This window comes from Vipera ursinii (genome assembly GCF_947247035.1).
Source record: "Vipera ursinii genome assembly, chromosome: 6".
In the NCBI taxonomy this organism is placed as follows: Eukaryota; Metazoa; Chordata; class Lepidosauria; order Squamata; family Viperidae; genus Vipera; species Vipera ursinii.
The window spans coordinates 56,383,262-56,495,029 of record NC_139515.1 but is presented as its reverse complement, the minus strand read 5'-3'; the positions used below and the strand labels follow the sequence as shown (position 1 = coordinate 56,495,029).

At 36.6% G+C, this 111,768-nt stretch overlaps 3 protein-coding genes across 8 annotated transcripts; all 3 read right to left on the bottom strand.

Moving 5' to 3' along the window:
- Positions 1 to 18,912: 18,912 nt before the first annotated feature.
- On the bottom strand, positions 18,913 to 48,774 carry SLC17A8 (solute carrier family 17 member 8). The gene is made up of 12 exons (XM_083366527.1): positions 48,161 to 48,774; positions 39,016 to 39,265; positions 33,550 to 33,668; positions 31,912 to 32,026; positions 30,471 to 30,558; positions 26,371 to 26,457; positions 26,113 to 26,249; positions 24,786 to 24,935; positions 23,815 to 23,947; positions 22,579 to 22,689; positions 20,441 to 20,568; positions 18,913 to 19,378 (listed from the first exon to the last, which is right to left on the bottom strand). The coding sequence occupies exons 1-12, from the start codon at positions 48,259 to 48,261 to the stop codon at positions 19,040 to 19,042; spliced, it is 1,758 nt and encodes a 585-aa protein (XP_083222653.1). The 5' UTR covers positions 48,262 to 48,774; the 3' UTR covers positions 18,913 to 19,039.
- A 4,971-nt stretch (positions 48,775 to 53,745) lies between these two features.
- SCYL2 (SCY1 like pseudokinase 2) lies at positions 53,746 to 97,815 on the bottom strand. Of its 4 annotated transcripts, XM_083366743.1 has the most exons (19): positions 97,675 to 97,713; positions 94,969 to 95,035; positions 92,218 to 92,422; positions 87,845 to 88,002; positions 87,087 to 87,231; positions 86,304 to 86,453; positions 85,311 to 85,532; positions 84,335 to 84,451; positions 83,300 to 83,425; positions 82,875 to 83,051; positions 82,250 to 82,372; positions 81,392 to 81,505; positions 78,684 to 78,816; positions 76,596 to 76,714; positions 70,794 to 70,894; positions 65,988 to 66,054; positions 65,683 to 65,766; positions 63,148 to 63,267; positions 53,746 to 60,766 (listed from the first exon to the last, which is right to left on the bottom strand). In XM_083366743.1, the coding sequence occupies exons 3-19, from the start codon at positions 92,392 to 92,394 to the stop codon at positions 60,152 to 60,154; spliced, it is 2,748 nt and encodes a 915-aa protein (XP_083222869.1). In that variant the 5' UTR covers positions 92,395 to 92,422; positions 94,969 to 95,035; positions 97,675 to 97,713; the 3' UTR covers positions 53,746 to 60,151. The 4 variants fall into 4 exon arrangements, with proteins under 4 accessions (XP_083222869.1, XP_083222868.1, XP_083222870.1 ...); XM_083366742.1 differs by lacking the exon at positions 94,969 to 95,035 and having other exon boundaries at positions 97,675 to 97,815; XM_083366744.1 differs by lacking the exons at positions 85,311 to 85,532; positions 94,969 to 95,035 and having other exon boundaries at positions 97,675 to 97,815.
- Positions 97,816 to 100,044: 2,229 nt separating this feature from the next.
- Positions 100,045 to 109,447, bottom strand: ACTR6 (actin related protein 6). Of its 3 annotated transcripts, none has more exons than XM_083365519.1 (11): positions 109,276 to 109,447; positions 108,424 to 108,541; positions 108,034 to 108,102; positions 107,447 to 107,570; positions 107,183 to 107,318; positions 107,041 to 107,097; positions 105,581 to 105,679; positions 104,979 to 105,054; positions 104,635 to 104,806; positions 102,826 to 102,964; positions 100,045 to 100,658 (listed from the first exon to the last, which is right to left on the bottom strand). In XM_083365519.1, the coding sequence occupies exons 1-11, from the start codon at positions 109,341 to 109,343 to the stop codon at positions 100,529 to 100,531; spliced, it is 1,188 nt and encodes a 395-aa protein (XP_083221645.1). In that variant the 5' UTR covers positions 109,344 to 109,447; the 3' UTR covers positions 100,045 to 100,528. The 3 variants fall into 3 exon arrangements, with proteins under 3 accessions (XP_083221645.1, XP_083221647.1, XP_083221646.1); XM_083365521.1 differs by having other exon boundaries at positions 102,826 to 102,897; XM_083365520.1 differs by lacking the exon at positions 107,041 to 107,097.
- Between the last annotated feature and the right edge of the window lie 2,321 nt (positions 109,448 to 111,768).

Sequence of the window (111,768 nt, the reverse complement as noted above, 5' to 3'; positions counted from 1 at the left end):
CACCTCCACCCACACATACACACCTGTAAGCATATGGGGAGACAAGGGGGAAATTTAGCTTGATAACATTAAAGCCTGTTTCTTTCTGATATGTAAACTGATAAAATGGAATACATTGGAATAGAACTCAAATCAAAATTATATATCAAAATAACATTTTAAAAAATATTTTGGCATCTATCATTCCTATCATTTTGAAACATCCCTCTATTATTTTACCTTCTGGAAATGTTGTCTGCTTTTACACTCTAATTGCATTCATATGGAAAAAGAATAGAGTAGTTTGTTAAGTATCAGGTGAATTCCAAATCCTATCATAGTATTATCTTTTAAAATAAATGGCTGTTTTGTTTCAGATGGCGCTTTCTATAAATTACTGGTCTCATTATGTTCTTTCATTCCTTGTTCATTACATCTGGTATCAGCTGTTTCTCAGGGTTTTTATGAGTTTCTCATCTCAGTGCTGTACACATGGTCACAATGTATATTTGCAAGACATTTTGTTTGCAATCTAATTTATAATTTATGAATTATTAGGAATTAAATATGATAGTGGTAGTATGTCATATGTGTTAAAAAGTAAAAGGAATATTGTACAGAATGTTAGCTTTGCCTTCAAGGATAAAAATGTTTATGGCTTTTAAAAATAAATGTAACATAAAATCTCTTTTAAACATTTACCGTATATGCTTATTTTATCCATTTAATCATTGACTTAACTATTGCTCCATCTCTTCAGTACTTAGGCCTTCAAAGTCAACAGATAATAATGTGAAATAAATAAAACCTTTGTCACCCACTGCTGCATAAGATTTTACGTAACTCTCCTAAAAATAAGAAACCTTTGTACAGCTGGCCATAATATACATTGTATCACAAAAGAAGTAATCAAGTCTGATTTGGAAAAAAAAATGCTGTTTACTGAAGTTAGCTAGATATTCAAACTTCTTATGAAGGGAGTTGTCATTGTTATGAAATATTTTGTCATTGTTATTGTCTATCACACATCCTTCTACTGTTAATTTCTAGTTTTAATAGTAGTGTGATTTTATCTTTGTTTTTGTGCTGTTTAATTAATTTCAATGCTACTCAAATTGTCTATTGATGTGGTGTATTCTAATATTTTCTCTGGAGTATTTATTTATTTTATTTTATTTTATTTTATTTTATTTTATTTTATTTTATTTTATTTTATTTTATTTTATTTTATTTTATTTTATTTTATTTTATTTTATTAAACATATACCGCCCTTTCTCAAAGAATTCAGGGCGGTTTACAGGGCATTTAAAACAACCAATAGAAAAGTTAAAAACAAATTTAAAAAGATTAAATCATCCCTAGAATTAAAACCCCAGTTAAAAAATTCTCAGCCTGAGAATTTGAGAGCTCAAAGCGCCAGGTTTTCAGGTCCCAGCGAAATGTGCGGAGGTCGGGGGCAGTCCTAAGCTCCACGGGCAGCTGGTTCCAGAGGGCAGGCGCACCCACAGAGAAGGCCCTTCCCCTGGGTGTTATCCGCCGACAATCTTTTTTTGGCGGCACCCTGAGAAGACCCTCCCTGTGGGAGCACACTGGATGAAGGGAGCTTGATGCCGGCAGCAGGTGTTCCCTCAGATATCCCGAACCCAAGCCATTCAGGGCTTTATAGGTCATCACCAGCACCTTGAATCTCACCCGGAGGGCAACCGGAAGCCAATGCAGCTCACGGAGTAGAGGTGTTACATGGGAGTATCAGGAAACCCCCATCACAACTCACGCGGCCGCATTCTGCACCAGCTGAAGCCTCCGAGTGGTCCTCAAGGGCAGCCCCATGTAGAGAGCGTTACAGTAGTCTAGACAGGAGGTCACGAGCACATGAGTGACTGTGCGTAGGGCATCCCGGTCCAGATAGGGTCGCAACTGGCGCACCAGGCAAACCTGGGCAAAAGCCCCCCTGGTCACGGCTCCTATATGATCTTCAAAATTGAGCCGTGAATCCAGTATTCTAGTCCAATGACTTTATTTTATTATTTATTCATTTTCTGTACCTGTTTCTTCAAAGTAATTTCTTCAGGTAATTTCACCAGGCAAATTCACCCTAAGATGCAGTGGTGTTTGCTAGTTTCATGGCTTGATGTTGTTACATTAACAATTACTCTTTTAAAACTTTTTTACATCAGTCTATAAGGAGTCTCAAGGCATGTCATGAAAGTGACCTAGAAACTAGGAACTTCAAACATTTGGTTCTATTATGTGGGCAGAATGCTCCTACCATCAATGCATTCAATTTATACTGAAACAAAACTGAACAGCAGTTTTAGTGATTGGGATTACAGTGGGATTTCCAGTGCTGCATATTTATTTATTTAAAAGCATTTATCTAGCTGTTCATTTTGAAACCAAGTCTTGGTGGCTTACAACTAATAAAACAATATAGGCAATCATAAATTCCTGCCCTCTGGAATGATTTACCCGTGGAACTTAGGACCGCCCCCGATCTGCGTTCGTTTCGCCGGGACCTGAAAACCTGGTTTTTCAATCTATCAGGCCTGGACTGAAGGGGTTTTAGCTTTCTAAACGTTGTTTTAATTGGGCTTAATTAATTTAATGTATTTTAATTCTATATTATTTTTATATTGTATTTTATGCTGCCCTGTAAACCGCCCTGAGTCCTTCGGGAATAGGGCGGTATAGAAATTTAAATAAATAAATAAAACCAACCATATGACAAAACAGAAAAACCATATGGCATATAGTTCCCAGCATTCCTTCAGCTTCTAGGGGCATACCTCCCTGGAACACTGGATTATGGATGACAGGACACAAAGCCCTTTAGTCAACGTTTATCTTGAAGGCCCTTATGAAGAAAAGAACACTCTGGTGCACAGAGACAATCAATGATGGAACAGGAAGTACATAAATCTTTGCTTCCGAGGGAATTATTTTAGATACACAGAACAATATTTGGTCTCATTTGGAAATATTTGATTGGAGAAATATTTGACTGGAGAAATATTTGACTAGAGAAATAAGGAGAAATTTTCTGACAGTGAGAACAATCAACCAATGGAACAGACTGACTTCAGATGTTGTTGGTGCTTCATCACTGGAGGCTTTCAAGAAGAGACTGGACTGCCAACTATCGGAAATGATGTAGGGGCTCCTGCTTGAACAGGGGTTTGGACAAAATGGCCTACAAAGTCCCTTCCAATTATTCTATTCTATTCTATTCTATTCTGTTCTGTTCTGTTCTGTTCCATTATCATGTGATCACTTATTAACATAGTCATCACTTTCACTTCATTTTTCATAGGGCTGCTTTTAGTCCCCTGATCATTTTCATTGCCCTGAATTTCTCTGAACCCTTGGGGATCTGATCAGTGTAGAATATTTGCAGCAGAACTCTTAAAGTGGAATTATTATTTCTTACAATTTGGAAATTATGTTCATGCAGTCTAAAACTCGACTTGTTTGTTTTTTTTGCAATTACACCATAGTGCTGGCTCATATCAGAATGTAAAAACTGGTTATTTTAACACATTTCTGTTGTTTTGAAATTTCAACTTTATTATTTGTTGGGCTGTCTTCTGGTTTACAAAATTGTAGTTGATTTTAGAAGGCTACTATTTCAGATTAATTTGGAAAGAAACAAGAAACAAGAGGCTTAACTTTCTAAGGGTAACCCAGAAAACATGAGGAAAATGAAGAACTAAAGAACTTCCAATTGACTCAGATGACTATACCCACAAAGTTTTCTTGGCAGAGTTGTGGCAGTAATTCTGGAATGTTTTTGGCTTCCTAATTTAATCTATAGCACTGGGCTTTCCTGATAATTTCCCATCCAAGTCTAACGCTGCTTAGCCTTTTGGAGCCTAATCAAGATCACCTGGGTTCTGCCAAATGCTGTAAATCTATTATACTTAGGACTTAGCATATTTTCATTGTGCATGGTTTGCTTCAATTTATTTTTAAAAAACAATAGGGCATAAAGAAGTACCTTCTGATTTTTACATTGTAGAGAATGTTGATTGACAGTACTTTTCTCTATTTCATCATAGCAAGGTAGAAGAGAGAGCCCCTTCACCAGTCAATCCTAAAAAATAGATATACCCAACTGATGAAAAATTGCTTCATAATGTAAACATGTGCATTTGTATCAAGAAATTATTGCCATTACATTCAATAGCATTTCTATAGGAGGGAATATAGGATGGCAGCTTTATTGTATGATCAGTGTATGAGTAATTCAAAAAATGAGCAAGCTATATCACTCACAATGAAACTTTATTAAAGGCTATATAACAATAAAACTAAGATTGCCATCATTTATTGTGCAGTGATAAGAAGTGTGGGTATTTTAAAATATTTGGCTAAACAATGCATCCATTCTGGCATTTATTAAGAGACCTGTCATAAAGTAATTGACAGTCCAAGAGATTACTGAAGAACTCCCTGGGGCACTACATTAACACAGTTGTGGGTTTGCATCCTCTGAGAAAGATGAGAGCTAGACAATTTCAAACTCGAAAATAAGATCAGCAAGCTAAAATCAAACACCAGGAAGTTAGAGCAGATTAAAGAAAAGAAACTGAAGAATAAGAAAACCAAAGAATACCTTGAGAAAAAATATTACCTGGAAACAAGATTAAAGAAGCACTGGAAATAATAAAAGAGCAAATAACAGCTATATCGAAGATTACCAACTTTGATTGCATACTATATACCGCAGTTTCCGGCGTATAAGACTACTTTTTAACCCATGAAAATCTTCTCAAAAGTCAGGGGTCGTCTTATACGCAGGGTGCTGAAAATTTAGGGACAGGGCTGGCTGGAAAACCTGGAGCGGATCTCCCATTTAGTCTGCGCAGGGAAAGCGGGACCAATTGGAGAAGAAGCTGCAGTCTGTGATTTTTTTACAGGCTGGGGTCTGGGCGTCTTTTCTTCTAAAGTTGAAGGCCAGCTGTAGTATATCCCAACTTGAAAGGCAGGTGGGGAAGCCAGCAGCCAGAGCAGCGGCTTAGCTCTAAGGACACATTTGACTCAGGAACTGGGCAGGCTGGCTGGAAAACCTGGAGCGGATCTCCCATTTGGTCTTTTTTTAAAAAAATCCCATTTATATCCTGCCCTTCTCCGAAGACTCAGGGCGGCTTACAATTTAAAGCACAAATCAATGTGCTTAGCAATAGCCTTCATTCTGTGTATATGCCTGCTTATTAGGGCTTTCACCCCCCCCCCCACAAGCAGCATTATTACAAAGTCAGCTTATTGCTCCCAACAATCTGAGTCCTCATTTTACCTACCTTGGAAGGATGGAAGGCTGAGTCAACCTTGAGCCTGGTGGGATGCGAACCTGCACTAATTGCAGGCAGCTTGTGTTACTTAAGGCTCTGCACAGGGAAAGCTTTAGAGTGAATTAGGAAAAGTGAAAAAGTGAATTAGGAAAATAGGGAATGGTTGCTGGAATCAGGGGCTGCCACAAAGAAGAGGGAGTCAAGCTATTCTCCAAAGCACCTGAAAGCAGGACAAGAAGTAATGGATGGAAACTAATCAAGGAGAGAAGCAACCTAGAACTAAGGAGAAACTTCCTGACAGTTAGAACAATTAACCAGTGAAACAACCTGCCTCCAGAAGTGGTGAATGCTCCAACACTGGAAGTTTTTAAGAAGAGACTGGACAACCATTTGTCTGAAATGGTATAGGGTTTCCTGCCTTAGTAGGGGGTTGGACTAGATGACCTCCAAGGTCCCCTCCAACAACAACATCTTCTTCTTCTTCTTCTTCTTCTTCTTCTTCTTCTTCTTCTTCTTCTTCTTCTTCTTCTTCTTCTTCTTCTTCTTCTTCTTCTTCTTCTTCTTTTTCTTTTTCTTTTTCTTTTTCTTTTTCTTTTTCTTTTTCTTTTTCTTCTTCTTCTTCTTCTTCTTCTTCTTCTTCTTCTTCTTCTTATTATTATTATTATTATTATTATAGTTTAATCCACTTGCACTGTTTTATGTTTACATGTTTGATGACAAACAGCCTTATGTTTATAAGTGACAGTTTTCCTACTAAGCACCTGCATGTCATAAGCATTTGAATTAAAATTACCATATTAAAATCAAATCTGATGTTTTTAAATTTTTATTTGGTGTGCGTTGGAAGAGGGGTAGTCTTATACGGCGAGTATAGCCCAAACCCTATAATTTAACAGGAAATGTAGGGGGTCGTCTTATACACCCAGTCGTCTTATACACCGGAAAATACGGTAGGTAGAATCTTTAATTTCAATCAAATCAGAAACATTTCTACCAATCCATCAGTGGAGAGATTGCAATGAACCAGTTGATACCTGACAAAGAATAAACAATGCAGTTCTGGATGCAGCTATGGGACAGCCTAAGGAATTATAATAAGAATGCAGCTTGGATAGAAGAGATAGATAAGAATTTTAAAAAGCTGAAATGAAAGAACTTATAGCAGAAAGGGAGGAATAAGAGGCAAGGATGATCCAGAATTAATCAGCACCAGGTGAAGATAAACTGTATGTCTTTTGGTTGAAACATCTTACTGGTCTACACCAAATCACTGCCAAGCAGAAAAGAGACGTAAAAATAAAATACCAGGCAGAGTAGATTACAACAACACCTGGCAATGGTTAAAAGCAGGAAAAATAAAGAAAGACATGGAGGAGTTAATTCTTTCTGCACAAGACCAAGCCTTAAGCAGAAATGCATACAGAGCCAGAATTGAGAAGATAGATAGACAGGTAGTATTTCTTGCAGATTTTTTTTAATCCACCATTGTTGTTATTTTGTCCTGCTATTCCTTGTAGTCATTCTGTGCAATCTTCTTACAGCAGCTAACTAGGTGATCCACTCTCCCTGCAAAGAAGCTGAAGAAACAGTGGATTACCTAGTTAACTGCTGTAAGAAAATCGCGCAGACTGACTAGAAGCAATAGTATGACAAAAATGCATCAATGGTGCATTGGAAGATCTGCAAAAAATATCACTTGCCTGCAAGCAAGAACTGGTGGGATCATAAAATAGAGAAAGTAATAGAAAATGGAAAAGCTAAAGTGCTCTGGGACTTTAGAATTCAAACATACAAGCACTTGGCAAATAACACCAGAGACTTAACAATTGTCAATAAAAAAGACAAAAAAGTCTGGACAGGGGACATGGCAGTACTTGGAGACAGCAGAAGAGAAAGAACTAGAGAAGATAACAAAATACAAAGACCTTCAAATATAAATAGAACAACTCTGGCAAAAGAAAGCAAATGTAGTACTGATAATATTAAGTGCCTTGGTTGTAATCCCAAAATAACTTAAGCACCACTTGAACACCGTTGATATTGACAAACTCACCCTCAGTCAACTGCAAAAGGCAGTTTACATCCTAGGATGATACCTTCTGACTTACACATCTCCCTATCCAAGTCTTTGGGAAGGACTCAATAGATGAATAAATAGATGATTAACCATAATATTCATATCCAAGCTTTGACTATCACTTTTATTTCATAAGGATGATTATGAGATTTACGTAGAATTCAGCTTTTCTTGGAAGTAAAAGCAATCTTGATGCTAGCACTTTGTAGTACATTAACTTCCTGTTTATTTTATTTTTTAAAAAAATACAATAATCATTCCTTTTTTAAAAAAAATACAATAATCATTTGGATCCTTGCAGGTACCTAGCCAAAATGACCAATACATTTTCTAGCACCAGATAGGAGATACAGGACTTAGAATGATATGTGACTGAGTGTCCCTACTGGATTTTATTTCTATTTCTCATTCAATTCTATGGACAATTGTAATTATTCCTATTATCAATTACCATATATACTTTTCCAGGCCTCTGCCGCCCGTTTCTGTCTGACACACACACACACGCACGCACGAGGGGGAGAAACATCGCTCTGGGCGGCAGAGGCCTGGAAAAGGAAAAATTGGCCGCAACCTCGGGGTAGGCTTCTCCGGGGGCGCCGCCGCGATTCTGCAGGGGCCAGGTAGTGAAAACTCGCCAGGGAAAACGGGTGCCGTTGCAGCGCCCGGGGAAGCGTAGCCTGCTTGACCCACAGCCTCCCGCTGCATCAGCCGAGAAGTGGAGTTGCCGGTCCTCGTACTTTCTAAAAGCAGCGGGTGCAGATGCGCTGCTAAAATGTTCAAAATCCAACTTTTCTGCTTTTTGAAACGCACCACCGGCTACTCCGTCCAGAAGCCCAGATTCGGGAGGGCTGCTTGGCTTCCACTTGAGCCCATCTATGTCCGCGAGCCCCCCCCCACTACCCCTAGACCTCAGCCTGGGTCCCCTGTCCGACCCGGAGGAGTATTTTTTTAAAAAAAACTTCCATCGGGATTTGTTCCTGGAGTTTAAATCCTTGCAGTCTGAAGCAAGAGAGAAAGCCGCGACCTCCTCCTGCGGGAGATTCTCTGCCGGCTCCGAAGAGCTCGACCACCAACGCCGGGGCGGCAGAGGCTTGCAGGGCTGGCAGAGGTGGCGGCAGTCCAGCGTTGTTTCTCCCCCTCGTTCGTGTGTGTGTGTGTGTGTGTGTGTGTGTGTCAGACCCGCAGGAATGGCTAGTAAAGGTGGCGGCAGTCCGGCATTTGCGTTTCTCTGTGTGTCAAGCCCCGTGGGCTCGACACACAGGAAGGGGGGGGAATGCCGGAATGCTGCTTCCCTACCAGCCATTCCCGTGGGTCTGACACACACACGCATGCACGAGGGGGAGCAACAACGCTGGACTGCCGCCACCTCTGCCAGCCCTGCAAGCCTCTGCGGCAGAGGCTTGCAGGGCTGGCAGAGGTGGCGGCAGTCCAGCGTTGTTTCTCCCCCTCGTGCGTGCGTGTGTTTGTGTGTGTGTGTGTGTGTGTCAGACCCGCAGGAATGGCTAGTAAAGGTGGCGGCAGTCCGGCATTTGTGTTTCTCTGTGTGTCAAGCCCTGTGGGCCCGACACACAGGAGGGGGGGGGAACGCCGCTTCCTTACCAGCCATTCCCGCGGGTCTGACACACGCACGCATGCATGAGGGGGGGGAAACACCGGACTGCCGCCACCTCTACCAGCCGTTCCCGCAGGTCTCTCTCTCTCTCTCTCTCTCTCACACACACACACACACACGCATGAGGAGGGAAACAACGCTTGACTGCCGCCTCCCTAGCAGACCTTCCCTGCGGGGATGTGCTGCCAGGAAGCCTGGCAGCCTGATGAGCGGACCCTGCGAACCGCGGCCGAGCCAGCTCCGGGATGCTGCCAGAGTCAACGAGCGGCTCGTCGTGGCACAGAATATAGATATGTTGCTAAGAAGGGGCCAAGCTTATACTTATACTCGGCTTATACTCGAGTCAATAACTTTTTTCAGGTTTTGGGGTGAAATTAGGGGTCTCGGCTTATACTCGAGTCGGCTTATACTCAAGTATATACGGGTACTTCTCAACTTTATAAAGATATTTGTAGTCAAAGTGAGCCTAGGTTATTTTGAAGAGCAGATTGAAAAAAATATAAACTTGCATTATATTTGAAAAAGTAGAGTTCAAACACAACATGCTCTTTAATGGGACATAAAGTAGAGAGGAAATGTATTGTGGTTGGGCTATAGTATGGGAGTATTTTAAGCTTTCATTCACTCAGGAGCAACATTTGATCAGAGGGATTTGTTGTTATTTTGTGTTTATTCAAAACAATTGTGTCAGTTTTGCTCTATTCCATGTTCAAAACCAGTTTAATCTGAACAGTAGGGAAGGGATAGTACTTTCCACTGCAGCTGAGGGCAGCAAGCTATTTTGGAGATGCAGTGTTCAGCTATATAGCATAGAATTCTCTAGATGTTACCTAGCCCAATAACAAAATGTTTGGAAACCAACCCCCAAGCTTGGAGAACAAACCTTCATCCCAGTGGTGAGATTCAGCCAGTTCACACCACTTTGGCAGAACTGGTAGCTAATTTTTTGTTGCTCATGCCCAGAATGGACTTCCCGAAGCAGCATCCACACAGAGAACTGGTTGTTCACATATTTGAATCCCACCACTGACTAGGGTATCTTGTGCCTCAGTGTATTCTTTTTCAGCCCGTTATTAGGATTGCTACCTCAGTTATCTATTGGTGGTACAACCCATGCAGGGTCTTTTGTTACCATGGCATTTCATTTGCTTGATCTTTTTTCCAGGTCTGCTGCTGCCTTAGGAATTTTCCCAGCAGCTCAACTTTGGGTGCCATTTTACCAGTGGTGGGATTCAACCAGTTTGTACCACTTCGACAGAACCGGTAGCTAATTTTTTGTTGCCCAGGCCCAGAACGGACTTCCAGAAGCGGCATCCACACAGAGAACTGGTTGTTCACATATTTGACTCCCATCACTGCTTCACCCTCATAGAGTTCTCTGCTACAGATGTCAGTCCTTCACATTTGCCAAGATAGATTACTGCTTTGTATATTTTAACAGTAGGGCTGGTCATCAAAAGCAGGACATTGCAATGAATTTCCTATTATTCATATCATTAACTTTCTGATCCTTTTCAAGCTTAGTTCTTATATACTGTCTCTGCTGTCAGAGATATTCCAGTTCCAGTTTGAGAAGTCAATTGTTCATAGATAGAAGAAAGTAGGTATCTCAGTTTACCTCAGTCTTTTTCTTTGTTAGACTCTTAGCAATTTGCAGACAGCAGGAAGGGAGGGAGGGTGCACAAAATCAGCATATTTCTGAAGAATATGCACGATTGGTGTCATTAGTCTAGGATTCTACCATGGGGAATGGACTATAAGTCTGAAATTTATAACAGTATCTGAAATTAACAAATAAACTAATCTTCACATTTCTCAAAAAACAAACCTTGATATGTTCCAGAAATAATACAGAACGTGTTTCAAAGTTTGCTTTGTATTTAGACACCTGCTATCTCTGTTTCAGGGACGCGGTGGCTCAGTGGGTTAGGACGCTGAGCTTGTCGATCAGAAGGTCGGCAGTTTGGCGGGTCGAATCCTGAGTACCGTGTAACAGAGTGAGCGCCTGTTACTGGTCCCAGCTTCTGCCAACCTAGCAGTTCAAAAGCACATAAAAATGCAAGTAGAAAAATAGGGACCACTACGGTGGGAAGGTAACAGTGTTCCATGCGCCTTTGGTGTCTAGTCATGCCGGCCACATGACCACAGAGACGTCCTTGGACAAGCGCTGGCTCTTAGGCTTTGAAACAGAGATGAGCACCGGCCCCTAGAGTTGGAAATGACTAGCACGCATGTGCGGGGGAACCTTTACCTTTATCTCTGTTTCAGTTTTATATCCAGTTGTGAATTCTGTGTTTCCATTGTTGTTTTTCTTTTTCTTCATTAGAGACAAGAATCATTCTTCACTTGAGACAATAATCATACATACATTCATATTTTTCTTCTTTTAATCCATTCAACTATCAACTATAACTGAATCTTGAATTGTACAATTATGACCTATTCATTTTCAAATTAATGCTTTAGCCCCTATCCCCATCCTATTACTTTTAAGTATTTCAAATTAATTTAATTGAACTCACAACCTTACAATCTTGAAACATTCCTTCTCCTTCAAATACACACTTCATTTTAATCTTGGAAGATAGCTCTTTATTGTTTCTTATTGATTGTTGTTTTATGTTGGCATAAACCACTTATCTCTTCTAGGGGAAAGTTTTCTCTCTCACTTAAAATACTAGAACCTCAATTTTTTTTTATGAAACCAAAAAATGGAACATTTCAGATAAATAAAATGAAGAGTTTTTCACATGCTGGTATTCACTATTATACAATATAATGATGCAATGCTACTTTATAAGGTCTCCACTTTCTCAAAAAGTTTAAAATAAAATCATGAAGCTAATTTTTTTTCCTGCTGCGCCTGATAATAAGGCTTACTTCTTGCAAGAAAATCTGCTCTAGTTTTTATTAACCAGAACATTTTTGAGGGTTTAAATGACTCAATACATTTTTATTTTCTAATCATAATTGAAAACATATAACTCTACTTTTTCAATACCTATCCAGATTTTTCTTGGAGTGAATGCACTTAATACCACTTATTTTCAAACATTAACCTTAGAATCCACTAGAAATTACATAACTTTTGATATATGATATCTTTAATTTAAGAGTTGAAAGAAAAGTCTTCATCAGGGTCCAGTCCAAGCCTGATCCTCGCGCTAAGGCTCCCATGTTCCCCTTCAGATGCTAGGTTCAATTGATTTAGTCAGGACTTCCCTTGCGGCCAAAACTTGTTTTGTCAGTTTGCAGATAAAAAGAAGTCTGGGAGGACTCTGGTTTCCTCACAGAACATGGGCATCTCCTTTCAAGGGAACACCATCAATGGTTTTCGGACCAAAAAGGGGTCCGGGAGGACCTGCTGCTCCCCTATGCAGTGCGTACGGGCATCTCCTTCCAACAACCTTTTCCTGCTCAGACTTTTCCTGCCCACAGTTTTCAGACTCAGGAGACTCTGGGGGGACCTGCTGCACTTTTAAGCAGTGAGTACGGGACCCTTCTAATCCAGGTTTTGCTCACTGACTTCACAGCTGGTTGCCCAAATCCGACTCTCTCATTTTTCCTACCATTCCATTTTCACACAGCCTTTCCCTTTTCCCTAACAAAAGGTCCTGTGCTCTGGCCAAACCCCCTTGCTTTTCAGGGTCTGTCACTTGAACAGATCCTTTTTGCAATTAGGAAAGACAAGAGGGAGCAGCTTTGATTGGGAGAAAGGTCTTCTCATTCACATACATAGACATACCCACATTTCCCTCATTCCCTTGGGCTTTAAAAGTTAAAATTTAGAGGTACTAACTTTCTTTCCAAAGCAGCCCTTGTGCTCAAACTCAAAACTCCCTTACTATCCTTGCTTCAGATGGGCAGGGTCTGGGAAACCCACCCACAGACACAGGGGGTATGCTGCTGGCAAGATGGAGGCTTAACCAAGCCCAGTACATTGTTAGTTTAGAGTCCCATTCTGGGTGCCAAATTGTTGAAAGAAAAAATCATCAGGGTCCAGTCCAATCTGGGAATAAATAAAATGGAGGCTGTTTGAAAGAAGGTTCTTGTTTATTTAGTTGCTGGAAACTTCAGTGACACAGCATGTTTCTGGGGTAGCTGACAAAATGGAGCTGGGAGTGGGTGGGTTTTTATACCTTTTGGAGGTTTTATGTTTGGAGTTATTCCTGTTTGAGGTTGTTCCTATTCCTGTGTCATGTACTTTGACCTGAGCTTTTGCTATTCTAATGGTGGTGGGTTAATCCTATTATGTCCTAAAGGCCATGTTCTGTTCTTGGGAGTCTTTGTTTTTCTAATCCCATTAGCTCAAACCTTCTCTGGGGCTGTGGCTGAAGGAATTTTGCTTATGATTAGGTGGCCCAGTCTTTCTGAACAGGATTATCAAATCTGCATTTCTACAGAGCTGGCCTGCTCAGTTTCTGCTTAGAGAAAAGGGAAACGTTTCTGCCTTTTAAGATTTTCTTCATTATTGTTCTGTTTCAAGCAATGGGCTGCTGATTCAGACAGATAAACTCCACAGAAAGGATTTCATGCAGTTTATTTTAATTCATCAGGCATTCTCTAAACATTAACTCACAGTTACTGGAGAGATTCTTCTGAAGTACATTTCAAAGTACATTTCATAATCTTATCCCATCACACAGGTAAAAAGAGGTAATATTTCCCATGTTGAACGGAGCAAAAAGCCCCGCCGTGGCTCTCATGGCTGGAATTCATTACAAGACATGCAGCTCTGCATGTATGCAGGAAACCCAGGTATCCCAAACAGAAGTCCCTCCCAGTTGCCAATCCGAAACACAGATGTGACCAAGTAAGTTAAAACTACATTACCCAGAAGGCTATCCCTTAAGGGGACAGTTCTTAATTCCTAAAATAACTGTCTACTCTGACCAGCACAATTATTCTTTTGGGGAAATATAATATTCTGCCCTTTTAAATATCCCCCCAAATATTTCCTTCTCTAGGGGGGTGGGTGGGTATTGACTTCCAACATAAGTAAATGGGTGGAAAACATATCTCAGTAAAAACACTTTTAATATAACAAAAGTAGTTTCAGACATGTTTCGTTATCATCAGTATGGCATTTCACTCCTTTCTGAGGAAAGTGAACTCTAATGCCATCAGTATCAAAGACACCCCCTCCCAAATTAGTGGTATCCCCAAAGTATGGAAGAATATATCATTAGGATGTTATGTCTCTGTTGTCATGTTTTCCTATACCTTAAATATTATTAAAATAGAACAGTTGACCAACAGGCATCTCAATAAAATACACAATGTAGGAATTTCCGGTTTTGCGTGGTAGCAACCGGATGCAGGCTTGCAGATTCTCCGCACCCCTGTGGCTAATTTCATCTTGCCGGGGTGAAGTTGCCCCAGAGAGGTGGTGAAGAAAGAAGGGTGCTCCAGCAATTCTGGAACAATGGCGGTCGTTCCGTTCAACTTGGGGAAAGCTTTCTAACCCAACAGGAGAAAGGCTGGCCATACTTCATTGACAAGCCTAAGTTATTTGCAACCAAAATACTAACCAGCACAACTGTAAACAGTGTGTTTGAAACTGGGTGAGGAATTTGATCTTCTCTTTTCTATTCTATATTTAATTTCCTGGAAAAGATCCCCAAGAAGCAAAATACCTCCAAAAGGGAAGGAGAGGGATTTCCGCCCCATCCTTATACTAACAGAAGGGGCAAATTGATCTTTTTATGGAGGATCAAAATATATGGAAGTGAAATAATCATAAAACCTGGACTTTAAAACTTAAATCTGGGTAACTCTAATATTGTTGAGTGGTTAAGTCTCATTCTAAAGACAATTGTTCATTTTGGAAATTGAAAAACAAATAGATGCTGACACCTAGTGGTGGATGAAGACTATGACAGTTATGACTTTCATATAAGACTTGGCAAAAGCTGGGAAAAGCTAATCTGTGTTTGTGACTTTCAAACCTTTAACCACAAAGAACAGCTGTGACAAAAAAAGACAATAATCTGGGCTGTAGACAAAGAGAGAATTATAAATTTCAGAAAAAACATCTTTTTTGAACTATTTGGATTACAAATATCTATTTAACTGGGACTCTGAAGCTATTTGCAGAGAAAAGAAAAGAATAGAAAAACTCAAATTCTTGGCCATTACGGATCAGAGACACATAGAAAGAACATATCGAGAAAACATAAATACTCCACAGGAGGAGATATATAATATACTGCAACTATTTCAAACAACAATGATTTTAAACCACAAAGAAATTCAAAATAACTTTGAAAATATAAATCAATCTATTTCCAAGTTAACTTTACAACAAAAAAATTCCCACAAAACAGCATCAGAGAAGGAACAGATAAAACAGATAAGTGGATACAAAATTGAGAATAGAGATTTAAAGATGGAACTTAACAAAACAAGGAAATATGATTTAATCCTAGTGGAAAAAAATTCACAGGAATTGGAAAAAACAACTGATCCCCGAAGACTCCAAAATAAATCTGAGGACAAGAAAACAGATTGGGTAAAATGGACTGTAGAGATGTCCGGAACATCAGAGAGAGAGGAAATGATAAGAGAAGCAGAGAGAAAGAAAAAGAAAAACATTTTCAACAAACATGGAAAGGCAGAAGCCCTGTACAAAGACACTTCATCTGATTTACTTTTTAAATCTACAGTAACATTTCTGAACATATGGAAAGGCCTTTTGACTCAGCAAAACACATTGATCAAGAAAGATATGGAACAAAGAAAAAAGACTAAAGTGGAAATCAAGAAAATAGATGATGGGACTTACCAGAGAGAATACTTTAAAAAGTAACATTTATTTGAATATGGTTAAAGAAATAGAAAAAATTTAGAATATATATGTCATTCTAAGAGGGATGAATCCCTCAAATAATATAGTATGCTTCCCCCCCTTTTTATTCTATTTCTTGATATGTGTAATATAAAAATTTGAAATGGCTTAAATAAAGGAAATGTTTTAGATATTTAAATGTAATTGAATTCAAGAAAATTATAATGGATAAAAAATGTTTTGAATAAGAGTTAAAGGACCAGAGGACTAGATGTATTAAATGGAATATTTAAAGATTAAACATATTTTTAATTATGGTTAAAAAGAACAAGAAATCTTGGCAATCAATATATTTTAGCTTAGGAGGGATATATATTTTAAGTAGTATGTTATTTTTATATTTCTTTACTTTTGCTCTCCTTTCTTTTTTTTAACTGTTTTATCTATTTCTTAAGAAATGTAAAAATACTGAGATGGTTCATATGGCAAAAAAATAGACTTAAATTTTTAAATGTAATTAATTTTTGAAAAAATCTTAACCAGTAAGAATACTTTGAATTTTGTGGGAGAAACAAATTTAAATAAGGACTGTAATAAGATCTATGATAAGGCAACCAGAATGATTGGATAGAAAAGAAATATTATATTGATGTGATTACTATTTTTAGGAATATTGGGGGAAAAATTATATATTTAATTGATACCTATCAAAACAATAACAATTGTATTAACTCAATATTTGCAAAAGAGGACATTTTGGGGAAAAGAGGAAATCAACTAAAACCATTATGTAGATTATGGATTATAGAAATCAGTTGTTAGTGATTGTTTAACAAATGTAAACCCAGACAACACACTGTTCACCAATTTTTAAGTGATTTATGTTTTTTAAAAAATACACAATGTAGCAGAATATCTTCACTTGCAATTTTACTGGTAGTGATAGCAGGAAAACAAAATAATCAGGTTAGAAGTCAAGCAACATGCTTCCTGGATATTTCTCACAGGTTATGAGGAAAATTCTAGAATGCCAAGTATATCAGGTGCATTGCATATAAATCTGTTATAAGTGCTATAACAATCAGCACGTTATTTTTTAAACAATAAACTCCTGCAAATACATTGACTGCTTACATAATGTCAAATGAATGGGAGTATAATATTTATAAATCCTCTGAGAGAAAAGCAAAGGGCACAAGAACACATTTGCTTTTGAAGGGATAATTTAAAGCAACTGTTTCTTGGGCTCCCTGCTATACAGGTCTTTATTTTGCAAGAAAATATTTCAGAAATTTATAAATATGTAATTCAGAAACAAAGAACACATTCTCAAACTGCTTGTTCCTCTCCCATGACTGAATTGCCAGTTATTACAGGGAGGTCTTGATTAGTGCTGTGAAATGTTTGCATTATTTGAATTCAAATAATGTTGTATTATTTGATAATATAATAATAATAAATTAAAAATGTTATGGAAAATATGATAACTGGTTTCAGCTCAATGAAAACAGGCAATGAAAAATGTTTAACAATGTTTCATATGTACCATATGTTGCTAAAATATTATAGTAATGGATAAAAAGAATATACTTATAATTTGAATTTAAAGTTAACAAAAGTCATAAGGTGGTTATCGAAAGCAAAATAAAAACAAATTCTACTGTAGATTCAGGTATTCCAATATCTTTTCCTATTTTAGTATTGCTATGACCACTTTCATATCATTTAAGCTGGGAAGCCAACATGAGCAGAATGCTCCAATGCCAGTCTCTTCTTTTAAAATTTTTGCTGTTTTCCTGTGATGGCATCTTCCTTATCTCCATTTTCCACTCACAAAGATTAGCAACATCTAAAATTCTAACCACAACTCTGCATGCACTAGATTCAATTGCAAATCCACTAGACTCACCTTAATTGAATTTTGGATCGCATTAAATACAGCCTGGTATCAATTTACTGTCTATGCTAAATTGAATATTGCATTATTTAAACTTGCACAAATTGCAGCCTATCATTATCTATCCTGATTTGGCAGCTACTTAAATATCATTTATCTAAGGGGTTATTTCTGCTCATGTATGAAGTACGGCAAAAAATGACATGCTCTAAACCTCATTTGACAAAAGTCTTTCCAATCATAGCATGTAAGGACTATTGTTGGAAGAATGGCCTGAGCTGCTTCTATTTTAAATAGCTGGCAAATAACTGATTTATTTCAGGTGGATTTGGGATGGAAAATATATGGAATAGTGTAGGAACACAATTTTATTTGGGAGGGGAAGTGTGAAACTTTGGCCCATTTGACCTTTGAGAGGAGATCTGAGGGATGCATGCAGACCATGGATGTGACCAGGACAAAAAAATAAATGATTTAATTTACATTAAATTAATATTAATATGTTTTTAATCAGGATCACCTTCAATTACACTAAAAATTATAATTTAGTGACAACTTTTGTGTGGCTCAAAGAGTTGCATTCAGGACTTGAAGAAGCCCAGGGTTTTAGGTTTGCCTCAACGATTTCAACACAATTGGATGATTAATTATGCTAACAAGTTGGTCTTCATTTATATTTGTTCCTCATTTATTTTTGTATATTATTTTAGTTTGAAGTTGTAATGAGATAGTCAGATGGGATCATGGATGAATATTTTGACAATAACCTTGTAGATCTATGATTGTGAACCAATGGCATAAATATTTTTATAAAAGACATATATTTTTGGAGATTTTGGGAAGCTGGCAGGAACTTGGAAGCTGTAGTCATGTGATGCCCTCACTTAATGACCTTCAGGTCTTCATTTAACAACAGCAACTGGGAGTGCTGGAAATGCAGCAGCAGTGTGGTCACATGATTTTTCAACTTATATGTCACATAACAACAGTTTCCAGTCCCATTAACAATTAGCATTGTTAAATGAGCACCACTACCACTATACAGTATAATTTCAGGTTAAATACAGTGCATCCTCCATTGTACTGTACATGACTATGGAAATGAACTAATCAGAAAATTTTGCTTATAGGATATTTACATGGTCATAATGTTTGAGTCACGACGATGATGCATTGCTGAAGAGTGGTGTATTAAAAATGTCATTAGTAACAAAGCTCCTGGTGTTAAAGGACATGGCTTTGCAAACCCAAGGGCTGATCATAGACACTGCACACAACCGATGTATATGTCTTATAGGCAATCATTTGGCAGGATTAGCCACAATAATATAATAAATACAGAGAGAGCTTGCTTTTATACACCGATGGTAATGGTCACACAAACCACAAACACATTTACAATGAATCTTGAAAGTTTCCATTTTCATATTGGTAAACAGTCTGTTCTTCGACATTGTGCCTCACTCCCTTTTCCTTCGGCAGCTCTTTCCTTTGGGCTTTGTCATGCTGAATGGTAGCGCCGTATGTTTTCTTTGTGTTAACAAAAGTATCACTGTACAGTTCAGTCTCTTCAGCCAGTTCATCTTGTTCAAGTATTCCACATTTCTCTTCATTCAGACTTTCTGGGTCAGCCCATTCCTGCTTCTCGCCAGAAGCAAAGATAGCATAAAATACCACTCCACTATAATGGACTAAAGCAGCTATCAGAAAGACGTTTTGCCATTCTTCACGAGTCTAAAGAAATGACATGGGACATATTTTATGTAGATTAAATTTGTATTCCATTTTTCCACCAGAAATAACATTAAAAAAGATATATTAAGAAAACAACAAAGCTGTAGTTAAAATATTAAAACTCAGGAACTAAAAACTTATAAAATAATATAATAAATAATATCACTTTAAAGTAAATTGATTTTATCAGCATGACCTCCTTGGAGCCAAATAAACTCTTTTTATGCCAAAAGGCAGTCTCTGGGCTACTTTAGCAGACATAATCTAGGAGCATCTGTATAAAAAGCCCCTTTCTTTTGTTACTATCAACTATGGCTGCGATAGTGGAGGAACCAACAGTCCTGATGGCAGGAAAATGTTATATTTCAAACCACAGAAATCTTGCAGCTAATAACCAGCACTCTGAATTGATCCTGGAGACAAACAAGTAACCAGTGACGCTATTGTAAAATGAGAGTCACTTTCTGGGGCTAGTTAATAATGTATCCACATTTAGAATCAGCTGAAATTCTGAAAACATTTCAAAGAGAGCCCAGTGTAAAAATGTACTGTAGCTTGAAAAGTAGGAGCATTATAGTGTCCACTGATATCTGCAGGAAGAACTATATTACCATATTAGTTTTGTGCAAACACACACACACACTCCTGACCAGCACTGAAATCTACCCTTCAGGTTCACTACTAAATCCAGGAGTATACCCACATTGCAGACTTGAATTTTCATCCAGTTTATAATCTCATCCAAATGTGGTTTTATTTCCTATTCCTAATCTGACTAGATAATCTTCAAATGTATCTTCAGAGGTATGGGAGAAAAAAATGAAGATCTTATAGCCCAAGTTTCCCAGTATCTTTTCTGACATTGCTAGTATCTTAACTCTCTTGCAAGAGTAATGTTCATGAAATAAGGTCTTGCTGAAATAAAATCTCATATCCCCGTCATGTTTTTCAAAATGACCAGGAATGATTTGAAATTAGCGAAACTAATGATGCTTTAAAAACAATAGCTAACTGCCATGCATTTGAAAGTCATTTAGGAAAAAATACATTGAACATAATTACCTTATGTTTTGTCATTGCACCAACAATAAGAGGGCAGACCATTCCTGATAATGTCCCCACTCCATTAGAGATGCCCATGAGAATGCTGGCATACCGAGGTGCAATATCCAAATGGTTGACATTAAATCCTGTAACACAACATATAACATCAACCAGGTGTATTCTGTCAGCATGAGAATGATTCAAGCAGCTTTAAATACAACTGCTTCTTTTAGGCTGATCCTTCTTAATCAGGAATGTACAAAGCCTCCAAGACCTCACTGTCATCTGGAATTTGACTTGGTCCCTGAAAATTTCAAATATGGTTACCAAATAAGACATAAGAAAAAAGAGATTAAATACATTAGGGCTAATTGTGTTAATTAGATTTAATTTAATGTCAATGTAAAATTAATTAAATATATTTTAGTTTGGACCCAACCCTCAGCTTATTTTTTGAAGTGGGGACTCTGCACAGCTCTAGTTTCTCAAAGAAGGAAAATAATAAGTAAAGCGTAGAAAAAACAATTATTCTGAAAATAAGGCACTGAAAAGATCATAACCTCTCATATTTCATAGATAATTCAAAGGTTTTAACTGTTAAGATGAAATTATATTACTGGTTTTGAATATTTTAAATACATAAATGATATAACAAACATACTTAAATAGCCAGTCACTTACTATTAGCATAATGGTGCTACTTTTTAATTTTTATGAAGTAAAATTTTGATTAGAAATTAATCAGTTTACAAAGCTATTTAAGAATGTCAGAAGAGCCTTTGGTGAGATGGGTAGTAAACAAGTTTGATACAAGATAGATAGATAGATAGATAGATAGATAGATAGATAGATAGATAGATAATAGATAGATAGATAGATAGATAGATAGATAGATAGATAGATAGATGATAGCACAGGTGAAAACTGGTAATTTTGAAGATAAGGGAGACGAGATAGATAAAGAGTTTTGCAGAGAAAGAAAATGTTCTTCAAATGTTAGTTCTCCAAATACCAGTTGTAAAAGAAGCTCAATAGACTGAATAATTTGTGTTAATAAGAGAACAAAAAAGGCCACGCCACATTCGTGCAAGTCATGTAAAGTTCAAGGCCAAGATTAGGCACAAATATTCAGGGTGCAAAGGGGCAGAAACTGAAGTTTCTAGCTGACAGTTGGTATAATAGCAGTACCCAGATTTCCAATCCAATTAATATTCACATCTCCTGATCCTATTACAAATTTAAGTGAGACAATAACTTGGCTTAGTGGTCTTTTTGTTATAATCTCTACAAGGGCTTTTTTTTCCTCATAGAACGCTTAGAACGGAGTTCCAGCACCTTTTTTGGATAGAACCTTGTAGGGTAGGCAAGGCAAGTTGTATGACGTGTGTGAGTTCCGTCACCTTTTTCTTTTACAAAAAAAGCACTGATCTCTACTAATTATAAGTTTTACTTGATAGTTTTTTTTCCTGTGGAATTCCCTCTCCCCTCTTTTGTCTCTTTCCTAATTTCACTTTTGTGTTAGAAATTATACAAGCAACTGCCGTCAAAATGGTCAGTGAATTGGTAGGAACAGGCAGGATTACATTTGCAAATAACTTTAGCCTACTTTTCAGTTTTTACCATTATTAGTTCTCTAACACGGAACCCATGAATACAGATCTTCAATTCATTATTTATAGCATATTAAAAGGTGGTATCAAAATTGGTTAGTTTGCCAAACAGAAAATGTTCTTTAATGACAAATTTTTAAAGCTATAAATTTGCAATCAGTTTTGCACCATACACTATGCATTTTCTCTTTTGAGTGAAAGTTAAGGATCCAGACCAATAGGATATCCCATATTACTACTTTTAAAAATATGCCTTTTTATTTTGTACCACCAGTGTTTTTACAATGTTGTCTGAAATAATTAATTAATTAAATTTATATGCTGCTTATCTCATTAATACAGCAACTCTGGGCAGCTTACAATATAATAAAAGTTTAAAAAGTACTAAAAACAATTAAATTAACATAACATTAAAAATTGAAATTAAAATTTAAGAACCAAGATGATAAGCAGCCTAGGGATGAGAATATAGAAACAGGAAATAGCAATAATAACCCTGCTGATACTAAAAGACTTCTACAATGTGTTTAACAGTTTATGTTTTACCTGAAATAGCAAATCCACTAAAGCCTACTGCTAAAACCAAGAATGAAATAGCCACACCTCTAGTGTGAGAATATCCAACCACCAAAAGTAAAGTAGCTTCCATCCCAAAACCTGCAAAGAAAATGTATGGAGAAGATTAATAATTCTTCAAAATACACTGCTTGAAGAAGTATAAAACATTTATTTATTTTAGATGTTGTTTTTATTTTTTCTTTAAAATTAGTTCCAGACCCTAACAACATACCGATTGGTTTCTAGTTTCCTCTGCTTTTTATAAAAACACCATGCCACACACACACACCCCTCTGTGCACATGTAGGTGTTCATGGGCATGATGCATGAATGTCAGGTCTGGTTTTTTTTTTTTTAAATTCCATTTATATCCCGCCCTTCTCCGCAGACTCAGGGCGGCTTACAAGCTTAGCAGTAGCCTTCATTCTATGTATATGCCTGCTTATTAGGGCTTTCACACACACACCCCAAGCGGCATTATAACAAAGTCAGCTTAATTGCCCCCAACAATCTGGGTCCTCATTTTACCTACCTCGGAAGGATGGAAGGCTGAGTCAACCTTGAGCCTGGTGGGATGCACTGTTATTGCACTGTGTTTTATTATTATCATTCTTACATTCATTGTTTGATATTTATAAACTGCTTAGAATTTGTAAGACTAAACCAACATAAAAGTCAATATTTCCTTCCTTCCCTCCTTTCCTTCCATCTGCAGCCCCAACAGATTATCTCAGAAGGAATGAAACTTTTAGCAAAAAAAAAGCTGTCCCTCTGTCTTCATATATTTTGAAAATTCAACCCCCTCTTTCAATGTACAATATACAAAATGCTTGAGATTTTGCACTGATTATACTTTTTAAAAATCAGCAAATCAGTCTGATAGGTAGGTAAAGGTAAAGGTGCCCCCACACATGCGTGCTAATCGTTTCTAGGGGCTGGTGCTCATCTCCATTTCAAAGCCGAAGAGCCAGCGCTTGTCCGAGGACGTCTCCGTGGTCATGTGGCCAGCATGACTAGACACCGAAGGCGCACAGAACGCTATTACCTTCCCACCGTAGTGGTCCCTATTTTTCTACTTGCATTTTTACGTGCTTTCGAACTGCTAGGTTGGCAGAAGCTGGGACAAGTAACAGGCGCTCACTCTGTTACGCGGCACTCGGGATTCGACCCGCCAAACTGCCAATAGGTAGTAACATACAAATCCAATATAAGATCTACGCATACCTCCACAATTCATGATTTTTCTGACAGCAGTAGTTGTTAAAATTCTCCTGCTGCGCAAAAAGTCAGCCAGTTGGCCTCCAATGGGTACAATAACAGTCATTACCATGTGTGGAACTGCAGATAAAAGACCAACCTGGAAATAAATACATACAGTGGAAGTCACGTGACCAAAAGAAATACATTTTTCTCTCAATGTCTGAAATTAATTAAATGAATATTTGAGGAGCACATGATTCCGTAACATAGGTGATTTTAGTATATTTTGCACCAGAGAATTGAGTTGAGAAATTTCCATTGGTCATTGGTTACTACAAATTATGGCGACATTTACCATAAAAGGAATTGTAAAAGTGATTGTTAAAAAAATAGTAAAGGCTGCCCAATAGAAACAGCAGGCAAAGGGATATAGCTCAGAAATCCTAACTAGTTGCCATGCCCTCCTATGTCTTGGATGTGGTTTTTCATCAACAAAGTAAATCTTAATTTTCCAACAGAATTAACAGGTTTATTTGAACATTTGCTATAGATAAAATTATTGTCAAATATTATACAGGCCTCCAGTTTGAGGTTCAGTACTAAAACACCAACAGTTCAATTAAAAATATACAATGTTTGTATACATATACAATATGCAATATGTTGGTAACAAACATCCAAAGAATTTAAGGGCTGCCTCCAAAGACAGCTTATAAAATGCTGTTATAGAATGTACAAGCCATTGGATAACAAAACATCATTTGTATCATAGGACTATTGATATACAGATTAGCTTTTTTCACTCTTGTCAAACAGTCCTTGGTTTTTATTATGCTATCTGTATGTCAAGCAGCTGGCACTGACTAACAGTGAGCTACATTAAGAGAAGATTTAAACATGCCAAATTATTTGGTATAAGCAAACAAAAATAATTGAGCACAACCAGCAAGTTACCTTCAGACCTTTAGAAAAATTCCTTGGCTTTGTATTTTTACCTTACTTATTGCAAATCCAAAGACTTCTTCAAAATAAGCAGGCTGACTTATGAGCAGCAAGTAGAAAGTCCAACTTCTGCAAAAATTTGCCACAACAATTGCATAAACTGGCATCGAAGTGAAAAATTGCTTCCAAGGAGTGCTAAATCTCTAGAAGAGAGAATGCCAAAGCTTTTTAGAATGATGGAAAGTCGTGGTTCAGCTGGATAATGTTAGGCATCAATGTAATGTTCAATTTGTCATTCATGTGTATTATTTTGGGAAAAGCTTTTTCACCGTAGAAAACAATATTTGAAAAACAAACATGAATAAGTAACCTCTCTTTTTGTTATTTACATAATGAAAAGGAAAAGATTCTGCAGCAAGCAGCATCAACCCACTGTGTTCAGCATGTCTTAACCAGCCAGGAATCCATGCTCCATCCCTTTGTTGCTGTCCTCAAGCAGACATTTGAGACTGGCAGTCTGGGTGGTCTTGCACTTTGGCTCAGAGATGCAACTCTAATTCCACTACTAGCTGAAAGGCACCTGAAACTTCAGTAGGCCCTGAAATCACAACTCGAGAGGAAGGAAATGCATTCTGATAGAAATAGCTCATCTGTTTTATAGTATAGCCCTATGCATATTTATGGAATTCAGATTTAATCTTTCTTTAAAAAAATCATTGGAATTTAATGCTAAAATGCAAAGTTGTTCCAAACTTTCTTTTTATATAAAGAGCCAGAGAAAAATTTTAGAAGTCTTTTTGCTACAAGCTTAGAAACAAGAAAAAAAAACCTGTTTGATTTACACCATCTTATGATTTCAAAAACATGGGATGAGAGATGGGAGACTGAAAACTGTGTCCACAACTCTTTCTCTCTTCCTTTGCATTTATGTATTAAGAATATTTCTGTTGCTGAATCTAAAAATCACATCAGGCAAAATCTGGAATGTCTAACAAAAGGCTTCAGGGTCAAAGTACTATCGCCTAAGCATAAATTAGGATATTAAATCAACAAGCACAGAAGTTTAGGAGTAAGATTATCGGGGTTAGAATCTTCACAAACATTAGTTACAGTCAGTGGTGGGATTCAGCCAGTTTGCACCAGTTCGGCACAATCAGTAGCTAATTTTTTGTTGACCAGGCCCAGAACGGACTTCCAGAAGCGGCATCCACACACAGAACCGGTTGTTCACATATTTGAATCCCACCACTGGTTACAATAGTGATCTGACCAAATGCAACAACAAATTTGTTGTTAATTGATGTTTTCTGCAGTAGTTTTGGACAATAAAACATTTCCAAGAGAGGGAAAAACTATGAAATGAGGCTACATATAACTTACATTGGTATTGATTAAGTTGGCTCCGCCTATGCTAGTTTCTATGTAAATTCTTTCCTCAGTACTTATTGTTGGATGAACAGCTGGGCTCTCATAAGCTTGCAGCAGCCAGAACATATACCAGATTATCCCAAATATTCCTTTAAATGTAGAATGAAACAGGATTTTGTCAATCAGTCAAAATATTAACAAAATATTTGTCAGCATTATTTCGACACATATTACTTCATCTACGATATTCTTCTTCACTTGGCAACTTACCATATATATAGAAGACAGATGACCATCCTATATATTGTACCAATACACCTGCAAGTGGCATAGCAACTACTGCCCCAGCATAAGAACCTGCAACAAAAGCCGCATATATATGGATCAACAGCTGTGTTCCAACATACCTAACCCATTATTTTTTGTTTGGAAGAGCACTACTTTGTTAACTAAAGTTTTATAAGCTCAGAGTTGCTTCAATAGTGAGATGAGTTGCTTATAAATGTAGTAAATAAATAAATAAATAAATACACCCCATTTTGCAGTAAGAGAGATGAAAACATTGTAGGAAAGTGTTGGATTCATGGATTCTTTATTATGGAACACACTTGTTTGTGTTAGACAACATTGCAGCTGTTAGTGTTGCTGAAATACAGATAACTGAGAATGCACTTTGAAATACTACAACTCACGTTTCCCAATAATAATCTAACATGACCTCAGATAAAAGACCTATCCCCTTTGTTTGTTTCTTGACTTCATTCAATTTAGGTACCAAACCAGCCCTGGGCAACTCAACCAGTCCTGGGAAACTCATACTATAGCAAAACAAGATGAAAACACACCATACAAAATACATAGACAAATGGATCTGTGCAAATTACAAAAAACACATACAAGTTGCATTGAATAGCCCTAAAACTTTCAGGGTTGTTGTTAGTCTGGCTAATAATAATAATAATAATAATAATAATAATAATAATAATAATAATAATAATAATAAGTAGTAGTAGTAGTAGTAGTAGTAAAAAGCCTGAGAAGAAAGCCCTAGTAACCTTATTCCATATTGTTGTGAACATATAGGACCAGGAAATCTTAGATAACACTTCCTTGAACTAAATACTGACTGCTCAGCCTGGGTAAATAGGGAGGACTATTCCCTATTATGTGGGAGATTCCATCCTAGTATGAGGTGCAACAGGAAAAAAATGAGGAAGACATTCTTGGGGCTTCTTCCCTTCTTTTTGATTATCTGTTCCCTGATGCAAGGATCTCTCTCTCTCTCTCTCTCTCTCTCTCTCTCTCTCTCTCTCTCTCTCCTCTCTCTCTCTCTCTCTCTCTCTCTCTCTCTCTCTCTCTCTCTCTCTCTCTCTCTCTCTCTCTCTCTCTCTCTCTCTCCCTGCTAGACAATAATTAAAATTTGGCTTTTCAAAGAGCTGTTAGGTAATTAAGCAGTCAGAGGAAGGTTTGTGCCAATATTATTTCTCATTATATCTGGTTTTATTGTTTTCTGTTCTACTATCCTTGTACTGTATTTTGATGTTGTAAATGCCTACAGCCTCAGGAGCGAGATCATTTATAAATCTTATAAATACAACAAAACTTCACAGTCATATTCCTGGAATCATCATTGCTAAAAGGAGACTTTACATTTGCTCCCCTAAAAGAAAAACGGGTGTGGATGTGGTAAAACTCATCCTGAAATGCTAAGAGGGATTCAGAGGAGGAATCTCAACAGTTTATTTTCTGGTAAATATGTTTTTGTATGTGGACACATATGTACACATGTGTGCACACAGACTCACAGAGACACACATACATACCAAAAAACAAAACAAAACAAAACAAAAACCTGGCTATGCCCACTGTCTTTCATTATGAGAGGTGTTTATATATTACTCCCAAAACTTTAAGTGTGCCTTTTGGCCCTAAAAACTGAGGATTGCCTTTTCTACAATATTATAACATGAAATAATTCAGGACATTACTGCTGTAAGTAGTATTATGTGATGATTTATAGGAAAAACATGTTGCTAGTAAATGGTTAAAAAAATGGCATTTGGATCCTATTGAGAGCTCATAAAGACAAGCCATGAAATTCTAGTTTGGCATTTCCCAGTGTTGCTAATTAATTATTCTGGAAGATGCATAGACTCAGGTGTTCTTCTTTTCCTCATTTAAAATTAGTTTATATTATTTAATAGACAGTTAACTTATGTATGAACTATTGGGCATCTTGAGAACATTGGAACTGTTCTTGGAAATAATTATAAATAAACTAGTTCAAAACATTTATCCAAGCTGTACCTTAAAAGAGATGTTCCAACAATTCTTTTTAAACAATATTTGAATCAAGTATAATAAATTGCTTAAGAATTTTTAGGTAATTGCGCTTACATTGATCAACATTCAACTTGTCTGGAAATAAATAAAAACTTTAAAAGAATAATAAATAAAAGGTAAGGCAGTCAAACTCAGAAGAGGAATGAATTAATGCACAAAGACAATAATATCAATAAGTTAAAGGATGGCTACTGAAGCTGGAATTGAGTTTGATTATTGATTAGTATATTTCTCACAACACATGGAATCATGAACTAGCCATATATGTTAGCTTAGCATTTGGTTGTATGAATTGAATCTTGTGGTTACAACTGGCGTTGTGATGCAGCTGGAATAACCTAGAGCTAAACATGCTTAAAACTGTAGAGATGAGAGTGGATTTTAGGAGGAGCCTTTCTGTTCTACACCTCTTACTATATCAGACAGCACAATATCAGCAATAAAGTCCTTCAGGTTTCTGGGTTCTATCATCTCCCAGGATTTGAAATGGATACCCAACATTAGAACCATCATTAAAAAGGCATAACAAAAAATGTTCTTCCTGTGTCAACTCAGAAAGTTCAGACTGTAATGTATTGGGGTTATTGCTTGTACTGATTCACGTGTCTGTTTAAATGCTGCATTAACGGTTGCTCAATGGTATGTATGTGTAACGGTTACTGACTAAGCCAGACTTGTTGTCTCCAGGGCTATCATTGGTAGATTTGGGGCAGGAATGGCTTCCTTCAAACCTATTGGTCGCCGCCTAGTGGCCAACCGTATAAATAGCTGCACAGCAGCCACTGTTTCAGTTCTGTTCTGCTTGACTTCAATAAAACATGTTACTGTTTGGAACTTTCCGTCTCGCTCATTGCCTGAAAAGAACCGGCTACACAACACAGACTGCCCCAGCAGCTGTTGACCCAGTTTTACTGAGGAATTATTGAGTCTGTCATTTGTACTTCTATAACTGTCTGGTTTGGTACAGCAACCAAACAGGATAGGTATAGACTCCAACTGATACTTAGGACTGCAGAAATAACAATTGCAACCAGCCAGCCTTCCATAGAAAATCTGTATATTGTGCGAGTCAGAAGGGCTGAGAAAATATCTAGACCCCTCACATCCTGGACATAATCTGTTTCAACTCATTTTCTTAGGATGCCACTATAGGGCATTGCATGCTAAAACAACTAGACAACAGGCAGTTGTTTCCCTTATGCCATCACTCTGCTGAACACCTCTCACAGTATTGTCTACTCTCTATATATACTGTATTTACCCATGTTGTACGGCTGTATTACTGTTACCCTTCTAATCTTCTTTACTACCCCCCCTTATTTATTGTTATTGTTATTATTATTATTATTGTTGTTGTTGTTGTTGTTATGTTGCTTTGCATATACACTGAGAGTTTCTGCACTGGAGACAAATTCTTTGTATGTTTAATCATACAGCCAAATAAAATATTCTCTTCTCTTCTCTTCTCTTCTCTTCTCTTCTCTTCTCTTCTCTTCTCTTCTCTTCTCTTCTCTTCTCTTCTCTTCTCTTCTCTTCTCTTCTCTTCTCTTCTCTTCCCTCCCCTCCCCTCCCCTCCCCTTCCCTTCCCTTCCAATTCTTATTCTTATTGTATGTTATCTGAATTGCAAAAATTGAATTGAATATACAATATAAGAAGTAAATGAAGTGTATAAATAAAAGTCAATATCTGATACGTGAGTATGTTAAAGCAAGTGATATGAGTGAGTATATGTTAAAGCAACAAAAATCTAAGCATTAAAAGAAAAAACATTTTTCCTAATTTTTTCCTATTTGAAATGATCATAGAGAAAGTAGAAAACATATGTGCTGAAACGTATAAGATAAACAACAATTTTACACCAGTCACATAAGGCAAAATAAATGTCCTTCAAGTATTAAGAAAGTTTCTTTGGCAATTAAATCCTCAAATGAAAAATATGTGAATACCTTTTATAATCAGCATATTATTTTTCATTAACCCATTGTGAAGGTATTTTCTCAAAACAAAAGAAGAAAAATCAACATACCACAAAATGAAATAGTTGCCAGCCTGCTTCTTTCCAGTGGAGGAGCCCATTTACTCCACATCCCATGGCATGCTGGATAAGTCACCCCCTAGCAAATTTTGCACAGTGTTAAATTTTTGCATTTAAAATTTTCCTTTATGCTCTCATTTTTATTACCTGCAAGTAACTGTTTTACTGTTTTACTGTTTTAGACAGGAATCATCTGCAAAAGGAAGACATCTCACACAACACAAAGGAATTAACTTGAAATGTGTATGTGCGCACATGTATGTATACGTACACACATTATAATATGTATATAATACAGTACAGAAAGGAAATAATGATTCACTGGTTAGAATTCTGTTAGAATTTTGGTTCCTTTATTTACACTAGTTTTTTTACTCTACCTATATTTCCTCAAATGTAAATATCACAGACCAATATCTGTGAAGATATTTTATTAAAATCCTGCCCCAGACACAAAGCTTTGTTTTAATAGTTTTAAGAATGGAAAGGATTTGAAGGATCCACTTACTTCAAATACTGATTTTCTTCAATAGGAACCTGCTTGTTATTTGTTGAAGCTGAAATTATTAGTTGAAATTCCACGTCATATTTTCTCATCTTTCAGAATTTACATGGCTGCAAATTAAACTTCAATTCATTTTGTTTTTTGGAATTTTACTATAATAGCATATTTCCAGAGGCCTCTGCCAGCTCAGATGCTTTAGTCAAAATGATGAAACCACCATTGTGCTGTTGTGACATCACTATGTGTTTACAAAGGAGATGGCACTTGCTCTCATTTGCTCTCCCTCTTGATACCCAGCATAATGGATCTGCAAGTTCCCCTCCTGTTCTTTATGTCACCAAGCTTTCAAACATCAAGCATTTTTATAGCTTTTATTTTTATAGTGGTCCTTTTAATACTTATTTGTTGGGTATACATCTTACTTTTGTTGCAAGAAGTCATGTGGACTCATAGCTCTTTTTCTTCCACCCCTTTCCCCAAATTAATTAGTCCAAAGTCATCCAAGAAGTTTCCATAACTGACGATAAGCTTGAATTTCATTTTTCCCAGTCTTAGTCTAATACTTTAATCATTGGAACAGATTGCCTTTTGGTGGAAGGAATACAGAATCCAACCCTAAATACACTTAAGGAGCTAGGTATACACTTACTAAGATCAGTGGTATTTACTTTAAAAGTTAACAATATGGGAATAATTCTACTTCAAGTATTATCAGGTTCACCAATGTAAATTAACTAATATCCCCCCTCTTAATTAACAGTAGACAGTTGGAAGTTCGGAGTAACCAAGAAATTCAATTTTAACATAGTTGCAAAAAAATTACTTGCCCTGGAATGATGCAAACATTATTTTAATTTTTGTATTGCTTACATGCAATTAATGAAAACTTAATAACTGTTGCAAATAAACGTCTACATTGGTACTTACCTCCACAAGGCCTTGTAAAATTCTTACAAACATAACACACCCATAATGTACTCTGGCAGCTGCAGGAATGAACATGTTTAAAGTTGAAGTTAGGAAAATTGCTGCTCCAAATACCCTAAAAAAGAGAAATATAATTTTCCACTATAATTTCATATCAATCAATCAATCATCAATCAATCAATCAGAATAGAGCTGGAAGGGACCTTGGATGTCTTCTAGTCCAGCCCCCTGCTGTCCAGTCTCTTCTTAAAAATCTCGCGTGATGCCCTGATACTATATACTAAACTGAGGAAATCAAAATTATCCAGAGATCATTTTTTTAAAAGGACAAACTAATCTTTCATTGAAGATTTTATATTCTAGAATTGCACATAACCAGCTAATACAACTGAGCAATTTAGCTGAGCACAAACGAAAATATATGATATTTATAGTTCTTTGTACTGTGAACTTTTTTTTATAAATGTTACTCTCAAAATGTTCAATATTAAAAATCTTTTTAGTCCACAGCTTTCTTTACTAAGTTCTTCTGAAATTAACATCATTATTTTTATTTCAGAACACAAATATATAATCTGACAAACTTTAATTATTTATTTATTTATTGATTGATGGGATTTATATCCCGCCCTATCTCCCGAAGGACTCAGGGCGGCTAACAACAAAACATATAATAAGTACAGAAATCAAAATAAAAATAAAATTGAAATCATCTGTGCAATAAATTAAAATTAAAGAATTAAAAAATAAATTAAAAATTCTAAATATAAATTAATTAAAATGCCTGTCAGTCCAGGTCAGCCTGGTGGGAGTGTTTTGAGGCCGCGGCAAAAGGATTGGAGGTTTTGGGCCATCCGAAGCTCAGGGGGGAGCTGATTCCATAGGGCTGGCGCTCCCACAGAGAAGGCCCTCACCCTGGGGGTCGCCAGCCGACATTGCCAAGCTGACGGTACCCTGAGGAGGCCTTCTCTGTGTGAGCGTACTGGACGATGGGAATTTGTTCCCGGCAGCAGATGATCCTGCAAGTATCCCGGACCTAAGCCATGTAGGGCTTTAAAGGTAAGTACCAGCACCTTAAATTAATAGCAATAACTATCAGAGAAACTACTAGTAGTTGTAGTTTTACAGTAATAAACTATTTTTGTGCTTCATTATGGTAAATAAAGATTAATATTAACTATTGATCCTTAAGCTGCCATACTATGTCCATTTCCTCACAATGTCCATAAAAAGGATGGAAATAATATTTTTAAAAATTGTTGTTACTGTTTTAAATTATATCAATACATTTTTAGAATAGAATAAAACAGAACAGAATAGAATATTCTTTATTGACCAAGTGTGATTGGATACACAAAAAATTTGTCTCCAGTGCATAAGCTCTCGATGTGCACACAAACAACAAAATAATAAAATCATAAGGTACCAATAGGATAAGATGGTAGAAAAGATGAGAAGGATAATAGTAATACAGCCATATTGCATGGGTAATACTACATGTCATTTAAATCCACAAATGATTATATATTGTTAAAAATGTTGAGTTCTAGAATAGTAACACTATTTTTGTACATATTTTTGTACATATCATCTGTTTTTCTTAATTCTGTATTGCATTATATTATATTAAGATATTACCTGTTTGCTGCTAGTTTATTTGCAATGAAGCCTCCTGGAATTTGTGTAACAATATAGCCCCAAAAAAATGATCCATGAATGAGTCCTACTATTTCTGGATTCCAGCTGAATTGTGCTTTCTACAAATAAAACAATATTAAATAGTAACTCAGCCAGCATCTTGATGTTTGTAAAAAAAATTTACTGCAAACTCCAGATATTTCAGTAATCATTAACCAATATTTGTGGATTTTTAATCCTCCAAGAGCTGTAAAAGCAAACGTATTTGATGGCAGGGGAAAATTTTGTGAGTTCTTTTTTATTAATTAAACTATACTTAAATTATATATAATATGTTTAGAGTATTAAATAAATGTGTTTAATTAATTAATCAGCTGGTATGCTCTCAAATTGATGGACTACACAAATTTCATTTTACATCTGAATGTTTGAAAGTCCTTGCTGATATACTTACTGTTCACAATCATATTTCTAACACAAGAAAGAAAAATATCTGGGGCATTTTTATTGCAGCTATTCACCTATCTGATTAGCCAAATTAAAGAACTCCTTTGTTCTAAATACAGGTATCTTCCCCAGTTGTGCTACGGTTGTCCTTGATTTAGTGCATTTCTTGTTAATATATCTTCACTCAGACTGTAATTTGTAGAATATTTTAAGGGCACCTTTCATCTGAGATCAGGACACATTACAATAAAGCACATATTGGGTTATTGACCAAACTTGCTTAGGCAAAACACGTCTAAAAAGGGGATGGGGATACAGTCCCTCTTTATAGATTTATGTACATTGGAATATATCCAGGTATTTCACTGGATATAACACATCATGCACTTAGTGAAGACAGTGGGACCTGTAAAATGATATGGCACTACAATGGGGTTTTGAAAGAACAAGAAGGCAGTTATTACATGACCACAATTTCTTTACAGGGTGTTACTTTCTTTCGTTTTCCAGAGTTCTCCTTGTCTCCCAGGATTTTTTCCCAGAGTGTCAGGACCTCTTGGCTTTCTAAATGTTTTGTGGCTGAGCTAATAGTTTTAGTTTTTCAGAGAAGACATAATATGTTTAGTAAAAGGTAAAGGTTCGCCCGCACATGCGTGCTAGTCGTTTCCAACTCTAGGGGCCGGTGCTCATCTCCGTTTCAAAGCCGAAGAGCCAGCGCTTGTCCGAGGACTTCTCCGTGGTCATGTGGCCGGCATGACTAGATGCCAAAGGCACATGGAACGCTGTTACCTTCCCACCGTAGTGGTCCCTATTTTTCTACTTGCATTTTTACGTGCTTTCAAACTGCTAGGTTGGCAGAAGCTGGGACGAGTAACAGGCGCTCACTCTGTTATGCAGCACTCGGGATTCGACCCGCCAAACTGCTGACCTTCTGATCGAGAAGCTCAGCATCCTAACCCACTGAGCCACTGCATCATATATTTAGAGGCTTTTAATTTGGCCCCAAGTATTCTCCCTCCATTCCATGATATTGCTTTTTGTTTAAATCTCCATTTTTACTGTGCAGTAAGTGTTTTATCCCCTTCATGGATTACTGCCTTGTCGTGGCGAAGGGGCTTGCGTAATTCAATGAAGCTATGAGCTATGCCGTGCAGGGCCACCCAAGACGGACAGGTCATAGCAGAGAGTTCTGACAAAACGTGATCCACTGGAGAAGGAAATGGCAACCCACTCCAGTATCTTTGCCATGAAAACCCTATGGACAGTACCAAAAGGCAAAACGATATGACGCTGGAAGATGAGCCCCTCAGGTCGGAAGGCGTCCAATATGCTACTGGGGAAGAGCAGAGGGCTAGTACTAGTAGCGCCAGAAAGAATGAAGCGACTGGGCCAAAGCCGAAAGGACGCTCAGCTGTGGATGTGTCTGGTGGTGAAAGGAAAGTCCGATGCTGTAAAGATTTTTTCTCCATAGGAACCTGGAATGTAAGATCCATGAATCAAGGAAAACTGGACGTGGTCAAACAAGAGATGACAAGACTGAACATTGACATCTTAGGTATCAGCGAACTAAAATGGACAGGAATGGGTGAATTTAATTCAGATGACCATCAGGTATACTACTGTGGGCAAGAATCCTTCAGAAGAAATGGAGTAGCCTTCATAGTCAATAAAAGAGTAGGAAAAGCAATACTGGGATACAATCCTCAAAATGACAGAATGATCTCAGTTCGAATCCAAGGCAAACCATTCAATATCACAGTAGTCCAAGTCTATGCCCCAACCACCAGTGCTGAAGAGGATGAAATTGACCAGTTCTATGAAGCACTACAGCACCTTATAGAACTAACACCAAAAAATGATGTTCTTATCATCATGGGGGATTGGAATGCTAAAGTAGGAAGCCAAAAGATAACTGGAATAACAGGCAAGTTTGGCCTTGGAGTGCAAAATGAAGCAGGGCACAGGCTGATAGAATTCTGTCAAGAGAATACGATGGTCATAGCAAACACTCTTTTCCAACAACCCAAGAGACGGCTCTACACATGGACATCACCAGATGGTCAACACAGAAATCAGATTGACTATATGCTCTGCAGCCAAAGATGGAGAAGCTCTATACAGTCAGTAAAAACAAGACCAGGAGCTGACTGTGGCTCAGACCATGAGCTTCTCCTTGCAAAGTTTAGGCTTAAACTGAAGAAAGTAGGGAAAAGCACTAGGCCAGTCAGGTATGAATTAAATCATATCCCTGTTGAATATACAGTAGAGGTGACAAATAGATTTAAGGAATTAGATCTGATAGACAGAGTGCCTGAAGAACTATGGACAGAGGTTCGTGACATTGTACAACAGGTAGCAACCAAAACCATCCCAAAGAAAAAGAAATGCAAGAAAGCAAAATGGCTGTCTGAGGAAGCTTTGCAAATAGCTGAGGAAAGGAGGGAAGCGAAAGGCAAGGGAGAAAAAGAAAGATACACCCAATTGAATGCAGAATTCCAGAGAATAGCTAGAAGAGATAAGAATGCCTTCTTAAATGAACAGTGCAAAGAAATAGAAGAAAACAATAGAATAGGGAGGACCAGAGATCTTTTCAAGAAAATTGGAGAAATGAAGGGAACGTTTAATGCAAAAATGGGCATGATAAAGGACCAAAATGGCAGGGACCTAACAGAGGCAGAAGAGATTAAGAAGAGGTGGCAAAATTACACAGAAGAACTATACAAGAATGAGCTTAACGTCCCTGATAATCACAATGAGGTGGTCACTGACCTCGAGCCAGACATCCTAGAATGTGAAGTGAAGTGGGCCTTAGAAAAGCTGAGCAACAACAAAGCTAGTGGAGGTGACAGTATTCCAGCTGAGCTATTCAAAATCTTAAAAGACAATGCAGTAAAAGTGCTACACTCAATTTGCCAGCAAATTTGGAAAACTCAACAGTGGCCACAGGATTGGAAAAGATCAGTTTACATTCCAATTCCTAAGAAAGGCAGTGCCAAAGAATGTTCAAACTATCGCACCATTGCACTCATTTCTCATGCTAGTAAAGTCATGCTTAAAATCCTACAAGCTAGACTTCAGCAGTATGTGGATCGAGAACTACCAGAAGTGCAGGCAGGATTTCGAAGAGGCAGAGGAACTAGAGATCAAATTGCCAACATACGCTGGATCATGGAGAAAGCTAGGGAGTTCCAGAAAAACATCTACCTCTGCTTCATTGACTATGCTAAAGCCTTTGATTGTGTGGATCATAACAAACTGTGGCAAGTTCTTAAAGAGATGGGAGTACCAGACCATCTTATTTGTCTCTTGAGAAACCTATATGCGGGTCAAGAAGCAACAGTGAGAACTGGACACGGAACCACTGATTGGTTCAAAATTGGGAAAGGAGTCCGGCAAGGCTGTATACTGTCGCCCTGCCTATTTAACTTATATGCAGAGCACATCATGAGAAAGGCAGGGCTAGATGAATCAAAAGTTGGAATTAAGATTGCCGGAAGAAATATCAACAACCTAAGATACGCAGATGATACCACTCTAATGGCAGAAAGTGAAGAAGAACTAAAGAGCCTCTTGTTGCAGGTGAAGAAGGAGAGTGCAAAACTTGGGTTGAAACTTAACATTAAGAAAACCAAGATCATGGCATCTGGCCCTCTCAATTCCTGGCAAATAGATGGGGAAGAAATGGAGGTAGTGACAGATTTTATTTTCCTGGGCTCCAAGATCACTGCAGATGGGGACTGTAGCCAAGAAATTAAAAGACGCTTGCTCCTGGGGAGGAAAGCCATGGCAAATCTAGACAGCACACTAAAAAGCAGAGACATCACCCTGTCAACAAAAGTGCGTATAGTCAAGGCTATGGTCTTTCCAGTTGCAATGTATGGTAGTGAAAGTTGGACCATAAGAAAGGCTGAGCGCCAAAGAATTGAGGCCTTTGAACTGTGGTGCTGGAGAAGACTCCTGCGAGTCCCTTGGACTGCAAGGCGATCAAACCGGTCAGTCCTAGAGGAGATCAATCCTGGCTGCTCTTTAGAAGGCCAGATCCTGAAGCTAAAACTCAAGTACTTTGGCCACCTAATGAGAAGGAAGGACTCCCTGGAGAAGAGCCTAATGCTGGGGAAGATCGAGGGCAATAGAAGAAGGGGACGACAGAGAATGAGGTGGCTGGATGGAGTCACTGAAGCAGTAGGCGTGAGCTTAAATGGACTCCAGAAGATGGTAGAGGACAGGAAGGCCTGGAGGAATGTTGTCCATAGGGTCGCGATGGGTCGGACACGACTTCGCAGCTAACAATAAAAAGTGTTTTATGAAGCTCTTTGTTCCATCTAGGCCTATTTGCATCTGTAAGCCTGATCTACTTCACAGGGTTATTATAAAACCTGTGAGTATTGGCATATGAGGAGAAATATATACTCTACCTTGAGTTCCTTGGAGGAAAAACAAGTTGTACATCTAATGAAGAATCACTATTGGAGTTAAAACATAATATTTCATAAATGCCACTGAACGCTTAATGGAAAGCCCATTTGGATAGTAGTGAAGGAATTAGGCTAGAAACTAGGAGACCATGAGTTCTAGTTCCATCTTAGGCACAGCCACTCTCTCTCAGCCTTAGGAAGGAGGCAACAGCAAGCCACTTCTGAAAAGCTTTGCCAAGAAAACTACAGGGATTGTCCAGGCAATTGTCAGGAGTCAATACTGACTGGGAGGCACACAGGCTCACAGACATGCACACAGACAAACTTTAATATCACTGTGTCTCTCAATAGCACAAGTAGAAATCAGTTTCTAGTAAGAGGAAAAAACCTAGTACATGAGCCAAAGTTTCTGAGACTTTGGAAAACTGATCTATCTGAGTAGAACAGTCTGTTCTGTATCAATCACAAAGACCCTAATTAGCTTATACTATCTGAATATCTGCTAATTCCAGTGAAAAAAAGATAATACTTTTTAATCTGATCTCTTCTAGAGTATTATAAGATATTATTTTTCTGTGTTAAAATAATATATCCTTCTATTTACCTCAGTCTCTGGTTTTCCATTGATGTAGACTGTGTTGTTATTGACCATTTCCACAATAGCAACACCAAGATTGCATCGAATTCCAAAAGAAATGCAAAATCCCAGACCACTCATCATAGCAATAATATAACGCTTAGGTAATCCACAGCAATAGCAATCAAATAAAGGTGACTTAGTTGTTGCTTGCACGGGTCTTCCTTCTTCATTCAGCTCTATGGCATCTCTTTCAAAGTTGGTTCCATCAATTTTTCTAAAGTCATGCAAAACAGAGACAAGGTGTGTTTAGAGAAAAATATACTCTCAGAAGTTACTGTTACACACTTAAAATAACTAAATAATGAAATGCTTTTGTTACATTCCCACTTCTTAATAAATTATGCTTAAATAGCATGGAAAGAAGGAGCCAGTCTTTACAGAGTACCCATTTTCAATCTGATGTCCTATGTTGTAGCCATAGTTTCCAAAAGTACTGAAACTGTAACTCATCATCTCTGTATGACTCATAGAATATTCTGGAAAGTTAATATAGTGACAGTAGCACTTCTGATGAGGCAGCTGCAAATCTAGTTCATCAACCACCAGGGAGACAGTCACAGAATAAAACCTGCAGTGTTAGAGAGTGAGTCCTAAGTGTACCATTTACAGTATTTTGTTTAAAAATGTATTTTAATGTGATATTACTAAAAACATAGATTGGGAATCTGTTGTGTTGTTCCCCCCCCCCCAATTTGTTGCTGAACTACAGAAATTATAGACTTCTCAGGTTTGCTGTTCAGCAATAGCTTGACGTTTTCCACCTCCATTTTAAATCGAAGGCTTGTATGATACAGCATGGAAAATAAGATTCCAGAACAGAACCCATTGCTTGCCTTTGCTTTGCAGAACTTTATTTAGAGATCTCATTAGCAAATCTATTATTTGAAAGTATGTTTGATCCTCAGCTGTCTTGGGAACTTGCATGTAACTTTGATGAGAGTTGTATTCTCTGTAACTCTCATTAAGCTAGTCAGATTTGGCTATTTTTTAAAATAGAAAATATGCTGTATTTTCAAAAAACCTGACAGTTCTTAAACTATTTAAAATTCTAGAAACAACTGTATTTCTTACACACCATTAAGAATTACATTAGTAACAATAGTTTAAATTAGAGGATATGCTTGAGTTAAATAATACAATAAATGTGTATTTGTATTCTGAACATCTTAAGTGGTACCTTGGTTTTTATATTGGATTACCGTATATTTTCTGGTTTGTTTATAAAAGTTTTCATACTGTTTTTCTTCTAAACTGGTTTCTTAGCTGCCTAGAGATATGTATTTAATATGGCTAGCTAGCCAATTAAATTTTCTAAATAAATAAATAAGGAATGCAAAGCCATAAGAGGGTTCAGAGCCACACCCAGGGGAGAGCAAGAAGGGCAAATGATAAAATATGAGTTGTGTTATCACTATGAAAAACCCATGACAAATGACACAAGTAAGGACACAAGTACAACTTGTGATATTGCAGTACATGTTTGTTAGTTTTTTGTCAGTTTGTACCAGACACTTGTGTAGGTTTTCAAGAACAGAGTGTGGTGGATGTTTCATACAGAGATTTTCTTTTTTTTTTTTATTGAAAAGTTTTAAAAAATACAATTTTCCTTTAAGAAACCCCCCTTCCCCCTCCCTCCTCCCCTCCCTACCTCCCCCCTATCTCCCCCCCTCCCCCTCTCCCTCCTCCCTCCCCTGCCTCCCCCCCTCTACTTCCCCTCCTCCCCCCCCCCGACTTCCCAGAGCAAAATACAAGGTATATATCTAAAAAGCAATCATAAACAATCATATACTAACAATTATAAACTCTAAAATCCATCACTCTCTAGCTTATATAAAGTAAACCAATCCTTAACAATACTAAATATATATAAAAAACTAAAATAAAAGAAAACTAGCATCATTCCCATCTATGTTCTTCCACATTTCCCTATTACCTAAACATATTCTCATTTACACATCACAAACACCTATCCCTATTAACCTCTCTAGCCAAAATAGACTATAATAGATAGTTCTTACACAAATTAACCCGCATTAACCCACAAAACTTTCTTCCTCTTCCTCTGTAATAAATTGTCCATTAATTCCAAATTAAAGATTCTGTTACCATACATATCATCCCAAAACTTTTAAAAACACAACTACCACTTGTCTATAAGTATATTGTGGAAGTTCCATAGATTTCTGCTGGTCTTATTTTTTTGTCTTTTTTGAGCGTTTTAAGGCAGCACGCGTCACCCTCTGTTCTCTAATATCATCCAAAAGAGTTGCAGCTTGAACTCCTCCTGTACCCTTCTCGTCTATCAGTCCATCTTCATCCTCTTGATGTTCTCCTTCTCCAGATCCCTCTGCAGCTTCCAGAAGTGTTGATGGGGTTACATTTAAAACATTGTTGTAAAAGTCATGCGCTTGCTTCACATTACCCAAACAGTACCTTTTGCCATCATACATGAAGCTCAGCCCAGCTGGGATCTCCCATCTGAACCTTATATCCCTTTGCTTGAGCTCTTGCACAAGAAAAATAAAATCCTTCCTTCTCTTTAAAATCTTTGGAGGAATTTCTTTTAGAACCAAAACTTCTTGACCAGCAATCACAACTTTGGTATCATAGGCAGCTTGTATAACTTCATCTCTAACTTCCCTTTTTACAAAATAAACCACCACATCTCTAGGCAACTTTCTCTGTTTAGCAATCCACGAATTCACACGAAACACTTTGTCCATACCTTGTTTTATTTCAGATGCTGGATGATTCAATACCCCCTCAAAAGCCTCAGAAACCAGCTGCTTTAAATCTTCCTTAATATTCTCTTTTAGGCCTCTAATTCTCACAGCAAACTGCATCTGGTAAAATTGGGCCAGACTCTGTTCACTATCCATTTTGTCTTTTAAATCTTCAATTTCCAAAACTTTTGCTTCTAATATAGCATTCTTTTGAGTCAAGTCTTGCACTTGGTCATCCAGCACCTCCACACATTTAGCAACTTTATGCACTGAGGACAAAATGTCTGCCTTCATCTCTCTAAGTTTCTGTTCCATCCTTTCTTCCATTCTCTGCTCCAATTTCTCCAATTTCTCCTCCATCTGTGCAAATTTAGCACCCATTGACTCCAGAATTAACTGGGTATGTCTTTCAAGATCCTTCGAAGTCAATACATCAGGAGAATGCAACGCCTGCAGTAATGATTGTTGTTGCACCGGAGAATTTCCAGCACTCCGAAAAGTTCTAGGGGGAGGTTTAGCCGCCATCTTTTACTTACAATTGTGACGCACTTTCACTTTAAGTTTTAAGCAAAGTCCATCAAGCTTGAGAGTAAAATAAAATAATCTTCTTCATCTCTTCATCTTTCCCTCTTGTACTGCTCTGCCTGCTCTTTTCCTTTCATAGTCTCTCCTTCAAGCAGGGATGGTCGCAGACGCCTGGCTCTGCTCCATAAAGTCCGGAGCAGAGACGCTAGCCAGCTGGGAGCAGCCCAGGCTACGGGGGAGTTCAATCCTTCAGCCGCCCAAGCTCCAAGCTCAGGCGGCCCCGGAGAACTCAACCCCCACCTGGGGGCTCACCCCCTCCTCTTCTCCCGAGGAGGGGGCTTCAAATTCGCCCGAACAGCTGATCGGCGCTGTTTCGGGCGAAAAATCACACAGCTGAGCTGCGGGCAGCCCGGGAAGGCTGTCTCCGGCGCCACGGAGCCACCGGAAGCCCCATACAGAGATTTTCCATTTTAGGAAAGGAAAAGTGTATTCGATTAAAGTGAGTATATTACTAATGGACAAAAACCTCCCACAGTGTGTGTATTTGCATGCTGTTTTCTATTTATTCCAGGAGAGTAAAAATATATTAACTATTACTTATATTTAAAATAAAATAATAAAATATCATATCATCCCCAGCACTTATTCCTAAAATAATAAATATCATTTGAAACAATTACAAGCTTTTTATTTGCTTTACATCCAAAGGAATTGCTATGGATATACTTCCAAGGACAGTGTTACGTGCATGGACATTTAATGTAAATTCACACAGCATCGTAAATAAAATAACAGAATAACAAAGTTGGAAAGGATCTTGGAGGTCTTTTCTCACCATTGAATTTCATTTTGTTAGATAGGGCCCAGTGTTCAAGTCTCTTGAGATCCTTCTGGATCTTGAGCTTATCTTGAGTTTTAGCTATTCCTGCCAGCTTGGTGTCATCTGCAGAGTTGATTAGTTCCTCTTCTACCTCTCATCTAAATCATTTATCAATATGTTGAAGAGTACTGAGCCCACAGCATACTTCCCTCTAATAAGCAGGCATATACATAGAATGAAGGCTATTGGTAAGCACATTGATTTGTGCTTCTTAGATTGTAAGCCGCCCTGACTCTTCGGAGAAGGGCGGGATATAAATGGGATTAAAATAAAAATAAATAATAAATACTTTGTTTCACACAATAATTCCTAAATATCTGCTCTTTGCCATACATATTTTAAACAGTTTTTCTGTTCAGACAAATTCTTATTGTCTCAAGTGGTAAATCTGTGGTATTTCCCATGCTGTCCTGTTTAAGCAGTAATCAGGTCTAATCCTTTGTAGTTATTCCTGCTAAGTTAATGTCATCTGGTTGCTGCCCCATAACAGGGTCTTCAATAATCTTAATGAAATCTGGGTCCAACAGAAAAAAGGCCATGGGAAAAAAAAAAGACTGAGAAGGCAAGAACTGACAGAATATTTATATTACTAGCTAGTTAAGCTGAAGCCTTCTCGAACCTAAGTTTAATATTAGCCATCTGGTACCTAATATTCTCATCAAAAAAGCTTTTGCATGTACTTCATTCCTGGATTTCAGCTAAAAACAACCTTGTTGAGGTATCACATAACTGCAGTTGTAAGGCTTGTATCATGCAGGACAATCATGGAAGATCTACTGGCTTGGATGCTTTGCAGATTCATCATTCCTTTTTTCAAATCATGATTCCATAGACAACTTCCTGATTTTTTAAAAAAAAATTATATTCTAGTTTAGGAGGGTAATATAACTGGTTATATTACACTCATTTTTAATTTGCTATACTATGTGAATGTAATATGTATAGCATAGTATAGTATGTATAGTGGTACAGTAGAAAATTTTACATTCTGAGTAGATGGTCATATATTGTTATTATATATACTATTTACATATTAGCCAAAGTGGCACAGTGGTTAGAATGCAGTACTGCAGGCTAACTCATTGCTCACTCCAGGAGTTTGATCCTGAATGGCTCAAGGTTGACTCAGTCTTTTATCCTTCTGAAGTAAGCAAAATGAGGGTCCAGATTGTTGGGAGCAATATGCTGAGTCTGTAAACTGCTTAGAGAGGGCTCTAATGCACTATGAAGTAGTATATAAATCTAAGTGCTATTACTATTGCTATTAGTACTTATTCAGTATTACTATATTACTATGAAAGTATAGAAACACATACCCACACCATTTGATTTATGGGGAAAAATAAAAAGTTAAAAATAATAAAATGAGCATAAATGTGTACATGGAAATGTGTACATTTCCAAGATTTATCTCTGATTATTGTGATAGGACTGTTTCATCCTGCCACCATCAGTAGCCATTTTTGCTTCATCACACAAAGAACTTCTCAGCCAGAATTTACAGTCCTAATTGCCCTACTGGATATCTTTTCTACTGTTGTCTGCCAGTCAAGTTCAATGCATCCCTTATGATAGGTTCAGTAAAAGGCAGGAAGGGACAGAAAGGAAGGGACAGAATAAAATAAGCAAATCCTAGTGTTCATTTATATATATATTTATATATATTGTTAACAAAGAGAGAGAGAGAGCCTGTGGCCTAGGGGTTAAAACAACTGCTTAAGACGCAGTCGGCCCAGGTTCGAATCTCAGAAGGGTATGGCTGACTGATGAGAACAAATAAGTTTGAAATGATCATATCGGTCTCAACAATACAAGAGAATGTTGAAAAACTCCAACTATAGTATATACTTCAGACAAACAGAATAATTCTTTAAAAAAAGAGAGAAAGGACATTGCTACTGTTTCCTAATTTAGATAGCATCATGTAAAACATAGAGAAATAGTACAAAATGGGAAGCTGCAGAAAGGCTGCAAAACTGAATTTTGCTTAATTTAAAACTCTACTTGTCTCATTAAGTTTGAAATGTGAAAGTAGTCTCCTTTTATCCCAAAGGTGCTTTTTCACAAGGCAACTGGAAGACGTTTTGCTTCTCATCCAAGAAGCTTCTTCAGCTCTGAGCTGAAACAAGGGCTGAAGAAGCTTCTTGGATGAGAAATGAAACATCAAAGAAAAGCAAGAAAGTCCAGTTGCCTTGTGAAAAAGTACCTTTGGGATAACTATGACCTGGATGACTGAGAATCTCCATAGACGAGTCGTTTAGAAATTCTTGCTGTCAAATGATTCACTACAAAATTTTACCTGCTAGTGAATACTTGTTTTCAATTGTTGAATACTTGAAATCAATTCTTTTCCTTTTTTAAATAATTGCCTTTCTTCTTTTTTAAAAAAATCAGATTTATGAGATAAAATTAAGTTTCCAGGGATTGAGAAGGACTCTCAGTACCTGGTTGGGGTGAGTTATAGTATTATTACTCTGACAGTTTCTGTTGGCTGTTTCCTACTATGATATAGAGAGTTCTTCTCAACGTACCTGTCACATTATTTAACAGAAGCATAGAAGTCAGATCTCTAACTCAAGCAGCTTGCAATCTAATCCATGTTCAAAAAAAGAGATGTTCCATATGTCTAAACCAACTTACAATAACTTCAGAGCCTTTCTTGTGGGAATGGCAGTTGTTCTATGCCACATTCATGGAACAATCTCAGTTCAAGATATTGTTTACTATTTGAAATTATCAGAGGGATCAACAGATTTAATTCTAACAGTAAAACTAATCTGTTTAAATATAATCCCAAAGGTAATTTTAGTAGTTTAGGTTTTCATACACAGACTTGAAGTCAAGTTATTAGATGGAGACTCAAAAGGACATTTTAATTTATAAAACTCCCACAGTTCTAAAAATTTTGAGTATTTTTAATTTAAAAAGACAGCTGCAGCTTGATTAATTTCTCATCAATACTGGGCAGTATCATTTATTTCATTTAATTATAATTATAATCCACTCCTGAAATATAGTACACCAACAAATAATACTGATATTTTGTAGATAATATTAAATAAATATTAGGTGCATGGTTTTAAAATATTGCATGTCTGATGGTTCCTCACTCATTACAGAATTTACTAAATATTTTATGCAAAGGTAGTCTTAGTGTTAAATTATTGTGGGTGGTCACATAGACCGATGCTTCATGTGTGGGGTTTTTTTGGGGGGAGGACAGCAAGATGGAGAATCTTATTTATCTTATATTTGTATTTTTACGTCCATGAGCAAAAGAGTTAAAAGAAAAAGAAGCAGGATGAAGATACATTATCAGCAATGTAACAACCCACCAGGATTCAATATAAATTGCAAAATGAATATGGAAAATAAATAAATAAGTTTCCTATCTGAATGGAATTGAAATAGAATTTAGAAAATAACTCAGTGATTAAAAGATATATATTTTTGCAAGAATTCCAAAAGGCTTGGGTCTAATCTATGCACAACTAAAATTATTTGTTGATATTTGTAGATATATCTTCATTTAAATGAGACAAATATCACACTCAGAGACGGTTAATATTAACAATAGCAGCAACCTAAAACTTTGGAAAAATATGGAGAAATATCAGCTTTGGGCTAATATGAAGGTAGCTTTTAAATTTTTATAAATTAAAAATAATTTGCCCAGGAAAGCTAGGAAAACACTTATGCTTAGTGCTCAAATTTAAAATTTAAAATGTCTCCCTCATTAAGTCTGGCTTGCCTCTTTGTGACTGCACAATACATCTATGTAGTTTTCTTGACCACATTACAGAAATGGTTTGCCATTGCTTTCCTCTGGGAGAAGAAGTTATTGCTTTTGTTATGACTTCACAATATAAACTCTCATTCTGCTTTTTTTTGGTGATGTTTCACATAAACTTTTTAGCTTTTTGAAAATAACCAAGTCAAATGAATGCATTAATGTCTAGATATTATAGATAAAATAAGGAGATGAGCTAGTCGGTCCTGATAAATAAAGAAAGCATGGATCGAAACAGTTATTCAGGACAATACAAAAAACATAAACATGTTGTTTTTCTGCAGTTAGTATAAGCAATTAATACTGTAACATAATTCTATGTATATTTATATAGAGAAATGCCCACTTGAGAGATATTTAATTGTGTTTAAGCACATATGATGGCAGTTTAGATTGTAAGGAAATTATATATAATATTATTTTACATTGTAACAATAATACATTATACTCCTGTTCACGCTTTTATAAAATTTTGAAAAATGACCAGAAAACGTCTTGTTATAGGACAGCACATCAATAACACAACTGTGCTGTTTTCAGAAAATAAATAACATAAAAACATACCAATTAGACATTGTAGGCATTATTTTTTTCCTTGTAAAAAGTTTACTGTTTGCATAAAAAACTAGTTTCCATAGGAACTTAATAAAAGCTTCTTTTTTAACATACAAGACTTCTAATTTTTGCTATGACAAGTTGACACAGTTTTTTTTCTAAAATATATTATGAACTTCATGGTATATAAAATTCATTCACAGATAACTCTCATGAATATGAAATATACTTTCAAATATATTAGAATGATTAAGTAAAAAAGCACATATTAAATTCAGGTAAAGAGTACAAAGACAAGGACATATTTGTGGATTTAACAGTATTTAAACAGACTGAAGATGAAACACAATTGCTGTTCACACTCACAGCAGTGTAGCTAAAATACTTCCATGATTTTTAGCTGTACTAATTTAAAACTACAAAAAAAATTGATTTAGCAATAACATTAAGCTTGCCTAAAATGATGACCATCTAAATTTTGGGGGAGGGTTGCCTGATTTTGTAGGACACACCTAGCTAATGTATATCCTTGTATATCCTCTTTTATTAATTTGTTCCTACATATTTCACATACGTATTTCACTTTCTAATTTTACTATAATCTTTGTAGACGTTAACAGTACATGAAACTGTTACCTTTGCAAGTGTCCAAGAGAGTCACTTACAGTATTCTTCACCTCTTCCTTCCCAGGCTTTAAAAGTCTCTCTTTTAATGAATTTAACACTTCAAAAGGCATCTTCTGTTCTTTCTTAGATAAATCCTTTTATGTCAATTGATGACTGATCATCATCAATTTTTTTTCAGTTCTAATAGTCTTTTTTTCCTGTTCTGTTCTTTTTTTCTCTTTTCTTCCTTGGGAGAGTGAACTGGCAGATACGTTAATCTTCCAAACAAAATAACCACACCAAAATTATCAGTAGATCCTCCCAAAGATTGTCAATAATTCAGTGCAAATTGCAGGAGGTCTGTTTTGCATTTCTTGTTATTCTGCAGTCTTCAAAGGAATAGACCTGAAAGTGAGTAATCCTGGACCTGATGTTAAGCTTATGCATCTGACTAAAGCACATTATAACATGCTGCTCATCCTCTTTCTAGGCTTTCTTCACACATGTGCTCAGTGATGCTATAGTAACGAACACAATACTGTCTCTCTCTGGCCATTTGAGCTTCTCCCTAGCAAACTTTATTAAACATTTATGCATTCTCCCTCCCAATTTCAAACCATGGCTCCTATTTTGCTCTCTTGTTTTCCTGCTGAACCCCAAATAACGATATTGCTTGACATAAAGAGAGACAAAACAGACGGATGGACACACACACACAAACACACACACACACCTAATATTCCACTTGTGACTGATCTCATTAATGTCTCCCTAATACAGAATCACTATATACTGTACAAATGGTATTGGATACAAACTAGGTCACACTGAAAGTTAGTGGGGGGGGAAGGAAGAAATTGATATTGAATTACATTGAGATGTAAATGCTTCCAACTGAGTTAGCATAAACAAACTGCTCAATTCCCTCTTCTTTCTAAAACAATACACACACAAACATACACATACTGGTGCCAGACCTTCTCATTTTGTTTAAATAAGGATGTAATTATACCAGTTATCCTTAATCTTAATGAAATGTAATGGTATGTAGAAAATACAATTCAGATATTACACTAATATTGTATTAGAGGCCAGGTGTCTTCTCTGTAGAAGTAATTATAGCCAATAGTTATAATTTGTATTTATTATTGTTGTGAATATGGCAATTTGAAATATATTGTACTCGGAGAAATGAAAGAAGAAAATGAAGATGTCAGGATAAGCACTGACATGGTTAATAAACTAAAACCATTTAATAGATAATTAGAAACTTTAAAGGAAGAGTATGATCCAGTAATACCATTGCAATCTCTTGTTTTCTTCTCCCAAACTATATTAGAATCTTCTCAACAGTTTAGGTAATGCCTATAATGGACCTGGTTAATATTTGGATGGGAGATCACCATAGAAGCCCAGGCTGCAAGTCTAAGCAAAGAAGAAGCCCTCACATAAATCCATCCATACATGTCAAGATAATATTGCATCAAAACAACACAAATGCAGTAAACAATGATTTTATCCACCATTATGTAGTATCCTGATATCTGATGCAATTAATAAGCAGTTTTTATATTGTGACATCATGGCACATGGTTTGTTATTCCATACTGAAAGATTTAACGTGTTCCTTATAAAAACTTATAAGTGCCAATTATTAACACTATTGCTAGAATATACTAAATTAGATACTCAAGAGTACAAGAAGTATGGAATAAGGCATTGAAATGTCCAATATCTAAAAATCAAGGGCAAACTATTTGGTGAATTACTTAAATATTTGGATAGTATAGATCAGGGGTGTCAAACTGCCGGCCCGCAGGCCGGACACATCATGATGAAACTGCGCCCACCCCATTGCCAGCAATGGGGAAAAAGTTCTGATACGTTGTGAGTTTGACATGTCTGGTATAGTTGGTAGTAATTTATATAATTAGTTGTCTTTTTTCCTATTGTTCTGCAGTTATATAAATGTTATATCTATATCTATCTATCTATATCTATATATATAGATATCTATATCTATACACACACACACACACACACATATAGATAGATAGATAGATAGATAGATAGATAGATAGATAGATATAGATATAGATATATATAGATATATATAGATATATATATAGATCTAGAGTCTCGGGTTTCTTCCCGCGTTCCTTTCATCTTCAGAAAGTTGTGGCGACGTTTCGACGAAATCCCATCCGTCATCATCAGTGTTCCTCCTGCTGCTTCCATATATATATATATATATATATATATATATATATATATATATATATATATATATATATATATATATACACAGTACACACACATACTTATATATACATATTATATATATATATATATATATATATACACATATGCATATTCACACACACACACACACACACACACACACACACACACACACGCACACACACTGATTCTACATCCAGTGTTGGTCACCATGATGTAAAAAAGATTTTGAGACTCTAGAAAGACTGGATTAGGGACTGGAGGCTAAAACATATAAGGAACGGCTGCTGGAATTGGGTATGTCTAGCTTAATGAAGAGAAGAACAAGGGAGGACATGATAGCAGTGTTCCAATATTTCAGGGGCTGCCACAAAGAAGAGGGAGTCAAGCTATTCTCCAAAGAACCTGAGGGCAGGACAAGAAGCAACGGATGGAAACTGATCAAGGAGAGAAGCAACCTAGAACTAAGGAGAAACTTCCTGACAGTTAGAACAATTAAACAGTGGAACAACCTGACTCCAGAAGCTGTGAATGCTCCAACACTGGAAGTTTTTAAGAAGAGACTGGCCAGCCATTTGTCTGAAATGGTATAGGGTTTCCTTCCTGAGCAGGGGGTTGGACTAGATGACCTCCAAGATCCCTTCCAACTTTATTATTATTATTATTATTATTATTATTATTATTATTATTATTATTATTATTGACATTGATATCACTAATATACATGTTCAATTAGTGCTTGTTTAATATATAAAGTATATGCTTTGGTGAGTGATTAAATTACTTTTTTATTTTCAAATAAAATAAAATATAAAATACACTGATGCATAGGCATTAAAATATATATTATTAAATGAAGTATATATAAAAATAATTAAAATTGTAACTATATGACAATTTAAAAATTTCAGCTCTAGAGACTAAATAGGATATGTAACCATCTCATAGGCTCCCTATTTTCCTGAGATCCCCATACCTGTGTGAAAAACCATGGTTTGAGTGATTTCCTTTATCCTTACCGTATATTAAAAATGGTGCATGTACTAGATCAGAATATTACTAAAATGCACAATAAAACTTTCTCCAAAAATGTATGCAGAGGGGAAAAAATTAGTTAATCCACTGTCTGAAAAAGGAATATTCAGCACTATAGAGGTAGTCCTTACTTAGCTACTTCCTTGGACAGCGACCGTTTGCACTTACAACAATGATGAAAAAGTAAGTTTGTGACCTTACAACTTCAGCAGCATCTCTCTCTGTTACGTTTGTCATTACAATATGCATTTTCCTGTGCAAATTGGAAGCACAGTTGCAACCTGCTCACTTAATGACCTAGTTGCCTGTCCCAACTGAGATTGCTAAATGAGGATTATCTTTTCCCAGTCTGGACCATGCTATGGGTGTTATAGAGTTGTTGGTAGAGGGGAAAATAGGAGGCAGGAACATTAGGTATATTCTGTTGCCTTGAGCTGACCAATGTATCCCCCTCTATCTGGATAAAACTATGAGAATAAGAATATTATTCAAACAAACAAGGACCTGTGACATAACACCGCACACTTAACAATTGTCACCTGGTGACAGAAAAATAGAAGAGAAAGAACTGGAGAAAATCACAAAATACAAAGACCTGCAAAGAGAAGTAGAATGACTATGGCAATAAAAAGTAAATATAATACCAATGCTAATAGTTGTCATGGGTGCCAGTCCAAAACATCTGGAGTACCACCTGAACACCATTGGCATTGAGAAAATCACCATCAGTCTCTCGCAAAGGTAGCTTTACTTGGAATAGTTTATTTTTACAGCAATACCTTTAATATCATCAAACAATTTCTGCCTATCACAGGTCCATGGGAAGGACTTGATAGGTGGATAATAATGCCAGATTCAGTCTAAACATCTGACTGTGCGATCAACCATAATAACAAATAATGAAAATTTTTGTCTTGAGGAAAGCTGGTTTGTTATCTGTTTCTATGTAACATATAGATATCTCTTATTTTAGTTCTTCAACACAAATTCATACTCTCTGTATAAATTCTTTTCAAACCAGGGTTTCTGTGGATTCTGCTACATTCCTTATTTTACTTTAAGCAAAAGCTATTTCTGAGACCACCAATATATTTTTAAATGAACTTAGAATTTTTAAAAAGCCAAAGCTCAACTAATGTTATTTTATATTTTGGAAAAAACAGTATTAACCTAGTAAGGCCTGCTTTCTTGTGGTACAAGTGCTTTCACTTTGACACATCACATGACAACAAAAACAATTTCAAGATTTCAACCGTTGTCCTCCATATAAATGCTGCTGCTAAATTTACTATCTTTGACACTGCTGATATCAGAGACAACTTATGCGACATCAGTGGTGTCCTAGACAATTATTCCAATAGTCTCTAAAACTTGCATCATTTTGCATTAGTGTCACTCAGCCCTTGGATCAATAATACCACCTTCTGGATTTTTTTTTAATTTGCAGCCTCTGGAGACTGCTCCACTAAGGCTACCCAAATGCAAGGTATATTCTGATATTTGTTTGTCTTGCACAATTATTGTTCTGTAATAAACATTATTTTATTGCATCTGTCAAGAAAAATATATAGATTATAATTTTAAGGGTTTATTAGTTTTTTCTTTTCCGTTTGAAAGGGGGGATTTGGGTAAAGCTTTTCGTATGTTGATTTCTCTGCATGTGGTTCTTTGTATTGCTTCTTGGTTTTTAATTTTGTAAATCACCTAAAGTTGAAGCAGTGAGATGGGCTGTAGTATATATTTAATAAATGTAGACCTGTAATACAATATATGGAATATATACAGCTTATGTTTATTCAATTTATAGCTACCTTTCATGTACAAAAACTTAAAGAAATCCATCCATCTATCATCTTTTTCTCCTTCTCCCTCTCTTTCCCTCTTGCTTGCTCTCTAATCTATCGGTATCTCTATCTCAAAATCATATAGTAAGCTTCTCTGGCAGAGGGTGAAGTAGAATTTGAATCTCCTATTCCTAGTCCATTAATTTAACTGAACTACTGATTCTGTGCCTGTATAAGAATACATTTATTATGTTGCATATATGTAGTAGTAGTACTAGTAAATTATCCATTATTACACATATTAATATATATGTGATATATGAATATATTGTATAATCTATAGAGAAAACACACTAGGGGCAATTCCTGCTCTTTTGCTTGCTAAAAGAAGAATAAACACATTTTAGAACGTTACTGTTTAGTAAGTGAGTTGCTCTAGTTGCTGAGATGGGTTATGCAGGAGTTGAATTTATTAATCATATTTATGCACCACCCATCACATAAAAAGGTGACCCTGGACAGCATATAATCAAATCATATAAACAATTAGAAAAATACTGTGAAATGAAAACATTATTTTAATTATTAAAATACAAACATATGGTAGGGACAGCATATCACACACAATGTAGACAAGTCATTAAATCCCCTTTTCCATCAAACTTCTCAAGCTTGGTGACATAACCATGTTTTAAGGGACCTCTAGAAGGACATCGAGGAGGGAGGATCTCTCATCTTGGGGGGAAATGATGCTATCAGAAAATGTCTGTCTCCTGCCTAACATGGTTCCTTAGCAGATGGGACCCAGAGTATGTCTCTTTTGAGATATACAGAAATAATCAGGAAGAGGCAATTATCAATCCTGGCCCCATGTCATGAAGGACTTTAAAGTTTAAAATCAGCATTGCTAATTGTATCTGAAAGCAGCTGGCAGCCAATACAGTTTGAAAAGCATAGGCATGATATATGCCATCCTAGGGCACACATTGGTTGTTTCTAATTTTTTCTTAACTACTCAGTTTATAACAAATGGAGGTAGGAAGAAAATAGAGGGGATTACTCAAAGAGCTACTGAAGGACAAGATTTATTATTAAGAATATTTCTATGCCACCACAATAAGAGATTCCACAATGTGTTTACACAATACAAGTACAGATTAAAATACCCAAGGTAAGAATAAAGCAACTGTAAAAAGTGTAGAAAAATAAAAATCATACAAAGAAGAAATAAAAAAAGGTGGCAACATTCACATCAGGGGAAAGTCTTCAAGAGCTTCCAAAGACCAACAAAAAAGGAACCAACCTGATCTGTTCCATAGTTTTGGTCCTGCTACAGAGAAACAGGACTATTGCATCTTGCCTCAGACCTTTAACCCACCCAAGGGCAGGATTTTTAGCACTGTCACCCTGATAAATCTAACTGGTCAAGCTGATATTGTTCACATCTGCGTTAAATATGCAATTTAGCTGTGGCATCATCTTTTTATGTTTAAATAACTTGATTAAGCATATATTTAGGTAATGTTTGAAAGTTTTAATTTAAAACAAACTTATTCTAAAGTTAGAATATTGAAATTAATTTTTCTAAAAACTGACATTGACAACGTAATAGAATTTATTTTCTGCCAGATTATTTTAAGCTGGGTAACAACCACAAAACTATGCATGAAGTCATTGAAGAATGAATCTTGGTTGATCCTGAAAGTACAGTGAATCTCATTAGTTACATACAGTGAAGTTCAGTGACTCTTATTATATACAGATGCAACCAAAGTACAGATACTCCTCAACTTATCACAGTTTGTTCAGTGACTGCTTAAAAATTACAGGGGCACTGAAAAAAGTGACTTATGACTTTTACAGACTTACAATTGTTGCAGCATCCCTAGTCACATGATCAAAATTTGGACACTTGGCAACTGACTCTTATTTATGACGATTGCAGCGTCCCAGAATCGTGTCACCTTTTATGACTTCTAACAAGCAGTCAATGGGGAAGCCAGTCATTTAATAATCGTGTTACTAACTTAACAACCACAGTGATTCACTTAATAACTGTGGCAAGAAAAGTTATAAAGTGGAGTAAAACTCACTTAAGTGCTTTTAAGAAAGAAATTTTGGGCTCAATTGTGGTCATAAGTCAAGAACTACCTGTATTGGTACCTCTCCATTTTTCCTCCCAAAGAATTCCAATTTGCCTTTAAATAAGTTGAAACTAACACAAGTAAATGGTATCCACCATTCTTTGATCCATAGATCAGAGAGCAGGCACTTTGCTTTTAATGTATGACTTGAATGGAGTCATACATCAATGAAATGAAAATGGTGAATATTTGCTGTATGGAATATAGAATATGTCCATTTTTATTTATTTCTTGGCAAATTGGGATTCTGTGGGGGAAAGAGGAATACCAATATTTAGCCAAGTTGTCATAATTACATTTTATCCCAACTTTATTACTTTATAAGTAATCCAATGCAGCAAACATATATAATACCCCTTCCTTCTGCAATTTTTTCCATAACAGTTACAACTGTAGAAATTATGAAAGGATCACTGGCCTGATAAAAGGAAATTCTTAGGAGTTAGTTATTTGATTTATATCCTGCCCATATTTTGCATGACTCAAGGTGGTACACATGCTTCCTCCTCCTGTTTTTCCTCAACATCCCTGTAAATAGACTTGGGTAAAAGTTCTTTTTCTACCAATATGTTCATATTTTTAAAAATAATATTTATCTAAGTGTTTCTCAACCATGGCAGCTTGAAGGTATATGGAGTTGAACATCTTCAAGTTGCTAAGATTGAGAAACACTGCAAGGTATTCATTCTGATAATATAATTTTATTTTCTTTACTTTATGGAGGCATGATTTTAAAATTAGCTGGCATCACAGCCAGCTACTAAATAAGATTTTCTACTTACTAATTTAATTTACTAGTAAAGTTTAAATGTTCTTTTCAATTAGAACTTCTTCATAGCCAATTGAGAAAAACCTTTAATTTCCATCTAAATATGATCCATTCTCATTTGAAAAACTGAATATATGAAAAAACACAAAACCTTTATTCCAGTAACAGTATCATTGACTTTTTGAAAACTACAGTTATTCATTCACAGTACAAAATAGTAGGAATTTCTTATAACCATCACTGTACATTTTACATATTTTAAGTGTTAACAATTTTAAAAATTGATATCAATATATTTGTTTCAAAAAAACAGCAAAGGTCCAATAAATCAAAATATAATTTCATGTTCCAAATATTTTTCCCATACAAACCACGACACTAGAATCACTTTACACATAAGAATTTGAGTGCTGTATAATTTTAAACATAGAAATTAATGCTTAAAGACTGAACAATTAACTATCAAATATTTTCAATCAGGCCTGAGTTCACAAACAAAAGCTTAATTTTTGTAGGATTGCTTTACTTTTTAAAGTCATGTGCTGCACAAGCTCATCAATATTTAGAAAATATTCATGAGGTCAGATTGGAAGTATGCTATTAGAGTATTATTTTATTTAAAATAATGTATTTGCCTTTTGCCTAGACTGATGTAGCCATAAAATGAACAGGTACAATCAATCATTTGTTATATGGATCATACCTATGGACAACTATAAGCCTGTTGTCACACATCACTGTACACAAATCAAATATCAGAAGCCTTTATTAAAATACATATGTTATTTGCCAGATTTCACTATAGTAAGACCAAAATATTGGATGTACTTTAAAAGAAGCTTGTTTATCCAACTCAACAAATCCAGTTATACCTTGTTTAGAACATAAAATGAAGAATTGCTACAGAAGGAAGAAAAAATAGCATTTTATAATTTTAAGTTCAGAAAAACATGGAAACATCTACTTAAACATTTATGTAATATTTCTTAAATTTTTAACTTTTCTGAGTGAGGTCAGCATCCATCACACTGGTCCTCTTCTTTTGCAGAGAAAAGACAATTTCTTTCCTTTCAAACACATTTCACCTGCATTATTAACTAGGCAGACCTTTGACCCCAAGCTCTTTCTTATGGATGTGGCTCAGTGGCCTATTTTATTCATAAATTTTAGCTCATGTCAGTAGATAGAACTTTATCTTACTTAATGAGATCAGAATTAAATGTTGGTGTTATCTAAAAATATTTTTCTTAACCATCCAAACTTCTGAATCCATATTTAAAAGCACTTTTTTTGTATTCTAAAAAAATTGAGATGAAACAAAACATTTTTACTGTGATTAATGAAATCATTTTTAAAAAGGAGAAATCATGAAATATATCCTACAGAAAAATGCTTCTCGACTTTAAATGTCTTTTTAATTTCCATGGCTTGTGTTAATATTAAAGGTTGATAACATAATATCACAGATATAATCCAAGCATCCTCTTAAGATAGTAGTTCATTTGCTTGACTCACTGTAAAAGAAAAAAGTAATCTGCTCTAAAGGCAGCTGCATCTATTAACAGGCCAAAATATCTTTAAATAAGCCCCATAATATATCCAGGCTCACTGTATCTAAATCAGTTTTAAATGTACACCTCATAGAAGAGACTGAAGAAATATTCTTTTTTCAACAAATCAATGAACTATTTTGGAAACAAGTAATCTTTATTAAAGAGTTATAGTAGTTAGTGAACTATTCATATGCCTCATTTCTTTTTTGTGTCTTATGAAAGCTAGGTAAAATATTTGATTATACAGTTACTATGATATTGGCCATGTATAAAAATGCTTCAAGAACTTTTACACCACTGAGGCATGAAGGATCCCTCCCCATTACAGGTTAACTTCCATCAAATGAAATTTCCACTCATGTCATTAGTTACGATCAAAGCTCTGCTACTTCCAGTGATATAACATTTGAACACAAGTTTTTATTAGTGGGGGGAAGCTAAAGGAAACTTTTTCCATAGCTATCTTAAGAAATTCAAATACATTATAAAAGCTGAATTTTTAACAAACAACAGCATTGTAAAGATATACTAGTATTTTACATTTTTGTAAACATTTTTCATATATTATAGGAAACTTGTATCTTCAATATATTTACTTTTTCTTTTTAAAAAATTGTTTTAATATTTGGGAAATCCTTCTAGACATAAATAAGAAATTTAAAGAAACCTTGAAATATACAAAGAACTGCATATACAGCATATTTAGCATTCATAATTTTTACACATGTGGCTAATTAAACGTACTTCAACAAAATATTGACAGTACATAAATAGCACAAGTGATTTTTTTATGATAAATAATATTATCACTGGTCCAAAGATACAAAATAAAAGTACTAAGGCAGAAAAATAAAGTAAATCCTTAAGATATATTTAACACCATTACCGTTTATAAATTGAAATATAATTTAAGAAAATAAAATTCACATTCACAGCATAAGCACCTTTGGTTTCTTAAGCAGCAAATGGAAACAGTTTAAACAATGAAAGATACTGAAAATAAAGTGTTAGCTTTCTTTCCAACAAAAAGGTTACACACATCAATATAATTTGCTACATTCCAAAAAATTGTGTATGATAGATCACCAATGTTCTGGGAAAGAAATAAAGGGGGGAAACTTCCCTTTTCCTCAATAAAGCAGTATTTACTATTGGTTTTTACTTAAAGAAAGCTTTTACACTAAAAACTATATTCAGATGCAAGTTGATTGTTTTCTCCAAATTGATGTAAAAAGTTTATTCTTCTATATATTCCGACAGGGTGTCAATGAGGAAAAACAACATTTCACTAAATAACATTGTCTTATTTAAAACTCATCTACTCAAATCTGAAGAAACAAAAAGGCTTCTGCCAATGGCAATAAAATCTGATTCCCTAACAAATATTTATATGAAGATGTACTGCTTGTACTTTAAATATCCAGAAACGTTACCAGCTTTGCTGCTCAACTGTTCCATCAATATGCAACTGTACTATTTTAATGGTTGGATATCAAATATAATAAGCATGATAAAATTAACTAAGCCTTTTAAATAACATTTTTAAAGTTTATGCCAAAAATGTAAGTGCTCTGGTTGGGCAGATGTTTAGATATTAAGAGGTAAATCAGAGCATTCAGTCTGCAGTATTTTTCAATGTAAAAAACCTCTATTCTACAAATATTTTCAGAACATTCTCTGTTGGGGAAGAATGTTTTAGGATAAATAATTGTGGTTTTGTCCACCAATTTTAACTCTCATATTTTCCCAGAAAATGCCATATTAATACATTCAACCACAAGTCATTTTTATTTCTAACTAGATATATCAAATTCAGACAGAGGAAAATTCAAAAGCCAAGGTTCAACATACTTCAGGTGCATATGCTGGACCCTGGGTTGCTGATAAATCATTTGGTTGTATCTGTAGAAATACACAGTAATTAGGATATCTAAAGGAAACATAACAATTGGCCTCTGCTATGTAACAGGTGATGTAGTATTTATACGATTATTGGATGACATATTTGCTGTTGGCTACACGTTGGTAATTTCAGTGAAACTAGCAGTACTAAAGAAATTCTGGCTTATGTAAAAATTTCCATGCCAACTCCAGAAGGCAGAAATCCCACATTACCACCTAGTCACTTAGTACACACATTTTCAGGCCTTGTGGATTTGAACAACCCAGTTTGCAACTGGTAGCAAATTATCTGACCATGTTTATCAGTAGAAGTTAGCAAGACCAATCAGCACGTAAATGCCTAAAATTGGTAGACATGCAGTCTTTATTAATCATTACTCTGGGTGCTCAGATTGATACAACCTGATTTGAAAACAATGAAATTTAGGGCAGAGGCTTGTAATTACTTAAGAAAAGTAAACAGATAGACAAATGAAATATATTAGTCACTGTGGAAATATTTCTCTCATGTTCATTTCATTATATCAAATTTATCCAAATCAGCTTTTTAACAGGCATAACAATGTTAATCATCTTGCTCACAATTATAACTATTATCCAAAGAGGTCATTTAAGTCCTTGCTAGCTGAGCTGCTGTTTATCATGCTGTTCGTTGGTTGTGTAAAGTTCTGAGGATTAAAGAAAGGATTTCCCTGTAAGCCAAAGCCAGTTTGTCCCATTATATTCATCTGTGTTCCCAAAGGACAACTGTTGGTACCCTGAGGAGGTGCAAATTGATTAAGCCATTGGTTTGTTTTCTGTTGTGACAACTGATTCATACTAACTTTGGGTTTTTGAGGCCCAAATAGGCTATCTAAAGCAGACATATCAGATGGCCTGCTTTGCTGCACAACTGGTGATGTAGTGTTCAAAGGGCTATAAGATGGCATGTTTGCTGTTGGTAACATATTCATGTTAGTTATTCCAGTGACACCAGTATTACCAAAGAAATTCTGGCTTGTGGTACCAATCCCCATGCCAAATCCAGAAGGCTGAAACCCCATATTAGCATTTAGTCCATTTCTCTTAGTGTTTTCAACAGATGATGGAAAACCCATTCCAATACCCACTGAAGAAAAGCTACTTGAAGAAGGTACTTTAGGTTTGCTGATGGGTTGAGTGGTCAATGAAGCTATGTTATCTCTCAGCGTATCAGTCAAGTCCTTTGTCTAAAAATACAAGACAATTAAAATCATTTTATAGCAGCATCAATTATGTTTAATAATAAACACCAATGAAATAATTTTATTTTAAAACTAGACATAGTTCTTGACATATGACTATAATTGAACCTGCAATTTCAATGTTAAGTTGTGATGGTCACCACATGTCTTCACCCAATTTTACAATTGAAGTGGTCTTTAGAAGATGGGGTTCAAAAAGCAAGCACATTGATTGCTATAGAGCATTTTGTGCCAAGACCAGGAAGTAAAGACTGGTTTCTGGCAGAAACATCATAAATTGCAGTCAAGTAATTGTTGGAATGTAAATGCTGGCTGGTTACCAAGCACCCAAAATATGGCCACATGACTACAGGGAGAGGGGCAGACATCAGAACTTTGAACCCAGTCATAGGTAGCTTTTTCAGGATCTGTGGTAAACTTGAATAGTCATTAAGCAACCGGTCATATGTCAATCTGCATGTTGTATGTGCAACACAAAGGCAGATTTACAACATCAGCATGAATAATTGTTTCTGTAAGTAGATATTTAGATGACACTATATTCCAACTAAACACCCACTCCTCTGCTCTAGCATATTAGGTGATCTAGTGTTTTAAATGTGCTATACTTACATAATGTTTTGTTTTTACAAGGTGTCTCTTGAACAACAGTCTAAATAACTGTGTACATTGCAATGTGGCTACTATTGATAGCTAGAACAAAGGAATTATTGTTGGGAAACTATGGGCTCCTCATCAATAAAGACTTAACAATCTATCTACTTTTAGGGGAGTTTGCCGTAAAATCAGTAAAAATCAGTAAAATCACTTTCTGAGATGATGATGATGATAATAATAATAATAATAATAATAATAATAATAATAATAATAATAATAATAATAATAATAATAAGTAGTAGTACTAGTAGTAGTTGGAAGGGACCTTGGAGGTCATCTAGTCCAACCCCCTGCTCAGGCAGGAAACCCTATACCATTTCAGACAAATGGCTGGCCAGTCTCTTCTTAAAAACTTCCAGTGTTGGAGCATTCACAGCTTCTGGAGGCAGGTTGTTCCACTGGTTAATTGTTCTGTCAGGAAGTTTCTCCTTAGTTCTAGGTTGCTTCTCTCCTTGATTAGTTTCCATCCGTTGCTTCTTGTTCTGCTTTCAGGTGCTTTGGAGAATAGCTTGACTCCCTCTTCTTTGTGGCAGTCCCTGAGATATTGGAACACTGCTATCATGTCACCCCTCACCCTTCTCCTCCTTAAAGTACACATACCCAATTCCAGCAACCATTCCCTATATGTTTTAGCCTTCAGTCCCCTAATCATCTTTGTTGCTCTTTTCTGTACTCTTTCTAGAGTCTCAACATCTTTTTTTACATCGTGGTGACCAAAACTGAATGCAGTATTCCAGGTGTGGCCTTACCAAGGCATTGTAAAGTGGTATTAGTACTTCACGTGATCTAGATTCTATCCCTCTGTTAATGCAGCCTAGCACTATATTGACTTTTTTGGCAGCTGCAGCACACTGCTGGCTCATATTTATTTTTATTTATTTTATTTTATTTTAATTCCATTTATATCCCGCCCTTCTCCGAAGACTCAGGGCGGCTTACAAGCTTAGCAGCAGCCTTCATTCTATGTATATGCCTGCTTATTAGGGCTTTCACACACACCCCAAGCGGCATTATTACAAAGTCAGCTTAATTGCCCCCAACAATCTGGGTCCTCATTTTACCTACCTGGGAAGGATGGAAGGCTGAGTCAACCTTGAGCCTGGTGGGATGCAAACCTGCACTAATTGCAGGCAGCTGGTGTTACTTAAGGAGGCATTAGCCCAATGCTCCACCAAGGAGCAGTGATTGTCCACTAGGACCCCGAGATCTCTCTCACAGTTACTACTATTGAGCAAGGTACCACCTATACTATACCTGTGCATTTGATTTTTCCTTCCTAAATGTAGAACCTTACTTTTTTCACCATTGAATTTCATTTTATTAGATAGCGCCCAGTGTTCGAGTCTGTCCAGATCCTCCTGTATCTTAAGCCTATCTTCTGGAGTATTGGCTATTCCTGCCAGCTTGGTGTCGTCTGCAAATTTGATGAGTTCCCCATCTATCCCCTCATCCAAATTGTTGATGAAGATGTTGAAGAGCACTGGGCCCAGAACAGAGCCCTGGGGCACCCCACTACACACTTCCTTCCATGTAGATGCAGTTCCATTGAGGACCACACGCTGAGTACGGCCTGTCAGCCAGCTACGAATCCATCTGTTGTTTAAACATAGCTGCAGGCTTTTTTTAATTGCTGCTAAGATTTTACCACTTTCCCATTTTCACTTATTTGCAGTCCAATATATTTATGAAATCAGTTAATGTACCCGTACCTGTTTCACTGGTGCAATAATTGCATGAGACTGGGGTTTAAGCGGCTGTTGGTTTTTCAGTTTTTGTGCCTGCTCTTGTTCTTTTGCTAACTTCTGCTTTTCTTCAAGTGTAAGTGACCCCTTCAAAAGAACACATTTGTTAATGGATAGCCTGAACCAACTGCGGGCTAACTAGCTTTACAAAATCAACAAGACTAACAAAGCAGTTAGAAACGTTTGTTCAAATGCAAATACCTGCTCATTTTTCAGACCCCATCTGATCTACCTGATGTTTGCATCTCAGCCAAATCTCATTTTTCTATATATAGGAAACACACTCAGCCTTTTTTCCTCATCTGTCTTTTTAAAAATAAAATACCAGTTTACTTTTATTGCCTAACAGATATTACTGTAATTTATTAGAATTGTGAACAGTTCTCTGTAATATAAAAAGCACTGTTTTCAAGTTTTGAAAGTTCAGTTGCACTAGGATACCAGCTACAGAAATTTTTCTATCTAACTTCCACAGGACAGCCAAAATGTGAGCCTTTCCATTCTTGTTTAAGATTAAAAGAGCCAGGGATCTCATTGACAAAGGACACTGTCTATCCCTTTGCCAAAGGAATCCTATTATCAAGTCAGCTGATAGCCAAGAACATTGAAACAGAAAAAGATTTGCCCTCTACTAGAAATGGACATTATTTGTCTGATTTTTAAAAATTTGGGAGATTGGTGCTGTGTTTTGCTCTTTAGTGGGACTAAGAGAAGTAGAAGAAATATAACAAGATAAAGAAGTCATTGGTCTCATTTGAGATGGTGATGAGCCTGTATAGAGACGGGAGGTTGAATAACTGTTTCTGTGGTGCAGCTGGAACAACCTGAAGCTGAACATGCTTAAAACTGTAGAGATGAGAGTAGATTTTAGGAGAAGCCCTTCTATTTTACTACCTCTTACTATATTTTGATAGCGCAGTATCAGCAGCAGAATCCTTCAAGTTTTGGGGTTCTATAATCTGCTAGGATTTGAAATGGACATGCAACCATCATTAAAAAGGAACAACAAAGAATGTTCTTCCTGCATCAACTCAGGAATTTCAGACTATCCCAGGAGCTGTTGATACAGTTTTACTGAGGAATTATTGAGCCTGTCATTTGTACTTCTCTTAGCTGTCTGGTTTGGTACAGCAAGTAAACAGGACAGGTACAGACTCCAACGGATAGTTAGGATTGCAGAAAGAACAACGGCAACCAGCCTGCCTTCCATAGAAGATGTGTATAATGCATGGGTCAGAAGAAGGGCTGAGAAAATATCTAGACTCCTCACATCCTGGACATACACTGTTTCAATTGTTATACAGTAGTCTAACAGCAGATTAATAAAGGCTTTGGTTTCTGTTGCCAGATTTTTATAATTCAGGTAGATCCACAAGTCAAAAATAAACAGTCCAGGTCATACATGGGTACAGAGAAGATATCAACAGTTCAAGAGTTATCCAATACAAAGTCGTCTTACCAGTCCAAAAGTCAAAAACACAGTTCTTTGGCTTTAGCAAACAGTAGCAAACCCACAATCAACAATAATCAGCAAGCAATGCAACAGAGTAACTAACACACATAGAGAGCGCTATGTCTCTAGCTCCCTCTTATGGCCGTTGAAAGAACACAGCGTTGGCCAATCATTACACATTTAAAGGGATACAATACATTCCAATCATGGCTTATATATTGCCAACCCAACCAGTTAGTCTATAATCATATGACTAACATCCACAATTGATGTCTCCTATGAAAAGCAAGTGGTTGATGATAGATCTTTTAAAATCAAAAGTGTGCCATTTAGTTACCATGTTTAAAAAAGGGGGTGGGAGTTGGGCTAAGGCAAGTTCCATTGCTCCCAAATATCTGTTAAATTGTAAATTATATTATTCACAGCAATCTCTGCCATATGTGTAACAATTTAAACTTAAGTTTAAACTATTTAACCTTAAGTTTAAATATTAGAATAAATTTATTTGCCTCATCCAGATTACTTAAGATGCAATGGATCTGTCTACAATTTTAGGGAAATCTCCAGTTTTGTCATCTGTATCTGAAATCATCTAAATGGAGGTTCATTAAGTGAAGGTTTCATTGCAATTGTTTTCAGTAGATTAAAAAAGATTAAACATCAGATATATCTCTTCTATGAATATTCTTTACAAAATTGGACTGCTTGGTCTTCCTGGCCTTATCTTTTATCTCATTATATATATATATATATATATATATATATATATATATATATATATATATATATATATATATATATATATATATATATATATATATATATATATATATATATATATAAAACATATCTCATTATATCTTATATCTAGTTAGTTTACATTAAAACTATAAAAACAACACCAAAAATGAAGAATTCTATCTCACCAACCCATCATATTGAAATCTACTCTGGATTGCAGACTCCATATACATGTGCATACACACATATGTATGTATGCATGTATGTATGTATACACACATACACCATTGCTCATTATTAAAGCTTACCTTTCTTTGATTTGTCATTAATCCGTTCTCTTTACAATCAGGTCCACTAGTTAACATTCCTACATTGCTTAACATTTTGTCCACCTGTTTGAATTAAAACAAGATAAAAAATATTTAAAACAGTATTATATTCAACTAATAAACACAGCACCAGCTGGTTGCCATTGTGTCAATCACTCACTCTCAGCCCAAGTGACATCACAGGGTTGTTGTGGGGAAAACAGGAGGAAGAAGGAATAATATATAAGTTTGCCACCTTTTGTTACATACATACATACATACATACATACATACATACATCTTACTTGATTGCCTGAACTGGGAACTTTTGATTCTTCAAGTGGCCTCATTTGATTAGTTATATCCAAAGATCTGTAAAAAGGTAATTATAGTAAGTTATAGTTTCAACCTCAAAATCCCAGTAAGAGTAACAGAAATGCATTCCAAATGTTATCAATACAAATTAAAAATAATTTGCTTTGAATTTCTTTTTCAACATAATTACAGTTAGTAATTATATTATTATTTACAGATCACATCAACTTCTATATCACAAATTTACAGGTTAAATCAAAGCAGCATAAATTCACAGGTTAAACTAATAAAATAGAATCAACACAAAAGCAACACAGGGTTACTATATAATAGACCACATATGGCTGGGGAAAAAATCAATATTCAACCCCTTCTTGGCTCTTGTCTGCCACAACAAATTAAAAATTCACCATAGTTGATATAGTTTTTCTTTTCTATTTTGCATGCATGCTGAAACTATTAAAATTCTCTTCCATCTCTTACTACCATCAGTAAGATAACTATGCAGGTGTATGGATGGATGTGTGTGTGTGTCTCTGTTATTTTTATCTTTTCTCTGCCTGCAGAACAATTTTGGGGGCACTGCAGAATGCCTCCTTTGCTCCCAATACCACGTCTGTACTCAAAACAATCTCTTAAAAATAATAAAAATATTTTCACTATTGCTATTAAGTTACTTGCATTAGTAAACTATAAACTATGTTACCCCATTTAAAAATATGAAATGTGTATAACAGAGCATAGATTCTTCCAATTTCTCCTGTTTCTCTCATTTAACTATATACCAGAATTAAATATAAATCGAAAACACATACCTATAATATATTCAAATTTTATGAGACAAGCCCAAGATATCTGAATTTTAATTTAAACACATCATTGGTTCAATTCACACATTATATTAACCCATGGTTTGTTTTAACAATGAACTGAAGGCATAACTCATACATAACACTAATCCATACCAATTCATGAACTCAAATTAAATGAATATTGTGGTTTAACATGTACTAGTCCAACCATTATTTGAGTGTGGTTTGGTGTAGAATACTAAATTCCTATCCAAGATGATGGAAGATAAAGTTCACAGTCTGCTTATATGGAAAATCTTTTCCAAACTGTTCAACTGTGAAGATGAATGGCAGTTAGCTAACTTTATAGGGCTGTGAAGAAATTAAGAAAAGTACCACAAACTTCCTTGCAGTAGAATATTAATAACCAGTTAACTTATTAGTATATACCAGTGATGGTGAATCTTTTAGAGACCAAGTGCCCAAACTGCAACCCGAAAACCATTTATTTATTGCAAAGTGCCAACACAGCAATTTATCCTAAATATTGAGGTTTTAGTCTAGAAAAACAACTGATACATTAACATCTTTTGTCTTAAAAGAAAAACACAATAACAAAGCTTTCAATGATGCAACTTTTTATTGAACGGTAAAAGTTTGCATTTGGCATGCTTTTGAACAATTAATGTGATTTTTGCTGTTGTATGCATGCTGATAATTTGTCTAACCTTGGCTCATACTTTGTAAGTTTGAGAGCAACACATGAAGTACTCAGGTCATCTGTCAACGCTGCGGAACCATGACATCATCTGTTAGTCTGTTTCTGGTGTTAGATTTGATATAATTCAAAGCTGAAAACAGCTGCTCACAAGCATAAGATGATCCAAACAAAGTAAGGAAAGCAATCCCAAGTGCTTTCACTGACTTAAAATTATTATTTGGCAGAGAATTCCAAACTTTAAGGATTTCATTTTCAGAACTAACTGTGCTGTCCTTTGTCACCCTTGTTTTTGCAGGATTGCTTTCAGTAAGAGCGAGGCATGCTTTGGCTCCATTTTCAACAGGAAGAGGTTTGGGAAATGGCTTTTTCCTGGCGAAAACAAGCCTCTGAGCCCTGATGCTGGCAGAGTGAGGCAGCAGAGGCCAGAGTAGATCCTTCCCTGTCTCCCCTAGCTTCCCCAAATCCTCCCTTCATTAACCTCCTTTCCAACTCTGTTCTCCACCACTGTGTGCAGGGCAAAAAAAGAAGCTTGTGGGATTACTGGTTAAAAAAAAAGTTCAACCAGACCTTCCAACTTTGCAAGATCTTTTTTTTGGTGAGAACTTGGAAGGTCAGATTGATTTTTTTTTTAGTTCCACAAACTTCTTTTGTTGCCCTGCACACAGAGAAGGGAGCTGGAAAGGTTAGTGAAGGAATGTGGTTGCCCTGGGGTGGGGGTTAGGATTTGGCATTGTGGATGCCTTGGGGTGTGGTAGGCATTAGGGTCTGGCATTGTGGATTGTTTGTGCTTTGGTGGGGCAATTCAAAACAAAGGGATTCCCTGTGTGACTGCATGGAAAGGAGGGCTCCGTTTCTCAAGCTCCCCATTCCAGACATACAGAGCTTGCAGTATCTGCCAGATCTCCATTGGGATAAAGTCTTTTAGCTCCTATAGAGAGCTTCCAAACACAGCCAGTCCTGGCATTTGGAAGCACTCCATAGGTACGGAAACATGTTTTTATTCCAAAAGAGATCTGGCAGAAGGCTCCGTTTCTCAAGCACCCGATTTTTTAAATCCCAAAGGAGATCTGACAGAAGGATCTGTTTCTTAAGCGCCCAATTTCAGGCATACAGAGCTTGCCTTGGCAGAGATCTGGCAGAAACTACAAGCTCTGTATGCCTGGAATGGGGTGCTTGAGAAACAGAACCGTTTGCCAGAACTCCTTTGGGATAAAAAAATGTTTCGGCACCTATGGAGTGCTTCCAAACGCAGGGATTGGCTGCATTTGGAAGCGCTCTATAGGAGCTAAAAGACTTTATCCCAACGAAGATCTGGCAGAGACTGCAAGCTCTTTGGCTAAGTTTTCACAGGAAAAAGCAATGTCTCAAGCCCCTTCCTAGTGAAAACAAGCCTCCAGAGCGAGCTCACCTTGCTCTTCTTAAGAGCAATCCTGTGAAACCAAGCCTCCAGAACGAGCACGCTCCCTCTGGAGGCTTGTTTTGGCTAGGAAAGGGCTTGACAAATGGCTTTTTCCTGTGAAAACTTAGCCAAAGAGCGAGGTGCATGTGCCCACAGAGAGGGCTCTGAGTGCCCCCTCTGGCATGCGTGCCATAGGTTCGCCACCACCGGTATATACTACAGGGAGTGCAGAATTATTAGGCAAATGAGTATTTTGACCACATCATCCTCTTTATGCATGTTGTCTTACTCCAAGCTGTATAGGCTCGAAAGCCTACTACCAATTAAGCATATTAGGTGATGTGCATCTCTGTAATGAGAAGGGGTGTGGTCTAATGACATCAACACCCTGTATCAGGTGTGCATAATTATTAGGCAACTTCCTTTCCTTTGGCAAAATGGGTCAAAAGAAGGACTTGACAGGCTCAGAAAAGTCAAAAATAGTGAGATATCTTGCAGAGGGATGCAGCACTCTTAAAATTGCAAAGCTTCTGAAGCGTGATCATCGAACAATCAAGCGTTTCATTCAAAATAGTCAACAGGGTCGCAAGAAGCGTGTGGAGAAACCAAGGCGCAAAATAACTGCCCATGAACTGAGAAAAGTCAAGCGTGCAGCTGCCAAGATGCCACTTGCCACCAGTTTGGCCATATTTCAGAGCTGCAACATCACTGGAGTGCCCAAAAGCACAAGGTGTGCAATACTCAGAGACATGGCCAAGGTAAGAAAGGCTGAAAGACGACCACCACTGAACAAGACACACAAGCTGAAACGTCAAGACTGGGCCAAGAAATATCTCAAGACTGATTTTTCTAAGGTTTTATGGACTGATGAAATGAGAGTGAGTCTTGATGGGCCAGATGGATGGGCCCGTGGCTGGATTGGTAAAGGGCAGAGAGCTCCAGTCCGACTCAGACGCCAGCAAGGTGGAGGTGGAGTACTGGTTTGGGCTGGTATCATCAAAGATGAGCTTGTGGGGCCTTTTCGGGTTGAGGATGGAGTCAAGCTCAACTCCCAGTCCTACTGCCAGTTTCTGGAAGACACCTTCTTCAAGCAGTGGTACAGGAAGAAGTCTGCATCCTTCAAGAAAAACATGATTTTCATGCAGGACAATGCTCCATCACACGCGTCCAAGTACTCCACAGCGTGGCTGGCAAGAAAGGGTATAAAAGCAGGAAATCTAATGACATGGCCTCCTTGTTCACCTGATCTGAACCCCATTGAGAACCTGTGGTCCATCATCAAATGTGAGATTTACAAGGAGGGAAAACAGTACACCTCTCTGAACAGTGTCTGGGAGGCTGTGGTTGCTGCTGCACGCAATGTTGATGGTGAACAGATCAAAACACTGACAGAATCCATGGATGGCAGGCTTTTGAGTGTCCTTGCAAAGAAAGGTGGCTATATTGGTCACTGATTTGTTTTTGTTATGTTTTTGAATGTCAGAAATGTATATTTGTGAATGTTGAGATGTTATATTGGTTTCACTGGTAAAAATAAATAATTGAAATGGGTATATATTTGTTTTTTGTTAAGTTGCCTAATAATTATGCACAGTAATAGTCACCTGCACACACAGATATCCCCCTAAAATAGCTATAACTAAAAACAAACTAAAAACTACTTCCAAAAATATTCAGCTTTGATATTAATGAGTTTTTTGGGTTCATTGAGAACATGGTTGTTGTTCAATAATAAAATTAATCCTCAAAAATACAACTTGCCTAATAATTCTGCACTCCCTGTATTAATACAATTTATCTAGTTTTTTAGATAGAAAAACTCAAGAAAACCAGAAAATTCCCTAACAAAGCAAAGAGATAATAATGAATTCATTCGCATACTTACTTTTGTTGTTCCTGCATAACATGGATTTGTTCAAGTTTGGTCTTGTGTTCAGCTTCCAATTTACCTAACATCTCTTTTATGACTGAAATAAAGGAATTAAACTAGAAGAGAAATATATTTAACATGAACAAATATGAAAAACACCAATCTTGTAATATAGAATATGCACCAAGAGAAATCTAACAAATTGAAATGGGCATCACAAAATCATTACGCAAGGAACACAGTGTGACATTCAGCTTAATTAGAAGACATGCTGAATTCAATGACTTTATTTATATACTTACTGCAAAGTATATGTAATATAAGAATACGTGCCTTGTGGGCTTTTTTCATGTATTTTTCATTAAATGTATAAGGACTGTAGTGATATTAAAGGTGTGTTGACTAGTGAAATAAATGAATCTGTATATTTTTATACATAGATGCTGCTATGTTGTTGGCTGAGAACCTGAATATGGTGAAAAAAGGAGTATGGGTATGAAAATTAATGTAGCATAGAATGCTTCTTAAAGACAGGGAAATGGATAAAAGAGAAATATTAGGATATGCAAATGCTGGTAGAAAAAAAGACTGCAAGGAATGAATGTTTATAAAAGAAGTTACCATTTCTGCATATAAGCCTGTACTTCTGTCCACTTTGTTATATGGAACTGAAGCTGGAAGAAAGAATGAGGATCAAATTGCAAAGCAAAAGAGGAAGGAAGCAAAGTAATGGGTGGATGGAATTGATAAGAATCTCAAAAAGAACTGAAAATTTTCAAGAAAAAAGTAACATATTGAGGAATGGATGTCATAAAAACAAGAATGGTTTGCAAGGACAGAACAGTATAGAGTCATCACAAATGTTGGTTTAAACTAGTGTTCGACTTCCTTCTTTTTTTCTACCGTCATCTCCTTCTAATTTCTTTTCTTTACTATTTCTTCTTTTTCTGCACTTTGAAAACCATTGCTTATCCTGAAAGGGAATAGGGTGATGGATACACAGGTGTTGTGATTCAGGGTCAGCCTGTGGGTTCGGCAGTTGGGTCAGACGACTCAGAGGAGGAGGGGGGTGTTGAAGACCTTGCTGAGGGGGTTGAAGATCTTGCTGATGATAGCCCTCAGGCAGGCCCCTCCCACTTGGTCACCATGGAGACCCAGCTGTGTGAGCCTGACAGTGTGGATGAAGATGACCCACAGCTGTTCAAGGACGCCCAACGCAGCAGGCAGTCAAGTAGGAGTAAACAGAGGAAGGCTATGGGGCTTCTCGGAAGGAGGCAGAGAGAAGCCACGCCCTGAACTCTTTATAAAGGGAATGTGTGGGGAGGGCTGGTTTGCTGAAAGCAACCACTCAGATAGTGTTTCAAAGCTCCTGTATCTTGGTTCGTGTCTTGTTTGTTTTCTTAGCAATAAATTTGGCAGACGTCATTCCAGCCTCTTGCCGTTTGTAAAGGGGTTGCCTTTTCTGCAGGGCCGGTAGCAGGCTGCTACAGAAGAGTTTGCTTTCAGCCTCCCACCCCTTACTAATATTATGGAGCAGCTACGTGCTGAGAATGCCCAGCTCACCCAGCAACTCACTTTGCTGGCAGCTCAGGTGGCTCAACTGCAAGCTCAAGTTCATGCTGCACCCTCACCATCACCCCCACCCAGGAGAAAATGCCAAGTTGCAATGCTGGATAAATTTACAGGCACTTCAAAACTGTTTCCTGCTTTCCTGGGACAATGCCAGCTCTTTATCAGCGTGAGAGCAGCTGATTTCCCCACTGACCGGGATAAGGTGGGGTTTGTGTTAAGCCTTCTTTCGGGAGATGCAGCTCGTTGGGGCACGCCTCTGCTGGCTCAACCTAGCCCATTGTTGGACAACTTTGTGGGGTTTTGTGATCATATGCGTCTGATGTATGAGGACCCTATTAAGACGCAGACTGCTACTCGACGCCTGAAAGCTCTGAGGCAGGGTCAACGCCCCCTACAGGGCTATATCAGCGATTTTCGGCTGCTTAGCCAGGATTCCGCCTGGAATGAGGCTGCGCTTGTGGATGCCTTCCAGGATGGATTGTCGGAGGAGATGTTGGATGAGCTGGCCCGTGTGGATATTCCCTCAGACCTGAATGGGCTGATCCATCTCTGCCTGCGGATCGATGCTCGGTTGCAGCAGCGAAGGAGTCGCCGTGCCACCCCAGACCCCTGCAGCCCCTGTTGTGCGTGAGCCCCCAGTTCAAAGGGAGGAGCCAATGGAGCTGGGTGCCGCCAGGTCTCGTCTATCGGTGACTGAAATGAACAGACGACGATCGGGGGGGTTGTGTTTTTACTGTGGGGACCCTGGGCATTTGGCTGCTTTTTGCCCAAAGAAGCGACAGCGGGCATCAGTGACCGAGCCTGTCCCGAGAAAGTCCCCTACTTTTCTGTCGGGAAACGCCCCGAGCCCGATCTAGACGGTGTGATAGATCGGGCGTCCCACAACAACACTGAGCGACGTCTTTCCGATGCTGCCTGTGGACCTCCACAGCATCTGATATTGGAGGCACTTCTGATCCTTCCCGGCAAGCCAGAGGGGATTCCAGTCCATGCCTTAATTGACTCTGGGGCCACTACAAATTTTATGGACTCAGCATTTGTGGCCAAATGGGTTGTTCCCCAGTGCCCGGTGGATCCGCCCATGTTAGTGGAGACTATCGATGGTCGAGTGCTCCTGTCTGGGCCAATTACGGCCGCCACGCAACCATTATGTATGGCCATCAGTTCCCATGTGGAGGCCATCCAGTTCTATATCACCTCAGATCTGCATTTCCCCGTGGTCTTGGGACTGGCGTGGCTCCGGGCGCATGACCCACAGATCTATTGGTCACAGAACTTGGTTACCTTCCCAAGCTTGCAGTGCGTGGACCACTCCCGCCATATCTGTGCCGGCCAGGTGGAGGGTTTCCCAGGGGTTTCCTTGCCTCCCGAACTGTCCGACTTTGCTGATGTGTTCAGCGAGACAGAGGCGGATCAATTACCCCCGCACAGGCCCTATGACTGCCCCATTGATTTAGTCCCTGATGCGCCTCTCCCAGTGGGGCGTTTGTACTCCATGTCGGACCCCGAGTTGGCTGCATTGCGGGACTTTCTGGAGAAGAATTTGGCTCACGGTTTCATCCGGCCCTCGTCCTCGCCAGTGTCTGCACCCGTGCTCTTCGTCAAAAAGAAGTCGGGCGAATTGCGGCTTTGCTGCGATTATAGGAAACTCAATGCCATCACGGTGCGCAACCGTTACCCGCTGCCCCTCATCCCCGAACTCTTGGACCGACTCTGGGAGGCTAAGATCTTCATGAAACTGGCAGAATTCGCAGCACACCTCCACACAGATGACACCGTTCTTGGCCAATGTGGGATATCACCCCCGGTTTTTCCCCCTTTCTCCTGTGGACTCACTGGAGCCGGCAGCGAACGACTTCATGGCAGAGTTACAGGCGATCCATCGATTGGTGCGACGTCAGTTAGAGAAGGCCAAGGCCGATTACAAAAGGTTTGCTGATCGGTCAAGACGGGATACGCCTTCCCTATCGGTGGGAGATCGGGTCTGGTTGTCCACCAGGAACCTACCGTCAACACGGCCGGTGAGAAAGTTAGATCACCAATATTTAGGACCGTTCCCAGTCGAGGCTGTCATCAATCCGGTCGCCTATCGCTTAACTCTGCCACGTTCCCTGCGCGTGCACCCAGTCTTTCATCGGTCTCTGTTGGTCCCCGAGCAACCGGCGTGTCCACTCCGCCGAGCGGAACCTCCACCATCAGGACCTCGTGATGGAGGCAGCACCCCCGAGTACGAGATTCCCGTTGGCTGAAAGGTCGTTTCCAGTACCTGATTGAATGGAAAGGTTACGGACCAGAGGACTTCACCTGGGAAGACGCGACCGCCGTTCATGCCCCTGCGTTGGTGACCGCTTTTCTTGAACAATTTCCATCCCGACCGCATCCGGATCGGCAGACCCGGGGGAAGGGCCCTGCGGTGCGGGATAGTGTTGTGATTCAGGGTCAGCCTGTGGGTTCGGCAGTTGGGTCGGACTCAGAGGAGGAGGGGGGTGTTGAAGACCTTGCTGAGGGGGTTGAAGATCTTGCTGATGATAGCCCTCAGGGAGTCCCCTCCCACTTGGTCACCATGGAGACCCAGCTGTGTGAGCCTGACAGTGTGGATGAAGATGACCCACAGCTGGCCCTGTTCAAGGACGCCCGACGCAGGAGGCAGTCAAGTAGGAGTAAACAGAGGAAGGCTATGGGGCTTCTTGGAAGGAGGCAGAGAGAAGCCACGCCCTGAACTCTTTATAAAGGGAATGTGTGAGGAGGGCTGGTTTGCTGAAAGCAACCGCTCAGATGGTGTTTCAAAGCTCCTGTATCTTGGTTCGTGTCTTGTTTGTTTTCTTAGTAATAAATTTGGCAGATGTGATTCCAGCCTCTTGCCGTTTGTAAAGGGGTTGCCTTTTCTGCAGGGCCGGTAGCAGGCTGGTACAGAACAACAGGCATATATGTGTACACTGCAGGTCTAAAAATAGTACCATCTTAAAATAATACAAATTAACAGGTTGCCTTGTGAAATTGTCACCAAAAGACACTTAAATTGTTTTCTGTACTTAACATGATCTATGCATGTAAATGTTTTTACATTTAATTCCCAAATAATTCAAACACATTTGTATACAAAGTTTTTCTTTCTCAGTCTATGTATATGTGTGGGTCTCAAACACCTCTTTTAACATTCCCTTAGATAGTTGCCTCTTCCAAAAGCCTTCAGGCCAATAAATTTAATGCAATTACTCAATAATGGCATAAAAAAGACGTTCAGTACACTTGACTCTGAAACTTTATTAGTGATTTAAATATTTGGACATGGAAATGAAGTCTGCAGAAACTGATAAGCGTTCCATAAAAAAAGGATTTAAGTGAGGACAGGGATGGGGGCAAGGGCTTGTTGTTTTGTGATTAACAGTTCTAGTCTCTTGATCACAACAGATGATTTTTATCAGTGATCACAACTTTGGAGGATATAAAGAAATATTTCACAGCCTTATTGCCATGCTTAATGTTCTTTATAAGCTTTCTTTTACATATTTTGAAAATGTTGGAAGTCTAATCAGGTAACAACACTTTCTGTAATATTGTTGCCAATTGACCCAAAGAGAAATAAAGAAATAAAATGAATGTTTTATTAATCCTCACACTATTTTTCTGAAATTGTCCAATTTCTTTGCTAGCAATAAACTTTTCATTCAAATTATCAATCCCCTTCCAGTTTGTAGCCTTCTCTTCTATAAACACAATTGTATTTATACTCCCTTAGTGAGGTCAAAATATATCCATGGGCATTTGCAGGGGGAGGGAAGAAATGAATGCCAGTCCAAGATGGAGCCACTACAACTTAAGACTTGCATCAGACATCACCTTGCAAGTACATAATGGCAACACTGATGTCATGGTGTGTTCTCTTTGGCATAACTGTACTTCATTGTAGTGACTATACATATTACCTACGCAGAAAGTTATTTTTATAATTTCCACCACCACCATCTCAAAAAACCAAAACAACTCAACCAGTGCAAGCTAAGTGTGATCTTTTCTTTAAAGAAGGCTCCAAATTAGAAAGTCTGCTCCTGCACCAAAAGAAATCATGGGATTATATGAAAAGCAATTCAGTTCCCCTGACTTTTGCACAATTGCACTCAAAATAGCTTTAATGCAACATAGTGAAATGTAAAACGAACATCTCATCTGTTACCCAAGTTTGGATTCTTTATGAATTAACTCCAAAGTTACATTTTATAGTGAAAATATGATTAATCAACCTACCTGATTTAGATTAAGATTGTTCTCAATGCTAAGAGGAATCAGATGTGGGAGCACCTTTCCTGCAAGTTGTTCTTTTGTAATTCCCAGCTTTTTGTGACTAAATGTACATTTGTAAATACCTGTTATGAAACATTAATGGTTTAGCTATTTATTTTGTTATAATAAATTGCAGTCATTATATTTTACTCTGAGCACAAGACTAGTTTCAATTAAATAATGGAAACTTCCATTGCAATATATATTGCAAACATTCCGATAACCCCCCCAGGATCAAAGGAATAGAAGCCAATACATAATATAAAAACATTTTTTTAAAAAAAATTGAGTGCATATCTATTATTTATGTGCAGCTGCTTATGGAATCAAACAATATGTAGTGAATATGACAAGAACACATTTCCAAATTAATCACATTATTTTATAAGTTGTTAGTAAGGCCCCAAAAGGTGATGACTCACTGGCTACAATTACCTAGGTAAAGATGAATATTCTGACACTTTTTACTTCTCAGGTTGTGTCCTATTTACTTTCAGCAACCATGATCTCCTCATGACAGCTATCTGTTCATTTGAGAATGAAGATAATTTATATATAAAGCAAGGGAAATCTATTTTAAAAAATCTCTAAACATGTTCTGCTAGCCATTTCAGTTGCAGGATTATTAAGAAACAGAAGCTACATGTAGTTATTGAAGTCAAAACAAGATCTGGAAGACCAAGAAAAATCTCTGCTAGAGCTGCTCCCAAGCTGGTAAGATCTAGAAAATGGAACACATATATCACTGTTAAAAAACAACTAAAATGTTCAGCTAATACTAGAGTAGCTGACTAGAGTTACTGCTTACATAACAAAGATCTATGTGTTTAAACAGATTTGCTAAAATTGGGACTTCCCATTTGGTGCTGGCATTCAGTAATTTAGCAGGAGCTTTGAATTGTTTTAGTTTGCTGAAAATTTGCCAATCTCAGAAATTACATTACAGCCCAACTTGCTCATTCTTCTGGGCAAGAGACTAGCCTGTTAAACTATCACTAAACTAAGTTCTGAAGTATTTGGCCATATCTCTGAGTCAGAAAATAGAGAAGTTTCATAGAGAGGAATAGCAAACACTACAATCATGTGGGGGTTTTATAATTAGTGAAGAAAATGAAGCTGATAACAGAGAGATGTTTTAGTAAAAAAAACTGGTCAGAAATATACTTCTAAATCAATCATAAAGAACTTACAGAAAAGTAAGACAAAGTAAGACTTTGACATGTACTTCCCACTCCCAGACTGGAATGTTATTGAAAATCTGCAAGGAAATAATCCATTGTATATAAGAAGACTTTCCTGAACCAGTAGACGTTTTCAAGAAAGAGTGGAAAATCTTCCAGAAGGAAGAAATAGAAAGCTGTCTAGAGGGAATTTTGGAAGCTTTTCTGCCTGCCGAATGAGATATTACAAAATACTAACTGAAAGAGCAAAAAATGGTGGCAAAAAAACCAGAAGGACCTTTTCATTAAAAGATATAAACTTTTCTAGCTGAATTCATCAGATGACTTTATGCATTGATTTAAATCGTGGTAAACCAGAAAGGTTTTTTTTTTTGGGGGGGGGAGATAGATTGGTTATGCTGATGTAGGTTAAAAGTGAGACAGATGCCAGATACCAGGTAACTTTGAATTGGCAAACAACTGCATTATAATTGTGTTCACATTATAATTGTGTTCACATTTGCAGAAAGATTTCATGCTTAACTTTGTGTTAGCTTCTGTTCATTTAGGGATTCACTGAAACTTAAATTTGAACAGGGCTGTCTAAACTGTTGCATGCAATTATAAATGTATAGATATGTTTGTATTTCTTTTAGTTTGAGGGAATAGGGAAACAAGATGTTGAAGTTGATTATTTTTTTGACTAGAGTTAATAGTATGTTCCTGGTAGCTAATATATGTTGATACAATTTGAACTTAAAAGAAAATATTGGGAAAATAAACAAATTATCCACCTCTGAGCCATATTAAAAACATACATTTTTGAATCAGTACACCAAAATACCGCAGAGGAATCACTGTAGACAACGCAAAAAATAAAAAGTTTTATTACCTAAGATTCCCATAAGGACTGCAGGTTCTTTGGAAGGAATTTGTTGCAAAAAAGGCAGAATATCATCAAGAACAAACCACTTGTCCAAGTATTCCAAAATTTTTCCCAGGCAGACTAAGGAATTTACACGCACCTAATAAATATATAAACAAAGCCTCTGAATTTTTATGAATAAAGGTGATTTAAAATGAAATTTCATAAACAAGCTATTTAATAACTTAAAACCTATGTGTACATGAGATGTACATTCCTATATCTCCTTTCCGGACTTAAACAGTGTGTGTTTATGAGAAGCAGTGAAAACTTATTTTTACAAGGGAAGTTCAAAAACAATATAATTTTAACAAATTGTTACATGAAAAATATAGTAAAAATTCTACAGTTTTTTTTTATTGAAAAGTTTTAACATACAATTTTCCTTTAAAACCCCTCTCCCCCTCCCTACAGTTTTTTAAAAAATGAGGCTATTGCCAAAAGTCCAACATCTCACCTATTATACAATATGAAGTAAGTAAATTCATTTATTAGTTAAATTTATCTTATTGTGGGGCTACTCTAGGAGGTTACAAAAATAAAAAGGAAGAAATGAAGTGTAAACAAACTAGAAGTAAATATAATAGAACAATAAAATAAATAATGGGAAAAAAATGAGAATACATCAATATAACAAAAAATGAGTGGAAAGCAGAGAGCAAGGGTGAGGTGGAATCTGCCATCAAACCAGCAGCCATCATCATCATCATCAATGCTTATTTATAAAATACATACGCTACACAGACCCTTAATGGCTCTAGATGACTTACAAAAATACAAATCTGTGCTAAATCTAGATTTAAATCCAAAGTGAAATGGATCATAACAATCAATTTTATTTAAAAACTGCTGCAGCTGTAAAACTGCGGTTTTGTTAATCAGGTTGCCTAAATATACCATCAGATATCAGCTGATAGTTGTTAAAATTAGTCCAAATACACTTTATTTAATCAGGGATCTCATCTCTCCCTTTTTAAAGTGGGGTGCCTGATGGGCAAAGTATTAATAGTTTGGATGATAACTGATAGGATAGTTTTTGGAAATTTTTAGAAGCCAAGTCAGGGAGGGATTCAATATGCAAGTAATGGGGTGAATAAATATAAAAACAATATCCACTTTCCTCAAGAGACTAATTATGAAACCGATTCAGACAAATGTTATCAGCAGACAGATCCAGCTTAAAGTGGCATTAGAAGTTACATGAATTTAAGTAATTTTCTGTTTTTTTAAGAAAGAAAATAGCATAAGAAAGCTTAGACGGGTCCTCATGCAGCCAAAAGTACTAAATATCAAGTCACCCAACAATTTTATTTAATTCCCTTGGCTGATTTTCTGCAAATATAACCCATTAACGTGAATGGGACTGTCAGTGAATCAACAGTGGGTCAGAGGAGGAGCCACTGCGGGGCAGAGCTGACAATTGAGTTGATTTAAATCAAATCCACCCTGCTAAAAAGCCATTGCACTAAGCATGTGGTAAATGTCCAAGTCTCAACTAACCCACTTAAACATGTCCAACTAGTACAACGATATCCACCCACCTCTGGAATAGATTAATCTAATTCCAACACCAGGAGGAAGAAATATGCTGTAGTAGTCCATCCTCATTATTAATATATCTTACCTATCCACTGAATTAGAATTACTATGTTAGTAATTTGCAATGTATGGCAGTGAAAGTTGGACCATAAGAAAGGCTGAGCGCCAAAGAATTGAAGCCTTTGAACTATGGTGCTGGAGAAGACTCCTGCGAGTCCCTTGGACTGCAAGGCGATCAAACCGGTCAGTCCTAGAGGAGATCAACCCTGACTGCTCTTTAGAAGGCCAGATCCTGAAGCTAAAACTCAAATACTTTGGCCACCTAATGAGAAGGAAGGACTCACTGGAGAAGAGCCTAATGCTGGGAAAGATTGAGGGCAATAGAAGAAGGGGACGACAGAGAATGAGGTGGCTGGATGGAGTCACTGAAGCAGTAGGTGTAAGCTTAAATGGACTCCAGAAGATGGTAGAGGACAGGAAGGCCTGGAGGAGCATTGTCCATAGGGTCGCGATGGGTCGGACACGACTTCGCAACTAACAACAACAACAACAAATGTTAGTAATCAGAAAGTAAAATACAATCTATATCAGCTACTTAAAGCTTTTAAGTAGTATTTTAGCATCTGATGAAATAGAAAAATGAAAGAAACAAATGGAAATTTAATAATATAATAATCAAGTAAAGTATAAGGCTAGATTAAAGATAAATGTGAAAGTTTAATTTATGATCAAGCCCTAATCTCTTCTCAGAAAGGCATACGAGTTTACAGTTCAAATTTCAATATGTGAACATTCAATGGAAAATGAAAACTTCCGGAATACAATGACATGCTTATGTGAAGGGTCCCTATGCTATTAGAAATCCTATACAATTGAGACTGCTTTGTATGGAGAGTCTAAGACATGTAATTCTTTTTCTTTTTTAGAGACAGATTTTGGAAGCAGGGGGCATAATGATGAAAGGGTGAGAGTAATTAATAAGCTATTTCACTCTTCAAATATTACCTATATATAATCAAAATAGTTTTTGCTAAAAATACAAAAAAAAAACCCTTCACACATGCCAGAAATCAAGTAATATTGTTCAAACTAAAACAGCAAAATACAATTATAAAGAGCTCTGAATTAAAACTTACAGCAAGAGATGAAGTTTGTAAACATGCATTTTTAATTCTTGGTATCAATGAATTTTTCATTGATGGATAATCTATAAGGTTGGCAAATGTGGGAATTATATTTAAACAAAGTTCCTGCAAATAAAAATACCACAATCATCATATAAAAATTACGTAAGGTTAGAATTAACTTTCAAAAACAAGTAATTTTCAAGTCATTGATTTTAATTTCTGTTTACAGTAAATGATTAATATTTTAAGACAAAATTTTTATTTAGGTCATAGATAGGATGAAGGATGGAGTGTGGGAAGCACACATATGTAAAACATTTTGAGGTTGGATCACTCTCACCTTACTCAAATCACCACCTTACACTGGAACAAGAAGTTCTATCCATTCATGAAGTAAGTTGATACTGAAATGGACCATTCTAATTGTAAATGTTCAGAATGGCCTGCTTTTAGACCAGATTGCTTCCAGTAAAGTTTGAACAATATGCCCAACTTTGGAATGCTTTTGTGAAACTAGAGCAGGGAGCATTTGAAAGTAAGAATGATACATTTAGAATCAGAACTTTTCAACCTCAAAACATTTTACACACTTCAAGAGAAAAGAATATTTGTTCATCCTTCCTTTTGACTTGAAAAACAATCAGTCAATGTTATAAGAAAAAGTGTTATTCCAAAATTAAAGAAATGCAAAAATTAAAAATTTATCCTCATATTGCTTTTTAAATATTTTTTACTGCTTTGTGAAACCTTAATCTAAAGACTGATAGAAACAAATACAAGAAATAAAGATAGGATAAGAGAATCTTTCAAAGATCCCAAATACATTTCAGATATAAAAAAGTTGAACAAAAGATATGGCTGTCACACCTGTATTTGAATTGACGGTGCTTCTAGGGCTCTATAAACCATTGGCAGGACACTGTTCTTTATTTCATCTGGAGGTGTTTTGGTTAGCAGTAGATCCATTTTTTGAAGAAATATCAAGAGAATCTGTTTATGAAATGTAAATTTAAAAAAATTACTTTAGCTTATTTTGTTAATCAGATTGATATTTCAGAATAGCTTTTGGTACCAATCTGTATTCAAATGTCAATGTAAATATAGCAAATACATTCACTTACCATATTGCTAGCCTGTAAGCGTGGAAAACAAGAACACCAATTTCAAAATCAAAATTACCAGTACATACTGTTGGAATGTATAGCATAATGGAGTTAGTATATCCACAAAATGCAATATACTAGATTTAGAAACTAAATCTCTCACCTGGCAGAAATCTATTCCAGGGAATTCCATCTAGGATTCTGAAATAAACTTTGGCCGTAACTTTACACACTGAATATAATTTTATAACGATACAACAGTTCTATCTTTTCTTTTCAGCATGTCAGTGTAAACAGACTTTAAGACACATATTTTTGTCAATATTTAATGGGAAATACAAAATGTTTATCAAAAGGAAACAAAAGTAATGTTTAAGATACAAATGTACCTGGATTGGTTCCTGTTGTCTAAATACAGGGCTGAGGTCAGGTAGAATTAGTTTAATGTATTCTTCTTTGGTACATTCCTCCGCAATGAGCAGAACATTAGGCAGAACAAAAGGTACCATGTCTGGATTTACAAATTCAGATGTTAAGCAAGGCAAAATTCTTTGCACTATAACACGCTGAAAGAAAATAGATACTTTATTTTTCAAAGATATAAGATTTATATAATTAATCTTAAATATTATAAATAAAAATACAGCATTTTCAAAAATAACTTTATATTTGGTGCATCCTATAACTCTCTTTTAAAACATATGAAATCAAATATTTATCAGTTCTAAAGTAAAGTTATTACAGAGAATGCACATTTCATCTACAATATACAGTATTGCTGAAGCATTTATTAATATATTTTGAAGTTACTAACCTTAGGTAATTTTGGTAAAACTTTTGGCAGGCCTTTGAAAAACTGTGATTTTTGAAGATTATCTCTTTGGAATAAAGAATCAAAGTACTGTAATGTCATGGCTCCAACATCATTGAAGAATGGTATCTAAAAAAAGATAAGAGTTATTTAGATGATAAATGTTACATATTTGGCTTATCAAAAGTACAATAGCATTTAATTCTAATTAAGGTTAATAGGTTATTTTATGAATTGTCTTGACTGTCTGGGAGTTGGGCAGTATACAATTTAATAATAAATAGATGAAATAAAAATAAAATTAAAAAATAAAGGTAAAAATCATTTTTCCTGTTATAGCTTCATAAGTATCACCTATTTTCTAGACAACTACATGATAGTCTCTAAACAGATACAGGTAATCCACGAGTTATGAGCGTTCACTTAATAAACATTCCGTTATGTGATGAGCGCCCCCTAGTGCTTACGAGCAACTCCCAAAATTACAAGTATTGCAGCACCACAGCAGTCATTTGTCCTTAAGAGTGACCACAGTGGCTCTGCAACACTCCCTCCCTGCCTCCACTGCGGGTCTCCCTAGGCACCAGGCCTTCAGTACTCACCCTGCGAAGATGGAGAATCTTCGCTTTCTTGGCTGCTCCAGGCCTTTGGTGTGTTTGCAGAGAATGGAGGCCTAAAATAATGCAAGATGACGCGAGATCAGTGGAGCGAGATCTCTCACTACTGATCTTGCGTGATCTCATGGTACTTTAGGCCTCTGTTCTCTGCAACGAGATTCACTCTACGAGTTTTCGAGTTACGAGTGGAATGGGCAAGTTCCATTACACTCGTAACTTGAGGACTACCTGTATTCTGCCTGAAAATAATATCAGGGAATTACTGAGCACTGGCTCTGCTAATAAGAGAAATTTAATCTCTTATATTCCAAATTCCCATAAACCAGGGTATTTTTACAAAACATTTTAAAACTCTATGTTCATTTTTTGTTATAACAATTGAAGACTGCCTTATGTTCTGCCATTATTTCTATTTACTTACTTTAGTCATTTGGTCTGCATCTGGTCTGACTGCAGGAGTGACATTTAACAACAGTTTCACGTGTTCACGGACATCTTCTGGGATGTTCTGAAGATTACTGGAATTCAACCGACTAAGCTGTACAGAACACGTCATACATCATTAACAACAAAAAATCCTGCCTGTAATGTGTTTATTATATGAAAATCTTTATGGTTTAGAATTTCATCATGTACAATATACATTTTCATGCTCACACATCAAGCCTAGTATTTGAAACCAGCCATTATAAATCAATACATGTAGTCCTTGAGATACAACCATAATGGACCCTGCTCATTACGGTTGCATGTCACAGTGACCATTAAGCAAACCAGCCTCACTTAATGATCCCACTCCTTTGTCTCCCTGATGCAGCTGTTAAACAAACCTAAAGGTTGTTAAATGGAGCTCATGGTGCCTCAGAGGTGGGGAAGGTTCTGGGAGGCTTATGCAGGCCCAGGGTCAGTTGCTCTGAGCCTCCCAAGGCTACCCACACCCTGAGGCACCCCATGTTTTGCTTCTCACCCCGTGGGGTCCTCACAGTTCTTCAGCATCCTTCCCACCCAGCAACCAGGGGAGATCAAGCCAACTAGCACTTGCATGTTGGAGATTGCAGACTCTGTCCAGCCTAATCTCCTCTTGCTTGCTGCATGAGAAGGCAACTGGTGGATTGCAAGTTCCAGCTAATTTGCATCCACTATAGCCAGCATGATTTCCCTTGGGTGGATGAGTGGCTGCAGGGATCCAGCAGGGAGGGATGGATGGGTGGATGAACAGTGCACCATCCCTTCAGTCAGCCAAAAGGGCAAATGACTGCAGGGTGCTGCAGCCATAGTAACTTTGAAACCAGGTTAAAAGTAACTTTTGGGGAGTCTGTTGTAACTTCAAAAGGTTGCTGAGCTACTGGTCTTGAGAACGTGCATTTGTAAATACATATTAATAGATGAAAATGTACCTGATCCAGCTGTCTGCTGAAGCTTTTATATATATCTTGCTTGCTGACCTCAAAAATTGGCTTTCCATTATTAAATACAGCATATATAATTGCCCCTAGAGAATACATGTCACTAGCTGTTTCACAGCTTACTGAAAGGATGTATTCTGGTGCCAAATACTGAGGATTTGGAAGACACAAAGATGGTAAATTTGGGTCCCATTCTTTAGAAGAGAATTTTGGCTGCAATAAGAAGTGTAGTGAAGTCATATATTTTGAAATGATAAAATTTAAAACAAATTTACTCTAGCCAAGTAATATTAATATTCAAAAGTTCTACCTTAACTATTTAGACCTAAATTTTTAACAGACATGTGCCCATTTCAATTGAAATTTAATTTTTTGACATAAGAACATATAAGAACATATAACATATATAAATATACCATCCTACTTCATTTTAGGATTGCTAGATACCTAATGGATGTGGGAGAATAAACTTCAACTCAACCATGGCAAGACTAAGTTGCTGTGGAGTAAGTAAGGCCCCCTTACTCTGGGGATTTTCCATCTTTAATTCTGTATGAGAGCGTATTTGGGAATCCTCCTGGACTCTGAGGTCCTGCTTAGGGAACAGATGGTACCCATGGCCGGTGGGGCTTTTGCATAGGTTTGTCTTGTACATCAATTGTGGCCATTTCTGTGTTGGGAGACCTTGTTTATAGTAAGTAAGTAAGTAAGTAAGCAAGTAAGTAAGTAAGAAATAAATAAATAGCTAGCCTATCCTCCATAACCTCCTCATAAATCATAAAATCTTAATTTGTACTAAAAAGTACAAATCAGAAATCTTATACAAAATTTTCACCTATGACAATGTCAAGGTGTTTATCTGACAAAGTGAAGGAACTATCATGCATTGACTCATTGTAAACTTTTAATTCAGCTAAATATTAGACTTTTAGTATTTTCAGCTGGGCTTCATTAAGAAAAATAGCAAATTAAACAATTTACTACCTCTTGCTCAGATGGATTTATAGATTGAATGCAGAAGTCAAATCCCATAATTTTCCATGCACCACTTTTATTCAAAATTATGTTTTCAGGAGTAAGGTTGCCATGAACCATTTTCACACTGCTGTGTAGAAATGACAAGCCTTCTGAAACCTGTTGGGAAGGACAATTTATGTTCTTGTGATAATGTCTTTTTCCCCAGTTTTCTGAGACTTACTTATGATGGTTATGTTTGTTTTTGCTATCTCAAAACACATAATGTAACCAAGTCATACTTACTCATCCAATCAACTGTAATTAGCTCTTTAAGCCCTTCTTATTCATGAAAAAGTTTTGCACAATTTACACAAGAACAATTATTTTAGAACACAGAGTACAATACAAATGATCAAACTATCTGAATATGATATTCTCTTGAGGACTTCCCAAAAATCTTTTAAGTACTGAAAGCAACTGAGGACTTTGAAGTTTTTAATTATCTAAAATGTGTGTATTCCCTTGCAGATTATTTTACAACATGGAAGGAATTGGTATATAAATTTATTATAATTTTTATTGTAAACAGTACTTTTATTGTTTTCTTTCTGTAGAAAGAAAATAATGTGGACTAAATGCCTCATTTACATATGAATACATTAAGGTATTCATATATCTACTCATTTATAGACACACACACACACACACACAGAGAGAGAGAGAGAGAGAGAGAGAGAGAGAATTTTGACTGGATTACAATTATGATATATTGGGGTACTATATAGATGTAAGTTATAAGTCAACATATACCTGAAGTAAGCCATATTTCGTTTCCACATCATACAAGTTATATTCTTTAATGTCAGATGGTAAGGGTGAAGGAAGATTCTCCCAATTACCCAGTATATTAGCCAAACTTGCACTAACTGGTTCTGTACAAAATGCTAGACAATCTCTAAAAGAAAACAAGGATAATTTTACTAAACACTTCAAATGTTAAATTTAAAAAAAGAGATAGGTATACTAATGCAGGGAGTTTATAGGTTGTTTAGCACACTGGCATCTGGAAAATGCATAAGACATTATGATAAGCAAATGTATTTCAATTTGGATTCTTAACAGCAAGTAACAAAACTCTGACTACATAAATCAACATTATTTTGCAAGAATCAACACCAGTTAAAATCCTTTAAAGCTTCTCAGAATCACTGGAAAAAGAACAAGATGAAATGAAATTTCTGAATATTTTAAATAGGTCCCTTTGATTTTTCCTTATTAGACTCTCTTCCAGTCATAGAATGCAAACTGAATTAAGTGCATATATTTCATCACCCATTATACCCAGGGTATAAAATATTTGAAAAGTATTTAGAATATGGATATATTCTATATACCTTACTTTATTTAGAAATCTATGTAAGTATGTGAAAAAGAATCCAGTTTTTTACAATTCAGTATTTTATACTGCACTGTCAATTTTCAAAATTTATCACAATCCAATTATCAGACTGTTTTGACTTTAGCTTTTACACTGAATCTATTATTACGTTAGCATCAGAAATCTTTACCGGGATTCTTCTAGTGGATGCTGCACAGTTAGCAGCCGAGGATGTCGAAGTCTTGTCAACTGCTGAACTCCACGTTTTAAGCAATCAATAATTTGATCCTTCTCAAATTTCTGATATTTATCCATAAGTTTTTTATCAAATACAAAGACTGCCACTTCCTAAACATAATATATATAAATGTAATTAATGAGCCATTTATATTTTTATGTGTATTTTACTAAAGACAACTACATTTAATACTTTACTTTAAAATAATTCTTCTTCAAACCTTTTAGTTGAAAACAAATCATTTCAGCACTGTAAGAAAATTGCCATCTTTTATAGGTAGCCTTTGACTTACAACCACAATTGGGACTGGAACATCTGTTGCCAAGCGAGCCAGTTGTTAAGTGAGTCCCTCCCAATTTTATAATCTCTTTTGCCACAGTTAAGCAAAACTCTGCAGTTTTTTAAGTGAATCATGCAGTTGTTAGGTGAATCACATAGTTGTTAAGCAGATCTGGCATCCTCCATTGACTTTGCTTTTTGGAAGTTGGTTAGGAAGGTCACAAATGGTAATAATGTGATCCTGGGATGCTGCAATCATTGTAAATATAAGTTGTCAACTGCCCAAATTTTGATCATGTGACCATGGGGCTTCTGTGTCGTAAGTACAAGAACCAGTCATAAGTCACAATAGTAAGCACTGTTGTAACTTTGAATGATCATTAAATGAATGGTTGTAAATTGAGGACAACCTGTATACAAACCACAATTAAACTAGTACATCTATTCAGAATTTTCAACCTATGTCTTAAATAAAAAAAAAGCTTCATGTTCAGGCACTTGATTCTGCATATTTTCTTTATATGTGACAGAAAGATTTTATTAAAAGTACAGTTTTTAAAACTCTTTATTACACAGTGGTGATGAAAAGTTCACTGGAATATTAAATACAGTAAGTGCAATTTCCTGATAACTGGCATTCAGCTAAATTTAATGGAATAACAGAATAATAAGAGTTGGAAGAGTCCTTGAAGGTCTTCTAGTTCAACCCCCTGCTCAAGCAGAAGATCCTATACAATTCCACACAAATGGCTGTCCTTAAAGCATTTGAGTCTGTTTCTGTGATCACATTCATTCTACAGTAAAATCTTGGGAAAAGGCACATTTATTTTTTAAAATTATCCTTTATTAGTTTATAATATAAAATACAAAAGCAAATAGGAAAATAGGAGTGGGGAAAGGGTTCATTTTAAATCTTTTATACATTCTTGACAACTTATCTGATGTTAAAGATACATCATCTTATAAAATTTTTCTTTTAAATTGTAATTTAATGTAAATTTGAAACCTTTCGTCCACATATTCTCCCATTGTTCAAGCTTTACATTATATCCAATGTTCCTTGCCCATTGAATCATACAATTGTGATCTTTAATAATAAGGGCAGTTTATAAAGATAGTCCTTGACTTATAACCATGGTCATTTCAGTGACCATTCAAAGTTACAATGATACTGGGAAAAGCAGCTTATGATTGTTTTTTACACAACCATTGCAGCATCCATGTGGTCATGTAATCAAAATTTGGATGTTAGACAACTGGCATGTATTTATGATGGATACAGTGTCCCAGTCATGGGATCACCTTTTGCAACCTTCTAACAAGCAAAGTCTATGAGGAAGCTGATTCATTTAACAACTGTGGCCAGAAAGGTTGTAAAACGGGGGGAAACTCACTTAACTATCTTACTTAGCAATGGAAATTTTGAATTCAATTGTGGCTGAAATTGAGAACTACCTGTTAATTCCATAACTTTACAATTATTTTATATCCTAGATATACCGTAGTATATTTTCATATCAACAGACAGGAAAACTACAGCAGTTAAGCTCAGAAGAAACAATGAGCAAGTACTGCTTAATGAGAAGGCAGTCCTTTAATTATGACCACAATTACCATTGTAAATCATTGCAGTTTTAAGTTGAGTTGGATCTGATTTTATGACAATTTGATCGTTAAGTTAATCACTAATTACAATGATTAAGTGAATCTCGCAGTTGTTAACTGAATCCAACATCCCCAATGGCTATTTTTTGCCAGAAATTAGCAAAGAAACATTAAAACCATGATCACATGATTGCAAGATGTGCAACCAATAATAAATATTCAGTTGCCAAGTGCCTGAATTGCAATCACGTATCTGGGAGAGTGGTGCAATGACGAAGTGCAAGTACAGGTTATAAGGCACTTTTTCCAAGGCACTTTTTCATCACTTTGAACTGTCATTAAACAAACTGTTGTAACTCAAGGACTACCTGTAGGAAAACCAAACTGGAGGAATACAGTCTAACAATCAGGGAGAGAAAGAAATGTAATTGAATAAAGCAAAACTCATGTTATGAAATACCCCACAGCAGTATTCATAATATACAAAGACCAAAAGACAAACTTCTTCTGCTCTTGCGGCACAAAGATCGTTGGGCCACAGAAGCAAACAATGGCACCAACATCAATGGCCGTAACAAAACAATATTCTACTTAGCACATCAAATACAACGCCCATGAATTTCATGGAGGTGGTACAGTATTAAAGGGACAGTAGATAGTAGGGAGGGGGGCAGAAAGTATGTACAAGAGCTTTCCAATAGGACTGGGAAGAGTTCAATACATAAATACATATATGTGAAAAGGTAGCATGTTTCAATACATTTTTCTGGTAATATTTAATATACTTTTATCCCAGAAATATTTATTGACTTTAGATTTCTTCACTTTAAAGGTAAAGGTAAAGGTTCCCCCACACATGCGTGCTAGTCGTTTCCGACTCTAGGGGCCGGTGCTCATCTCCGTTTCAAAGCTGAAGAGCCGCTTGTCCGAGGACGTCTCCATGGTCATGTGGCCGGCATGACTAGATGCCAAAGGCGCACGGAACGCTGTTACCTTCCCACCGTAGTGGTCCCTATTTTTCTACTTGCATTTTTACGTGCTTTCGAACTGCTAGGTGGGCAGAAGCTGGGATGAGTAACAGGCGCTCACTCTGTTACGTGGCACTTGGGATTTGACCCGCCAAACTGCCGACCTTCCGATCGACAAGCTCAGCGTCCTAACCCACTGAGCCACCACGTCCCTTCACTTTAGATCTGGCCAAATATCACATGTTCATTAGGACATGGGATACATAGTAAAATCAGAGTAGTTTCTATAAAAACACTTAATCATATGTCAGAGCCAAAATAAAAATTAGCATGTTTTTAGCTTGGCTGTGGAGTTACATATATGTCATAGTTACTGAATGTCGTTTCTCCCAAACAATTCCAGAAATTCTAACCAATATATCCCAACCTGATTCTTGTCTTTCACTAGCAATAACAAATAGTACTTCAATAGGGCAACATGCCAACAGATACCCGCTATACAACTGTTGAGCAAGCAGGATTTTAGGAATGACCCTAACTCCATTCATAAGAAATATAGGATAGATTAGAAAATACAGAATAACATGGATATGTTACTAGTGTGAAAAGCTGTCTGAAGATTAGCATGCTTAAGAACTAACCATTTTTTCAGTTAAAAAGATCACCAAATAAGAAACCAAAAATAAATGATAAAAATGTGATTTCAGTGTGTCCAGAAGATGACGTTGCTAAATATTTTTAGGATATAATTTTACTCTTAGTAATAGTCTTGGTATATCCTGAAAACCTGCCCAAGTTTTTTTTATATTTATCTAAAGAAGAGATGATCTGGTATTTAAGAAACCCCTACTCTCAAAGAAAAAGGAGACATGGTTGTGAATATTTTTTTAAAAGAGCTAGAACAATTACTAATTAAAAATTACATGTGACATGAAGTATCTTATTTATAAATCTATCAAACTCATACATTATCACTTTCACCTACCAGTACTTCTGACAACCCTAGTCTGGACTGGAATTTCTATCACTAAGTGAAGCAATCATTAGGCGATCATTTTGATAATGCGATCATGGGGATGTTGTTGCAACAACTGCAGACTTGTTCTTGTAACCATTATCGCAGGATTAATGTGATAACACCACCACACTAAAGTAAAGATATATTCAAGGTGTCTTATTGACATCTGAATACTTGATACCAATGTAGGCACACACATCTGAGATAGATTAGGATAGACTTCATATATCTACTTACAGATAGGCAACCTCCTTAAGGTTGTAGTTTAAGAAATTATAGTATATTTAATTCTCTTTAGTTTTCTCATAACTTTTAAATATTGACACTTTAGAAACCTAACAGGAACATATATGAGCATCACTTCTACAATTATAATGTTGAGCATAGTCAACGACTTTTATTGTGTCACTGAAACACGGCTGTGATTATACAGATTTCTTTCCCAAAAAGCTTACCTGTTTCGTTGACTTTTTAAAGCCATTAAATATTTTCCAAGCAAGTTTGTTGCCACCACTAGCAATGTGCCGACCAACGTCAAATTCCCTGGTTACAGGATTTCCCATGACTGCACTTGTGACATCTGCAGTCACTTTTGTAACAGTGCTCTTCAATTTATTTAGCATCAACTCCATTGTTATGACAATTCTGCAGTACGTTTGCCTACCAAAAAAATATTAAAATCATTTTGGAAAACATTTACCGGTAAATGAAAGCTTGATGCCACAGATGATATAGAATTTTAACATACTTTGGTATCCCTTTTTGAATATGAATTTTCTTTTTATTCTAATAGTTAACACCATTTAAAGTGTTAAAAAATAGCAGCTCCTTCGGAAAAGAAGGAATTGTATTCTAAAAAGGCAAAAATAGACAGACTACGACGATGACCAGAAATCAAAGTTATGGTATCAGTTAAACTCTATATCAGAAATTTTGCTAAAATTAATTTATTAATCTGAACAAATTTCCTTTCATTGAAAAATGATGAAGGGATCTGTTACCTATGCTGAAAAAAAGTTAGAAAGAACTAATGTAAGATTAATTACTATACTCTGTTATAATACCCTAATATTCTTGATATAAATATATTAAATATAAGATGAACACATTATAAAGTGTGCCCTAATATCCAATTATAGGGCTACAAAAACTTTTCCTAGTCCAACCCCATGCCACATCTTTCTCAATCCCAGATCAATGGCTGTCTAATATTTATGGAACACTCATGATTCCAGGAGACAGACTGTTTCACTAACTCTCACAGTCAGTTGGATATTTCAAGTTGGACTCTCTTTGGAAAGCTTCCATCATTTTCTTGGCATTACTTGGAATGAATCCATATTCTCACTACAGCCCTTCAAATATTGGAATATTGCTATCACATCTAATCTGACTTCTCTTGTTCGGGTAAACACATATAGTTCTGCAATAGTAGTGAATATATGTAACTCAGGTGTAGGATGAGGGTGAAGGTTCGTTCTCTGAACTTATGGGTTGGTTTCAGAATATTTCACTACGAGGGTAGATAACATCTTCAGTAGAATTTAAGGGATGTCGTTGTCAGTGTTTTTCTGTTTATAAGGGCTTCAGGTGTGGGCGTGTCAAGTGAAGGTCTTGTGATGGGTGAGATGTGAATCATCAGTGAGAGTCTTGCGATGAGGAGGTTACATCAGGTCAGGGTCACTGAGGTGAACTGCTGGTGGGGGGGAGAGGGCTTGCCTGGGTTAAGGATCAATGCTGTCTCTGGTTGGCTGTGCGGTTAATTTGGATTCTGAGGAGTTCATAGGCTGGTTGTAGATCCATGTGTCTGTTGATAAAATTGCTTGTGGAGTGTCAGGCTTCATGTAGTTCTTTTTACCATTTTTCACAGGATTTAACCTTCAATCTCAAACTATCTCTAGATATATTTTTACTCCAAAAGCATTTTATTAAAATAAATTTGATAAAAATAAAAAAAATCTGATTTAAATTTTAAAAAATCCTATTTTTTAATTTTTTAAAAAACATCATCATTAGCCACCCTGATCCTAGAGAAACAGAAGTTGCAGTCTTAACTGAGAGGGGAAAAGTAAATTTGATCCCCTGCTGATTTTGTACGTTTGCCCACTGACAAAAAATGGTAATTTTAACGGTAGGTTTATTTTAACAGTGAGAGACAGAATAAAAACAAAATCCAGAAAAACAAATTTCAAAAAAGTTAGGATGGTGCCCAACTAAGATGTTTTTTGTACCCCTCCCCCTTCATCTGTACTTCTGCAATGTTTATCTGCTTGTTACTTTGGAAATAAATCTGTCAAGACATTTTCTTTTACTTTCTATAGTGTACGACTGAATGAAGTTGAACAGATTCATGCTTAATCCTAATAAAATGAAACTGACTTTGTTACAAAGTTGTTCTGTATTCATGATGGTTCCATTTACAGCTCTCAAAGATGCCGTACTGCTGGCAAAGAGCAGATAGACAATCTGGGGTTCTCCTTGACATATGGTTCCTGCTAGAAAAGCAGGTGGGGGCTGTGATTAGTAGATCCTGGATATCTGACAACATTCACCTGATGAGTGATATTTTGATATCATAACAGAAATTGGAATCAGCTGTTTTAGTTTTGAAAAAATATTTGATATTTTTCTAATTACGTTTATGAAGAATGGCCTAAAAAGTTATGGTTTTCCACATTTTTTCACTACCGGTAATTACAATTTTGTATCTTCATCAAGCAGTTATTTTGAATTGATTCATCTCTTAACCTATCAAATGCCTCCTTAAGTAACACCAGCTGCCTGCAATTAGCGCAGGTTCGCGTCCCACCAGGCTCAAGGTTGACTCAGCCTTCCATCCTTCTGAGGTAGGTAAAATGAGGACCCAGATTGTTGGGGGCAATAAGCTGACTTTGTAAAAATGACACGTGGAGGGGCCCCCAAAAGCCCTAATAAGCAGGCTTATACATAGAATGAAGGCTATTGCTAAGCACATTGATTTGTGCTTTAGATTGTAAGCCGCCCTGAGTCTTCGGAGAAGGGCGGGATATAAATGGGATTAAAAAAAAATTACATAAGTGTTTCCCAACCTTCGCATCTTTAAGATGCATGGACCTCAACTCCCAAATTCTCCTGTCAACAATTCTCCAGCCTGCTGACTAGGGAATTCTGAGACTTAAAAGTCCACACATCTTAAGTTGCAAAAAATGAGATACACTAAATCATACCATTGTACTTGACAAGGATAACTCGTCTCCTTTTTTTTCAGTGTTGTTCTTGAACCATTGGCCTCTTCTAATAAACAGAATTAAGATATGTAGTGGCACTCGGCATGCTATATAATTTTTTATATGCTTTAAACCATTTAATAATGATTTAAAATGGAATTATTTCATCAGAAAATATTATATTTACTAGACCCGTTAGAAGAATGTTTAAAATGGAGGAAAATGAAGTCTTGTTGACTTCAACTTATGTCAGCAAACCTTTTGGGAAGAAACATTATTAAAGATCTTAACGAGAGATGGAACTGTATTTCTGAAACACAGATTTTGTCATTTCAGAAAGAACTTTGGCTATATTGAGCCTGGGACATGGCAAAGATAATTTTATGAAACTGTTAATAAGGATTTTAAGGAATACATATATAGCTCTGTTATCTATTTTGAAAAGCCTGTGTTATAAAATTGAGAAGATGAAACAATATATTTCTATGTCTAGATTATTAGTTTAAGGACAAAATTAATTTTGTATTATTACTATTATGTTTTGCCCCTTTTTTAGATATTCTTTCATTACAGCATAATCACTCTTTCCCCCATCTGTTTTTTTTTTATGTTTATGCTGTACCTTTTTGTTTTGTTTTTTACTATTTATGCGTGTTTTCTCTTTTAAATAGAGCCTTTGGCCAGTTCTGGTTGCACTATCAGCTGTGTCTTTTCCAGATGAAAAGAAATGAACTTAATAACTCTAGCTCTTGTTATCCCAAAGCTAGACAGAGACAATTTGGTCTACATGAACCTGCTTTTGAAAATGACTTATAATCTGCAGCTGATACAAAATGCAGCTGCTTCCCTATTAAACAGTATTTACTGATTTAATAGAGAAAAAATACCTCATCCTGGAAACCCTGATTACTAGCAGGCTTTGGACTTGATTCAAAATCTATTAAATATAAAATCCTATATGATTTTATTCCTTGTAAGTTTCAAATGATATGATCTGAATGAAACATGCCTACTCAATGGGAGGGGTACTATGGGTACCCCTCTCCTGAGAGATTAAGGGGACAGATGTCCATAAAATGGCCTTCCCAGTAGCAGCATCCTCATTGTAGAACACACTCTGCCTTCTGAGGTCAGAATGCCTCTTCCTCTTTTGACATTTAGGAAAGAGTGTGAAAAGAATTCATTTTTGTAGGGCAGGCATGTCAAACTGCAGGTCGGATGTGTCTCACCGAAACCACACCCACCCCATTGCCGGCAATGGGGAAAAAGTCGTGACACGTCACACGACATCATGTGACATCACGAGTTTGACCTGCCTGTTGCAGGGCCTTTTAAATGAAAGACGCCCAGTAGCTGACAAGAGTATAGGAAGATAAGGATTTGTTTTGATGTTTGCATGTTTTAGTAGCATACAAATTATTAGAGTATCATTTATACACATCATACATAGAAACTTTTGTGACATAGTGATATAGTTATGAAAAATACAATATTTACAAGTCATTTAAGGATATAGAAAATATTATGGATATAAAAATTAGTACAGCTGTAAACTCCAGAAATTAAGTTTAGGAACCTGCTGTAAGAAGCATGCCTGCAACTCTATAGAGATTCCAGGCTGATTTTTTCCCCCAAACAGGCTACCCAAAAACTGCTTTATGTGTAACTTAGGGAGATGGCATATCTGTAAAAATAGTTTGAACTTGTCTTTTAAAATGAAAATAGAACAAACCAAATAGAAATATGTAGCAAGGTGTTTAATTATCCTTAATCACACATAAATGCATTATGACTTCAGCTCATCATAACAAAAGCAAATTTGGGAATAATTCCTCTGCTTTTTAAGCCTGGAAATAAAGATTTCAATTCTGTTATTTTCAATGTGAAATTTACTAAATAATACTTTTGACTGGAACATCAGTAGCATCTCATATATACTTTAAAGGTAGTAATTTCTATTTAACTGCTTCCATATCTCACAAGAAATTACTTTCAATGAGCTGTCAGAAAAAGGTTCAGAAGACCCATGACACCTTAAAAAGTGAAGAATTTAATTTTCTGGGATAGACTTTTAAATATGCTGTATTTCTCTATGCCGTAATATCGTTTATACCAGGGGTCTTCAAACTTGGCCCTTTTATGACTTGTGGACTTCAACTCCCAGAATTCCTCAGCCAGGCATGCTGGCTGAGGAATTCTGGGAGTTGAAGTCCACAAGTCATAAAAGGGCCAAGTTTGAAGACCCCTGATTTATACTGTCCATTTAAAAAAAATAGATTAATCACTTAAGCGCAAAAGCGCTTCTATATTTTTTTTTTAAAAAAAACGTTGATATTCTTTGAGATGTCCAGACTACTAGACATACAAACAGCAGCCCATTCTTTCGGATAAATAAACCCCCAAAACGGATACGAGATTTTCACCGTGGAAGCAAAAGGTTGAAGCAGTCCTTCCTCTTAACCGGAAGAGCCTGTTGGTTAGGAAATTGTATTACTGCTAAGAAGCTTATTACTCTTTTTTCGCCACGTCGCTCACGACCGACCGATGGAGAAAACTAGCAGAAAACACGGCGGAGAGGAATAACGTCACCCAACTCTTCCCTAGCCCTGGCCTGCCCAGAACCCACCATTCGGGCCCTTCCCCGCTCCAATATGTTAAGGCCACTCTCCGGCACCGAGAGCGAAGGCCGCCCTCAACCCGGCTCACCTCTCCCTGAAGAAAAGATGCAGCCCCCCACGGTGGGGCCTGGTTGACCAAGTGCAGGCCAGGCTCGGCTACGCCATGGCGACCACCTCAGCCGCCCAAACTGACCCGGATAGCCCTTCCCCCCCAGCTTCCGCCGCCCGCTTGGTCCGTCGTTGTCACTGCGAGAGAAACAGGAGATGGGCTCAGGGCCGGAAGTTGTTGCCGGAGGAAGCTCCGCCCACCGCTTACGCCGCCAACGGTAGTTTTAAGCATCCGTGAAGCTTGATTGCCCCGTTCAAGGGAGGGGGGGGTCGGGTTTGGAGTGAGGCGGTCGAGGAGGTGCTCGTGGCAGTTACTACGGACGCCTTCCATCCCCAGGCGATGGTTCTTCAAGGAGTGCTCAGCTGGAAGAAGACGCTGGAAGTTCCCTTTCTGTTTTTGGGCTCTTCTCTCATCGCGAAGGCCGACTTTCACTCGTTGCGCTAGACCAGGGATCTTCAAACTTGGTCCTTTTATGACTTGTGGACTTCAACTCCCAGAATTCCTCAGCCAGGCACGCTGGCTGAGGAATTCTGGGAGTTGAAGTCCACAAGTCATAAAAGGGCCAAGTGACTAGGGCAGGGGGAGGCAACCTCGGCTCTTTTATGACTCACGGACTTCAACTCCCAGAATTCCTGAGCCAGCTTTGGCTGGCTCAGGAATTCTGGGAGTTGAAGTCCGTGAGTCATAAAAGAGCCGAGGTTGCCTCCCCCTGGACTAGGGCGTAGTTTTAGCTTGCCGTGTATTGGCTTAATATATTGCAGGAGCTCTTGCCGGTTGTACAGGTAATCCTCGTTTTACAAGTTCGTTTAGTGACCGCTCAAAGTTAACAACGACACTGAAAAGTGTTATGACCATTTTCACAGTTTATGGCCATTGCAGGATCCCTATGGCCAAGTGATCAAAATTCAGATGCTTGGCAATTGGTTCAGATTTATGAGCTTTGCAGTGTCCCAGGGTCATATGATCACCTTTTGCAACCTTCTGACAAAGTCAAAGGGGAGGAAGCCATATTCACTAAACCGGGTTACTAACTTAACAACTGCAGTGGCAAGAAAGGTTGTAAAATGGAGTGAAATTCACTTAACAACTGCCTTGCTTAGCAACATAAATTTTGGGCTCAATTTGCCATGCTAAGTCGAGGGCTACCTGTACTTTAATAAATAGCAATACATGAACTGTGGGTATCCTAAGGCAGAGGTCTCCAACCTTTGTGGGCTCGCAGACCAGAGGGAAGGAGAGCAGCTTCAAAATTGGTTTGTGCATGGGGCTGTGCACACTGGCACGGCACTAGTGGCCCCATCCATCACACAAATGATGTGCTTACATACTGTATACATCATGATGAAATTACATAAATGCCATCATAATGAAATTACATAAATGCATACTTTGCAGTTATTACTTGCATTGGCTGCTGCCACTTGTTGCAGAAATTGCTGATACAAATTCATTTATATAGTCTCAGATTCTAAAGATCAACATGGGAACTGAGGTACAATAGAATTATGAGTGTGCAGATTTTATGGATCACAGATGTAAATAAGTCCAAGATGCATAAACATCTTGGCATTCAAACGTCTTGACGGTTGCTTCTCAATGTAGCATTTTGTCTTAGTATTTCTGAGACCATTTTTTTGAGGCTAGTGGGATTTCACCCTCCCTAGGTAAAACATTTATCTCCTGACTCCAGCTACATGCATCCACAACCACCCAAAGGAGCCAGGTTGTATATAGGTCTGTTTATTCCTATTATAACTTACACTTCATCATAGAATGAAACTCATAATAAAATATTGTTGGAACAAATGTCCAATCTGAAACACATCTGGCACTGAAAATTTTGTCAGTCCCCGTTACAACTATTCTGTATTCAGATTTGAACCCACTTTGTAAGGGATTTGGAGAAATTTATCACAAATTCATAGAATGGCAATGAGGGTTAGGACTGTAATGAAGACTACAAATTAAATTCTATGAAGAGACATTAATGGAGCTAGGTTTTTATAACCTTGAGAAAGCTGAAGCACTATTGTATGTTAGCACTTTTCTATTAAATTCCACAGTAGAGGGCATGGATTTAAATTACAAGACGACAGATTTCAACTGAATGTTAGGAAAACCTTCCCACAAGTAAAATCATGGTGGGCTCTCCTTTTTTGGAAAATTGAGTGTTACCTTGGATGTTTTCTAATCTAACTTGTGCTCAGGCCAGGAGTCCTCTTATCATCTCACACAAATGGCTGTCCAACCTTTGCCTTTGTTAACATGAAGGCTAGACAGTCTTAAGATAATTGAATTTGAATCCCTATATTAAGAATGGGTCTAAACTCAATAACTTGAATGGCCCCTTCCAATTTTAATTCCTTGGAATATTTCTCTATTAAGAGATTTGACACTGCAGTTTGTTATCTTTGTCTTCAGTGTAGTAGTGGCTGCCTTTCCACTAAATCTAATAAAGAGGAATTGTGGATAAAATTACCCATTTATTAAATTGACCAAGATTAGATATTCTTAAAAACGAACTAGCTTTTGAATTATACATAATTATCTTTCTAGAATCCAAAATTAAGGTTTCATATATACATTAAAGTTTCATATATACTGTACATTTAAAACTTTGTAAGTCATCTCAGCCACAAAATATTCTGATATATTAACTGACTTCCTTTAAGGAGTTATTCTAGTAATAACCAATATATACACCTTTATGTTTGTATACTCATGTACACAAATAAGTACAGTTATATGTAGACAGTTCATCAATATTATTCTATGATACAACAAATGAAGACATCTTGCCAATCTATACAACACTTATATGGAAGTAATCTATTTAAATATCAAATTTTTCTTCACATATGCTATGCCCATTTTCTTCATAGTCTTCTCTTGTTACTACCATATCTTCAAAATCATCATTTTCAGAAATCAACTTTCCACCTTCCCAGGAATAAGTTATAGGACTGAAAATAAATAAAATAGCCTTTTACAAAGTGAACTGTATAAAAATTATGAATTAATATTTACATTAGCCATACTAGTAAACATTACTTGCATAATGCATGTGAAATTGATGTACTGAATACCACGTCGATTATGATTTAGTTGTATTTCAGAGAAAATGAACCAAATGATTGCAAGTTAAACCTAACCATGTGAGCAGGTAAAGCCAGAAAATCAGAGCAAGCAGATAAAATTGTGTACCTTGATAGAATATTTATTAAATCGATGGGGAAGTTCAAAGTTATGTATTTGCTTAGAAATGTCGTGGACAATACAAGGTTTGTTGTGATGGCTGAATCTTTGTGGGAAGAAAAATGGAGGTATGTGTGCTTTTCCTCATTTCTTACACATAGAGGAGTAAGAATATATCAGAAAAACCATAAACTTTCAATGGGAATGGTTTATTTTAAATAATCATAGTTGGGGGCTCTTCTTCATTGGAAAGTTGAGAGGCATCTCAGATATTTTCTAATCCAACTTTTGCCCCTTCCTTGTAATATTTCTCTATTAAAACATTTGACACTACAGTTTAATACCTTTGTCTTCAAAGACAAGGTGTCAAGTATAAATGAATATAAAGTAAGTCATCAGTATGGAAAAAGTATGTTAGGGGTCCTTTGTTTATATACGAAACATCAATGAAGGCATAGTCACAAGACAAAAATAGGAACCATTTGCCACAGGATATAAGATCTGCCCTCTCTTTTAGTTTTCAGTAAAAACCTGGCTATGCCAGAAGGCAGATGGTCCTGAAGGGGAAGTTGCTGGTGGAGGTGGTTGGTGCATTAATAGAGACAATTTATTTATAATTGTCAGATGTTTGTGTCTTTTATTTTGCTGTCAGCTGCTCAGAGTTGCCTTAAACCAGGGGTTTTCAACCTTTTCACCCATTGTACCACTTTTAGGATATGGCAACATCCGAGTACCACCAGTCACCTAGCAAGGTGTCAAAAACTTAATGACCAAAAAAAAAAAAAAAAGGAAAAGAGTGATAAAGTACAGATAGTCCTCAACTTACAACAGTTCACTTGGTGACTGTTCAAAGTTACAATGGCACTGAAAAAAGTGCCCCCCAAGCCACAGCCAAGCAAGACACCTGCCTGCCCGCCCAGCAGCGCTCTTCCTCCTGTCCGAGGTTTTCATTGTTGTGAGCATTTCTGTTGAGGATTGGCAGCGGGGGTGAGGTGGGGGGGGTGTTTGGTTTTTATTTCCCCCCTCTGCTGGGTGGTTGCAGCAAGTTTTGGTCACTTCACATGACCCTGGGACAATGTGATCGTCATAAATATGAATCAGTTGCCAACCAACTGAATGTAAATCACAAAACCCTGGAGATGCTGCAACATTCCAGCTGATCGGCACTTCTGGGCTCAGCAGAAATGCCAGGATCTGCCCCGAGCTCTAGCTGGAGCCTGGTGCTGACCCTGGTGCTTCCACTGAGCCCTGACAGCCCCGAAGAAGTGCTGATCCTGGCAATTCCGCTGAGCCCTGACAACCCTGCAGCTCCAGCCGTCTCTCGCTCAGGCTTGTGCGGTGCTGCCACTGGTTCAGCTCATTCCCCTCCCCCGATACCACTTTTCTAGGATGGTCACGTACCACCTGCCAGGTGCCAATGTACCACAGGTACATAGTTTAAGCCCTGCCTTAAACTATGAGCCAGATGGCAAATAAATTTGATAAATAAATAAAAAGACTAAATAAATAAGTTGAGCAAAAGGGGAAGATTAGGAAAACCATGGGTGGACAAAGCAGATGAGAGCCTGAAAAAGAGTTGATAAATTTTAGGGGAAAAATACAATATATAAATACCATATGGTTATTATGGAAGCAAGAATGATTTGTAAGGACAGGAAGATATCCAGAAATATAAACAATAATTTTAGTCTTTCTTCCCTTTTCTATTGTATTCTAGTTGTATAGTGTGCCCATTACTTCTACTTTTTTATAGGTGGCATAACATCTCTTACCCCAAAAGGAGTAATATAGTGAGTATACCTGTATACCACCAACAGTGCCAGAAAGAACCAGAATATATTCATTCCTAAATTAATATTAGAAACTTTAACATAAAAACTGAAGAATCATATTTTAAAATTAAGATACTCTATTTGTAAATTGAAGACAACTTACTTCTCTGGTAGAACAACTGAAACATCATAATCTGTTGGAGTGAGACATCGAACCTCAGAATAAACACGATCTCTAAAACCAGGGAACAGAGAATTCCCACCAGTTAAAACAATATTCTTGAAGAAATGAGGCTGCATTTCTGTGGACAAATCAGATTAAGACAATTTAATATTCTGGATTAATTTGTTTGATTTTATGGTAAAGTAAAGAGCAATTGCCAGTTTAAACTTTCCTGAGAGGCAGAAATAATTCAGATTTGTCTTTTTTTAAAAAAAGTAAATGGGATTATTGCTGACATTATGGAATTTTCTGTGAGTGTAACAAGAACAAATATGGTGGTCCTGCTAAAAGGTTTAACCTGAGCATAACTAATACATACGCCTGTCATTCTAATAGCAGCCACCTGATAGGTTTAAGACTGTTATTAAGCTGGAATAAACACATGAAGGCAGTCTTACCATTATCTTAATATTTACGTATTTTACAAACATAATTATTTCCACAAAGTGCTAAAGTGAAACTGTATTTCACAATACTTGTTATCTTTAAATTTCTTTTGTTCAGCATTCTCAATAGCGCAGAGGTAATTACTAGTTTTACAATAGCACATTAATACTAACAATGGTTTCCTATGTAATGTATCATTACATTTTAACTAGACACTTAATCATTTTTAAATGTTTTAATTAAATTTGATATCGGAGAAATCAGAACAGGAATTGTTGTATACAGAAGCTATGTTTATAGAGTAAAATATATTGGTTTGTAAATTTATCTACTGCAAATTTTACAGATGTAGCATCCTTAATATAAATACAGGTAGTTCTAGGATTGTAATGACAATTGGGACTGGAATTTCTGTCACTAAGAGATGCAGTTGAAAAGTGTGATGTCATGTGACCACATAGCTTAGCCCATTGATGTTAAGTGAGGACTGCATATCAGTAAGTGAAGATCTCCTTGCAACTTCCTGTCAGTTTCCAATAAGCAAAGTCAATAGGTGAATCACCAATACACTGATGGACAGTTAAGTGACTGGAGCTGGATAAGGGAAGATGCATGGGTGGCTATTGTCTGAGGGATGGCTGCTCCCCAATGAGGGAAGAGTGCACAAATGGCTGTTGAAGCATGACATGAACATAGTGGAAACTGGGTGTGGCTGCTACCAACTGTGGCAGGATGTGTGATTGGATGTCAAGGCATAACACAAATATGACAAGGCCAGGGTTGGCTGCTGTTGGATGCATTGGCAACCATTGTTGAGTTTGGTGCTGCAAGTGGGGAAGTGTGCATGAGGGTGTGTTGATGGTGGTTGGGAGGAGTGGGTTCAGGTACCACAGTAAGGCTCCTCTAGGGAAAAACCCACTGGAATGTGAATGACTTACACCAGAGTGCCTTGCAACTCTCCCTGCAAGCTTCCCCATTAATTTGCATGTGGAAACTGGCAGAGAAGGTCACAAATGGCAATCACATGTTATGGGATGCTGTAACTCTTGCAGTAAGTGTGAACTGGTTACCAAGCATCCAGATCATGACTACATGATCATGGGGTTCCTGGGACAGTCAGAATCTAAAGGACCGATTGAAAGCTTCACTTTTTGGTGCCACTGTAACTTCAAATGGCCACTGAATGAGTGCTTATTGACTGAGAACTACATGTAATTATTGCAAATATCAATATTAAAAGAGTTGTACACAATGAAGCCTTTAAAACTGTAAGCTATTACTTAAGCAAAATAAAATGTTTTGTTGTGCAATATACTTCAAAGATGGATCCTTTAGAATGCAACACCATTTTAATCAATGTACCTTCTGGCAAATTCTGAATTGAATAAACAATGGCTTCAGGAATTCCCATTTCTTGAATGCCAATATCTGAAGGATGGAAGAGTATTTCTGGAACTGCAAATCGCTCATTTGTAAGACGAAGTATTTGTTCACCAGTTTTGTACTTTCCACTTAACACCATTTCTTCTCTTGGCTACATCAAACAATTATAAAACACATAGTCATGAAGTCTAGATTTCATTAAGTGTTTTTCTACTACTATATTTAATATGCAAACAGAACATATAACAAATTGCCAAATATTCATCATTTACTTGCACACAGTGAAAACTTTAAACACACTTACAATTTTTTTACAGAATTACCTTACAAAATCCTTTTTTTATTGTGCTGAAGTCTGGTAAAACATAGTCCAACATCACTGTATTTTCTTCTTTCAATCTGGAACAGAATTCAGAATGCATTAAGAAATTTCTTAAAGTTTCTCAAAATGATTTATTGCACAGCAATGTTTATATCTTATTATAATGTATAGTAACTTGAATAGTCTTAATGAAATGGGCTTTCAAAATTATTAGGTAAATGGCAGAAGTAGAAAAAAATGTGTAGCACATCCTTGATTTTGAACATCATTATTTCTTCTACCGTATTTAAAATATTTTAGGTCACCTTTATAGGCAAAAAACTTCTCTTGAAAGTGGACTAGAAAACTACATCTCTCTTCTCCCATGGATCAGATCACAAACTGAAATCTAAATCAAAGGTTTTCTCAAAAGATCTTTTGTCTCTCCTTCCAGATATGTATGATGGGGCACAGAAGATAAAATATTTCACATATGCTCATAGAGTACCTTTTTAATTACAAAAATGTCACCCTAACCAAGTGGCATGCTTTTCAGGATCAAGCCCTATAAATTTCCAAATTTTAGTAAAATAAACAACACTTAAATATTTTAAAAGAGCTTACTTGGCAGTCTCCATATCCTTGAAAAAGTCTTGTGAAACATAACATACATCTTCTTTCACTTGATTAATCACATGAGTTTCATCCATAACATGAAGCTGCCTAGAAAAATTACAAGTTTTGAAAAAGTTATTTATTCTGTTTGCTTTGCCAGTTTATTATAAGTGTTGAAGGAAAATTATTTAACTTCATATTTCGTAGTCCACTGCAAGATTATGGAAAAACTCATTTAAAGTTCTACAGATATAGGTATTCTACTCAATTTAATGGTAAATTGAGGAATTCAATTTACAACCTTTACAGTAATCTATTTGACTTCTCAGTAACTTAAAACCTACCTATTCCAGCAAGCCGGCCTGGCCTGATAGATTTTGGGGTTTCATTTGTTTTACTATTGCTTTACTGTATACTTACCTTGCTCTGTACACCGCCCCGAGTCCTTCGGGAGAAGGGCGGTATATAAAACAAATAAATAAATAAATAAACTTCTGGTTAAGGATTTGCTGGGCAACCCTGTTAAACTTCATAGCTCCTTGTATCTTAAGGACATGAATCTTAAGGACATGACATTTCCTTTCCAAGATTGGTACAATGAGTTCGTAGAAAGATAATCAGTGAGCTTGAAATGGTCATCTGTTCCAATCTCCTGCTTAGCGCTGTATCTCCTTTCTTGTAATTTTAGCTATTGGTTTTGGTTTTGCTATTAGGAACAACAGATATAAGATCTTTATATATTTGAAGACTACTAATACCCAAATTGTTTAACTCCTTCTCCTATGGGTTGGTTTTCATACTCTTCCTTAATTTACTTTGCCACTGTCGATTTTTGACCTGTAGTGACATTTGAATACAATATTGTAAATGGGATTTGATTTGCACAGAATACAATTATTCCCATGATCTGGACTTTTCTGTTTAATAAACACGCAATCTTTGTTAGCAACCACAAACAGGTCTGCAATCTGTATCTGTGCTATATGTTTTTTTCCTACCAAAATGCAGAACTTTACACTTCTCTTTGTTAATATCATTAATTTTAGTCCACATCAAAATTTTCTAGATCTTTTCAAATCTTTTCTTTCATCTAAAGTATTAGCTTTCCTTTACAGCTTTGCATCATCTGCAAATTTTATAATTTATAAAAATGTTGAACATAAAGCAGTACAACATCCCTCTAAGTCAAATTGACACTATTAATGAGCATATTTTGGATGTGGTCAGTCAACTGTCAGTCCATCTAACAATAGAATCATCTAGCCCATATTTTATCATTTATTAAATAGAATATCTTGACACATTTATCAAATATTTTTTTGAGGACCAGGTACATATGATCACAGTATCCCTCTGATCTATTTAAGTAGCAATTCTCCCAAAGAAGATGAGTTTAATCTAGCATGATTTGTTTCTTTGATGATAGGGTTCAATGGAGTACTTTTGCAGAGTCAAAATAAATGCTTTACCTGTAAGAGATTATTTCCTTTAAATGATTGGTTAAGAGTTTTCCTCCAACATTAATCCTGGAAATTAAAAAAAAAAGTTAACAAAATGTTCATATATTTTTAAAACAAAATTTCCTCTTTTATGAATGCTTAAATATTTTACCTTATTATTGCTTCTTTCTTCTTTTTACTTCTGCAGTAAGGCACAATGTGTGTAAAAGAATATCCACTGTCCACAATAATACAACACAGTTCTGATGGGTTATCTCGGAAGTATCTATGGGCACTAAGAGCTCCAGCTGAAACGTAATATAGCATATTATAGCTATTTTTGTTAAAAGAGTGATATAATAAATTTTAATATGCTGAATCAATGTCAAAATGAAGAGCATTCTACATTTTCTGGACAGTGGACAATATTACTCACCATTTACTCTGAGAACTGCTTGGAATTGGTATTCTTCAAATAATATTTCATTCATAGACTCTTGAATTGAGCTAAAGTTGAAATAAGGTTCTGTGATGATTATATTAGTATCAACAAAATCTACCTGTAAAGGAAAACATTTCAAGAATTGGAAGTGGTTTTAAAATAAAACTTCAGACATAATATCTTCCTGATATTAATTCAAAATCCATATTAAAGCTGTATCTTTTTTATTAAATTGACCCACACCATCCCACTCAGTTACTGTTAGAGACTGTATCTCTGAAACTCCCTCTCTCCTCCAAAAGTGCTGAATGAAATGAATAAACAACCCATTTTAAATATATTTTCCACAATAAATTAATATAATTAATCAACTGATATTCATGAATATCCACAATGAACAGTTACATGTTGGGACAAAGCACACTTGAAGCTTTAAATCAGTGAATGGTATCTACAGATTATCCGTATCAAAACTTGTTTTCAGTCACTATTATTGTAGTGAATGTTTTAAATACTATGATCTAAATGCCTTTTGCCATTGTCTTATATCTATATTTAAGGTATAGAAAAATGCAAGTTACCTGATACATTTCTTTTCCAAAAAGATAATCCCATACTTGTCTCTGAACATCCCAATTAACCAAGTATCCCTATTTTTAAAAAATGAAAAAAATATTACACTTGCATAATTCAAATTTTTCAACAAATACTTTGTCTATATAATTTACAAAACATCAAGTATAAAAATGATATTTGACAATATATAATGAAAGCCTCTCATTTCTTTAAGAATATTTTGCTTTTGGAAAAAGTATTTAAAGTTCTGACCAGTTCCTACTTATCTCATATAAATAACTAGCTCTAGCAATCTGAAAAAATGTACACCCAAGCTAGTGTGAAGCTATAATTATTAAAAAATTAAGTGGAAAACAAAAATAACATTACATATATTGAGGCATGTTTCTAGTTACCTTCTGAAAAGGGAGAATATAAAAAAGTCCAGAGGGATCTTTAATTTCATCCAGTTGGTTAGCTGTAAATGTTTTCAAACGAGCAGTCTTTGATCTGAACTGACAATTGGGAATGACACTGTGGGAAGGAGAAAAAAAAATTCTAGTAGTTTGCTAAATATGCATTTAAACAAGCTGTCATCTGTAAATGAACATAGCAAATAACAAAACACTGTCAATATCAAAACACTTTTCAAGGGAAATGCTCTATTACATTATTTGAGTTGGATGCAGCAAACTAATGTCTGCAACCAAAGAGGGGCCTAGTTTCATAGTTAAATCAAATTCTCAGTTTGATATTTTCAAGATTTCTTAAATCAAATATGCGTATTTTCTGCAAAAAAACCCTGAAGCCTTAAAAATACAAGTGCAACTTAAAGGAGGCTCAGGATTTAAAGTATTATTAACACTTATTTTGAGCACTACACGCAGACAATTTATCCAGAATCTAGATTCTAGACAGTTGGAGGATTAGTTCCGACCTACGCAATCAGAAGGCTCCAAATAAACTTAAGTATGTGAGGTATATTTGCAAAAATTGCTGATCCATCTATAAATAGAAAACAGATTCTTCCAAATTCTCCTTGGTGGAAATTTTTTTATAATAAACAACGCAGTTCAATAAATGACGTTTACATAGTTAAAAATACCTGGGCGTTTGTTAAGGAACATAGTTTGGGAATCTTTCTCTTCATTCACGGTAACAATACATCCTGGTTCATCCCTATATGAAACATGTAAGAATCTCCATAGATATCTTTGAATACAGACTCCAAGGTTTCTCCATAACTATTTCGAGCGAACCAACCTCACCTGACATGAGCATGACTGTATCCGATCTTGGCGTTATAAGCGCCGTTATCCAACACGAGCGTCGCCATTTTCCTTTCATGACTAGGTGTCTCGACTCCGCCCCATTGCTTAGAAGAAAAACCACCTAAAACCTCCGCATCAATTGAGATTTCTCTTCCCTGGTTCAATCCACCTTCGTAATGTAGGCTATTATTGCAATATGCTCCCATGAATGGGCAAATACTCATATAGATATGAAAATCGCCAAAAGCTGAGATACATGTATATAAAAATTATTGTTTTAATTTATAGCTCTTCCGGGTTCATTTTTTTAGTTCCGGTATAGAGTTGAAACTAGTCCATTTAAACAAGACGCGGCAATATATAAATCGTTTCTTAAGTCTTCGTAATGTATGACTTATTTTGAGTAATAATTTTATTTTTTAAAAAATGGCACAAAAACCGAACTGCTGTATGCAGTTCAGTAGATCATTCCAGGTCATTACCATTAGACTGGCATGAGAACGGAGAGTATAAAAGGGTTTTCTGCGAGCGACTTCTAACGAAATTTAAAACGGAATTAACTCTAATTTTAGAGTATACCAATGCTTTGTAGATCAGCGAAGTCCCATTTTTTTCAGTTCCCCAATTCCTACTAAAGATATATTTTATTACACAGGAAGGTTGGGGTGGTCAACTACTTTGGGCACGATTTGGCAGGTTTATTTTTCCAAAAGTTAAAATATTAGATTCCTCCATTACTCTTAGTATAAGTAACAGTTTGTCACTGGATGTTTGTTTGAATTTATAAACAGCTACATTTGGGAAATAACCTATACAACAAAGTGTTTCACTCTACCCTATATTTATGTATTAATACTCTGGTAAGAAGAGCACATTCCTATTTAAACTAGCTGCAATGAGACTAAGCTATTCAACTGGGTCACACGTGTGAATCACCATGTGATACAGGCACGCTGCAGATTTTAAAAATACATTTATAATTTTAAGTTGTTTGTTTAATCGAAAGTCCCATTGGATTTTTCTTAGAACTTTGTAATCAATTCCTTACAACAATCCCTTTCTTTGATTATCTTCAATACAGGGACACTAATGTTGGGTAGCTTCATGTTTGCAAGGTTTGTAACATTAAAAAAGATTATTGTTATTGACTAAACAGACTGAATTTCAGTAAGTAATCCCCTACTTATAAATCTCTACAATTAGAAGATCAATCTATAAAAACACGAATACAGTAAATGTGGATGGATTATATCTTGGAAAATTAAACTGATACTAGGAAAAAGTAGAATGAGTTATAAGTAAATGAGAATAACATTCAAAAACAGTAAGCTGAACCGTATATTTATTGCATCTTTTAGGGGAATGCACTCTTTTAATGCTAATTTATTGTGGAAAGTATATTTTAAAAATTCATTCAGCAATTTTAAGAAACTGCTAGATACTTTTAAGTCTCCCAAAAACATTACAGAAAGCTGACTTCTCAATCCAGGAAATGTCCAATAAGTGGGGTAGGACTGGAAATAAATTGATTGGTTTTTTTATCTCCATACTTTCTTTTGGATTATACAGTGTATCCTGTGTTTTTATTGTTGCATTATATAAGCCATCCAGATGCATACAGATTGCAACTGCCTAGAAATCTAATAAACAGACCGCCTCATTGTTCCTGGACGTAACACAGGAAAAATAATTCCTTTTTCTGATGAACAAAAGATTAGATGTTTTTATTTTCCTCTAGGCATGCATAGTTTATCGATCCAAGCATCGACTGTCTCAGAAAACTTTATAATGCCCTATTTTCTTTTGTATCATTACAAATTTTGGTATGATCCATTCTATTCTAAGCTATATTCATTAGTTTCCAAAAGGAAAGCCTCAGAACTAGAAGCAGTTCTAGTGAATTGCTAGAATTGATCTAGCCTCAAAATAAATCTTTTTTTGTCCATAATATCTCAATACATTTTTGGTTTGAAGAATGTATTTATTGCTATATCCTGAATCACCTCTCAGAATGGCATTACCTGAGAGGAACAAAACATTCCAAGCTTCTCCAAAATGTTTAGTTATTTCATTGATTCATTTTTTCTAATTTATTTATTTATAAAATTTATTGGCCACCTATCTTACCTCAAGGTAACTCTGGGTGACTTGAAATCATAAGATAAAATCTTTATAAACTAAAACATAAATAAGTTAATACAAAAGCAAACACTGCAGCCCAATTAAAGATCGGGAGGGTGTGTTATGTGCTCCTGCCTACTTTCCTTCGTGACCAGAGGCAAGCTTGCCTGACCAATAACCAGCCAAGATACAGTGAAGGCCTTTTGTTTCATTTATTTCAATAACCAGGGAGAGAAGCTATCAAAGCTTGGTTCTCTCTAAAGTTCCAACCCAAAATATTCCCTTCTTTATACAGCCCCGTCACGGCCACCACATCCCTCCTCTTTCCACATTGGCTGAGGTGCTATGAGGTTACACTCTTTCAGACCA

Coding starts and splice junctions, on each gene's coding strand:
- ACTR6 (XM_083365519.1), bottom strand. CDS start 109,343: ATGGCGACGCTCGTGTTGGATAACGGCGCTTATAACGCCAAGATCGGA. Junction 108,542..109,275: donor TACAGTCATGCTCATGTCAG/GTGAGGTTGGTT, acceptor TCCTTCCCACAG/TGTCATTCCCAATTGTCAGT. Junction 107,571..108,033: donor TTGGAAAAGAAATGTATCAG/GTAACTTGCATT, acceptor TTTCCTTTACAG/GTAGATTTTGTTGATACTAA.
- SLC17A8 (XM_083366527.1), bottom strand. CDS start 48,261: ATGCCTTTTGAAGTGTTAAATTCATTAAAAGAGAGACTTTTAAAGCCT. Junction 32,027..33,549: donor AATAAACTAGCAGCAAACAG/GTAATATCTTAA, acceptor TCTCTTTTTTAG/GGTATTTGGAGCAGCAATTT. Junction 24,936..26,112: donor CCAACTTAATCAATACCAAT/GTAAGTTATATG, acceptor TCTCTCTTCTAG/AGATTTAGCACTCCTTGGAA.
- SCYL2 (XM_083366742.1), bottom strand. CDS start 92,394: ATGGAGTTGATGCTAAATAAATTGAAGAGCACTGTTACAAAAGTGACT. Junction 76,715..78,683: donor AGTCCTTATGGGAATCTTAG/GTAATAAAACTT, acceptor GTTTCATAACAG/GTATTTACAAATGTACATTT. Junction 63,268..65,682: donor TAATGACAAATCAAAGAAAG/GTAAGCTTTAAT, acceptor GTTCTTTTGAAG/GGGTCACTTACACTTGAAGA.